This window comes from Rutidosis leptorrhynchoides, chromosome 1 (assembly GCF_046630445.1).
Source record: "Rutidosis leptorrhynchoides isolate AG116_Rl617_1_P2 chromosome 1, CSIRO_AGI_Rlap_v1, whole genome shotgun sequence".
NCBI lineage: Eukaryota > Viridiplantae > Streptophyta > Magnoliopsida > Asterales > Asteraceae > Rutidosis > Rutidosis leptorrhynchoides.
The window spans coordinates 96,073,296-96,217,474 of record NC_092333.1 but is presented as its reverse complement, the minus strand read 5'-3'; the positions used below and the strand labels follow the sequence as shown (position 1 = coordinate 96,217,474).

Genomic DNA, 144,179 nt, shown 5'->3' with positions numbered 1-144,179 from the left:
GAAAAGCTTAAATTTACTCCTTTAGAATCAACTGGAAACAACTACATGCCATGGGTTATAAAAGTAAAAATGCATCTTAAATCAATGGGCATTCTTGAAACCATAAATGAAAACAACACTTGTTCTGAAAAAGAACAAGCTACGGCATGTTGCTTTATTCATCAACATATTGATGAATGCTTACAAAATAATTATGTGACTGTAGAAGATCCCCATGTTTTATGGGAAGGTCTCAAAAGCAGATTCAATAATCAAAGAGAAATTTTACTTCCAGCTGCAATGGAACAATGGAGAACATTAAGGTTCCAAGACTTTAAGAAAGTAAATGAATACAGCTCAGCTCTGTATAATACATGTTCACAACTTAAATTCTGTGGACATGAAATTAGTGATGCAGACATGATGGAGAAAACTTTCTCCACAATGAATGCTGCAAACATCACAGTGCAAAGAAATTTGAGAATGCTAAAGTTCAAAACATATCCTGAACTTAATTCATATCTCTTAGTTGCAGAGCAAAATGATGAGCTATTAATGAAAAATCAGCAATCCCGTCCTACTGGTACACTTGCAATCCCTGAAGCAAATACTGCAAATAATTATAAACAGGGACAAGGACGCGGGCAAGGTCGTGGTTATAATAACCATCACCATCATCATGCCAAAAGCCATAACTATGGTAGAAACCATCCTTATGGTAATGGTAATGGGCGTGGACGTGGTCGTGGTCGTGGCCGTGGTGGTCAAAGAAATAGTAATCCACGAAAATATAAATATCAACCACAAAACAAGCCCATTAAACAAGATGTTGAAGAAAATTCTTCTAAAAATTCTGAAGAATCTTGCTACAGATGTGGTAGAATGGGCCACTGGGCTAATACTTGCCGAACATCTAAACATCTTGTTAAGATGTATCAGGATTCGCTGAAAGGTAAAGAAAAGGAAGTAAATTTTGTGGATAATATTGATCCAACAGTCACTGAGAAACCATCTGATTTATATGAAGATTTCTTGAATGTTTAAGTTGTGTGTCTTTTGAAAAATAAACGATTTAATATCGTCTGTCTTTGTCATTATGTTTGCTAAATGTTTCAGTACTATCTATTTGCGTTTAAAATATTGTGTAATATTAATGTACTCACTATTTATTTCTTATATATGAAGTTCAATATGAATTTTGCTGGAATACAACATCAATCAAGTGGTGGAGATCTCTGTATAGCAGACAGTGGAACTACACACACTATACTTAAATCCGAGAAATATTTTATTGATCTAAAACCAACGGAAGGAACTATACATACAATATCAGGACCTGCTAACTTGATAAAAGGGATAGGAAAGGCAAATTTCATACTACCAAATGGTACAAAATTTTTAATAAATGATGCCTTATTTTCTCCCAAGTCAAGCAGAAATTTATTGAGTTTCTCCGACATATACCTTAACGGGTATGATTATCAGTCAGTGACAACAGAAAATGAGAAATATTTAAGTATCACTGACAAGAGTCATGTGGTTGAAAAACTGCCAAGACTTAGTTCTGGATTACATTATACACATATAAATGTACCAGAAATACATATGGTAGTTAACGAAAAATATATTGATCCTGGTGTATTCAGTTTATGGCATAACAGATTAGGCCATCCAGGATCAACAATGATGAAAAGGATTATTGAATGTACTCATGGACATCCACTAAAGGATAGAAAAATCCATCATGATACAATGGTTCCATGTACATCTTGCTCTCTTGGAAAATTGATAACTAGACCCTCACCACTTAAGGTTGAGAAAGAATCACCAATGTTTCTTGAAAGAATTCAAGGTGATATATGTGGACCAATTCATCCACCATGTGGACCATTTAGATATTTCATGGTTCTAATAGACGCATCTAGCAGATGGTCTCATGTTTGTCTGTTATCAAGCCGTAATGTGGCATTTGCAAAATTTCTTGCCCAAATTATTAAATTGAGAGCTCATTTTCCTGATTACACCATTAAAAGGGTGAGACTTGATAATGCTGGTGAATTTACATCTCAAGCATTTAATGACTATTGCATGTCTATAGGAATTGTTGTTGAACATTCTGTTGCTCATGTGCATACACAAAATGGTTTAGCCGAGTCATTGATTAAACGTTTACAGTTAATCGCTAGACCATTGATAATGAGAACAAAACTCCCTGTATCTATATGGGGTCATGCAATTTTACATGCTGCTGCATTGATTCGCATCAGACCAAGTGCAAGTCATAAATATTCCCCCCTACAACTTGCTTTTGGTCAAGAGCCAAATATTTCCCATCTTAGAACATTTGGTTGTGCAGTGTATGTTCCAATTGCGACACCACAACGTACAAAAATGGGTCCTCAAAGGAGGTTGGGAATATATGTTGGATATGAAACATCTTCAATATTAAGGTATATTGAACCTATGACAGGTGACGTTTTTACAGCACGTTTTGCTGATTGTCATTTTAATGAAACATTGTTCCCTAGATTAGGGGGAGAAATGAAAAATAAAGAAAATGATGTTTCATGGTGTGAACCTCAATTAAAGTATCTTGATCCTCGCACAAAAGAATGCGAGACAGAAGTTCAAAAGATAATGCATATACAAGAACTTGCAAATCAATTGCCTGATGCATTTACAGATACAAAAACGGTGACAAAATCATATATACCAGCAGTTAATACTCCAGCTCGAATTGAAATTCCAAAAGCTGGCAATAACGTCACTCATGAATCTTTGCCACGTCAGAAACGTGGAAGACCAATCGGTTCAAAGGATAAAAATCCTCGAAAAAGAAAATCAGCTGATAATGAAGTAAAAGAAAGTGTTCAAGAAGAACCACAAATCAGTACTCCTACTGCAGAGGAGATTGATGATGTCAATACAGAAATTGCAATCAATTATGCATATTCAAAAATATTATGGAACCGAAATGAAATGAAAAATCTTGATGAGAAATTTTCATTTAATGTTGCATATGACATCATGAATAATGATGATGATCCAGAACCAACATCTATGGTTGAATGTCAAAATAGACATGATTGGGCTCAATGGAAAGAAGCAATACGAGCTGAATTAGAATCACTCAATAAAAGAAAAGTTTTCGGATCCATCATTCTCACTCCTAAAGATGTGAAACCTGTAGGATACAGATGGATTTTTGTCCGAAAAAGAAATGAGAAAAATGAAGTTACAAGGTATAAAGCTAGACTTGTAGCTCAAGGTTTTTCTCAAAGACCGGGAATTGATTATGAAGAAACTTATTCTCCTGTTATGGATGCAATTACTTTTAGGTACTTAATCAGTCTGGCAGTTTCTAAAAATTTAGAAATGCATCTCATGGATGTTGTGACTGCTTATCTATATGGATCACTTGATAGTGATATATATATATATGAAGATACCTGAAGGATTTAAGGTACCAGAAGCATCAAATGCAAAACCCAAAGAAATGTATTCGATTAAATTACAAAGATCTTTATATGGGTTAAAACAATCGGGACGTATGTGGTATAACCGATTAAGTGATTACTTGATAAGCAAAGGGTATACAAATAATCTTACTTGCCCTTGTGTTTTCATTAAGAAAACAACATCCGGATATGTGATCATAGCTGTTTATGTTGATGATCTTAACATCATAGGTACAAATAAAGAGATCCATGAAGCCATTCAACTTCTAAAGAAAGAATTTGAAATGAAAGATCTCGGAAAAACCAAGTATTGCCTTGGTTTACAAATTGAGCATATGCCTAATGGTTTACTTGTACATCAAACAACATATACTGAAAAGATTTTGAAACGTTTCAATATGGACAAGGCAAAACCATTAAGTACTCCTATGGTTGTTAGATCACTCAATGTTGAAGCTGATCCATTTCGTCCATGTGAAGATCAAGAAGACATTCTTGGACCAGAAGTACCATATCTTAGTGCAATTGGAGCTCTTATGTATCTTACAAATTGTACAAGACCTGACATTTCTTTTGCAGTTAATTTGTTGGCAAGGTTCAGCTCTGCTCCTACCAAAAGACACTGGAATGGGATCAAACACATATTTCGATACCTTCGAGGAACTACTGATTTAGGATTATTTTATTCTAACGAATCAAAACAAGATTTGGTTGGTTATGCAGATGCAGGTTATTTATCTGATCCACATAAAGCTAAATCTCAAACTGGATATGTATTCCTAAATGGAGGTACTGCAATATCATGGCGTTCTCAAAAACAAACACTTGTTGCTACATCGTCAAATCATGCCGAAGTGATTGCATTACATGAAGCTACTCGAGAATGTTTTTGGTTGAGATCAATGACACAACTCATTACTGATTCTTGTGGACTAGAACGCGATAAAAGTCCAACAACTATCTATGAAGATAATGCAGCTTGCATAGCACAGATGAAAGAAGGGTATATCAAAAGTGACCGAACAAAACACATACCACCTAGATTCTTCTCATACACTCAAAATCTCATTAAGGACAACCAGATTGAAATGAGATATGTGCAATCTAGCAAAAACTCTGCTGATCTTTTCACGAAAGCACTTCCAACTGCTATTTTCAGAACACACGTTCATAACATTGGCATGAGACATGTTCAAAAGATGTAACAGCTGAAGCGATGTCTACTTGAGGGGGAGTCAACTCCATGCTGCACTCTTTTTCCCTTAGCTAAAGTTTTTTCCCACTGGGTTTTCTTTAGCAAGGTTTTTAACGAGGCAGTAATTTATAGTTGATCTTCAACAAAATAAATTTGCTATCCAAGGGGGAGTGTTATAATAATAATAATAATATAGATATGGATAGTCAATTTTGGTGTATACATATAGTCAATTTTGGTACACAAAGTATGTATTTTTATATTGAGATTTTAGGCTATAAATACTCATGAATGCAAGCATTAAACTTGCACCATTTCTCACACTTACAAAGTGTTTCTTTCTTTCTCTCCATTATCATCTTTGTTCTTACACTTCATTATTAGTATTCTAAATCAAGAATCAAATCACTAAAGGTAGTTATAAGCCTACTGAATTATAACATCAAGAATCAAACCACTAAAGGTAGTTATAAGCCTACTGAATTATAACATCAAGAATCAAACCACTAAAGGTAGTTATAAGCCTACTGAATTATAACACACTAGTCTTTTTTTTTTAAAGGCAACTAGTATATTATTTATGTAAGTATGTATATGTACATAGAATGAGATGGCAGCAGTTTTGGGCCACCAGCTCCACGAAGCATAGCAGCAGGCTGCTAAACATATATACAGTGAGACTCGACTTCCATTTACAGTTTACATCACGACTAATACAAATAAAGTACACCAAACGAATTGTAAACGTCGATCATAAATGTGTTGTTTCCTCAACCCGGATCCAAGTTGATCGCACTAGGAAAACTCATGTTGAAATGACATGTTAACCACTGTTGCCATTCAAAATGACCTTTCCTCGAGGGATTAGAAATCCATTCGAACGTCTTGACTTGCACCTCGTTGACTAACTTTGGAGTTGCCCAAGGATTGTTTTGAAACACTTTTTGGTTGCGGTTCTTCCATATAATGTAACTTGTCGCCCATACATTGCATACTTTTTTGAGATTCGATGGAATTCCCCCTTGATTCACGCTTTTAAGCTGATCTGAGATGTTGGTATATGACATTGGGTTTAAGTTCCACCATTTATGAATACCGACCCACACTTCCTTCGCAAACTTACAAGAGAGGATAACATGGTCCACCGATTCGATCACCTCATTACACATCGGGCATAACAATGAATCAAGGTCGATACCCTGCTTATCAAGTTCTAACTTAACCAGAATTCTGCCTCTTAAGGTCCTCCACATGAAAATACCTATTTTCTGCGGGATAAGATTATTGCGTATAGTTTCATCATGAACGTAAGATCTTGGAATAATGCATTCATCAATTTTAGCACCTACTGATTTTGAAACATAGCAGCCTCCCGGGTTAAGCTTGAAGATGTATCTGCCGTTACCCTCTTGCATTGTTGCCTTAGTAATGATTAATGAGGTAAGCTAATCTAGCTCACCGTGTAGTCTTCCTGTCAGTGTTCTCGACCAATTCCAAGCGAAGTTCCATGTTCCATTAACGAATGATACTCTTGAATTTGCTGAAACGGATTTTTCATTATCTAGTCTGTAGCCTAGGGTATGCATCCTTAAGTCGACTGTTGCCCACCCAAAGATGTTCCCAGAAGTGAATGTCTCGGCCGTCCCCAATATTTCTCTTAAAACAGTCTTCAAACTCAAACCTTGCTTACTTCATCTCGTCCCCTATCTTGACGATGTTACTCCATGCTGAACGATGCTTCACAAATGATTTAATACAATAAAGACCCAACCCCCCATCCCTCCCATATACGCTTTTAATGATTTTGACCCAGAGTGCCCCATTTTCAGTCCGAAAACGCCACCACCATTTCCCCAAAAGAGCCAATTTTTTTTTGCTGTAAGTGTCCTGATGTTTAACCCACCATCTTTATGTGGTAGTAAAATAGTTTCCCATTTAACCCATGCAAGTTTTGATTCATTCCCCGACCCGCCCGGAAAAAAAACTTATGCCGCATATTCTTGAGAAGATTGATGACGGATGCGGGTGCACGAAATGAGGAGAAGTAGTAGAGAGGTAAACTACTAAGGACCGATTTAATGAGTGTTAGACGAACCCCAAATGACAATGTTCTCGCTTTCCAATCTGATAACCTCTTATTAAATTTTTCAAACACTGAATTCCATGCATCCTTTTTGTTCATGTTTTGACCGATAGGCATTTTAAGGTAAGTACATGGGAACGAACCCACCTTAAAACCGAGCCTCCGAGCTGACTCACTGATAATATCAGAAGGTACCCCAACACCAAACAAGTGGCTCTTACTCAGGTTAATTTTCAAGCCCGAAAGTTTTTCAAAGCAAGTAAGAGTTTTATGAACATTTGCCACATTTCTTTTACTCCAGTCGCCAAAAAAGATAGTGTCATCCGCGAATTGTAAATGAGATACACAAATTTTATCCTTACCAATTTCAACACCCCTTACAAGCTTATCTCTAACCGCAATGTTCGTTAAGACATTTAGGCCTTCACTAGCGATGATGAATAAGTAAGGTGATAGAGGATCACCTTGACGAACGCCCTTTGAAGTTGAAACTCTCTTGTGGGTGACCCGTTGACAAGAACCGAGATTGATGCCGAACGAAAGCATGAGTCTATCCACTTTCTCCATTTGGTCACGAAGCCCATGCAACTCATTATACCAATTAAGAACCTCCATCGAACGCTATCGAATGCCTTCTCAAAGTCGGCTTTAAATATGAAGCATTTAGAGCCTTTCATTTTCACATCATCCACGAGTTCATTCACAATCAGAATACTATCTAAAATAGATCTTCCTTTCATGAATGCACTTTGCTCTAACCCTACAAGTTTGTTTATAATACCCCGGAGTTGATTTGAAAGGATTTTAGAGATAATCTTGTAGTAGCTTCCAATGAGACTTATAGGCCTATAATCACGAAGCTTGGTCGGATCCTTTTTCTTCAGAAGGAGGGTGATAAAGGAAGCGTTGCAACCCTTTGATATTTCCCCATGTCTCCAAAACCAATTAATGGCATTCAACAAGTCAGTTTTAATGAGCCACCTAAATTTTCTATAAAATTTGAAGTTAAATCCATCGGGCCCGGGAGCTTTGGAGATCCCGCAATCTTTAATTGCGTCCCATACTTCTTCTTCTCTGAATGGTACTTCTAAAGCATCCGCAAATATATATATATATATATATATATATATATATATATATATATGTATATATATATATATGTATATATATATATATATATATATATATATATATATATATATATATATATATATATATATATCTTTGATGTTTCAAACCCGTTAATGCAAAACGGTTCATAAAAGGCCTTAAAGTGTCTATGGACTTCTACTTTGATAAGATTTGGATCTTCCTGCCATGTTCCATTGATGTGTAAACTCCGAATGTTATTCTTGTTATTCCTATATTTTATGATTGAGTGAAAGAATCTAGAGTTTTCATCACCATCGGTCGCCCATTTTACCCGTGCTTTTTGTTTTAGCATGCTACGCTTGACGCGATCTTTTTGGACCCATTTACCTCTACTCTCAATCCATTTTAATCTTTCTTCTAACGACAGTGAACCTTCTTCAGCTTTAAGTTCCAAGCTATTGCAGTCTTCTATTAGTTGTTGTATTTCATTTTTACTCCATTCCTTCAAACTTTCTTTCACGTTTTTGAGTTTTAGTCTGAAAACCGCATCCATTTGGTGACCTGATATAGGTTTGTTCCTGTGACGACCCGAAAATTTCTGACCAAATTTAAACTTGATCTTTATATGATTTTGACACAATAAGCAAAGTCTGTTAGGTTGAGTCTCAAAATTTTGAACTGTTTCATATATTCATTTGACTTTCGACCATTCCCGATGATTCACGAACAACTATTTGTAAATAAATATGTGTGTTTATATATAAATAATAACTGGAAGTATAATTTGAAATATTATATTATTTAATTATTAGAATTAATTTTGTAAAGTAAAATAATATAAGATATAATAAAATTTATTATTTAAAATAAATATATGTATATACATGTAAAGTATATCGAATATACATATATTGTTTCAAATTTATTTAGTAAACGATAATAACAAACACAAAGAATAGTATGTTAGCAAAGCTCAGAAAAGTTGGAACTGGAAAACGGATTGAGCAAATTATGAATAAGACTGTGGACAAATCACAAAGACTAAACATGCCTTCAAAGAATCCAAATGATTCAGTATCTGCTGAAGTCATTAACGAATATCTTGCTCCTGACTCTAAACTTTTACAGACAAATCTTCCTCATCACCCTTGATATGAGAAATTCTAAGATATCATCGTATCTTTCATTATAAATATCCTTCATATTTCTGAGGATATTTTCATAACTAATCTTATCTGAAATCTTTTATCTCTTCGCGCTATCTGTGTTATATTATAAAAGAAACTGTTTTAGTTTCTAGATTCCGAAAAATTTGAATTTAAATTATGAATGTTTTTGAAGTAGTGTTGGGAACTGAAGCATGAGTTAGTATAATATAATGACACTTGATCAATGTGATTATATTACAGTAAGTCATGCTGAGTTCCTAATGGGACGTGATAATTCACAGATCATAACGTCATCACGTGCCATGTTACATAACTCTTTCATTCTGCTTAACTTCTGAACATATCAAGAAAATATATTCTTGATAGTTCTATTCTCAGTGATTCTGGTAATTTGACAAATCAAATCGTGCTAATACGTTCTTTCTTGTTTAGAACATGATGTTCATTCGAAACTCCATACTTATGAATTATGGACCATTACTCGCTTTAATAGAGGTCGAGAAGAGAATAAAAAAGGCAAAGAGTTCCAAAATATAAGAGAAAATATAAAGCCCAATAACAACACGGAGGTTACAAACCGTGGATATTAATACGAATAGCAATATAAAGACACGGTAGAATTAAGAATAGTAGCACCTCAAGGTAATAGTAGAAGTAAACAGATTTCTCGGGTGGAAGATTAAAAAGAAGGATGACAGAAATGATAATTAGGAAAATATCGAGGATTAGAACTGGATTAAGCATTTTCATAATCTTTTGGAAGTATGAACTAAGAAATAAAGTATAGGAATGGTGAGAATAATGGAGCGGAAGAGTTTAAATTTATAAAGGAAAAATCGAACGTAACAATCGAGACAGATGACCGCATTTAATTAAAGAGATCCTAATTCCCTTAAATCTCGAAGAATCAGATCTTATAGATTACGAAGATTTTCTCTAAATTCCTTGAATCCCGGGAAATCCACCGTGACTACGTCAAAAGTTAAATCTCTATCTCAATCTTTTGTGATAGCTTCACTCGTACTCTTCGAGAAATTGAATTATCTTATCCATATTACTCAACAGTAATAAAACTCTATTTATAAACTCATATTCGTCATGAAAACATTTTTATCGTTAGCCATGACGACCTCGATCAAATTTCGGGACGAAATTTCTTTAACGGGTAGGTACTGTGACGACCCAGAAATTTCTGACCAAATTTAAACTTGATCTTTATATGATTTCTACACAATAAGCAAAGTCTGTTAGGTTTAGTCTCAAAATTTTGAACTGTTTCATATATTCATTTGACTTTCGACCATTCCCGATGATTCATGAACAACTATTTATAAATAAATATGTGTGTTTATATATATATAATAACTGGAAGTATAATTTGAAATATTATATTATTTAATTATTAGAATTAATTTTGTAAAGTAAAATAATATAAGATATAATAAAATTTATTATTTAAAATAAATATATGTATATACATGTAAAGTATATCGAATATACATATATTATTTCGAATTTATTTAGTAAACGATAATAACACACACCCATTATTTCGATTGATATTAAATAAGTTGCGAGCTGGTGTGTGTAATAAAATAAATAATAGGCGAGCCCACTCGATCATGTTTCGCACATTTTATGACTAAAATAAATACATGAACATAATTTTAAAATTTGGATTTCATCTGTGTACTTTCTATTCGCAACTAATTAACATTGGAGCACGAAATCCAATCCGTGAAAGGAATAATAGACGACGGCTAAGAATTCACACGTTTATATTTTAAATTATATTATAAGTATTATTATATTATATATTTCTAATCTCAATCCGTTATTTATGTCCGTGAAGATTGAAATTATGAAATGGGAATATTGTGCAAATAATTCTTTATGTTTACTGTTTTTTTTTTTTTTTTTTTTTTTGACTTGAGCTATTATCCCACTAGTCATATATATTATATATATGTATTTCCCTACCATACAACAAATGAACCCACCTGCATACCATCTTTCTATTATTTTTTTAGTAACATTAAACAAATTCCTTGGTCATTTTAATGGTAATCGACTACCAAATCTACTTGTTTGTTGTGGTGTTCGTTCCTGCCCAAGGTCACCATCCTACAACCTTCAAAATCCTGAACCATTGAACCACCATCATCTTATAACAATCACTAGATCATCTTCATTATTTAAGATAACCCACTTCTAATTCTTGATCAACAAAACAACCACCATCTCTAATCTTCAAACTCACATGTTAATGAATCATTGATGTATTGTTGTTGGCGTTTTTCTGTCATCATGAACAAGACTATCACAACAACTTCACCTTCTTCACCATGAAAGCCATCAACATGCTACTGTTTCGATCATAGACTCATCACCTTTCTCCCCTGCGATACTTTTGTTCCATCATTACTCCACAAACCTCCACCACATCAACCACCATAGTAAAGCCAGACCACCATATTAACTGCTATTTGTTGCTGTATTGCAGCTGTTGAAATAGGACCCAGACGCCTTCGAAATCACCATAATCAAAACCCAAACAACTTTCCATCACCACCCTACATCACCTCAAACCCATTTAAACAACACCACTTATTCCTGCTTCCTAAATTCCGTTTTCTATCACAGCTTTTCAATAGAGTTGCTATTACATTTCTTTGTTACAACTTGACCCAAACAACCCCACGATCCCTTCTATTTTTGTTGTTGTTATGATATTATTCTAACCGCCTGTTCACATCGAAAACCAACTTGTCACCACATCCTGTAACTCCAACCGAGCACCATAGTTGCTTTTACTCGATAAGAGTACCATCAAAACCCATTTGTTCTAAGCCGTTATCCAAACGAAAACCACCTGCTGCTATTCTTTTCTGTTACTGTTTTCTTTATGAACACCACAACAAAACCTCACTTGTTATCATCTGATCAAACGTTGATTATTGTGTGATGTTTTAATCGAACACAGGACAGAAACCATAGTATTACCGTTGGGTTTTGTTGCAGTGAAACATCACAAAATCAACTGTTGCTGCTGTTATATAAATGTTTCTGCGCGCCACTATAATTAACGAGGAACAATAAAGATGATGAAGAAAAGATGGTGTACACTTTTTGCTTTTGTGGAGATGGTGATGTATTACTGTACGAATGAATTTGATAATGTTTGATGATAATGATACAGATGACCCCACCCCCAACTAAATCTCTTGTTCAATTCTTTTCTGTTTAAGATAATACGAAACCAAACTTCTTCTTACTAATTTGGGCCGAGTTATATTTTCCTTTGGAATTTCTAGTTGGGCTTAAGTAATTAAATTCTTGGGCCATTTGATTTCAGTTTATGTGTTGGGCCAGTACCAAATTTATATATGGGAAACGAATTGATGATGATGGCTGTTAGTTAAGAAGAAGAAGTTAGACCAATTTATGGGTTAAATAAATTTAATCTGGGAATTAATCCAGAAAGCAACAGATGGCGAATGGTATATGGGTGTTTGTGTGTTCGAGAGGTCACAGGTTTAAGCCCGTGCAGGGACGTTTATATTTTTAAAACTTGTTACACTGAGGTAGCATTCCTACAATCTTATTGTTATTATTGATATTATTATTATTATTAATATTATTAGTGTTACAACTATTATTATTATTATTATTATTATTATTATTATTATTATTATTATTATTATTATTATTATTTCTAATACAAATATTATGTGTCATTTTATAATTATTAGTGTCATTATTATTATTATTATTATTATTAGTATTAACAATATTTTTATTATTATCATTATCATTATCATTATTAACATATATCATTATTTTTATTATTACAAGTATTATCATTTTTACTAACATTATTATATAATATCAAAATATTTTAATAAATATTTATAGAAGTAAACTCACTATAGTAATAGTAAATACTAATTAGTTGTTTAAAATGAATAATATAAATATATCTAACTTACTATTTAATATAACAAATTATGGATTTTTAATATTAATAAAGCTATATAAATATTAATACAAAGTATGTATATAGGACATATAATTTAAGATATAATATATGAATTCGTTCGATTACCATTATATGTGTTAATTTATATATATATATATATATATATATATATATATATATATATATATATATATATAAATGATATAGGTTCGTGAATCCGAGGCCAACCTTTCACTTGTTCAATGCAGTCATATGTATTTTTACTACAAAATACAGTATAGTGAGTTTCATTTGCTCCCTTTTTAAATGCTTTTGCAATATATATCTTTGAGACTGAGAATACATGCGCTTTTATAAATGTTTGACGAAATAGACACAAGTATTTGAAACTACATTATATGGTTGGATTATCGAAATCGAATATCGCCCTTCAAGTCTAGTAACCTAAGAATTAGGGAAATGGCCCCTAATTGACGTGAATCCTAAAGATAGATCTATTGGGCCTAACAACCCCCATTCATGTCTATGGATGGCTTTAGTACTTCGAGATTATTATTATACAGACGTCGATGTCTGTGGGGATATTCTATGCATTATGGTTAATGTCGGTGACCAGGTGTTCAATCCATATGAATGATTTTTATGCAGATGGCTATATGCATGCATGATGTTTATGAGAAATGAAATTATGAAATCTTGTGGTCTATTAAAAATGATGGAAATGAATATTGTTGATAAACTAATGAACTCACCAACCTTTTGGTTGACACTTTAAAGCATGTTTATTCTCAGGTATGAAAGAAATCTTTTGCTGTGCATTTGCTCATTTAAGATATTACTTGGAGTCATCCATGACATATTTCAAAAGACGTTGCATTTGAGTCGTTGAGTTCATCAAGATTATTATTAAGTCAATTATAGTTGGATATATTATGAAATGGTATGCATGCCGTCAACTTTCGATGTAAAGAAAGATTGTCTTTTAAAAACGAATGCAATGTTTGTAAAATGTATCATATAGAGGTCAAGTACCTCACAATGAAATCCACTATTGTGAATCATTTATAATCGGTATGAAAGGGTCCTTTCAGTTCCAGGAAACTTTAATGATCTCATCAACCCCATCAACCTCGAGCCATTCATCGAAAATCCTTATAGGTTTGGGACCAAAATCGACCTGTCCATTCCTAAGTAGTAACGGTGTGTGGTCAGAAAGTTTTCTAGTCGAGAGCGATAACAGAAAGATCATTCCACATCTGCATAAATTTGTCGGACACTAGAAAGCAGTCTAATTTACTGAATTGAATGCCATCGTCACTTATGCGTGTAAATTTTCGACCAAGAAGCGGGATTTCAATGAGGCCATTACTGTTTATGAGTTCGTTGAACATTGAAGCTCTTTTCGCAATGTAATTAGTATTTTCTCTTTCGGATTCATCCCGTACCTCATTAAAGTCACCACAAATCACCCAAGCTATATTATCAACATTCATCAGATTATCCAGACACGACCAAAACCTTTTCTTTTTTTCATAATTATGCGGTCCGTACACATTAATAATTGCAATTTCAGAATCAAAGTTGGAAAGCTTACCTTTAATCGCATTAAAAAATTCACCTTCGACCGCTTGATTTACGTTGAAGACGTTGCAATCCCACATCAGAATTAGACCACCAGATCTGCCCACAGCTTGTTTGGCTACATATTCCACATTCTATTCCCCCCATATATATTCGACCCAAGAATCTTTGATCTTATTGTGTTTAGTTTCCTGTACAGTAGCTACAATAGGATTAGAGGTGGAAATCATACGTTTGAACCAATCCGCTTTTCCGTCCTGTTTGAACCCTCGAATGTTTACTGAAAGGATCTTCATTAAATTGCTTACTAGTGTACTACTAATATGTTTTTATGCATATACATACATATACATAATACAAAATGATATGAAATTAAAAAACAATTATATTAATTCATCTTTATAACAATAAAGTTATGACCAATATATATTTCAAGTATTACGAAGTTCGATACTAACAAATATAATTAAAGGTTTAATTATGACTTAAACTTGTCTATTATGTAGCATGACTTAGTAGTAATGACAGATGGATCAGATATGACGATAAAAAGACCATCAGCAACAGCAGATGATTGAACAACGAATGCGTTGAGGAGATCAACCCTAATTAAAGACTCAATTGGTTGATGTCATATTCATATTCATGTAGTTTCGTTCATCCACATCCATATCCATTTAATTTTAGTTCATCTATCAATATCTAGTTAATTTCGTGCAAACATTTTAAACTACTAAAAGTATTGGGCTTGATTGGTTAAATTACAGAAAATTAAATTTTGCGTATTTCATTGGTTTAACTGTTTTTTATTTTATTTTATCTTGTTAAATACCATACGGGTTATTAGCTAAGTTATTTGGGTTTGATTGGATAAATTATATAAAATTAGATAATGCATATCTTGTAGGTTTTCGGAGTTTTTTAAATTTTGTTAAGCACAATACAGATAAAATATTTTTACAGAAAACATATATTCCGTAGTTTTGTATAAGATAATCATTTTGACGAGCCAATGTGCAGGTAACATTATACTCGTTAAACAATTAATAATGATACTGATAATAAAATAATATGTTAATACTAAAGAGGCTTTGACGTAGCGATATCAAATATTCCTCTGATTTTGGAGGGAATATTATGTAAATATTTGTTTAAAAAATCATATCGAGTGTTTCTGTTGTCTTTAAACTAGTTCCAAATCGGCCAGCGCGATGCGGCGGGGCCTTTCAGGTTGCATACTCATATTTAACGTAGCAATATGTATTTATAGAATTAAAAACGCATTTGTTGCGGGTGTGTTGGGATACACGTGGGTAGTACCTACTATACCCAGTGTTGCAAAACTCGGATTAACTCGGCGATTTATCAGCGATTTCTCGTTTTCAGGAGCTCACCGAGTACTCGATGGTCAACTCGGCCAAAAACTCGGAATGCCGGTCAACTCCGATCAGTTACTGAGATATCGCCGGTATAACGACCCGTCCTAATCCATCTGGACGAATACATTACAATTGGTTACATCGCGAGGTACTTGACCTCTATATGATACATTTTACAAACATTGCATTCGTTTTTTTTTAAAGACAAACTTTCATTACATTGAAAGTTGACGGCATGCATACCATTTCTTAATATATCCAACTATAATTGACTTAATAATAATCTTGATGAACTCAACGACTCGAATGCAACGTCTTTTGAAATATGTCATGAACGACTCCAAGTAATATCTCTAAAATGAGCAAATGCACAGCGGAAGATTTCTTTCATACCTGAGAATAAACATGCTATAAAGTGTCAACCAAAAGGTTGGTGAGTTCATTAGTTTATCATAAACAATCATTTCCATCATTTTAATAGACCACAAGAATTTCATTTTCATTTCTCATAAATATACGTCCCATGCATAGAGACAAAAATCATTCATATGGTGAACACCTGGTAACCGACCTTAACAAAATGCATATAGAATATCCCCATCATTCCAGGACTCCCTTCGGACATGATAAATTCGAAGTACTAAAGCATCCGGTACTTTGGATGGGGCTTGTTGGGCCCAATAGATCTATCTTTAGGATTCACGTCAATTAGGGTGTCTTTTCCCTAATTCTTAGATTACCAGACTAAAAAGGGGCATATTCGGTTTAATAATCCAGCCATAGAATGTAGTTTTCAATTACTTGTGTCTATTTCGTAAAACATTTATAAAAGCAGCGCATGTATTCTCAGTCCCAAATATATATATTGCAAAAGCATTTAAAAAGGGAGCAAATAAAACTTACACTACAATATTTTGTAGTAAAAATATTCATACGACGATACTGAACAATGCAGGGTTGGCCTCGGATTCACGAACCTATATCATTTATATATATATATATATATATATATATATATATATATATATATATATATATATATATATATATATATATATATATATTAACACATATAATTGTAATCGAACAAATTTATTAGTTATATCATTATCATATTAATACCTTATATGTTCCATGTACTCATTTTATATATTTTAAATAGATAAAGATATTAATTTTGTTATGTTATATGTATTATATATATATATATATATATATATATATATATATATATATATATATATATATATATATATATATATATATCATTTGTTTGTTAATATATTAATAATGATAAATAAAAGTTGTATTTAATTATAATGGTAATATTAATAATAACAATACTGATAATAATAATAATAATAATAGTATTAATAATGATAATATTACTATTAATAAAAGTGTTAATAATAATAATAATAATATAGTTTTAATGATAGCAAAAATGATAATTTTTGTAAACAAAATAATAACGATAATAATTGTTAATAATAACTATAATAACTAAAAAAATAATTTTTCTAATAATGATAATAATAATGATATTAATACTAATAATATTTATTTTAATAATACTTATAATACCTAATGCTAATACTTATTAATGATATGCTTATTTATGATAATAACATTAATCATATAACAACAATAGTTAGTAATACTAACAACAACAACAACAACAACAACAACAATAATAATAATAATAATAATAATAATAATAATAATAATAATAATAATAATAATAATAATAATAATAACAATAACAATAATAATAATAATAATAATAATAATAATAATAATAATGATAGAATTAAAATAAAAGTGTATACCCTCTCCAAACTTTTTCTAAAAAAAAATGCCCCAGACGAGACTCGAACCCGCGTCCTCTAGTTAACCCATAACCCAGCTATATATCTCATTTCTAGCGGCCCAATTCTAAAAGCCTATTAAATTCACAAAGCCCAAACTGTATTAAGTTTGAAAGGAGTCCAACAGCATCTTTTAATGGATTTGTGATCACGGCCCAAGGAAATTAAAATAGGGAATGGCTCACGGCCCAACAGGAAGTTAACTCTCGGTCCAATACAACATTAACGGTCCAAGTAGCTGAGTTTAAAGAAGAAAAAAATCGTACTAGGTTGGGATTGAACCTCTGACCACTCTTTCACCACACAAACACCCAACCATTTGCACCACTCTATTTTTCTGATTATGATTCAGCTTTTAATTTATTTTAACATGTTTTCTGTTTTCTTCATCTTCACAAATTCATTAACATCATCATTCCCGTTATTATTTCTCCTAAACATCATCATTAAAAATATATCATCATTATTCGTCGCCTTTATCTTCTTCATCATCACTTTCATTTTTAATCGTCATCTTCATTATCAATATCAACGAGCATCATCTTTCTTTAACCGAAAAAAAATAATAGTTTTGTGGGGGTGTTGGTATGCGTTGACAGCAGCAACAAGAAATGACACTATTACAGTAGTAGCGAGCTTGGAACCATCGAGTCATTCAAACCGTAACAAGTGACTGGTTGCAGCAGTTGTAATTATCATGGTGTCGGTGATCATGTGGTGTTACAAGGTGGTGCAATGTGGTGATGGAGTGACCGAGGTGGTTGCCGATTATATGGGTTCGGACAGAGAGAGAGAGAGAGATGAGGGAGTGAAGAGAGGGTTCGTTGTTTTTGGTTGTTTGGGGTTGTTCCCGGCGAGAGTGGAGATTTAGGGTGGCGGTGGTGGCGACCCTATTAGGCGATGGAGGTTTCAAGATATAAACGGAATTAATAGGGTGTCGATTCTTGATGGTTTACTATCATGTTTGGAGGTTGTTCCGGTGGTGATCGACTGTTAGAATGCATAGAAGATCATGGTGATGGTGAGAAGTGGTAGTGGCGGGTTTATGTTGGAGAAAGGTGGTGATTGATTCAGAGTTGTATTTTATAGATGATGGTGATGAGGGTTCGGTTTGTGTTTCGTTGTGGTTTTTATCGAGAAATTGCGTAATTTAATGGATGTTGGGTCTAACCAAAACAAATGAAACGAGTTCTAAAAGATTGTTAGAGTGGTCGATGGTTGTGAAAGATAGAGGAGAGAGTTGTCTGGGTGTGGTGTAAGTATATGTACATCCTAGGCATGTATGTATATAAAGTTGCAGATTAAGTGGATTCAAAAGGAAGCAGTTTTAATAAAGTAATTAATATTAATATTATAATAATTATTATATAATTAAGTGAATGCAATTGATAATAGAAGGACACATTACATGCATCACGTGAAATAAGTTTGTTCATTTCCTACCGACAGTTTTCACGGATTGTTATATCGTGCCCCGTTGATAAATTTAGTGGCGGATAAAAGTCTTCAGAAAAATCTCAAAATTTTAATTTAAGTATCTTTATTTATTTTGGTCATTATGGTATAAAATTCGATCCTTAATTTGTCAAATAAAAATTATATCAACTGTCTCTCTCATTTATCAGTGAAATATAAAAAGTGTTAAAATTTAATAACTAGATCCTAAATACATTTTTAGTAAGCCTAAAATTTATAGAACTCATTTTCGAATCACCGTTTATTTTAAAATCATATAGGTTTGAATTTAACCTGCTTAATATCAATCGAAACATCAAACAAGTATTTCAATCATTTAATATTTATTTTTAATATACATTATTTATATATAGAGATACATTTTAAATAATAATTATTATAATATTCTATTTTTATTTTATTAACTTTTAATAACAACAACATATAATACTTCAAATTATATTTCAAATTATTATTTAAATATACATACACAAATATCTATTTACAATTAATTGTTCGTGAATCGTCGGGAATGGTCGAAGGTCAATTGAATATATAAACATCGTTCCAATATTTTCTGAACTCAGCATTACATACTTTGTTTATCGTATCAAAATCATATAAAGATTAAGTTTAAATTTGGTCGGAAATTTCCGGATCGTCACAGCCGGAACCGACATGAAATAGAAAAAGAAGACGGGAGGGGAAGAAAACAAGGTAAAACATGTCACAAAGTATGCATGGTTACCGCAAAAGCAGGTGGCCGGAGTAGATACATGTGGCGGCAGTGAGTTTTTGTAAAGGGTTTTAAGTTGAGATGATAAGATAGTGTGACGCCCCGTACAAAATCATCGTGTACGGATCATCAACAACAGAATCATTACAAGGTCAAACACTATATGTTGTTTGAAAACCAGTTTTGCATTCATAAAAAGATAGCGTTTACAAAAGATAACGTGACACAAAGGTCGTTACAAAGTCATTATTTGAAAATAACATAAATTGCGAATGCAAAAGAAAAGTTCCATGATTGAGACATCTCTAAGTAATGCATCGGAATTCTAGCACAACAGGTCCTTAACAGCAAGTTTAAACACCAAGACAGCAAGTCTAAACAGCAGAAGCAACAAACCTCTAAGCACCTGAGAAAACATGCTTAAAAACGTCAACAATAATTTTGGTGAGCTATAGTTTAAGTTGTAACAGTAATGTAAGGTAGGCCACGAGATTTCAGTGTTTCAAAACAGTATGAAAAGTATATGCTTAACCGTGGGCACTTGGTAACTAACTTAACATTTATAACCCCCTAAAAGTACACTTGGCGAGTGCGTATGTTTACGAAGTATTAAACACCCATTAAATGCTAGTGCGACTAGCCCGAGTGGGGATGTCAAACCCTATGGATCCATATCTAAGATTCGCGTTAACCGGTTCAAAAACCAATGACTAAACGTTACCGAGCTAAGGGGAAAGTTTATACCGTTGTATAACCCACACATATATAAAGTTTAAGTACTCGTGCCTAGTAAGTAAAACGTAAAAAGCGCATGTATTCTCAGTCCCAAAATAGTTAAAGTAAAAAGGGATGCTATAACTCACAGTGATAAGAGCGGTAAAGTCGATAATGAAAGTATGCAAGTAGTAAGTCGGTCTGAAAGGTCGTCAACCTAAGTCAAAGGTTACTAGGTCAGTATGTTATCCTCATAAGTTCTAATAGTGCATAAAATAAGTTTAAGTGTCATCATCATCATCATTCATCATCGTAAAAGTTAAGTAAGTTTAACAAGTATAGAGGTCAAAATAATAGGCTGACTTTGATCAGCTGCTACGGCCTCTATGTAAATCAAAAAGACGCGTAATCAGTGGCCATGGCTCCGTATGAGAGTCTTCTAGTTTCTGACCAATTTCCAGAACCAAACTCGTCTTTGTTTGACCGTGATGATGGTTTAAGTGCGAGTAGGTTAGAAATTTCAGCACAACGTTAATAGGGTGTAGTGACTTTCGGAAGGCCATAAATCCTAAACCGTAACTCGGATTAAGACGAGGTATAAATGGAAAATCATCTAATCGAACCGAAATAACTGAAAATCAACATTCTAGTAGCCCAGGTGGTTTGATAAGATCCCGAAAACAGTAATCAAGGTGCTCCGGTGGGGTTCTTAGTGCTTGATGCTCATCACGGTTCTCATCCTTGATGCTTGTAGCTTCAAGTGTACAACTCGTTGATGGGTTAGCATCACCTTGACCAAGATTCTACCATCAACACACAATATGTTAAGATCAAGTAAGAACACAACTCATTTAAGAGTCTTAGATGGATGATGAACCAAGGTTACATCATATCCTTAGTCTTAACAAAATTACAAGTTACATTTTCAACTAAAGCTACAAACTTTACCTCAATCAAACAAGTATGAACATAATCTAAGTCAAATGAAGTGATGGAACCCTAAGCTAAAGAGCTTGGATCCTTTTCACACAAGTTATAAGATTACAAAGCTAGAAAGCTTGAACCTTTGGTGTTCTTGAAGATCTTGAAGCATAAAGCTTGGATCTTTAAGTTGCATGAAGATCATAAACACAAGTTTTGATCTTTATAACAAAGTAATGAGATCATAAGTTAGAAAACTTAGATCCATCAAAAGATATGAAGATTCAAGCTAGAAAGCTTGCATCTTGGTTGTTCTTGAAGATCTTGAAGCATAAAGCTTGGATCTTTAAGTTACATGAAGATTACAAACACAAGTTTGAATCTTTATAACAAAATAACAAGATTAAAGTTAAAAGATATAGATCTACAAAGTAGGTGAATATTCAAAGATAGAAAGCTTGAATCTTCCATGTTCTTGAAGGATTCAAATCCAAGTTTGAATCTACAAGATGTAATCAAGATCAAAGCTAAAAAGCTAGACCCTTTAATGATGATGATGAATTCGAAAATGATAAGAGAAGAAGAAGAAGAAATTCAAAAACTTACAAGTTTTAGAGTGAGAAAGACTAGAGAGGAAATAAGAGAGTAAGTGTGTGTGAAATGTAAATGAGAGCAAGCGCAAAATGGATGGAATAAGGCTTGTATTTATAGGTGAATGAGGGTGGGGGTGGTGGTGATGGCCGTTTGAATGGGAGGGGGACAAGGGGGACACACTTTTGCTTTTTGGTTAATGGTTGTCTAAAATTGGTGCTTATGTTAGGATCTCATGCAACATTAAGGATAATACTTGACAAAAATGCTAGCATGTTCCCTCTAATAAATGGGCATTTGTCTTACATATTAATGGGTCACTAGCTATTAATAATTGAGCTAATTAAATAGTCCACTAACTAGTGTAGGGTGGGCTAAGTCCCAACAAGGTAGAAAGTCCAACAAGACTAACTAGTAAGCATAAGTAAATTACTACGCGTAATTAAGCATCCAAAACCCCAAGTAATTATTATTATGAAATAATAATTAAGATTTCGTAGTCATAATATTCCGATTACGACAAAAGTTAAACGTGCACGCAGTTTGTTCGTAACGTCAAGTGACACTAACGGTCATAAAGGCTTCCGGTGATCAAGTTAAGCATCCTACGTACTTAAAGGCACGTTTTAACACATAAATGAAAGTAGGCCATGTGTATAAAGATTCCATAGTATAAAGTAGCACAGTACGCACAAATACGCAGTTTTGCAAAAATCACAAGGCACAAAAACAAGTCGAAAAATTCGGGTCGTTACAGATAGAGAGAGAAAAGGTATAACTTATTATAGCATTGCTCCATATTATTTGACAGAATTTATTAAACAGCTGTATACATATATATATTCACTTTCACTTTATATATTTATTCTTTTACTTTTATGAAATGGCAATAATAGTCCCCAAAGTTTAACAAAACTAAAATAACTTAAACAAACTTGATATTTATACACACACACACACACACACACACACACACACACATATATATATATATATATATATATATATATATATATATATATATATTAGAAAATATATATTTATATTAAAAGTCAACGTTAGTCAACACCCGAGTTCTCCTCCGAGTTCTCCCCGAGTACTCCTCAAAAACCTCCTGCCGAGTTCTCCTCGAGTCGCGAGTTTTACAACCTTGACTATACCTAATGACCTGCACGTTTTTAACGCCGGGAAAAATCGCGTAAAAAAGGGGGACGTAACCATCGATATGATGTGGTTAGTTTTAGTCGTTTATTATACGTGTCTGTATATGTATGAAAGATAGTTCGAAATATTTAATGTTTTTTTTTAAAAAAAAGTTCGTTTTGCGTGTAGTTAGTTGCGTTGTGATCGTGAAATTATTTTGAGTTGAACGGCAGCGTCGAAGAAATTTAACTCGCGGCGAGCAGGAAGATACTACCCGTTAAAAATTTGGGTGGAGTTTGTTTAAGTTTATATATAAAATAATATTTTTACATTTTTTACCTATGAAAAATTGACACACGTAACGTTGTTTGGGGGTGAGTTTTGTAACTTTGTTGGAGTGTCGTTTGAGAAGAATGAGATGGTCAATACCACTAATATTCTCATTTGTTCCTGAAAAGTTGACATATGTAACATTGTTTGGGAGCGAGTTTTGTAATGTTGGTGGAGTGTCGTTTGAGAAGAGTGGGATGGTCAAAACAACTAAAATGCTCATGTGTTTTAGTATATAGGTGACAATAACAGTATATTCTAATTTTATTTAATTTAATTATCACGTCACGATCACGATTAATATGAAACTAGGACGAAGTCCACTAACTAGTGTAGGGTGGGCTAAGTCCCAACAAGGTAGAAAGTCCAACAAGACTAATTAGTAAGCATAAGTAAATTACTACGCGTAATTAAGCATCCAAAACCCCAAGTAATTATTATTATGAAATAATAATTAAGATTTCGTAGTCATAATATTCCGATTACGACAAAAGTTAAACGTGTACGCAGTACACAGTTTGTTCGTAACGTCAAGTGACACTAACGGTCATAAAGGCTTCCGGTGATCAAGTTAAGCATCCTACGTACTTAAAGGCACGTTTTAACACATAAATGAAAGTAGGCCATGTGTATAAAGATTCCAGAGTATAAAGTAGCACAGTACGCACAAATACGCAGTTTCGCAAAAATCATAAGGCACAAAAACAAGTCGAAAAAGTCGGGTCGTTACAGATAGAGAGAGAAAAGGTATAACTTATTATAGCATTGCTCTATATTATTTGACAGAATTTATTAAACAGCTGTATACATACATATATTCACTTTCACTTTATATATTTATTCTTTTACTTTTATGAAATGGCAATAATATTCCCCAAAGTTTAACAAAACTAAAATAACTTAAACAAACTTGATATTTATACACACACACACACACACACACACACACATATATATATATATATTAGAAAATATATATTTATATTAGAAGTCAACGTTAGTCAACACCCGAGTTCTCCTCCGAGTTCTCCCCGAGTACTCCTCAAAAACCTCCTGCCGAGTTCTCCTCGAGTCGCGAGTTTTACAACCTTGACTATACCTAATGACCTGCACGTTTTTAACGCCGGGAAAAATCGCCTAAAAAAGGTGGACATAATCATCGATATGATGTGGTTAGTTTTAGTCGTTTATTATACGTGTATGTATATGTATGAAAGATAGCTCGAAATATTTAATGTTTTTTAAAAAAAAGTTCGTTTTGCGTGTAGTTAGTTGCGTTGTGATCGTGAAATTATTTTGAGTTGAACGGTAGCGTCGAAGAAATTTAACTCGCGGCGAACAGGAAGATACGACCTGTTAAAAATTTGGGTGGAGTTTGTTTAAGTTTATATATAAAATAATATATTTACATTTTTTACCTATGAAAAATTGACACATGTAATGTTGTTTGGGGGTGAGTTTTGTAACTTTGTTGGAGTGTCGTTTGAGAATAATGAGATGGTCAATCCCACTAATATTCTCATTTGTTCCTGAAAAGTTGACATATGTAACATTGTTTGGGAGCGAGTTTTGTAATTTTGGTGGAGTGTCGTTTGAGAAGAGTGGGATGGTCAAAACGACTAAAATGCTCATGTGTTTTAGTATATAGGTGACAATAACAGTATATTCTAATTTTATTTAATTTAATTATCATGTCACGATCACGATTAATATGAAACTAGGACGAGGTTATAGGCCCATTTGGGCCCAAAATTTTGGATGGAAAAGCAAAAAAAAAAAATAAAAAAAATTGATGACTTCATCATGTTAGTATTGCTTTTATTCATTCATGTCCGCTGATATATTTATTGTAAATATAAATGTAAATGGAAATGGAAAATTTGGCAACTCATTGCCTCATTGGAAAGTTGGAAAAAGATAAAATAATAAAAGAGTCATAAACTGCAGTACGGTTGACCTTTTTATTGTTGTGTGGGTGGATCAAAATTAAAGCTTCATCTAAAAATCAAAAAACTTTGCTCCAAATTCCAGAAAATATGGCGCTGAAAGTATATGCTGATCGAATGTCCCAACCATCCCGTGCTGTTCTCCTCTTTTGCAAGTAAATCTGTTTTTCTTCTCTCTTGTTATTTTTATTTTGGTTAAATTATTTAGTAAATCAAATTTGTTCAACTATTATGTTATAGGGTTTCTGTCATTAGGACTTCATCGCCAATTAATTTTGTGCAATTGAGTTATGTTTTTATTCAGCACTGCTTTCGAATCATTTATGTTTTGTGATTCATTCATCAGTTTCAATCATTTTTGTAATTTTGTACTGTAATTTATTTGCATATATGTTGGTTTGTGGGGAATTTTGAATTGAGTTTATTGTTTAATTGATTATTGATTTTTGGCTATTTATTAGTTCAATTAGTGTTATACTTTGATTAATTTGTTTATTTATCTTACTTTTTTGATTTATTTATTTATTTAATTCTCTTTATTATTTTGATTTTTAGCTGATGTCTAGTTTAAGTTTATAAGATGTGTTTTTATAACATTCTTGAATTTTGTTTGAAGGATCAATGGGATAGATTTCGAGGAAATTCGGATAGATATTTTGAAAAACAAACAATACACTCCTGAATATAAAGGTTTGTTTACTACTCTTTTATATCGAATCGTGCAGGTTGAAATATTTTAAGCTAAGAGTGAAAAAAAAGTATGATATTTAACTATCAACTACTGATAACTTTCTTAATGTTTTATGTAATCTTGTTTTATGCAGCTATAAATCCGATGTATAAAGTTCCTGCAATAGTTGATGGACGATTTAAGCTCTTTGAGAGGTTCTCATTATCTTATTTTTCCTTATCGCATGGTGTCATTTAGTTGTATATAATGAACTAAGCATGTTTAACGAGGTTTGCGTTTACTGTTTACGTTAATGCTATTTAATTTTCATGATGTGAACATACGTGATTTGCAGTCATGCGATTCTTATATACATATCTTGTGCATTTCCAGGAGTCGCTAGTCACTGGTAAGTCGGTTTTCATGTTCTTCTACAATAACAAACACAAAACCTAAAAAAACCGTTTTTGTTGTAACATAATTTAACTTATTATGGAACTAATAGGTATCCCAGTGATCTATTTAAAAGATCTAAGATCCACTCGGTTTTAGACTGGCATCATTCAAATTTACGTCGCGGTACAGGTAATGTTATAATATCTTATGTTTCTTATTGTTGTTAATAGCGTTTGTGAATGGTTTTATCATATGTTAGGTTTTTGATATACTTTTTGCTTGCAGTTGGACTTGTTTTCAACTCTGTTTTGGGACCATTAAACGGTTTACCTTCAAAACCCGAAGCAGCGATCGAAGGTGAGAAGATACTTATGAAATCTTTGTCGAAGTTAGAAACTGTTTGGTTAAAAGACGGGCGGTTTTTGGTTGGAAGCTCTCAACCATCAATAGCGGATATCAGTTTAGTATGCGAAGTTATGCAACTTGAGGTAAAAATCTAATTTAGATCAACGTGTTATAGTTTATATGTATGTTTTTCATCATATCTGCATATCAAAACACAAACTTTAATGTGATCACCAGTTCTTGAGTGAGAAAGATCGTGATCGGATATTAAGCCCTTACAAGAAAGTTGTTCAGTGGATTGAAGATACAAAGAAAGCGACTGCACCTTATTTTGATGAAGTTCATGGGGTTCTTTTTAAAGCCCAGAAAAGAATTCGAGAACGAATGGCAACTGAGTCTGGGAAAACTGAATTGAAGTCAAAGTTGTGAGATGATGATTCGTTCATAAGCTCCATATTGGATTATTGGTATCGTGATTAATCGATCATATAACATTGTTATGTAATGCATTAAAGACTGCGTATGCTTTCTTTCTTTTAGTATAATATCAGTGTATAATGCTGCTGTATCATCCGTTTTAACTTGCTGTAATCCATTTCAAGATTATGTAATGCTGCTGTATCACCCGTCTTAAGTTGGAATTATCATTAGAGACCTCGATGCAACTCTTGTTTCTACAAAAAATTTGTGATACACGACTAATATTTTTGATACAAACCTTAAACTTATATCATTTTAAATTTAACTTGTTTCTTTTAAAGAAATCATCTCACAATAAAGAGAATAAATTCTACTACAAACTACCAACAATCATTATTTATTTTTATTATTATATTAAAATAAAATATACTCTTTATGAGACCATCGGGTCCAAGTGACCCCGTTACTTTCCGATTTGGCATCAAGAAACGCCATTTTGCAGCCGTATCCATCGTTGTTAGAATTAGTGTGCACGTCATAACATAAATCTATACTACCGCTTGTATACAGGCCTATGAGGTCACACACTTTAGCATTTAGACACCAGTTATTATATATTGTTGATATATAATTATAACCTATAGTTTGAGAAAACATAATTTAATTAAATATGATTTAATTAAATTAAATTTTAATTAAATATGATTTAATTAAATTAAATAATAAGAGTTCTATTTATTAAATATATTTTAATTTAGTTAATATATATTTAACGAGTGTACTTGTTGGCTAAGTAAAAAAAAATATTTTCCTTGTTTCTTTATTATCTTAAAAGATTGTAAAAGATCACATGGTGTAATATATTTTTTGGACAATTGTGATTTAAAATATTAAATTATAAGATTTGATATCTTAAAAGATTGTAAAAGATCTCATGGATGTAAATTGGAGTTTTTGGCTGCAAGATTTAAAAACGCAACACAATCAAAAAGATTATTAAAATAATTTTATGCCCGTGAGTTTTTGTTGAAATTGACACAACACAAATTTACAAAAGGGTAGTTGGTCTATATATATCATCATTGATGAATCTATGGAAGTTGCACACATCCATTTAGCCTTAAAATAACTCAAAAGGGTTTTATTATTATTTGTGGTCTATGATGTGACGACCCGGAAATTTCTGACCAAATTTAAACTTAATTCTTATTTGATTTCGACACGATAAGCAAAGTTTGTAATGTTAAGTCTCGAAAACTTTGGAACAGTTACATGAATACATTTGCCCTTTTGACCATTCCCGAGGATTCACGAGCAAATGTGTGTAAATAAAAATGTATATATATATATATATATATATATATATATATATATATATATATATATATATATATATATATATATATATAAATACAAGTGCATATATACTATTTCGAATTAATATAGTATGCTTTAATCATTAGTGATTAAATGTGTAAAACAATAAATAGAATAAATAAATTACTATGATACATATATATTATTACAGGTCTATATATGATTTCTATTAATAATTATTAATATATGGTGATATATAATATTTAATAAATGATATTATATAATATAGTGTAAAGTTAATATATTATTTTTAATTACAAGTTAAAATATAAATGATATATAAATATTATTATTATTACTTTCATTATTATTGCTAAATGTTAATATTGATATTAATACTTGTATTATTGATATTATTAATTCTGATATGAGATATAAATGTATATATAAGAACTAGATATGTATAAGTCATTATACTATATTTATTGATATTATTACTATCATTAATAATATCAATATTATTATAACTAATTTTACTAGTATCATTAATAATAGAATTATCATCATTATTATTATTAAACTTATTATTGATATCAATATTATTACTCTTATAAATTATTGTTATTAATAGTATTATTATTAATATTAGATGTTAAAATTTATATAAATAATGTTATAATTATGATTCATTACATATTTAAAATACAAATATATATATATATATATATATATATATATATATATATATATATATATATATATATATATATATATATATATTTTCTATATAATTACAAGATACAGATTCATATATAAATACATATACAAATATATACAAGTATAAAAATATGGTATATACAAATAAATATGAGATAAATATGTAATTCAGTTTCATGTCGTTGTTATATCTGTGTAATTTGTCTGCTTGATTGATAAATATGTCTATATCTAAGATCACAAAGTACTGCAAATTATTCGATTCAGTTTATGTCTTTATCTGATTCTTATTTTTCTGCATTTTCTTCCTCCTGTCTTCTACTTCTACCGAATATCCTTGTCGACAGAATCTTGCTACAGAACAATTTCGATCAAGTCTCGTTGATGTAGTAATCGTTCTATTTCACTTATACTCTATGAAATTATTGTTGCACTTCAATCAGATAACAAGAACAGAAAGGATATAACACACTCGATATCCCTGTACGCCACTTCTCCACTTTTTCTCTCCCTCTCTTAATTACTTATAACCGAAGAACCATTAGATCACCACAAAAACCGCCACCATTCTTTACTGCTACAAATTGCTGTTGCAGCTATCTTTTTACTGTTTCTGTTCGAAAGACACAAACAATCACCACCTTGATCAATCTTCAATCACTATCTTACATACCACAAAATTGCCACAAGCTACAACCATGAAAACAGCCACCTATATCGTTACATGCAGCTGCTATACCGGTTAGTCTACTACCACTATTCTTTCTCTTCCTTCTTCTTCGTGGACACCATAAACACTTTCACTTCCTTTAACATTACAGCAAAGGACTGCCATCAGACTACCTTAACCGAGGCATCACCCTCACTTTCAAATAGCCATCACCATGATCGTAACACCACCTTCATCTCTCTCTCTCTTAATTTCTCTCCTTTCTGTTACAACCGAAAAACCACCACAAGGCATCACTATTTTAATTGCATGTTGCTGCGTTTTTTTTTCTTTCTATCTTGTCTGTATAAACGATCAATGAACCAAGTAGAAGATGAAATGTCCCGTTCTTATTGATTAAAAACGTTCCATATTAATTGATTTCGTTGCGAGGTTTTGACATCTATATGAGACGTTTTTCAAAGACTGCATTCATTTTTAAAACAAACCATAACCTTTATTTCATAAATAAAGGTTTAAAAAGCTTTATGTAGATTATCAAATAATGATAATCTAAAATATCCTGTTTACACACGACCAATACATAATGGTTTACAATACAAATATGTTACATCGAAATCAGTTTCTTGAATGCAGTTTTTACACAATATCATACCAACATGGACTCCAAATCTTGTCCTTATTTTAGTATGCAACAGCGGAAGCTCTTAGTATTCACCTGAGAATAAACATGCTTTAAACGTCAACAAAAATGTTGGTGAGTTATAGGTTTAACCTATATATATCAAATCGTAACAATAGACCACAAGATTTCATATTTCAATACACATCCCATACATAGAGATAAAAAGCATTCATATGGTGAACACCTGGTAACCGACATTAACAAGATGCATATATATAAGAATATCCCCATCATTCCGGGACACCCTTCGGATATGATATAAATTTCGAAGTACTAAAGCATCCGGTACTTTGGATGGGGTTTGTTATGTAGTGACCCGAACTTTTCCATGTTTATATATATTAATTGAGATTGATATTTACATGATTAAATGTTTCCAACATGTTAAGCAATCAAACTTGTTAAGACTTGATTAATTGAAATATGTTTCATATAGACAATTGACCACCCAAGTTGACCGGCGATTCACGAACGTTAAAACTTGTAAAAACGACATGACGATATATATATGGATATACATATGGTTAACATGAGATTATGATAAGTAAGTATCTCCATAAGTATATTAACAATGAGTTATATACATATAAACAAGACTACTAACTTAAGGATTTCGAAACGAGACATATATGTAACGATTATAGTTGTAATGACATTTAAATGTATATATATCATATTAAGATATATTAATATATCATAATATCATGATAATATAATAATTTAACATCTCATTAGATATAATAAACAATGGGTTAACAACATTAATTGAGATCGTTAACTTAAAGGTTTCAAAACAACACTTACATGTAACGACTAACGATGACTTAACGACTCAGTTAAAATGTATATACATGTAGTGTATTTAGATGTATTAAAATACTTTTGGAAGACTTCAAGACATATATCAAAACACTCATACTTAACGAAAATGGTTACAGTTACTTTCCCATTCTTTTCTTTCATCAAGAATTCTAGTCGTATTCTTACCCGTATTATACACAGCTTCAAAACGTACTTACTATGGGTATATACCAATAGGAACTAGCATGGGATTCCACTCTTGATTATGTCATGTATGACTAATCAATTTTAACTTCTACCATGAGCTAGTCAACTAACTAGAACTCCTTTTAACCCCACTCACCACTCACCAATTACCACTCATCATTCACTCCATTTCACTTCCAATTCTCTTTCTAATTCTCTCTCAACACACACACACTATTATGAACGTATTTTTCCAGTAGTTAATCATCATCTTCATCAAAAATCACTTCAAGAATCAAGCTATAATCATCATAGGAAGAACACTTCAAGAACACTTCAAAAATCCCTTCAAGTTTACTAATTTACTTCCAAGCTTTCTAATCCATTCCAAGTAATCATCTAAGATCAAGAAACCTTTGTTATATACAGTAGGTTATCTTTCTTATTCAAGGTAATATTCATATTCAAACTTTGATTCAATTTCTATAACTATAAACTATCTTAATTCGAGTAAAAATCTTACTTGAACTTGCTTTTGTGTCATGATCCTACTTCAAGAACTTTCAAGCCATCCAAGATCCTTTGAAGCTAGATCATTTCTTGTCACTTCCAGTAGATTTACCTACTAAACTTGAGGTAGTAATGATGTTCATAACATCATTCGATTCATATATATAAAACTATCTTATTCGAAGGTTTAAACTCGTAATCACTAGAACATAGTTTAGTTAATTCTAAACTTGTTCGCAAATAAAAGTTAATCCTTCTAACTTGACTTTTAAAATTAACTAAACACATGTTATATATCTATATGATATGCTAACTTAATGATTTAAAACCTGGAAACACGAAAAACACCGTAAAACCGGATTTACGCCGTCGTAGTAACACCGCGGGCTGTTTTGGGTTAGTTAATTAAAAACTATGATAAACTTTGATTTAAAATTTGTTATTCTGAGAAAATGATTTTTATTATGAACATGAAACTATATCCAAAAATTATGGTTAAACTCAAAGTGGAAGTATGTTTTCTAAAATGGTCATCTAGACGTCGTTCTTTCGACTGAAATGACTACCTTTACAAAAACGACTTGTAACTTATTTTTACGACTATAAACCTATACTTTTTCTGTTTAGATTCATAAAATAGAGTTCAATATGAAACCATAGCAATTTGATTCATTCAAAACGTATTTAAAATGAAGAAGTTATGGGTAAAACAAGATTGGATAATTTTTCTCATTTTAGCTACGTGAAAATTGGTAACAAATCTATTCCAACCATAACTTAATCAACTTGTATTGTATATTATGTAATTTTGAGATACCATAGACACGTATACAATGTTTCGACCTATCATGTCGACACATCTATATATATTTCGGAACAACCATAGACACTCTATATGTGAATGTTGGAGTTAGCTATACAGGGTTGAGGTTGATTCCAAAATATATATAGTTTGAGTTGTGATCAATACTGAGATACGTATACACTGGGTCGTGGATTGATTCAAGATAATATTTATCAATTTATTTCTGTACATCTAACTGTGGACAACTAGTTGTAGGTTACTAACGAGGACAGCTGATTTAATAAACTTAAAACATCAAAATATATTAAAAGTATTGTAAATATATTTTGAACATACTTTAATATATGTATATATTGTTATAGGTTCGTGAATCAGCAGTGGCCAAGTCTTACTTCTCGACGAAGTAAAAATCTGTGAAAGTGAGTTATAGTCCCACTTTCAAAATCTAATATTTTGGGATGAGAATACATGCAGGTTTTATAAATGATTTACAAAATAGACACAAGTACGTGAAACTACATTCTATGGTTGAATTATCGAAATCGAATATGCCCCTTTTTATTAAGTCTGGTAATCTAAGAATTAGGGAACAGACACCCTAATTGACGCGAATCCTAAAGATAGATCTATTGGGCCTAACAAACCCCATCCAAAAGTACCGGATGCTTTAGTACTTCGAAATTTATATCATATCTGAAGGGTGTCCCGGAATGATGGGGATATTCTTATATATGCATCTTGTTAATGTCAGTTACCAGGTGTTCACCATATGAATGATTTTTATCTCTATGTATGGGATGTGTATTGAAATATGAAATCTTGTGGTCTATTGTTACGATTTGATATATATAGGTTAAACCTATAACTCACCAACATTTTTGTTGACGTTTTAAGCATGTTTATTCTCAGGTGATTATTAAGAGCTTCCGCTGTCGCATACTTAAATAAGGACGAGATTTGGAGTCCATGCTTGTATGATATTGTGTAAAAACTGCATTCAAGAAACTTATTTTGTTGTAACATATTTTTGTTGTAACATATTTGTATTGTAAACCATTATGTAATGGTCATGTGTAAACAGGATATTTTAGATTATCATTATTTGATAATCTACGTAAAGCTTTTTAAAACCTTTATCTATGAAATAAAGGTTATGGTTTGTTTTAAAAATGAATGCAGTCTTTGAAAAACGTCTCATATAGAGGTCAAAACCTCGCAACAAAAATCAACTAATATGGAACATTTTTAATCAATAAGAACGGGACATTTCATGTTAGGCCCAATAGATCTATCTTTAGGATTCTCGTCAATTAGGGTGTCTGTTCCCTAATTCTTAGATTACCAGACTTAATAAAAAGGGGCATATTCGATTTCGATAATTCAACCATAGAATGTAGTTTCACGTACTTGTGTCTATTTTGTAAATCATTTATAAAACCTGCATGTATTCTCATCCCAAAAATATTAGATTTTAAAAGTGGGACTATAACTCACTTTAACAGATTTTTACTTCGTCGGGAAGTAAGACTTGGCCACTGGTTGATTCACGAACCTATAACAATATATACATATATATCAAAGTATGTTTAAAATATATTTACAACACTTTTAATATATTTTGATGTTTTAAGTTTATTAAGTCAGCTGTCCTCGTTAGTAACCTACAACTAGTTGTCCACAGTTAGATGTACAGAAATAAATTGATAAATATTATCTTGAATCAATCCACGACCCAGTGTATACGTATCTCAGTATTGATCACAACTCAAACTATATATATTTTGGAATCAACCTCAACCCTGTATAGCTAACTCCAACATTCACATATAGAGTGTCTATGGTTGTTCCGAAATATATATAGATGTGTCGACATGATAGGTCGAAACATTGTATACGTGTCTATGGTATCTCAAGATTACATAATATACAATACAAGTTGATTAAGTTATGGTTGGAATAGATTTGTTACCAATTTTCACGTAGCTAAAATGAGAAAAATTATCCAATCTTGTTTTACCCATAACTTCTTCATTTTAAATCCGTTTTGAGTGAATCAAATTGCTATGGTTTCATATTGAACTCTATTTTATGAATCTAAACATAAAAGTATAGGTTTATAGTCATAAAAATAAGTTACAAGTCGTTTTTGTAAAGGTAGTCATTTCAGTCGAAAGAACGACGTCTAGATGACCATTTTAGAAAACATACTTCCACTTTGAGTTTAACCATAATTTTTGGATATAGTTTCATTTTCATAATAAAAATCATTTTCTCAGAATAACAACTTTTAAATCAAAGTTTATCATAGTTTTTAATTAACTAACCCAAAACAGCCCGCGGTGTTACTACGACGGCGTAAATCCGGTTTTACGGTGTTTTTCGTGTTTCCAGGTTTTAAATCATTAAGTTAGCATATCATATAGATATAGAACATGTGTGTAGTTAATTTTAAAAGTCAAGTTAGAAGGATTAACTTTTGTTTGCGAACAAGTTTAGAATTAACTAAACTATGTTCTAGTGATTACGAGTTTAAATCTTCGAATAAGATAGTTTTATATATATGAATCGAATGATGTTATGAACATCATTACTACCTCAAGTTTAGTAGGTAAACCTACTGGAAGTGACAAGAAATGATCTAGCTTCAAAGGATCTTGGATGGCTTGAAAGTTCTTGAAGTAGGATCATGACACAAAAACAAGTTCAAGTAAGATTTTTACTCGAATTAAGATAGTTTATAGTTATAGAAATTGAATCAAAGTTTGAACATGAATATTACCTTGAATAAGAAAGATAACCTACTATATATAACAAAGGTTTCTTGATCTTAGATGATTACTTGGAATGGATTAGAAAGCTTGGAAGTAAATTAGTAAACTTGAAGGGATTTTTGAAGTGTTCTTGAAGTGTTCTTCCTATGATGATTATAGCTTGATTCTTGAAGTGATTTTTGATGAAGATGATGATTAACTACTGGAAAAATAAGTTCATAATAGTGTGTGTGTTGAGAGAGAATTAGAAAAAGAATTGGAAGTGAAATGGAGTGAATGATGAGTGGTAATTGGTGAGTGGTGAGTGGGGTTAAAAGGAGTTCTAGTTAGTTGACTAGCTCATGGTAGAAGTTAAAATTGATTAGTCATACATGACATAATCAAGAGTGGAATCCCATGCTAGTTCCTATTGGTATATACTCATAGTAAGTACGTTTTGAAGCTGTGTATAATACGGGTAAGAATACGACTAGAATTCTTGATGAAAGAAAAGAATGGGAAAGTAACTGTAACCATTTTCGTTAAGTATGATTGTTTTGATATATGTCTTGAAGTCTTCCAAAAGTATTTTAATACATCTAAATACACTACATGTATATACATTTTAACTGAGTCGTTAAGTCATCGTTAGTCGTTACATGTAAGTGTTGTTTTGAAACCTTTAAGTTAACGATCTCAATTAATGTTGTTAACCCATTGTTTATTATATCTAATGAGATGTTAAATTATTATATTATCATGATATTATGATATATTAATATATCTTAATATGATATATATACATTTAAATGTCGTTACAACGATAATCGTTACATATATGTCTCGTTTCGAAATCCTTAAGTTAGTAGTCTTGTTTATATGTATATAACTCATTGTTAGTATACTTATGGAGATACTTACTTATCATAATCTCATGTTAACCATATGTATATCCATATATATATCGTCATGTCGTTTTTACAAGTTTTAACGTTCGTGAATCGCCGGTCAACTTGGGTGGTCAATTGTCTATATGAAACATATTTCAATTAATCAAGTCTTAACAAGTTTGATTGCTTAACATGTTGGAAACATTTAATCATGTAAATATCAATCTCAATTAATATATATAAACATGGAAAAGTTCGGGTCACTACAGTACCTACCCGTTAAATAAATTCGTCCCGAAATTTTAAGTTGTTGAAGGTGTTGAAGAATCTTCTGGAAATAGATGCGGGTATTTCTTCTTCATCTGATCTTCACGCTCCCAGGTGAACTCGGGTCCTCTACGAGCATTCCATCGAACCTTAACAATTGGTATCTTGTTTTGCTTAAGTCTTTTAACCTCACGATCCATTATTTCGACGGGTTCTTCGATGAATTGGAGTTTTTCGTTGATTTGGATTTCATCTAACGGAATAGTGAGATCTTCTTTAGCAAAACATTTCTTCAAATTCGAGACGTGGAAAGTATTATGTACAGCCGCGAGTTGTTGAGGTAACTCAAGTCGGTAAGCTACTGGTCCGACACGATCAATAATCTTGAATGGTCCAATATACCTTGGACTTAATTTCCCTCGTTTACCAAATCGAACAACGCCTTTCCAAGGTGCAACTTTAAGCATGACCATCTCTCCAATTTCAAATTCTATATCTTTTCTTTTAATGTCAGCGTAGCTCTTTTGTCGACTTTGGGCGGTTTTCAACCGTTGTTCAATTTGGATGATCTTCTCGGTAGTTTCTTGTATAATCTCCGGACCCGTAATCTGTCTATCCCCCACTTCACTCCAACAAATCGGAGACCTGCACTTTCTACCATAAAGTGCTTCAAACGGCGCCATCTCAATGCTTGAATGGTAGCTGTTGTTGTAGGAAAATTCTACTAATGGTAGATGTCGATCCCAACTGTTTCCGAAATCAATAACACATGCTCGTAGCATGTCTTCAAGCGTTTGTATCGTCCTTTCGCTCTGCCCATCAGTTTGTGGATGATAGGCAGTACTCATGTCTAGACGAGTTCCTAATGCTTGCTGTAATGTCTGCCAGAATCTTGAAATAAATCTGCCATCCCTATCAGAGATAATAGAGATTGGTATTCCATGTCTGGAGATGACTTCCTTCAAATACAGTCGTGCTAACTTCTCCATCTTGTTATCTTCTCTTATTGGCAGGAAATGTGCTGATTTGGTGAGACGATCAACTATTACCCAAATAGTATCAAAACCACTTGCAGTCCTTGGCAATTTAGTGATGAAATCCATGGTAATGTTTTCCCATTTCCATTCCGGGATTTCGGGTTGTTGAAGTAGACCTGATGGTTTCTGATGCTCAGCTTTGACCTTAGAACACGTCAAACATTCTCCTACGTATTTAGCAACATCGGCTTTCATACCCGGCCACCAAAAATATTTCCTGAGATCCTTGTACATCTTCCCCGTTCCAGGATGTATTGAGTATCTGGTTTTATGAGCTTCTCTAAGTACCATTTCTCTCATATCTCCAAATTTTGGTACCCAAATCCTTTCAGCCCTATACCGGGTTCCGTCTTCCCGAATATTAAGATGTTTCTCCGATCCTTTGGGTATTTCATCCTTTAAATTTCCCTCTTTTAAAACTCCTTGTTGCGCCTCCTTTATTTGAGTAGTAAGGTTATTATGAATCATTATATTCATAGATTTTACTCGAATGGGTTCTCTGTCCTTCCTGCTCAAGGCATCGGCTACCACATTTACCTTCCCCGGGTGGTAACGAATCTCAAAGTCGTAATCATTCAATAATTCAATCCACCTACGCTGCCTCATATTCAGTTGTTTCTGATTAAATATGTGTTGAAGACTTTTGTGGTCGATATATATAATACTTTTGACCCCATATAAGTAGTGCCTCCAAGTCTTTAATGCAAAAACAACCGCGCCTAATTCCAAATCATGCGTCGTATAATTTTGTTCGTGAATCTTCAATTGTCTAGACGCATAAGCAATCACCTTCGTTCGTTGCATTAATACACAACCGAGACCTTGCTTTGATGCGTCACAATAAATCACAAAATCATCATTCCCTTCAGGCAATGACAATATAGGTGCCGTAGTTAGCTTTTTCTTCAATAACTGAAACGCTTTCTCTTGTTCATCATTCCATTCAAATTTCTTCCCTTTATGCGTTAATGCAGTCAAGGGTTTTGCTATTTTGGAAAAGTCTTGGATGAACCTTCTATAGTAACCAGCTAGTCCTAAAAACTGGCGTATGTGTTTCGGAATTTTCGGGGTTTCCCACTTTTCAACAGTTTCTATCTTTGCCGGATCCACCTTAATACCATCTTTGTTCACTATGTGACCGAGGAATTGAACTTCTTCCAACCAAAATGCACACTTTGAAAACTTAGCGTACAATTCTTCCTTCCTCAATACTTCTAACACCTTTCTCAAATGTTCACCGTGTTCTTGGTCATTCTTTGAGTAAATAAGTATGTCATCAATGAAAACAATGACAAACTTGTCAAGGTATGGTCCACACACTCGGTTCATAAGGTCCATGAACACAGCTGGTGCATTAGTTAAACCAAACGGCATGACCATAAACTCGTAATGACCGTAACGTGTTCTGAAAGCAGTCTTTGGAATATCATCTTCTTTCACCCGTATTTGATGATACCCGGAACGTAAGTCAATCTTTGAATAAACAGACGAGCCTTGTAGTTGATCAAATAAGTCATCGATTCTCGGTAGTGGGTAGCGGTTCTTGATGGTAAGTTTGTTCAACTCTCGGTAGTCGATACACAACCTGAATGTACCATCTTTCTTCTAGACAAAAAAAACAGGAGCTCCCCACGGTGATGTGCTTGGTCGAATGAAACCACGCTCTAAAAGTTCTTGTAATTGGCTTTGCAGTTCTTTCATCTCGCTGGGTGCGAGTCTGTAAGGAGCACGGGCTATTGGTGCAGCTCCTGGTACAAGATCTATTTGAAATTCAACGGATCGCTGTGGGGGTAATCCCGGTAATTCTTTCGGAAATACATCGGGAAATTCTTTTGCAATGGGAACATCATTGATGCTCTTTTCTTCAATTTGTACTTTCTCGACGTGTGTTAGAACAGCATAGCAACCTTTTCTTATTAGTTTTTGTGCCTTCAAATTACTAATAATATGTAACTTCGTGTTGCCCTTTTCTCCGTACACCATTAAGGGTTTTCCTTTTTCTCGTATAATGCGAATTGCATTTTTGTAACAAACGATCTCTGCTTTCACTTCTTTCAACCAGTCCATACCGATTATCACATCAAAACTCCCTAACTCTACTGGTATCAAATCAATCTTAAATGTTTCGCTAACCAGTTTAATTTCTCGATTCCGACATATATTATCTGCTGAAATTAATTTACCATTTGCTAATTCGAGTAAAAATTTACTATCCAAAGGCGTCAATGGACAACTTAATTTAGCACAAAAATCTCTACTCATATAGCTTCTATCCGCACCCGAATCAAATAAAACGTAAGCAGATTTATTGTCAATAAGAAACGTACCCGTAACAAGCTCCGGGTCTTCCTGTGCCTCTGCCGCATTAATATTGAAAACTCTTCCGCGGCCTTGTCCATTCGTGTTCTCCTGGTTCGGGCAATTTCTAATAATGTGGCCCGGTTTTCCACATTTATAACAAACTACATTGGCATAACTTGCTCCGACACTACTTGCTCTGCCATTACTCGTTCCGACACCATTTGTTCCTTTCGTTCTATTAACCCCTGGTCCGTAGACCTCACACTTCACCGCGCTATGACCATTTCTTTTACACTTGTTGCAAAATTTGGTGCAGAACCCCGAGTGATACTTTCACACCTTTGGCATAGCTGCTTCTGATTGTTGTTGTTGTTGCGGTTATTATTGTTGTTGGGATGATTGTTGTAGTTGCTGTTGTTGTTGTTGTTGTTGTTGTTGTTGGGCCGTTTGTTGTAGTTGCGATTGATGTTACGATTGTTGGGATAATTGTTGCGATTATTGTTGTAATTGCTGTTGTTGTTGTTGTATTGGTGATTCTTATCACCGTTTTCCTCCCACTTTCTTTTGACTTGCTTCACATTGGCCTCTTCAGCAGTCTGTTCTTTAATTCTTTCTTCAATCTGGTTCACTAGTTTGTGAGCCATTCTGCATGCCTGTTGTATGGAGGCGGGCTCGTGTGAACTTATATCTTCTTGGATTCTTTCCGGTAATCCTTTCACAAACGCGTCGATCTTCTCTTCCTCATCTTCGAATGCTCCCGGACACAATAGGCACAATTCTGTGAATCGTCTTTCGTACGTGGTAATATCAAATCCTTGGGTTCGTAACCCTCTAAGTTCTGTCTTGAGCTTATTGACCTCGGTTCTGGGACGGTACTTCTCGTTCATCAAGTGCTTGAATGCTGACCACGGTAGTGCGTACGCATCATCTTGTCCTACTTGCTCTAGATAGGTATTCCACCATGTTAACGCAGAACCTGTGAAGGTATGCGTAGCGTACTTCACTTTGTCCTCTTCAGTACACTTACTTATGGCAAACACCGATTCGACCTTCTCGGTCCACCGTTTCAATCCGATCGGTCCTTCGGTTCCATCAAATTCCAAAGGTTTGCAGGCAGTGAATTCTTTGTAGGTGCATCCTACACGATTTCCTGTACTGCCAGATCCAAGGTTATTGTTGGTATGTAGCGCAGCCTGTACTGTGGCTATGTTTGAAGCTAGAAAAGTACGGAATTCCTCTTCATTCATATTCACAGTGTGTCGAGTAGTCGGTGCCATTTCCTTCAAAATAGTCAAATGGAACAAGTTAATCATACAGAATATTAAGAGTAGTTAATAGTATTTCGTAGCATAATATGAACTCATTTATAAAAGCTTTTTCTTCATATTAGCGTTTTATAAGTTTAAATTCGGGTAGTACCTACCCGTTAAGTTCATACTTAGTAGCTAATATACAATTCAACTACTACAATTCTATATGAAAAACTGATTGTAATAATATTTCGCGTTCAAACTTTTATACAATATTTTACAAACTTACAATATCGCTTATTTTACATAAAGCATGAAATACAGCACACAATAACTTTGATACAAGATAGTTGTGAAGATAATTCTAGCTAGTACACAAGTCGTTCAGTAAAGGCAATAAAGACACGTAATTCATACATCCAGAAACAAGTCATGCATTCTGGATTTACTAGGACTACTTCCCATCCTTGGTCTTGTGGAACATAACCGTTATGGCCGTTGATAAGACAACGTGTTGTAACATCGTCAAAGGGACGAGGGTTACGTAATGACCAACAGTCTCGTAATAACCTAAAAACCTCATTTCTTACCCCAATTACCGACTCCGTCACTTGTGGGAACGTTTTGTTTAATAGTTGTAGCCCGATGTTCTTGTTCTCACTTTGGTGAGAAGCGAACATTACTAACCCGTAAGCATAACATGCTTCTTTATGTTGCATGTTAGCTGCTTTTTCTAAATCACGAAGTCCTATATTCGGATATACTGAGTCAAAATAATTTCTTAACCCGTTGCGTAAAATAGCATTTGGGTTCCCCGCAATATATGCGTCAAAGTAAACACATCGTAACTTATGGACTTCCCAATGTGATATCCCCCATATTTTGAACGAAAGCCTTTTATAAACCAAGGCATTCTTGGAACTTTCTTCGAATGTCTTACAAACTGATCTCGCCTTAAATAGTTGTGCCGAGGAATTCTGACCGACTCTAGACAAGATTTCATCAATCATGTCTCCGGATAGGTCTCTTAAAATATTGGGTTGTCTATCCATTTTGTGTTTTTATACTGTAAAATAGAAAAGAGTTAGATTCATAAAAAAAATACTTATTAATACAAGCAATTTTTACATATATCATAAAGCATAAGCACACTATATTACATATATTACACCACACGAATACAACTATCTTATTCCGACTCGCTCGTTTCTTCTTGTTCGGTTTTGGTTCGTTTTGCCAAGTTTCTAGGGATATATGATGTTACCCTAATACGAGCCGTCGTTGTCCACATTGGTTTAGAAAAACCTGGTGGTTTCGAGGTTCCCGGGTCATTGTTACAACTTAAGGACTTCGGGGGTTGACGATACATATAAAGTTCATCGGGGTTGGAATTAGATTTATCTATTTTTATGCCCTTTCCCTTATTATTTTCTTTTGCCTTTTTAAATTCAGTTGGGGTAATTTCTATAACATCATCGGAATTCTCGTCGGAATCCGATTCATCGGAGAATTGGTAATCCTCCCAATATTTTGCTTCCTTGGCGGAAACACCATTGACCATAATTAACCTTGGTCGGTTGGTTGAGGATTCTCTTTTACTTAACCGTTTTATTATTTCCCCCACCGGTTCTATTTCTTCTTCCGGTTCCGATTCTTCTTCCGGTTCCGATTCTTCTTCTGGTTCCGACTCTTCTTCCGGTTCCTCTTCGGGAACTTGTGAATCAGTCCACGAATCATTCCAATTTACAGTTGACTCTTCATTATTATTAGGTGAGTCAATGGGACTTGTTCTAGAGGTAGACATCTATCACATAATATCAAACACGTTAAGAGATTAATATATCACATAATATTCATATGTTAAAAATATATAGTTTCCAACAAAAATGTAAAGCAATCATTTTTAAAGAAAACACGGTCGAAGTCCAGACTCACTAATGCATCCTAACAAACTCGATAAGACACACTAATGCGAATTTTCTGGTTCTCTAAGACCAACGCTCGGATACCAACTGAAATGTCCCGTTCTTATTGATTAAAAACGTTCCATATTAATTGATTTCGTTGCGAGGTTTTGACCTCTATATGAGACGTTTTTCAAAGACTGCATTCATTTTTAAAACAAACCATAACCTTTATTTCATAAATAAAGGTTTAAAAAGCTTTACGTGGATTATCAAATAATGATAATCTAAAATATCCTGTTTACACACGACCATTACATAATGGTTTACAATAAAAATATGTTACATCGAAATCAGTTTCTTGAATGCAGTTTTTACACTATCATACAAACATGGACTCCAAATCTTGTCCTTATTTTAGTATGCAACAGCGGAAGCTCTTAGTATTCACCTGAGAATAAACATGCTTTAAACGTCAACAAAAATGTTGGTGAGTTATAGGTTTAACCTATATATATCAAATCGTAACAATAGACCACAAGATTTCATATTTCAATACACATCCCATACATAGAGATAAAAATCATTCATATGGTGAACACCTGGTAACCGACATTAACAAGATGCATATATATAAGAATATCCCCATCATTCCGGGACACCCTTCGGATATGATATAAATTTCGAAGTACTAAAGCATCTGGTACTTTGGATGGGGTTTGTTAGGCCCAATAGATCTATCTTTAGGATTCGCGTCAATTAGGGTGTCTGTTCCCTAATTCTTAGATTACCAGACTTAATAAAAAGGGGCATATTCGATTTCAATAATTCAACCATAGAATGTAGTTTCACGTACTTGTGTCTATTTTGTAAATCATTTATAAAACCTGCATGTATTCTCATCCCAAAAATATTAGATTTTAAAAGTGGGACTATAACTCACTTTCACAGATTTTTACTTCGTCGGGAAGTAAGACTTGGCCACTGGTTGATTCACGAACCTATAACAATATATACATATATATCAAAGTATGTTTAAAATATATTTACAACACTTTTAATATATTTTGATGTTTTAAGTTTATTAAGTCAGCTGTCCTCGTTAGTAACCTACAACTAGTTGTCCACAGTTAGATGTACAGAAATAAATCGATAAATATTATCTTGAATCAATCCACGACCCAGTGTATACGTATCTCAGTATTGATCACAACTCAAACTATATATATTTTGGAATCAACCTCAACCCTGTATATCTAACTCCAACATTCACATATAGAGTGTCTATGGTTGTTCCGAAATATATATAGATGTGTCGACATGATAGGTCGAAACATTGTATACGTTTCTATGGTATCTCAAGATTACATAATATACAATACAAGTTGATTAAGTTATGGTTGTAATAGATTTGTTACCAATTTTCACGTAGCTAAAATGAGAAAAATTATCCAATCTTGTTTTACCCATAACTTCTTTATTTTAAATCCGTTTTGAATGAATCAAATTGCTATGGTTTCATATTGAACTCTATTTTATGAATCTAAACAGAAAAGTATAGGTTTATAGTCGGAAAAATAAGTTACAAGTCGTTTTTGTAAAGGTAGTCATTTCAGTCGAAAGAACGACGTCTAGATGACCATTTTAGAAAACATACTTCCACTTTGAGTTTAACCATAATTTTTGGATATAGTTTCATGTTCATAATAAAGATCATTTTCTCAGAATAACAACTTTTAAATCAAAGTTTATCATAGTTTTTAATTAACTAACCCAAAACAGCCCGCGGTGTTACTACGACGGCGTAAATCCGGTTTTACGGTGTTTTTCGTGTTTCCAGGTTTTAAATCATTAAGTTAGCATATCATATAGATATAGAACATGTGTGTAGTTAATTTTAAAAGTCAAGTTAGAAGGATTAACTTTTGTTTGCGAACAAGTTTAGAATTAACTAAACTATGTTCTAGTTATTACGAGTATAAACCTTCGAATAAGATAGTTTTATATATATGAATCGAATGATGTTATGAACATCATTACTACCTCAATTTTAGTAGGTAAACCTAATGGAAGTGACAAGAAATGATCTAGCTTCAAAGGATCTTGGATGGCTTGAAAGTTCTTGAAGTAGGATCATGACACAAAAACAAGTTCAAGTAAGATTTTTACTCGAATTAAGATAGTTTATAGTTATAGAAATTGAATCAAAGTTTGAATATGAATATTACCTTGAATAAGAAAGATAACCTACTGTATATAACAAAGGTTTCTTGGTCTTAGATGATTACTTGGAATGGATTAGAAAGCTTGGAAGTAAATTAGTAAACTTGAAGGGATTTTTGAAGTGTTCTTGAAGTGTTCTTCCTATGATGATTATAGCTTGATTCTTGAAGTGATTTTTGATGAAGATGATGATTAACTACTGGAAAAATACATTCATAATAGTGTGTGTGTGTTGAGAGAGAATTAGAAAGAGAATTGGAAGTGAAATGGAGTGAATGATGAGTGGTAATTGGTGAGTGGTGAGTGGGGTTAAAAGGAGTTCTAGTTAGTTGACTAGCTCATGGTAGAAGTTAAAATTGATTAGTCATACATGACATAATCAAGAGTGGAATCCCATGCTAGTTCCTATTGGTATATACTCATAGTAAGTATGTTTTGAAGCTGTGTATAATACGGGTAAGAATACGACTAGAATTCTTGATGAAAGAAAAGAATGGAAAAGTAACTGTAACCATTTTCGTTAAGTATGAGTGTTTTGATATATGTCTTGAAGTCTTCCAAAAGTATTTTAATACATCTAAATACACTACATGTATATACATTTTAACTGAGTCGTTAAGTCATCGTTAGTCGTTACATGTAAGTGTTGTTTTGAAACCTTTAAGTTAACGATCTCAATTAATGTTGTTAACACATTGTTTATTATATCTAATGAGATGTTAAATTATTATATTATCATGATATTATGATATATTAATATATCTTAATATGATATATATACATTTAAATGTCGTTACAACGATAATCGTTACATATATGTCTCGTTTCGAAATCCTTAAGTTAGTAGTCTTGTTTATATGTATATAACTCATTGTTAATATACTTATGGAGATACTTACTTATCATAATCTCATGTTAACCATATGTATATCCATATATATATCGTCATGTCATTTTTACAAGTTTTAACGTTCGTGAATCACCGGTCAACTTGGGTGGTCAATTGTCTATATGAAACATATTTCAATTAATCAAGTCTTAACAAGTTTGATTGCTTAACATGTTGGAAACATTTAATCATGTAAATATCAATCTCAATTAATATATATAAACATGGAAAATTTCGGGTCACTACAGAAGAATGGTATATGGCGATGGAAATGATAAATATTGATGAGTAATGATAATGAAAATCCAAGTATATGCTTTCTCCTATTCTTGATTCAATATATAAACAACCACTTGATTGAATAGCTTTTCTGTGGTGGACCAACTTCAACAAAACACAATCATTATTTGTGGACAATACACGTGATTTTAGGAGGTTGTTTGTAAACTTTTCGATGTTATCCAGCTGGAAATCCATCGAGCATATATGTTCTCCTTTTTCTATTGTGGTCAAAAACTTCCAAACATAAACCAACAATCCTGATCGGGTTTTTTTAATTTATGTTGTTGGACCTTAAACTTTTGTTTTGTTGGGCTTCTAATTGTTGAAATAGGGCTGAAATAATAATCTCTTGGGCTGTGAACTAGCTGTTATTGGGCCCTTATCGAAAAATCCACCTCAAAACCTTGTAGAACTCTCGCTGTTGTTGGACTGCAGCTATAGCTGCATTTTTTTTCCTCTTTATTCTGTTTCTCTTAAACAATGATACGTATGATGATGATGTAGAGGTTAATCGAATGGCGATCGTGATTAATGATGATGGTTTCGGTGAATGATGTTAACAATAATGAGAAGAAGAAGAAGATTTATGATAATAAAATACAAATGGGTTTTGATTTTGAATTTTGTAGAAGAGAAAGATATGTAAATATAAACGGGTTATAAGCTTTCAATTGAGGTTGAATCAGAAAATAACAGATGGTCGAATGGTTAGGGTGCGTGTTTGGGTTATCGAGAGGTCACAGGATCAATCCTAGTCTGTGGCATAACTTTTTATTATTAATTTGGGATGTGGGGTTAATCAGATAAAATAAAACAGATGAATGGTTAGTGTGTTATGTTTAACGAGAGGTCTTGAGTTCGAGCCCGGTCTGAGTCAATTCTTTTTAAACAAAGCTTTAAGGGTATACACAATTACTTTTATTTCTATTATTATCATTATTATTGTTAATTATTATTATATTTATTAGTTAATAATGATATTATTATGATTAGAATTATTATTGTTATGATTATTATCATTTCATTATTATTATTATTATTATTATTATTATTATTATTATTATTATTATTATTATTATTATTATTATTATTATTATTATTATTATTATTATTATTATTATTATTAGTATTATTATGTGTATTATTAATTATTGTTATGATTAAGATTATTATTATTATGATTGTTAGAATTATAATTATTACTACTAATGTCATATTTATATTTATAAGTATTAAAGACATTATTATCATTAGTATATTTTTTTATATTAAAAATATTTAAAACATTATTAATAATCTTATCATTTAGGTATTATTATTATTATTATTATTATTATTATTATTATTATTATTATTATTATTATTATTAGTATTATTATTATTATTATTATTATTATTATTATTATTATTATTATTCTTATTATTATTATTATTATTATTATTATTATTATTACGCTTATTAACGTTATCATTATTTTTAATTAATATTAGTATTAGTATCATTTTTAAACACTAGTATTATTAATCTATTTATAATTAATATTATTAAACTCTTCATTTAAAAACTGTTATTTTCATTACTATAAGATTTATTAATAAAACTATCATTTATATTATTATAATGAGAATCATTAATATTATTATCAATATTATGTATACTAGTATTATCATTATTATTATTTTAATTACTACTAATATTATTGTAGTATTTTATAATTACTATTCTTAACAAACAAATGAAATATATATATAAAAAATATTTAATACATATAACATAACAAAATTTATATATATATATATATATATATATATATATATATATATATATATATATATATATATAATGAAATATAAAAGTTACTAATATAAAAATTATATCACTAATAATAATATATATACTTGTTCGGTTATGATTATATATTTTAATATATATACATAACTGAATATAGGTTCGTGAATTCGAGGCCAACCCTGCATTGTTCAGTTTCGTTATATGTATTTTTACTACAAAATACAGTACGGTGAGTTTTATTTGCTCCCTTTTTAAATGTTTTTCCAATATATATTTTTGGGACTGAGAATACATGCGCTGCTTTTATAAATGTTTTACGAAATAGACACAAGTACTTGAAACTACATTGTATGGTTGGATTACTATACCGAATATCGCCCCTTCAAGTCTGGTAACCTAAGAATTAGGGAAATGGCCCCTAATTGACGCGACTCCTAAAGATAGATCTATGGGCCTAACAAACCCCATTCTGGAATTTGGAATGCTTTAGTATTTCGATTTAAATGGTGATTGCGATTGCCAATATTATGGCATACTTGCGAGTATGCGGGGGATAATCTATATGCATTATGTTAATATCGATTACCAGGTGTTCATCATACGAATGGATTTTATACACTTGCGAGTGTAATGATATTTATGAAAAATGAGAATGTTGTGGTCTATTAAAATGATGGAAATGAATGTTTATGATAACTAATGAACTCACCAACCTTTTGGTTGACACTTGAAAGCATGTTTATTCTCAGGTTTGAAAGAAATCTTCCGTTGTGCATTTGCTCATTTTTGAGATATTACTTGGAGTTATTTATGGCATATTTCAAAAGACGTTTCATTCGAGCCATTGAGTTCATTAAGATTATCATTAAGTCAATTATAGTTGGATATATTATGAAATGGTATGCATGCCGTCAACTTTCGATGTAATGAAAGTATGTCTTTTAAAAACGAATGCAATGTTTGTAAAATGTATCATATAGAGGTCAAGTTCCTCGCGATGTAACCAAATGTAATGTATTCGTCCAGGTGGATTTGGACGGGTCATTGTATATGACCAAGAAAGGAAAATAGAGGTACATATATTTTGTGTTTCTGCCGTAGAGAAAAAAAAAGAGAGAAATTTTTGCTTTTCAATATTGAAACAATATATGATATTGTTTTCGGGTTATACGGACTAGCATCCGACTGGTGTTGTTCAACGTACTGTGTGGATCAATCATAGAGATATTCATATACTTTGAATATATGTTTCAACCTAGACATGGAGAGTTCTTTATACCGTTCTTTCATTGCTCGCTAAAGACTAGCATCTGACTGGTGTTGTTCGACGTGCTGTGTGGATCAACCATAGAGATATTCATACACTTTGAATATGTGTTTCAACGTAGACATGGATAGTTTTTTATACCGTTCTTTCATTGCTCGCTAAAGGTACATCTAAATTCCTCTTTGTGAATTTATTATTTGACAATTATTAGTGGTGTAATTGGATCTTAGTGGAACCGTTAATCGTGTGAAATTTTAAAATTAAATAAATGATGCTTATTTTAACGATAATAAAAATAAAAGATGTTTATTTACATGTTCCGCTGCGTTTATAAAATTTAAAAGTACACACGGTTTTCCATCAGTGGTATCAGAGCCGCTTTTACACCGTTATAATTGTCGTGTGACTATTCTTTAGATTTAGCTTTGTGGTGTATTGGTGAAATTTGAAACCTTTTTGATTTTTAAAGTCAACACAGTTGATTTAGACTTAACCTAATGACGCACAAATATGATTGAAAGAATATCACTAATTTAAATTGTAGATTTAATTATTATGGCTTGAATATTTATTATAATTGTTGATTGTTGTATTCCATGGTTGTACAATGCATTGTAACCATGGACAAGCCATATGTAGGTTTTAATAATGTAGTTATTAAAATTATGATTGCACACATAGCCCATAATGCCCCGACCTATGTATTGTAGTGACCCGAACTTTTCTATGTTTATATATATTAATTGAAATTGATATTTACATGATTAAATGTTTCCAACATGTTAAGCAATCAAACTTGTTAAGACTTGATTAATTGAAATATGTTTCATATAGACAATTGACCACCCAAGTTGACCGGTGACTCACGAACGTTAAAACTTGTAAAAACTATATGATGACATATATATGGATATATATATATATATATATATATATATATATATATATATATATATATATATATATATATATATATATATATATATATATATATATATATATATATATATATATAGTTAACATGATACTATGATAAGTAAACATATTATTAAGTATATTAACAATGAACTACATATGTAAAAACAAGACTACTAACTTAATGATTTTTAAACGAGACATATATGTAACGATTATCGTTGTAAAGACATTTAATGTATATATATCATATTAAGAGATATTCATACATGATAATATCATGATACTATAATAATTTAAAATCTCATTTGATATTATAAACATTGGGTTAACAATATTTAACAAGATCGTTAACCTAAAGGTTTCAAAACAACACTTACATGTAACGACTAACGATGACTTAACGACTCAGTTAAAATGTATATACATGTAGTGTTTTAATATGTATTTATACACTTTTGAAAGACTTCAATACACTTATCAAAATACTTCTACTTAACAAAAATGCTTACAATTACATCCTCGTTCAGTTTCATCAACAATTCTACTCGTATGCACCCGTATTCGTACTCGTACAATACACAGCTTTTAGATGTATGTACTATTGGTATATACACTCCAATGATTAGCTCTTAGCATCCCATGTGAGTCACCTAACACATGTGGGAACCATCATTTGGCAACTAGCATGAAATATCTCATAAAATTACAAAAATATGAGTAATCATTCATGACTTATTTACATGAAAACAAAATTACATATCCTTTATATCTAATCCATACACCAACGACCAAAAACACCTACAAACACTTTCATTCTTCAATTTTCTTCATCTAATTGATCTCTCTCAAGTTCTATCTTCAAGTTCTAAGTGTTCTTCATATATTCTACAAGTTCTAGTTACATAAAATCAAGAATACTTTCAAGTTTGCTAGCTCACTTCCAATCTTGTAAGGTGATCATCCAACCTCAAGAAATCTTTGTTTCTTACAGTAGGTTATCATTCTGATACAAGGTAATAATCATATTCAAACTTTGGTTCAATTTCTATAACTATAACAATCTTATTTCAAGTGATGATCTTACTTGAACTTGTTTTCGTGTCATGATTCTGCTTCAAGAACTTCGAGCCATCCAAGGATCCGTCGAAGCTAGATCCATTTTTCTCTTTTCTAGTAGGTTTATCCAAGGAACTTAAGGTAGTAATGATGTTCATAACATCATTCGATTCATACATATAAAGCTATCTTATTCGAAGGTTTAAACTTGTAATCACTAGAACATAGTTTAGTTAATTCTAAACTTGTTCGCAAATAAAAGTTAATCCTTCTAAATTGACTTTTAAAATCAACTAAACACATGCTCTATATCTATATGATATGCTAACTTAATTATTTAAAACCTGGAAACACGAAAAACACCGTAAAATCGGATTTACGCTGTCGTAGTAACACCGCGGGCTGTTTTGGGTTAGTTAATTAAAAACTATGATAAACTTTGATTTAAAAGTTGTTATTCTGGGAAAATGATTGTTATTATGAACATGAAACTATATCCAAAAATTATGGTTAAACTCAAAGTGGAAGTATGTTTTCTAAAATGGTCATCTAGACGTCGTTCTTTCGACTGAAATGACTACCTTTACAAAAACGACTTGTAACTTATTTTTCCAACTATAAACCTGTACTTTTTCTGTTTAGATTCATAAAATAAAGTTCAATATGAAACCATAGCAATTTGATTCACTCAAAACGGATTTAAAATGAAGAAGTTATGGGTAAAACAAGATTGGATAATTTTTCTCATTTTAGCTACGTGAAAATTGGTAACAAATCTATTCCAACCATAACTTAATCAACTTGTATTGTATATTATGTAATCTTGAGATACCATAGACATGTATACAATGTTTCGACCTATCATGTCGACACATCTATATATATTTCGGAACAACCATAGACACTCTATATGTGAATGTTGGAGTTAGCTATACAGGGTTGAGGTTGATTCCAAAATATATATAGTTTGAGTTGTGATCAATACTGAGATACGTATACACTGGATCGTGGATTGATTTAAGATAATATTTATCGATTTATTTCTGTACATCTAACTGTGGACAACTAGTTGTAGGTTACTAACGAGGACAGCTGACTTAATAAACTTAAAACATCAAAATATATTAAAAGTGTTGTAAATATATTTTGAACATACTTTTATATATATGTATATATTGTTATAGGTTCGTGAATCAACCAGTGGCCAAGTCTTACTTCTCGACGAAGTAAAAATCTGTGAAAGTGAGTTATAGTCCCACTTTTAAAATCTAATATTTTTGGGATGAGAATACATGCAGGTTTTATAAATGATTTACAAAATAGACACAAGTACGTGAAACTACATTCTATGGTTGAATTATCGAAATCGAATATGCCCCTTTTTATTAAGTCTGGTAATCTAAGAATTAGGGAACAGACACCCTAATTGACGCGAATCCTAAAGATAGATCTATTGGGCCTAACAAACCCCATCCAAAGTACCGGATGCTTTAGTACTTCAAAATTTATATCATATCCGAAGGGTGTCCCGGAATGATGGGGATATTCTTATATATGCATCTTGTTAATGTCGATTACCAGGTGTTCACCATATGAATGATTTTTATCTCTATGTATGGGATGTGTATTGAAAAAAGAAATCTTGTGGTCTATTATTATGATTTGATATATATATAGGTTAAACCTATAACTCACCAACATTTTTGTTGACATTTTAAGCATGTTTATTCTCAGGTGATTATTAAGAGCTTCCGCTGTCGCATACTTAAATAAGGACGAGATTTGGAGTCCATGCTTGTATGATATTGTGTAAAAACTGCATTCAAGAAACTTATTTTGTTGTAACATATTTGTATTGTAAACCATTATGTAATGGTCGTGTGTAAACAGGATATTTTAGATTATCATTATTTGATAATCTACGTAAAGCTTTTTAAACCTTTATTGATGAAATAAAGGTTATGGTTTGTTTTAAAATGAATGCAGTCTTTGAAAAACGTCTCATATAGAGGTCAAAACCTCGCAGCGAAATCAATTAATATGGAACGTTTTTAATCAATAAGAACGGGACATTTCATGTATGATTGTCGTGATTGTTGATTACGGCAATATTATGTCATGTTGATTATTTATTTTATTAGAAAGACCATTTTGAAGCCAAAGTTGTATTTTATTTTTCAATTTCATAGTATTTATTTATGCTTATTCTAAATTGTAAAAGTATTAGACTAGTTGTATTTTTTAATTTTAAATAAATGTAATAAGATGAAGATTAAAGATATAGATGCAACGTGAAGTTTGACTTAGAAGATGGCGAACAGGTTAAGTTAACAACGATGGCGTTTGTCAAGTTTTTCACTTGGTTATTGAATCAAGTGGGAGCTACGATATTACCCTTAGTTTGACCTCTTGATCCCATGTCGGCTCATGGGATCAAGCATAGGATTTTTGAGCTAGGCTATGTGTGTGTGATGCATGGTTGTGTTTTCTTTTATGTATTTATATTTAATTGTTGATTATAATATATGCTAAATGTTTTTGATGAAAACATCAAATAAAATCGGTAACGAGTTTCAAGATTAAAATTGATGATTTTAAAAAGTTAAACTCTAACGAGTTTAAAGTTAAATGTTTTTTGAAACTCAAATAATATATATGGACAACATCTTTTAAAACTGTTTTAAAACGATACACAATATGTATTTGTTATTTTTATATATAAAATAAAATAACAAACTAGACGCATAAACACGATTGACATATATATAATTGGTTAAAAAAAATGTTTTAACTAATAGTGTAGCGAATCTTGTGTGCATGCATTATTCGTTGACACGAACGTTTTCTAAAATACCCGTCAAATTTAAGTCATGTCATCCAATGAGCTTGCAAACATTCCTCGTTATTTTTCTGATCTAGTGAGACTAGGCTGAATTATAGCCACGAGGTGAATTTTCTGATATAGTGAGACTAACGTGAATTTCCACTGTTTTCAAATTGGACGACTTAATCGTATTCACGGTGAGACCTGAGTTCGAGGCAAGGATGGGATAAACATGTCGATAGATAATAGTGGTTTGTTGGACTACATATATCTCTAGGTCCCATAAAGATCTAAGAGTTGCACTTGTAATGCAATTGGTACCCGCTACTTACTAATAGACTCCATAACTGCTAGCTGATCAACAGATGTGGATATGAAACTTCTATGTGGATCTTAGGCTTTCGTAAATTAATTGTTTTTAAACATTTTTAAAAACTTAGGTAGTTAATTTATTAAAGCTCAAGATCCACATAGAAGTTTCACCTTAGGTACTAATATTACTTTGTGGAAGGGATATGGTAAATAATTTGCCAGGAAAATATTTCACCTTCCAAGAAGGAAAGCCCAACAAAAGACGTTGAATGTTTCCATTGTGGAAAGGATGGCAATTGGAGAAGGAAGTTGTCCTATCTACCAAACTGAGCTGAGAAAAGGCAATCCTATTAAGACGAGCAAACTCAGGTATATTTCATATACTGTTATATATTTCTTCTAGTGATTCCTAGATCTTTGTTAACCAGTTGTGGCCTTCACACCTATAACAATGAAGAGTCAAATGTAAATTGGAATGATTCGTGGACTGATTCATAAGTTCTCGAAGAGGAACCGGAAGAAGAGTCAGAACCGGAAGAAGAATCGGAACCGGAAGAAGAATCGGAACCGGATGAAGAAATAGAACCGGTGGGGAAAATAATAAAACGGTTAAGTAAAAGAAAATCCTCAAACAACCGACCAAGGTTAATTATGGTCAATGGTGTTTCCGCCAAGGAAGCAAAATATTGGGAGGATTACCAATTCTCTGATGAATCGGATTCCGACGAGAATTCCGATGATGTTATAGAAATTACCCCAACTGAATTTAAAAAGGCAAAAGAAAATAATAAGGGAAAGGGCATAAAAATAGAAAAATCTAATTCCAACCCCGATGAACTTTATATGTATCGTCAACCCCCGAAGTCCTTAAGTTGTAACAATGACCCGGGAACCTCTAAACCACCAGGTTTTTCTAAACCAATGTGGAAAACGACGGCTCGTATTAGGGGAACATCATATATCCCTAGAAACTTGGCAAAACGAACCAAAACCGAAGAAGAAGAAGAAACAAGCGAGTCGGAATAAGATAGTTGTATTCGTGTGGTGTAATATATGTAATATAGTGTGCTTATGCTTTATGATATATGTAAAAAATTGCTTGTATTAATAAGTATTTTTTTTTATGAATCTAACTCTTGTCTATTTTACAGTATAAAAAGACAAAATGGATAGACAACCCAATATTTTAAGAGACCTACCCGGAGACATGATTGATGAAATCTTGTCTAAAGTCGGTCAGAATTCTTCGGCACAATTATTTAAGGTGAGATCAGTTTGTAAGACATTCGAAGAACGTTCCAAGAATGCCTTGGTTTATAAAAGGCTTTCGTTCGAAAGATGGGGGATATCACATTGGGAAATCCATAAGTTACGATGTGTTTACTTTGACGCATATATTGCGGGGAACTCAAATGCTATTTTACGCAATGGGTTAAGAAATTATTTTGACTCAATATATCCGAATATTGGACTTCGTGATTTAGAAAAAGTGGCTAACATGCAACATAAAGAAGCATGTTATGCTTACAGATTAGTAATGTTCGCTTCTCACCAAAGTGAGAACAAGAACATCGGGCTACAACTATTAAACAAAACGTTCCCACAAGTGACGGAGTCGGTAATTGGGGTAAGAAATGAGGTTTTTAGATTGTTACGGGACTGTTGGACATTACGTAACCCTCGTCCCTTTGACAACGTTACAACACGCTGTCTTATCAACGGCCATAACGGTTATGTTCCACAAGACCAAGGATGGGAAGTAATCCTAGTAAAACCAGAATGCATGACTTGTTTCTGGACGTATGAATTACGTGTCTTTATTGCCTTTGCTGAACGACTTGTGTACTAGCTAGAATTATCTTCACAACCATCTTGTATCAAATTTATTGTGTGCTATATTTCATGCTATATGTAAAATAAGCGGTATTGTAAGTTTGTAAAATATTGTGTAAAAGTTTGAACGCGAAATATTATTATAATTAGTTTTTCATATAGAATTGTAGTAGTTGAATTGTATATTAGCTACTAAGTATGAACTTAACGGGTAGGTACTACCCGAATTTAAACTTATAAAACGCTAATATGAAGAAAAAGCTTTTATAAATGAGTTCATATTATGCTACGAAATACTATTAACTACTCTTAATATTCTGTATGATTAACTTGTTCCATTTGACTATTTTGAAGGAAATGGCACCGACTACTCGACACACCGTGAATATGAATGAAGAGGAATTCCGTACTTTTCTAGCTTCAAACATAGCCGCAGTACAGGCTGCGCTACATACCAACAATAACCTTGGATCTAGTAGTACAGGAAATCGTGTAGGATGCACCTACAAAGAATTCACTGCCTGCAAACCTTTGGAATTTGATGGAACCGAAGGACCGATCGGATTGAAACGGTGGACCGAGAAGGTCGAATCGGTGTTTGCCATAAGTAAGTGTACTGAAGAGGACAAAGTGAAGTACGCTACGCATACCTTCACAGGTTCTGCATTAACATGGTGGAATACCTATCTAGAGAAAGTGGGACAAGACGATTCGTACGCACTACCGTGGTCAGCATTCAAGCACTTGATGAACGAGAAGTACCGTCCCAGAACTGAGGTCAATAAGCTCAAGACAGAACTTAGAGGGTTACGAACCCAAGGATTTGATATTACCACGTATGAAAGACGATTCACAGAATTGTGCCTATTGTGTCCGGGAGCATTCGAAGATGAGGAATAGAAGATCGACGCGTTTGTGAAAGGATTACCGGAAAGAATCCAAGAAGATATAAGTTCACACGAGCCCGCCTCCATACAACAGGCATGTAGAATGGCTCACAAACTAGTGAACCAGATTGAAGAAAGAATTAAAGAACAGACTGCTGAAGAGGCCAATGTGAAGCAAGTCAAAAGAAAGTGGGAGGAAAACGGTGATAAGAATCACCAATACAACAACAACATCAATTACAACAATAATCGCAACAATTATCCCAACAATCGCAACATCAATCGCAACTACAACAAACGGCCCAACAACAACAACAACAACAACAACAACAACAACAACAACTACAACAATCATCCCAACAACAATAATAACCGCAACAACAACAACAATCAGAAGCAGCTATGCCAAAGGTGTGAAAAGTATCACTCGGGGTTCTGCACCAAATTTTGCAACAAGTGTAAAAGAAATGGTCATAGCGCGGCGAAGTGTGAGGTCTACAGACCAGGGGTTAATAGAACGAAAGGAACAAATGGTGTCAGAACGAGTAATGGCGGAGCAAGTAGTGTCGGAGCAAGTTATGCCAATGTAGTTTGTTATAAATGTGGAAAACCGGGCCACATTATTAGAAATTGCCCGAACCAGGAGAACACGAATGGACAAGGCCGCGGAAGAATTTTCAATATTAATGCGGCAGAGGCACAGGAAGACCCGGAGCTTGTTACGGGTACGTTTCTTATTGACAATAAATCTGCTTACGTTTTATTTGATTCGGGTGCGGATAGAAGCTATATGAGTAGAGATTTTTGTGCTAAATTAAGTTGTCCATTGACGCCTTTGGATAGTAAATTTTTACTAGAATTAGCAAATGGTAAATTAATTTCAGCAGATAATATATGTCGGAATCGAGAAATTAAACTGGTTAGCGAAACATTTAAGATTGATTTGATACCAGTAGAGTTAGGGAGTTTTGATGTGATAATCGGTATGGACTGGTTGAAAGAAGTGAAAGCAGAGATCGTTTATTACAAAAATGCAATTTGCATTATACGAGAAAAAGGAAAACCCTTAATGGTGTACGGAGAAAAGGGCAACACGAAGCTACATCTTATTAGTAATTTGAAGGCACAAAAACTAATAAGAAAAGGTTGCTATGTTGTTCTAGCACACGTCGAGAAAGTACAAACTGAAGAAAAGAGCATCAATGATGTTCCCATTGCAAAAGAATTTCCCGATGTATTTCCGAAAGAATTACCGGGATTACCCCCACATCGATCCGTTGAATTTCAAATAGATCTTGTACCAGGAGCTGCACCAATAGCTCGTGCTCCTTACAGACTTGCACCCAGCGAGATGAAAGAACTGCAAAGCCAATTACAAGAACTTTTAGAGCGTGGTTTCATTCGACCAAGCACATCACCGTGGGGAGCTCCTGTTTTGTTTGTCAAGAAGAAAGATGGTACATTCAGGTTGTGTATCGAATACCGAGAGTTGAACAAACTTACCATAAAGAACCGCTACCCACTACCGAGAATCGATGACTTATTTGATCAACTACAAGGCTCGTCTGTTTATTCAAAGATTGACTTACGTTCCGGGTATCATCAAATGCGGGTGAAAGAAGATGATATTCCAAAGACTGCTTTCAGAACACGTTACGGTCATTATGAGTTTATGGTCATGCCGTTTGGTTTAACTAATGCACCAGCTGTGTTCATGGACCTTATGAACCGAGTGTGTGGACCATACCTTGACAAGTTTGTCATTGTTTTCATTGATGACATACTTATTTACTCAAAGAATGACCAAGAACACGGTGAACATTTGAGAAAGGTGTTAGAAGTATTGAGGAAGGAAGAATTGTACGCTAAGTTTTCAAAGTGTGCATTTTGGTTGGAAGAAGTTCAATTCCTCGGTCACATAGTGAACAAAGAAGGTATTAAGGTGGATCCGGCAAAGATAGAAACTGTTAAAAAGTGGGAAACCCCGAAAACTCCGAAACACATACGCCAGTTTTTAGGACTAGCTGGTTACTACAGGAGGTTCATCCAAGACTTTTCCAGAATAGCAAAACCCTTGACTGCATTAACGCATAAAGGGAAGAAATTTGAATGGAATGATGAACAAGAGAAAGCGTTTCAGTTATTGAAGAAAAAGCTAACTACAGCACCTATATTGTCATTGCCTGAAGGGAATGATGATTTTGTGATTTATTGTGATGCATCAAAGCAAGGTCTCGGTTGTGTATTAATGCAACGAACGAAGGTGATTGCTTATGCGTCTAGACAATTGAAGATTCACGAACAAAATTATACGACGCATGATTTGGAATTAGGCGCGGTTGTTTTTGCATTAAAGACTTGGAGGCACTACTTATATGGGGTCAAAAGTATTATATATACCGACCACAAAAGTCTTCAACACATATTTAATCAGAAACAACTGAATATGAGGCAGCGTAGGTGGATTGAATTATTGAATGATTACGACTTTGAGATTCGTTACCACCCGGGGAAGGCAAATGTGGTAGCCGATGCCTTGAGCAGGAAGGACAGAGAACCCATTCGAGTAAAATCTATGAATATAATGATTCATAATAACCTTACTACTCAAATAAAGGAGGCGCAACAAGGAGTTTTAAAAGAGGGAAATTTAAAGGATGAAATACCCAAAGGATCGGAGAAGCATCTTAATATTCGGGAAGACGGAACCCGGTATAGGGCTGAAAGGATTTGGGTACCAAAATTTGGAGATATGAGAGAAATGGTACTTAGAGAAGCTCATAAAACCAGATACTCAATACATCCTGGAACGGGGAAGATGTACAAGGATCTCAAGAAACATTTTTGGTGGCCGGGTATGAAAGCCGATGTTGCTAAATACGTAGGAGAATGTTTGACGTGTTCTAAGGTCAAAGCTGAGCATCAGAAACCATCAGGTCTACTTCAACAACCCGAAATCCTGGAATGGAAATGGGAAAACATTACCATGGATTTCATCACTAAATTGCCAAGGACTGCAAGTGGTTTTGATACTATTTCGGTAATAGTTGATCGTCTCACCAAATCAGCACATTTCCTGCCAATAAGAGAAGATGACAAGATGGAGAAGTTAGCACGACTGTATTTGAATGAAGTCGTCTCCAGACATGGAATACCAATCTCTATTATCTCTGATAGGGATGGCAGATTTATTTCAAGATTCTGGCAGACATTACAGCAAGCATTAGGAACTCGTCTAGACATGAGTACTGCCTATCATCCACAAACTGATGGGCAGAGCGAAAGGATGATACAAACGCATGAAGACATGCTACGAGCATGTGTTATGGATTTCGGAAACAGTTGGGATCGACATCTACCGTTAGCAGAATTTTCCTACAACAACAGCTACCATTCAAGCATTGAGATGGCGCCGTTTGAAGCACTTTATGGTAGAAAGTGCAGGTCTCTGATTTGTTGGAGTGAAGTGGGGGATAGACAGATTACGGGTCCGGAGATTATACAAGAAACTACCGAGAAGATCATCCAAATTCAACAACGGTTGAAAACCGCCCAAAGTCGACAAAAGAGCTACGCTGACATTAAAAGAAAAGATATATAATTTGAAATTGGAGAGATGGTCATGCTTAAAGTTGCACCTTGGAAAGGCGTTGTTCGATTTGGTAAACGAGGGAAATTAAATCCAAGGTATATTGGACCATTCAAGATTATTAATCGTGTCGGACCAGTAGCTTACCGACTTGAGTTACCTCAACAACTCGCGGCTGTACATAACACTTTCCACGTCTCGAATTTGAAGAAATATTTTGCTAAAGAAGATCTCACTATTCCGTTAGATGAAATCCAAATCAACGAAAAACTTAAATTCATCGAAGAACCCGTCGAAATAATGGATCGTGAGGTTAAAAGACTTAAGCAAAACAAGATACCAATTGTTAAGGTTCGATGGAATGCTCGTAGAGGACCCGAGTTCACCTGGGAGCGTGAAGATCAGATGAAGAAGAAATACCCGCATCTATTTCCAGAAGATTCGTCAACACCTTCAACAGCTTGAAATTTCGGGACGAAATTTATTTAACGGGTAGGTACTGTAGTGACCCGAACTTTTCCATGTTTATATATATTAATTGAGATAAATATTTACATGATTAAATGTTTCCAACATGTTAAGCAATCAAACTTGTTAAGACTTGATTAATTGAAATATGTTTCATATAGACAATTGACCACCCAAGTTGACCGGTGATTCACGAACGTTAAAACTTGTAAAAACTATATGATGACATATATATGGATATATATATATATATATATAGTTAACATGATACTATGATAAGTAAACATATTATTAAGTATATTAACAATGAACTACATATGTAAAAACAAGACTACTAACTTAATGATTTTTAAACGAGACATATATGTAACGATTATCGTTGTAAAGACATTTAATGTATATATATCATATTAAGAGATATTCATACATGATAATATCATGATAATATAATAATTTAAAATCTCATTTGATATTATAAACATTGGGTTAACAACATTTAACAAGATCGTTAACCTAAAGGTTTCAAAACAACACTTACATGTAACGACTAACGATGACTTAACGACTCAGTTAAAATGTATATACATGTAGTGTTTTAATATGTATTTATACACTTTTGAAAGACTTCAATACACTTATCAAAATACTTCTACTTAACAAAAATTCTTACAATTACATCCTCGTTCAGTTTCATCAACAATTCTACTCGTATGCACCCGTATTCGTACTCGTACAATACACAGCTTTTAGATGTATGTACTATTGGTATATACACTCCAATGATCAGCTCTTAGCAGCCCATGTGAGTCACCTAACACATGTGGGAACCATCATTTGGCAACTAGCATGAAATATCTCATAAAATTACAAAAATATGAGTAATCATTCATGACTTATTTACATGAAAACAAAAATTACATATCCTTTATATCTAATCCATACACCAACGACCAAAAACACCTACAAACACTTTCATTCTTCAATTTTCTTCATCTAATTGATCTCTCTCAAGTTCTATCTTCAAGTTCTAAGTGTTCTTCATATATTCTACAAGTCCTAGTTACATAAAATCAAGAATACTTTCAAGTTTGCTAGCTCACTTCCAATCTTGTAAGGTGATCATCCAACCTCAAGAAATCTTTTTTTCTTACAGTAGGTTATCATTCTAATACAAGGTAATAATCATATTCAAACTTTGGTTCAATTTCTATAACTATAACAATCTTATTTCAAGTGATGATCTTACTTGAACTTGTTTTCGTGTCATGATTCTGCTTCAAGAACTTCGAGCCATCCAAGGATCCGTTGAAGCTAGATCCATTTTTCCCTTTTCCAGTAGGTTTATCCAAGGAACTTAAGGTAGTAATGATGTTCATAACATCATTCGATTCATACATATAAAGCTATCTTATTCGAAGGTTTAAACTTGTAATCACTAGAACATAGTTTAGTTAATTCTAAACTTGTTCGCAAACAAAAGTTAATCCTTCTAACTTGACTTTTAAAATCAACTAAACACATGTTCTATATCTATATGATATGCTAACTTAATGATTTAAAACCTGGAAACACGAAAAACACCGTAAAACCGGATTTACGCCGTCGTAGTAACACCGCGGGCTGTTTTGGGTTAGTTAATTAAAAACTATGATAAACTTTGATTTAAAAGTTGTTATTATGAGAAAATGATTGTTATTATGAACATAAAACTATATCCATAAATTATGGTTAAACTCAAAGTGGAAGTATGTTTTCTAAAATGGTCATCTAGACGTCGTTCTTTCGACTGAAATGACTACCTTTACAAAAACGACTTGTAACTTATTTTTCTGACTATAAACCTATATTTTTTCTATTTAGATTCATAAAATAGAGTTCAATATGAAACCATAGCAATTTGATTCACTCAAAACGGATTTAAAATGAAGAAGTTATGGGTAAAACAAGATTGGATAATTTTTCTCATTTTAGCTACGTGAAAATTGGTAACAAATCTATTCCAACCATAACTTAATCAACTTGTATTGTATATTATGTAATCTTCAGATACCATAGACACGTATACAATGTTTCGACCTATCATGTCGACACATCTATATATATTTCGGAACAACCATAGACACTCTATATGTGAATGTTGGAGTTAGCTATACAGGGTTGAGGTTGATTCCAAAATATATATAGTTTGAGTTGTGATCAATACTGAGATACGTATACACTGGATCGTGGATTGATTCAAGATAATATTTATCGATTTATTTCTGTACATCTAACTGTGGACAACTAGTTGTAGGTTACTAACGAGGACAGCTGACTTAATAAACTTAAAACATCAAAATATATTAAAAGTGTTGTAAATATATTTTGAACATACTTTGATATATATGTATATATTGTTATAGGTTCGTGAATCAACCAGTGGCCAAGTCTTACTTCCCGATGAAGTAAAAATCTGTGAAAGTGAGTTATAGTCCCACTTTTAAAATCTAATATTTTTGGGATGAGAATACATGCAGGTTTTATAAATGATTTACAAAATAGACACAAGTACGTTAAACTACATTCTATGGTTGAATTATCGAAATCGAATATGCCCCTTTTTATTAAGTCTGGTAATCTAAGAATTAGGGAACAGATACCCTAATTGACGCGAATCCTAAAGATAGATCTATTGGGCCTAACAAACCCCATCCAAAGTACCGGATGCTTTTGTACTTCGAAATTTATATCATATCCGAAGGGTGTCCCTGAATGATGGGGATATTCTTATATATGCATCTTGTTAATGTCGATTACCAGGTGTTCACCATATGAATGATTTTTATCTCTATGTATTGGATGTGTATTGAAATATGAAATCTTGTGGTCTATTATTATGATTTGATATATATATATAGGTTAAACCTATAACTCACCAACATTTTTGTTGACATTTTAAGCATGTTTATTCTCAGGTGATTATTAAGAGCTTCCGCTATCGCATACTTAAATAAGGACGAGATTTGGAGTCCATGCTTGTATGATATTGTGTAAAAACTGCATTCAAGAAACTTATTTTGTTGTAACATATTTGTATTGTAAACCATTATGTAATGGTCGTGTGTAAACATGATATTTTAGATTATCATTATTTGATAATCTACGTAAAGTTTTTTTAACCTTTATTGATGAAATAAAGGTTATGGTTTGTTTTAAAATGAATGCAGTCTTTGAAAAACGTCTCATATAGAGGCCAAAACCTCGCAACGAAATCAATTAATATGGAACGTTTTTAATCAATAAGAACGGGACATTTCATGTATGATTGTCGTGATTGTTGATTACGGCAATATTATGTCATGTTGATTATTTATTTTATTAGAAAGGCCATTTTGAAGCCAAAGTTGTATTTTATTTTTCAATTTCATAGTATTTATTTATGCTTATTCTAAATTGTAAAAGTATTAGACTAGTTGTATTTTTTAATTTTAAATAAATGTAATAAGATGAAGATTAAAGATATAGATGCAACGTGAAGTTTGACTTAGAAGATGGCGAACAGGTCAAGTTAACAACGATGGCGTTTGTCAAGTTTTTCACTTGGTTATTGAATCAAGTGGGAGCTACGATATTACCCTTAGTTTGACCTCTTGATCCCATGTCGGCTCATGGGATCAAGCATAGGATTTTTGAGCTAGGCTATGTGTGTGTGATGCATGGTTGTGTTTTCTTTTATGTATTTATATTTAATTGTTGATGATAATATATGCTAAATGTTTTTGATGAAAACATCAAATAAAATCGGTAACGAGTTTCAAGATTAAAATTGATGATTTTAAAAAGTTAAACTCTAACGAGTTTAAAGTTAAATGTTTTTTGAAACTCAAATAATATATATGGACAACATCTTTTAAAACTGTTTTAAAACGATACACAATATGTATTTGTTATTTTTATATATAAAATAAAATAACAAACTAGACGCATAAACACGATTGACATATATATAATTGGTTAAAAAAAATGTTTTAACTAATAGTGTAGCGAATCTTGTGTGCATGCATTATTCGTTGACACGAACGTTTTCTAAAATACCCGTCAAATTTAAGTCATGTCATCCAATGAGCTTGCAAACATTCCTCGTTATTTTTCTGATCTAGTGAGACTAGGCTGAATTATAGCCACGAGGTGAATTTTCTGATATAGTGAGACTAACGTGAATTTCCACTGTTTTCAAATTGGATGACTTAATCGTATTCACGGTGAGACCTGAGTTCGAGGCAAGGATGGGATAAACATGTTGATAGATAATAGTGGTTTGTTGGACTACATATATCTCTAGGTCCCATAAAGATCTAAGAGTTGCACTTGTAATGCAATTGGTACCCGCTACTTACTAATAGACTCCATAACTGCTAGCTGATCAACAGATGTGGATATGAAACTTCTATGTGGATCTTAGGCTTTCGTAAATTAATTGTTTTTAAACATTTTTAAAAACTTGGGTAGTTAATTTATTAAAGCTCAATATTGAAAATTCTAAATTGAATCTTATTTATGTTATAGATGCTAAACAATCAAAACGTAAACCAAAACACACTTCCTTCTTTGTTGGAGAAGGATAAACTCAATGTTCAAACTTCCTAGACTGGCACTGCAATCTGAGAACTGTTCTCAAACATAAATGGAAGTTGAACAAAATTTAGAACCCTTTATCCGTTCTTCCTGATGTGGCAGTTGCTGATGCTCAGCAAAATGCTTATCGGATGTTGTTCGATGATCAGGAAGAAATAGGATGGAAGGGTAAAAAAGAATAAGTCGAATACTTTGTGGAAGGGATATGGTAAATAATTTGCCAGGAAAATATTTCACCTTCCAAGAAGGAAAGCCCAACAAAAGACGTTGAATGTTTCCATTGTGGAAAGGATGGCAATTGGAGAAGGAAGTTGTCCTATCTACCAAACTGAGCTGAGAAAAGGCAATCCTATTAAGACTAGCAAACTCAGGTATATTTCATATACAGTTATATACTTCTTCTAGTGATTCCTAGATCTTTGTTAACCGGTTGTGGCCTTCACACCTATAACAATATAAAGGGAATGAGAAGAAATAATAGACTGAAGAAAGGCACACTGGATTTGCGAGTGGGCAATGGGAATCAAGCTTCAATTGAAGCCATTGGTCACTATGAGCTTACTCTTCCAAATGGTCTTATTGTTTTAGTGAAACAATGTTATTATGCTCCTAGTATTAGGAGCATTATGATTTGAAAGTTGCTGGTTTTGAACTTGCATTTACGCACTTTGATATTTCAATTTCTAAGGATAATATTTTTTTTTATCTTAATGCATATCTAAGTGATGGTATTTTTGAAATTGATATGCATGGTGTTATTTCAAATGAGAATTCTATGTATACCTGTACCGCCAAGCAATTAAAGCAACGCTTGAACAAGACCTACCTATGACATTGTCATCTTGGTCATATAAACAACGCATTTCAAAACTCCATTCTTATGAACTTTTGGAATCAAATGGCTTTAATTCATTTGATGTATGTGAGTAATGTTTATGTGAAAGGATGACAAAGGCTCATTTCTCCGATTTAGATGAAAGAGCTAAAGATCTTTTAAGACTAATACATACTGATCTATGTGGCCCGTTTAGAACAATGTATAGAAATGGTGAATCTTACTTCATTACAATAACTGATGGTTATAGTAGACATGGTTATGTTTACTTGCTGAAACATAAACATGGAGTTTTTGAAAGGTTTGAAGTATTTCAAAATGAAGTAAGATTCACCAAGTAAAGAATCAGCTTAGAGAGACCATTAAATCACTTCACTCTGATGAAAGAAGTGAGTATATGAGTCAAGAGTTTTTGGACTGTGATGACCCGGAAATTTCTGATCAAATTTAAACTTAATCTTTATATGTTTCCAACACGATAAGCAAAGTCTGTAATATTAAGTCTTAAAAAGTTTGTTCTCATGAATTCATTTGACCTGTGACTATTCCCGACGATGCACGAACAATTGTGTGTAAATAAATATGTAAATATATTTATATAAATATAAATATAAGAATATATATATATATATATATATATATATATATATATATATATATATATATATATATATATATATATATATATATATATATATAATATTTTGAATAAATGAGATACACTTTAATTAATTATAATTAAAAATATAAAATAATAAACAGTATAATTAAGTACAATTAAAAAGAATATATATATATATAGACATATACATGATATTATTATGAATTTATATGTATATATACGATTCAATTAATAATTATTATTATATTGTAATATATATAAAATATATGAATATTCGATATCTAATAAATGTATATTCGGATATATATAATATAATTATTAAATATTACATAGCTATTAAGATATAATGTCAACATCTTAAACTTACTTACAAATAAAAATATAATTGTTATATTATTATTACTCTCAATAATAATAGTAATATCAGTATTAATAATATTAATATATATATCATATAGATATGAAATTTAGTATGTAAAAATTGTTATATCATTTTATTATAATATTATCATTAATAATATTAACATTATTATAATTAGTATTATTATTATTAGTATCATTAATAATATTACTAATATCATTTTTATTATTATTATCATTACTTATTAATTTTTTTTAAACTTATTAAAATCATCATATTGTTAATATTAATATCACCATATTATTATTATTACTTTTATTATTATTATTGTTAATATTATTATCAAAAATTATTATAGTTGCATTAATAATAATATTAGTATATTTATGATTAATAAATATCTGTATTTTTTTATTAGTAATCAGATGAAAACAAACTTATTAAATTCACAAAGTCTTTGAATCGTACAAGGCAGTTACTTATCTCTATCTATTTTTGTTTTTTTTTTCTTCTACTCCTGCTACCAATTGATACCTATGTCGACTAAATCTCTACTACAAAACAACCTGTGATTGAAATCATGTTTCTACTTAAATTATTTATCACAAAATATATAGCAATTACTGCATAAGAGAATTTAAAAACAGAAAATTTAACAAACTAGAAAAAAAAGCCTCTGTTCTTCATATTTTCAACCATTTTTCGATTTCGAACGAATTCTTAAAATGTGTTCATGCAATCTTGATAGAAATCGTCTATCTAAACTATCTGTAAGTTTTCAATCCTCAATTCTTTCTATTGATTTCTAATTTGAGAGTCAAAGTTTTGGTTTTAAAAGTCAACTGGGTATTCTTGAATCAAATTCGAGTTTGTTTTGATGTTTTCAGTTAATTTGATGATCCATAAAGATTATAGGAATGATTTGCAACACATTTCATGTTGTAATCATAATCTATAACATTCTTAATTTCAAAACCAACTTTTGAGCTCATGTGTTCTTGACAGTGATATACACTAACTTGAATTCGAAACAAATTTCAAAAACTAAAAATGCAGAGTTGTTAGGAATCATTTACTTAAACTTTCTGTAAAATCTCAAGTTCCAATTCTTAATAACGAATTCGAATTTGCGAGTCAAAGTTATTTTGTCAAAAGTCAATCAATTTGTTCATCGAGAAATTAGAGCTCGTTTTGATGTTTCAAGTTCAATTGACGATTCCAATAGTTTTTAGGAATGATTTGAAACTAATTTCGTGTTGTAAGAATTGTCCAAAACGTATTCGAAATGGAAGAACATTTTTTTTTAACCTACCAGCTTCAGCAGTAGGATCAAATTCAGTTTTTTTTTTAATTTTTTTTCCTTTTTCAAGAACACTTTTATTTTTGTTTCATGTTTGTTTAAAAGTCCTAAAACTATTTTGATGATTGACTATTAAGAATGAAGTTGTTTGGTCGTTTGATTTCAATGAAGAAGATGATGAGTATTGATAAATTTGGGTTAAATATATATGGTTATAGATATAATCAAGAAAGACAGAAATGGTAGAATGGTTTGAGGGTGTTGTGTGTGAGCGAGAGGTCTCGGGTTCAAACCTTGTTCAGGACATATTTTTTAGAAAAGCTTTGGAAGGTAGATTTCTTTACCAAAGTTATTATTATCATTATTATTGCTATTGTTACGAAAATTATAATTTTTATCATTATTATTGTTACTAATATATGTATTATTACTATTATTATGATTAGGATTATTATTATTACCAAAATAACACAAACTATTATTATTATTACTCATATTAGTATTAGTATCATTATGTACTTATTAGTATTATTGGAATCATTATTAACATATGTATTATCATTATTATTATTATCATTATCATTTTTATTATTAGTATTATTGTTATTAATAAAGCTATTATTAGTAGGACTATTATTAGTAAATCATTAATATCAAAACTATCATTTTTAACAAATAAATATTTTGTACATAAAACATACTTATTACATATATTATAATTACATTAATATTTCACATAACTATATATATCAAATCTATTAACATTATACTTACATATAACAAAACAATAGATTTTTAGATATAACACTAAACATATATGTACATATATAGATATTCTAAAATGAATAAGATAATAATTATCTTAAAGTAATATATATAATATATAAGTTAAGATATAAAAAAAATATAAATGAAGTATATGTTTTTAATAAAATTTGGTATAAAATTTATATAAACTATAAACACATAAATAATATATACTTAATAAAGGAAATTATGTGATTTCCATTATACGTTTTAATAGATATACAATTGATATAGGTTCGTGAATCCGAGGCCAACCCTGCATTGTTCAGTTTCGTCATATGTATTTTTACTACAAAATACAGTATTGTGAGTTTTATTTGCTCCCTTTTTAAATGTTTTTGCAATATATATTTTTGGGACTGAGAATACATGCGCAGCTTTTATAAATGTTTTACGAAATAGACACAAGTAATCGAAACTACATTATATGGTTGAATGATCGAAGCCGAATATGCCCCTTTTTGCTTGGTAGCCTAAGAATTAGGAAACATCACTAATTTTCAGAATTAGTGCACGCCTAATTGATGCGAATCCTAAAGATAGATCTATTGGGCCTAACGAACCCCATCCAAAGTACCAGATGCTTTAGTACTTCGAATTCGTTTTTATCATGTCCGAAGGATTTCCCGAAATGATAGGGGATATTCTTATATGCATCTTGTTAATGTCGGTTACCAGGTGTTCAATCCATATGAATGATTTTTGTCTCTATGCATGTGACGTATATTTATGAGAACTGAAAATGAAAATCTTGTGGTCTATTAAAATGATGGAAATGATTATTTATGTTAAACTAATGAACTCACCAACCTTTTGGTTGACACTTTAAAGCATGTTTATTCTCAGGTACGAAAGAAATCTTTCGCTGTGCATTTGCTCATTCTAGAAATATTACTTGGAGTCATTCATGGCATATTTCAAAAGACGTTGCATTCGAGTCATTGAGTTCATCAAGATTATTATTAAGTCAATTATAGTTGGATATATTATGAAATGATATGCATGCTGTCAACTTTCGTTGTAAAGAAAGATTGTCTTTTAAAATCGAATGCAATGCTTGTAAAATGTATCATATAGAGGTCATGTACCTCGCAATGTAACCAAATGTAATGTATTCGTCCAGATGGATTAGGACGGGTCGTCTCATGTGGTATCAGAGCGGTGATCTTAGCGAACCAGGTCTGCATTAGTGTGTCTAATATGATAGTTGCTTAGATGCATCAGTAAGTCTGTACTTCGACCGTGTCTGCATGTCAAAAGTTTTGCTTATCATTTCGTGTCGAAAATTACCTGCTTATCATCCTTAGGAAATTACCTGCTTATCATTCTTAGTCTAGACGCTTCTTATTGCATTGATTGCATGAATAGTGTAGAGACAAAATTCATATCTTAGCGTGTCTGCTAATCCATATCTTAGCGTATCTATTACTGTAGACTTTGTCTGACACGTTTCCTTAATTTCCTCCGTAATCTACGGGATCTTCTGTACTATACATAGATATTCTATGTAATTAGAATATCATCCGATATCCGAAAATCATTTCATAAAATCCTTTATCTAACCATGCAAGATGAATTCCACAACCAGTTCAAGTTCGTCGAATTCCGATAACTATTCTGATATGGATTTTCACTCGAGCTCTGAAAGCAGTGTAACCGGAATGGATCAACCGATTAGCCATCATCTATTCTGGATGAATTGGGGCTGGGTTCGTAGCCTCCTCAATCATTGGAAACAAGAAGAAGGTGATCATTTTCATCCACCACAATCCACATTGCCCTCTTGGCGAAGAACCTGAAGCACTTACTGGCGAACCTATCCGAAACACCATTTTCTCTCTCATTTCCAGAGTATCTCGTCATGATTATATACTATACCAAATTCTAGATCATATTTATCCGCTCGTCCGAACCGACAATCACCCCGGTGTAATAGAAGAAGTCAACGAGCTTCGCGCTCGGGTAGTGGCTTTGGAGAATATGGTGCAAGGGTTACAAACACCAGCAGCAGCACCAGCAGCATAACCAGTACCATTACCACCACCAACAACAACCGCATCGCATAACTCAATTTCACAATCTTTCCCACGAACATCAACATCATACGCACCATAGATACCAAGGAGTACCAGCAACAATGAACGATGAAGTATTGATCCATAATTTCATTGAAGAAATATTCTGCGAAGAATATGTGGTTTCTAAAAGTTTTAGAGATTATTTATTCTAACTCAAACCGAAAATCAAATGAGTTTAATATCATATTGACTCATTAAATCCATAATTACATCTGAAGAAAATATATATGTATATATATTTTCATAAAGATTGTAATTGAAAATTCTTTCGTACAAATTGTTAATGATGAAAATATTTTAACGGGTAGGTAATACCCGAGGAATATTTAGATTTCACATTAATAAGTTACACTGTACATTCTTCGAATCTGATTCAACAGTCATTTACGATCCTACTTACATCCATCGATATACGTATCCGTTCACCACAGAATAACCATTTTCATTCAATTTCATATTTGGATTTTGACCTATCAGAATCCAACAAGTGGCATAATGAAGAAAACATTTGACAAAATAAAATTTGTTAGAAACAAACAAATTAACTATGAGAAATTTTGTTAAGAATCCACGCTAACAAAATCCTAGCTAACTGTTCCTAGCTAACTGTTAATTCTTTATTATACATTTAATTATCGCAATTTATTTTATCGCAATTTAATTCTCGCAATTTTATTTATTGTCATTTACATTCTGTTATTTATTTTACGCACTTTATTTATCGTCATTTAAATACTATTATTTACGCATTTTAAATATCGGGACATGTATACAAGGTTTTGACATATCATATCGCCGCATCTATATATATTATTTGGAATAACCATAGACATTCTATATGCAGTAATGATAGAGTTAGCTATACAGGGTTGAGGTTGATTCTCAAATAATATATATACTTTGAGTTGTGATCGAGTCTGAAACATGTACACGGGTCACGATACGTATTAATCAATTCGAATATTATATATTAAACTATATATGAATCATTGGACTGTTAATTGTGGACTATCGACCGTGGACTACCAACATTGGACAATTAAAATGAATTAAAATATTGATTACAACATATGAAACTAAACAATTCTTCAAGTTGCCACTTGATTTCATCTTGAACTTCATTTGTATCCTGACGATTACAATCTGCGTTCAAACCTTTCATGACCCTTGAAAACACCTCAATCGAGAGGATGATCCAACCACACGATACCTACGAAAGGAAGAACTTATGCATATGGGCATGCACCTGAAAAACTCTTGGAAGCTAAGTAGAAGTTTAAAATGAACTTATAATTCCTTGGCATTGTTATTACCAAAAATAACTTTGCAACCTCTTTACAAATTAGTCAAATTTGTCACAGCTCCAACAAGTCAACTTTGACTTTTCAGTCGGACTAGCCTTACTATAACCTTGATATATATGCGTGCTCTTTTATTGTTACCGGGGAACCTTTTATATTTCACCATATTACCAGCAGATGTACCAGCAACCTCGTCGCTCCTTGGTTTAAATCTCTCCGAAAAATCACTAAATTTATTTATTGAAGTCTCATCATGTACTCATCCGCATCTTGTAACAAGAATTGCCATACCAATTACCGGGAATCAGCAAATCTGTATTGTGAGTCTCGCAACGTTTCCACATCAACAGTTATATGTATCCATATAACATTTATCTCTTAGAACTATGATCTTCCATTCTGAAATTCTGAAAAGCACCCAGTCTGTGAATTAATACTCTGAATTTTGAAAAGTTGAATGAAACAACAAAAACGTAAACGACCTTAACAGTCAAAAGTTTGACGATAAAGAATAGTATGTTGGTAAAGCTCAGAAAAAGTTTGAAACTGAAAAACTGATTGAGCAAACTACGAAGGAGTCTCTGAACAAATCACAAGGACTAAACTTGTACACTAAGAATCCTGATGATTCTATTTTTGATGAAATCTTTAGCGAATACCTTGATTCCGACTCCAAACTCTTGCGAACAAATTTTCTTCACCATCCTTCGATATTAGAAATTCCAAGATATCATCGTATCTTTCATTATAAATATCCTCCATGTTTTTGAAGATATTTTCATAACTATTCTTATCTGAAATCATTAATCTCTTTGTGCTATCAGTGTTACATCATATAGAAACTGTTAGTTTCTATATTCTGTAAACTTTCGAGCTTAAAATATGAATGTTACTGAAGTAATGTTGGGAACTGATGCATGAGTTAGTATAATATAATGACACTTGATCAATGTGATTATATTACAGTAAGTCATGCTGAGTTTCTAATGGAACGTGATGATTCACAGAATCATAACATCATTATGTACCATGTTACATGACTCTTATATTCTATCTAATCTTCAAACATATCAAGAACCTATTTTCTTGATAGTATAATCTTTTCTCTTGAATTCGGGTAATTTGACCAATCAAGATCGTGCTATTGCAATCCCTCTCTCAGAACATTAGTTATGTTCATTCTAAACTCCATACTTACGAATTCTGGATCATTACTCGCTTTACTAGAGGTCGAGAAGACAATAAAAAGGCAAAGAGCTCCAAAATATAAGAGAAAATATAAAGCCCAATAACAACACGGAGATTACAAAACCGTGTATGTCAATGTTTATCGCAACATAAAGGCATGGGAGAATTAAAAACACTATAACCCCAAGGGAGAAGTAGAAGAAAACAGATTCCTCTGGTGGAAGTGGGAAAAAGAGAATGATTGTTGCGATAGTAAGGATAAGGACAAGGATCAGTATTGGATTAAGCATTTTCACAATCTTTTGGATGTATGAATTAAGAAAGAAAGTATAGAAATGGTGAGAATAATGGGACAGAAGAGTTTAATTTATAATGGAAATATCAGACAGAGTAAGCGAGGCAGATCACCGTATTTAATTATAGAGATCTTAATTTCCTTATTCACCGAAGAATCAAATCTTTTAGATTTCGAAGATTTTCTTTAAATCCCTTGAATTTCGAAATTCAACCCTGAATCTGTCAAAAGTTAAAATGAAACTTTATTCATTCATTTCACTCTTTTGTGATAGCTTCACTCGTACACTTCGAATAATCGAGTTGTTTTATCTATATTACTCAATGATAATAAAACTCTATTCATCAGCTCATATGAGTCATGAAAACATACTTATTGTCAGCCATGACCATCCCAATCAAATTTCGGGACAAAATTTCTTTAACGGGTAGGTACTGTGATGACCCGAAAATTTCCGATCAAATTTAAACTTAATCTTTATATGTTTCCAACACGATAAGCAAAGTCTGTAATATTAAGTCTCAAAAAGTTTGTTCTCATGATTCATTTGACCTTTGACTATTCCCGACGATGCACGAACAATTGTGTGTAAATAAATATGTAAATATATTTATATAAATATAAATATAATAATATATATATAATATTTTGAATAAATGAGATACACTTTAATTAATTAGAACTAAAAATATAAAATAATAAATAGTATAATTAAGTACAATTAAAAAGAATATATATATAGACATATACATGATATTATTTTGAATTTATATGTATATATACGATTCAATTAATAATTATTATTATATTGTAATATATATAAAATATGTGAATATTCGATATCTAATAAATGTATATTCGGATATATATAATATAATTATTAAATATTACATAGCTATTAAGATATAATGTCAACATATTAAACTTACTTGCAAATAAAAATATAATTGTTATATTATTATTACTCTCAATAATAATAGTAATATCAGTATTAATAATATTAATATATATATCATATAGATATGAAATTTAGTATGTAAAAATTGTTATATCATTTTATTATAATATTATCATTCATAATATTAACATTATTATAATTAGTATTATTATTATTAGTATCATTAATAATATTACTAATATCATTTTTATTATTATTATCATTACTATTAATTTTTTTTTAAACTTATTAAAATCATCATATTGTTAATATTAATATCACCATATTATTATTATTACTTTTATTATTATTATTGTTAATATTATTATCAAAAATTATTATAGTTGCATTAATAATAATATTAGTATATTTATGATTAATAAATATCTGTATTTTTTTTATTAGTAATCAGATGAAAACAAACTTATTAAATTTACAAAGTCTTTGAATCGTACAAGGCAGTTACCTATCTCTATCTATTTTTGTTTTTTTTTTCTTCTTCTCCTGCTACCAATTGATACCTATGTCGACTAAATCTCTACTACAAAACAACCTGTGATTGAAATCATGTTTCTACTTAAATTATTTATCACAAAATATATAGCAATTACTGCATAAGAGAATTTAAAAACAGAAAATTTAACAAACTAGGAAAAAAAAAAAGCCAATGTTCTTCATATTTTCAACCATTTTTCGATTTCGAACGAATTTTCAAAATGTGTTAATGCAATCTTGATAGAAATCGTCTATCTAAACTATCTGTAAGTTTTCAATCCTCAATTCTTTCTATTGATTTCTAATTTGAGAGTCAAAGTTTTGGTTTTATAAGTCAACAGAGTATTCTTGAATCAAATTCGAGTTTGTTTTGATGTTTCCAGTTAATTTGATGATCCATAAAGATTATAGGAATGATTTGCAACACATTTCATGTTGTAATCATAATTTATAATATTCTTAATTTCAAAACCAACTTTTGAGCTCATGTGTTCTTGACAGTGATATACACTAACTTGAATTCGAAACAAATTTCAAAAACTAAAAATACAGAGTTGTTAGGAATCATTTACTTAAACTTTCTGTAAAATCTCAAGTTCCAATTCTTAATAACGAATTCGAATTTGCGAGTCAAAATTATTTTGTCAAAAGTCAATCAATTTGTTCATCGAGAAATTATAGCTCGTTTTGATGTTTCAAGTTCAATTGACGATTCCAATAGTTTTTAGGAATGATTTGAAACTAATTTCATGTTGTAAGAATTGTCCAAAACGTATTCGAAATGGAAGAACATTTTTTTTAACCTACCAGCTTCAGCAGTAGGATCAAATTCAGTTTTTTTTTTTTAATTTTTTTTCTTTTTCAAGAACACTTTTATTTTTGTTTCATGTTTGTTTAAAAGTCCTAAAACTATTTTGATGATTGACTATTAAGAATGAAGTTGTTTAGTCGTTTGATTTCAATGAAGAAGATGATGAGTATTGATAAATTTGGGTTAAATATATATGGTTATAGATATAATCAAGAAAGACAGAAATGGCAGAATGGTTTGAGGGTGTTGTGTGTGAGCGAGAGGTCTCGGGTTCAAACCTTGTTCGGGACATATTTTTTAGAAAAGCTTTGGAAGGTAGATTTCTTTACCAAAATTATTATTATCATTATTATTGTTATTGTTACGAAAATTATAATTTTTATCATTATTATTGTTACTAATATATGTATTATTACTATTATTATGATTAGGATTATTATTATTACCAAAATAACACAAACTATTATTATTATTACTCATATTAATATTAGTATCATTATGTACTTATTAGTATTATTGGAATCATTATTAACATATGTATTATCATTATTATTATTATTATTATCATTATCATTTTTATTATTAGTATTATTGTTATTAATAAAGATATTATTAGTAGGACTATTATTAGTAAATCATTAATATCAAAACTATCATTTTTAACAAATAAATATTTTGTACATAAAACATACTTATTACATATATTATAATTACATTAATATTTCACATAACTATATATATCAAATCTATTAACATTATACTTACATATAACAAAACAATAGATTTTTAGATATAACACTAAACATATATGTACATATATAGATATTCTAAAATGAATAAGAAAATAATTATCTTAAAGTAATATATATAATATATAAGTTAAGATATAAAAAAAATATAAATGAAGTATATGTTTTTAATAAAATTTGGTATAAAATTTATATAAACTATAAACACATAAATAATATATACTTAATAAAGGAAATTATGTGATTTCCATTATACGTTTTAATAGATATACAATTGATATAGGTTCGTGAATCCGAGGCCAACCCTGCATTGTTCAGTTTCGTCATATGTATTTTTACTACAAAATACAGTATTGTGAGTTTCATTTGCTCCCTTTTTAAATGCTTTTGCAATATATATTTTTGGGACTGAGAATACATGCGCTGCTTTTATAAATGTTTTACGAAATAGACACAAGTAATCGAAACTACATTATATGGTTGAATGATCGAAGCCGAATATGCCCCTTTTTGCTTGGTAGCCTAAGAATTAGGGGACATCACTAATTTTGAGAATTAGTGCACGCCTAATTGACGTGAATCCTAAAGATAGATCTATTGGGCCTAACGAACCCCATCCAAAGTACCGGATGCTTTAGTACTTCGAATTCGTTTTTATCATGTCTGAAGGATTTCCCGGAATAATAGGGGATATTCTTATATGCATCTTGTTAATGTCGGTTACCAGGTGTTCAATCCATATGAATGATTTTTGTCTCTATGCATGGGACGTATATTTATGAGAACTGAAAATGAAAATCTTGTGGTCTATTAAAATGATAGAAATGATTATTTATGTTAAACTAATGAACTCACCAACCTTTTGGTTGACACTTTAAAGCATGTTTATTCTCAGGTACGAAAGAAATCTTTCGTTGTGCATTTGCTCATTCTAGAAATATTACTTGGAGTCATTAATGGCATATTTCAAAAGACGTTGTATTCGAGTCATTGAGTTCATCAAGATTATTATTAAGTCAATTATAGTTGGATATATTATGAAATGATATGCATGCTGTCAACTTTCGTTGTAAAGAAAGATTGTCTTTTAAAATCGAATGCAATGTTTGTAAAATGTATCATATAGAGGTCATGTACCTCGCGATGTAACCAAATGTAATGTATTCGTCCAGATGGATTAGGACGGGTCGTCTCATGGACCACCTGTAGAATTGTGGGATTGTCTTACAATTCACTCCACCTCACACACTACTACTGGTGAGTCTGAATGGAGGAATCGAACTTTACTTGATATGGTTTGATCTATGATGAGTCGAACTACTCTATCATCGTCTTTTTTTTTTGGGTTATGCATTAGAGTCTGCTGCAGGCATACTCAATATGGTTCCAACCAAGAAGGTAGAAAAGACACCATATGAAGTATGGCATGGAAAGATTCCCAAGTTGTCTTATTTGAATTTCTGGGTTGTGAAGTATATGTGAAGCATGACACTTCAAACAAATTAAAACCCCGAAGTATTAAATTTCACTTTATGGGATACCCAAAGGAAACAATGGGTTAGTATTTCTACTACAAAGCTGAAAACAAAGTGTTTTCTGCTCGGTCTACTGAATTCTTAAAAAGGAGATCTTCTCTTATAATAATTTAGTGGGAGTAAAGTAGATCTTGAAGAAATTCAAGAACTACAAAGTAACATACCTTCTATAAGAACTAGTAATCTACACGTTAAATCTGAGTGCATTGTTGGTGAGTCAGAACGTATTGCACCTGAACTTCATAGGCCTGGTAAAACTCCTCATCGGAATAAGAGGTTTGATTATATGATTAATTCAGATGAAACTCACCTAGAGGATTATGAACCCTTTAGCTACCGTGAGGCCATATAAGATCACGAATCTTAAAAATGGCGACATACTATGAATGTAAATATGCAGTCCATGAAAGATAAGCAAGTATGTAACTTGATTGATCTTCCACCCAATTGTAAGACAATGGGGTGTAAATGAGTCTTCAAAAAGAAGACTAGCATGGATGGTAATGTAAACACTTCTAAAGCTCGATTTGTAGCAAAAGTTTATGATAAAACTTTTTCACTGATCGCGAGCTTTATACATTAGGATACTTATTACCATAGCTACTTTTCATGATTATGAAGTATGGTAAATGGATATCATAATCGCTTATCTTAATGGCGACCTAAGTAAGGGCGTATATATGGTTCAGCCGAAAGGATCTATATATCCTAAGCATCCTATTAAAGTATGCAAGCTTCTAAAATCCATTTATGGATTAAAGCAAGCATTCAGGAGCTAGAATCTTAAGTTTGATGAGAATATCAAAAAGTTTGGTTTTTCTCAAAACCAAGATGAGCTCTGTGTTTACATTAAATCTAGTGGGAGCAAAGTAGTCTTCTTGATCTTGTATATTGATGACATACTATTTATTGGAAATAACATTTTAACTTGCAAGATGTCAAGTCTTGGCTTGAAAACGTTTTTCCATAAATGATCTTGGAGAAGCTACTTATATACTTGGAATCATGATCTATAGAAATAGATTCAAATGGCTTATTAGTTTGAATTAATGTACATATCTTATCTTGCAGAGATTTAGCATGCATTACTCCAACCTTGGAGCATTGCTGTGCAAAAGAGCATATCCTTGAGTAAGTCTCAAAGTCTTATCACACATGATGAGATAAGACGAATGAAATGTATCCCATATGCTTCGGCTATAGGATCCATTATGTATTTCATGTTATGTACTAAAATGATGTCTCGTTATTTTTGAGTTTGACGAGTCGTTATCAACAAAATCTAGGTTAAGAACATTGGATTGTTGTTAAGAACATTCTTAAGTATTTATAGAGTACTAAAGATATGTTCTTAGTTTACGATGGTTTGAAAAAGGAGTTAAGTATTAACCATAATACATATGATAGTTTCCAAACTGATCGAGATGATTCTCGATTCCAGTCAGGTTGTGTCTTTGTCATGATAGACGAGACATTTAATTGGAAGAGCTCAAAGTAGAGCATTGTTGCACATTCTACAACAAAAGCAGAATACATTATTACCTGAGATGCTGCTCAGAAAGTTTTCTGGATAAGGAAGTTTGTTGTTGAACTCAGAGTAGTACACAACAATAAATCTTCTATAAAGATGTATTGTGATAGTTTGGTTGTTATAACACTTACAAAAGAATCAAATGTACATAAAATTATCCGACACATTCTTCGAAGTTTGACTACATTCATGAAGTAATTGTGGAGAATGAAATTAGTATTCTTAAGGTTCATACAGATGATATCGTGACTGACCCATTCATAAAGCCCATGATGCACAACAAGCATGATGATCATGCTAGTAATATTGGACTTCGGTATGCTACTGATCTTTTTCATCTGTGATTTAGTATTTGAATATTTCTGGAACATCAAGCAGTTTTATCTAAATGAATTGAGATACTCGGTATGGTCGTTTTCATTTATATCACTGTGTTCTATATTAGCATGTTTAATCCATGAATAATTATTGATTGTTCAAAATCTCGATAATCGATCATGTTATGGGAGTAACATGAATTAAGATTATTATGAAATTTAGTTTTATTTACTGATGGTGAATAGTTAACAAGTTGAGGCTAAAATTCATATGTATTCATTGATGATGAATATTGGAATGACCCAATCATGAAATGTCACTACATGGATCGTCGTCAATAGTGAATCTCATAATGGTTATGTCTTTGTGTCCTTAGACCTGAGATGTATATGTTGGTTTTTGATTGTATGACATATTATACTTTGATATGGTTAAATGCTATCCTGAACAAGGTAGTTATAAAGGCCATCATTGAGTATGATGTGAAGTACATGACGAACGCATATAATCAAAATGGGATTTATTCCTCTATGTGAGAGTATGATACCACTGGGCCCCTCGATGAAAATGAATGGATATTTACACGGCCGTGTCCAAGCTATATTGATTGTAAATCAATTTTAACTTGGTGATCACATTCAATCTTTCAAAATCGAGAAACAAAATTAGTTGACAAATGAGAATGACTAGATCCATGTCTCATGTCAACTCGGTATTGGTAATAAAGGGACAATAGACACTTAATCATTAAATCATTTTTAATAATAATGATAGTTCGTTTAGCTAAAACAAACACTTGTATATTTCGGGGGCATTGACGTGTTGCTAGACGCCAATATATGTCTGTATAGTTTTCTAGATGTCATGGCATGCACAAGTGGGAGTTTGTTAGAATTAGTGTGCACGTAATAACACAAATCTATACTACCGCTTGTATACAGGCCTATGGAGTCACACACTTTAGCATTTAGACACCGGTTATTATATATTGTTGATATATAATTATAACCAATAGTTTGAGAAAACATAATTTAATTAAATATGATTTAATTAAATTAAATAATAAGAGTTCTATTTATTAAATATATTTTAATTTAGTTAATATATATTTAACGAGTGTACTTGTTGGCTAAGTAAAAAAATATATTTTCCTTGTTTCTTTATTATCTTAAAAGATTGTAAAAGATCACATGGTGTAATATATTTTTTGATCAATTGTGATTTAAAATATTAAATTATAAAATTTGATATCTTAAAAGATTGTAAAAGATCTCATGGATGTAAATTGGAGTTGTTAGCGTCAATATTTAAAAACGCAACACAATCAAAAAGATTATTAAAATAATTTTATGCTCGCGAGTTTTTGTTGAAATTGACACAACACAAATTTACAAAAGGGTGGTTGGTCTATATATATCATCTCATATCAATTGATGAATCTATGGAAGTTGCACACATCCATTTAGCCTTAAAATAACTCAAAAGGGTTTTATTATTATTTGTGGTCTATGACCAAGAAAGGAAAATAGAGGTGCATATATTTTGTGTTTCTGCCGTAGAGAAAAAAAAAGAGAAAGTTTTGCTTTTCAATATTGAAACAATATATGATATTGTTTTCGGGTTATACGGACTAGCATCCGACTGGTGTTGTTCGACGTGCTGTGTGGATCAACCATAGAGATATTCATACACTTTGAATATATGTTTCAACCTAGACATGGAGAGTTCTTTATACCGTTCTTTCATTGCTCGCTAAAGACTAGCATCCGATTGGTGTTGTTCGACGTGCTGTGTGGATCAACCATAGAGATATTCATACACTTTGAATATATGTTTCAACCTAGACATGGAGAGTTCTTTATACCATTCTTTCATTGCTCGCTAAAGGTACATCTAAACTCCTCTTTATGAATTTATTATTTGATAATTATTAGTGGTGTAATTGGATCTTAGTGGAACCGTTAATCGTGCGAAAGTTTATAATTAAATAAATGATGTTTATTTTAATGATAATAAAAATAAAAGATGTTTATTTACATGTTCCGCTGCGTTTATAAAATTTAAAAATACACACGGTTTTCTATCAATCGTTACTTCCCTCCGTTTCTTTGGCGTTTGAAGCAAAGTGACGCAGCAAGCAACGGTCGTTGCTGCCACGTGGCGGGCTATGATTGAGCACTGTATAATAGCCGTTGGCAATTAAAAAAAATTCAGTATTTTTTTCTCTATATATATATTTACATTACATTTCTTTTTAATACACACACATCCAACTTTCCTACTTCTATTCTTTTAACTCAAATACTACGTAACATACAAACTACAGTTTTAATTTTTTCACAATGGACGAAACTTACAAGATGCTCGAGTTTCTTGATGATGAATCTGATGATGAAAAAATTGTTAGTTTTATTAATAGTATAACGGAAGAAGAAGTCGAGGGAGAAGCAAGTAGTTCGCGATTCCCTCGAACCTGGGTTTATATTCCTAGGGATCGTGAAGATGCTGCTTTAAGGTTATACGATGATTATTTTTCGGAGGCACCAATTTATCCCCAAAAAAAATTTAAGAGACGTTTTCGAATGAGTTGTCAGTTATTTCTCTGAATTGTGGAAGGTATATCTAATTTTAATAGTACCGATATTCCTGAATATTTTTTATTTTTTAGGGAACGTCCCGATGCAACAGGTCGTCAAAGTTTGACGATTCTTTGAAAGTGTACAACGGCCATACGTTAAATGGCGTATGGAACTACACCCGATTTGTTTGACGAATATATAAAAATAGGTGAGAAAACGACTTTCGGGCCGAACACGTTTAACCAAGCACGTTTGGAACTTATCACCCTACTTTCGAGCCGCTAATAATAATGAGTAATTTGTTATGTATTTTCTAGTTTCGTTAAGGAATTTTAAAATTATGTAATTTTTTTTAGTAATTTCAATTAATGTAATTCATGTTTACTTGTATTAATTTATTAGTATTTCATAAAATATAACCGTTTATTATAATAATTCCTAAAACAATTACATTAATTCCTAAACATAGAAAAACAACTTAGTTCCTAAAACGATTAATTTAATTTCTAAACGGCTATCTTCAACAAACACATTCATCAATCATCGTAATTGCGAATATCGTATTGCTGCCACGGCTGAGATTCAGGTACAGCTTCATCTTCACTTGCCTCAATGGCGTAGCTTTCATCAATCCATTCGGTGTAAAGCGTAATTGGTTGATTACGTAACAAGACTCGCCCAATCACACCAAACTAATCGTGATCTTCTTCAAGTAGCGAGGCATGACCGTTGAATTTTTTGAAAAGCCATACTTGTTTGAAGGGGTAAGGTATGTCTCGATGGAGCAACTCAAGCAGCGTCAAATAATTTGGACACTTACGAACATCCATGTAATAATCTCGTGTTTCATACGGGGTATAATTCATCAATTCTGGATCAAATTCACCTCCGTAATGAACTTTAACGCAAACATTCAACGAGCTCATTTCGAAGTGTGTTATGATTTGAGAATTTTAGAAGAGATGAAGTGTGTGTTATAATTTGAAAAGAGTGGTTGTATATATAAGGGTAAAAAGTAGCCCTTTTTTTGAAGAAAAAAAAAGGGTTCAATAATATAGTCGTTATAGTTTAAAAATATTTTTAAAATATAAATATAATCATATAATAATAAAAATAATATAAATACAAATAAATAAAACAGGAAAAAGAAAATTAAAATGCAACCTCAGCATTCCACTAAAAGTAACACCAAAAAAGAAACATCACCTCTACTCCACTTAAAAAAGTAACACGTACTACTCATCAAAAAGTGCAAAAAGGCAAGTGACACCAAAAGTAATACCACTCACCGTTACAAATAGTCTGATATATAATATACAGTAAAATTTATAAATATAATATATAGTCCGTACTACTAAACAAAAAGGGAGTTGATTCTCACACACCACTTTTAATCTATGTACATCTAATTACATATTTTATCTTTAATTATATATATTTTTATAATAATAATAATAATATAAGATCAACTCTCTATATTAATTAAACTCTCTAGGTTAATTAAGGGACGTAATTATAAATTTATTAAATAAAAGTGTACATGAATTAAAAAGTTAGTGTGAAACAAAAAACATGCGGCTCCTACTCATTTCTGGCAAATAAAAAATACAAAGTAACAGTAGTTTATAGTCAGAACAAAGCGTAGTATATTTGAAACTTTTATTATATTGTGTATATATCAGATTAGAAGCAAAGCTTCATATTATTAATCTAAAAACATTGTTCCAAATTACAATAAACAAATATGGCGCTCAAAGTATACGGTGATCGAATTTCCCAACCACCTCGTGCTGTTCTCATCTTTTGCAAGTAAATCTGTTTTTCTTCCCTTTTTTGTTTTTTATTTCATTGATTGAGTATTTGGTAAATGGAATTTGTTCTTCCACTAAATGATGTTTTGTTATAAGGTCTCGGCAGCATTAACTTTTGTGCAACTGAGTTGGGTTTTGTTCATTACTACTTTCGAATCATTTATGTTTTGTGATTCATTCATTAGTTTCGATCATTTCTATAATTTATTACAGCAATGTGTATGCATATGTTGGTTTGTGGGTAATTTTGATTTGGGTTTATTGTTAAATCCGTTATTGATTGATTTAATTAGTGTCTAGTTCGATTTTTTTTTTTCCTTAGTTAGTTTAGTTTATGGATATATTTTATTTTTATTATCACTACTGTACTATATATTATTTTTAGCTGATGTTCGATTTAAAACTTAGGTTTGTGTTTCTTATGACATTTATGATTTTTTTTTTAAGGGTCAATGGGATAGATTTCGAGGAAATTCAGATTGATATTTTTAAAAGCAAACAATTTACTCCTGAATATAAAGGTTTGTTTACTACTGTTTTATTTATATCGAATCATCCCTGTCTGGTTGAGAAATTTAATGTACGAGTGAAAAAATAATTGTATGACATTGAACTATAGACAATGTTGTAAACGTTTGTTGCGACGTTTTGGTGACTAGCCCGTCTTGACCCCGTTCCGTTATCTAATAAGTTGGTCAACGGTCAAAAGTCGAGTCAAATGCGGAAAAGATCGGGTCAACGCCGGTCAAAAGTCAAAAATTCGGTTAAGAGCAGTCAAAAAATCGATCAAATCGATCAAAATTTTCGTAGTTTAGTGTTATTTTTTGTATTATTTAAATGATAATAGCGATTATAGGTAAACTGGTCAACGGAGATTTTTTGGCTTTAGAATATGTATATATATATATATATATATATATATATATATATATATATATATATATATATATATATATATATATATATATATATTATTTATTATAGTATAAAAGTCAATGTCAGTCAACGTTCGTCTCGACCCCCGTCTCGACCCTATCTCTGAGTTTTAAAGGTCCCGACGACCCGTTTCGCGTCTTTTTCAACCTTGACTATAGATAACTTACTATCTTAAGGAGGTTTATGTTATCTTCTTTTATGCAGCTATAAATCCGATGTCTAAAGATCCAATAATAGTTCACGGACAATTTAAGCTCTTTGAGAGGTTATTATTGTTGGGTTTTGTTATTGGGTTTCCAAATATGAGTAAGTATTAACAAGCCCAAGCCCAACAAAATTAGGCCCATTGCTTGGTTGACTTGGTCAAGCATAGGAGGGCATCTTAAAACATCAAGTTGCAGCCGTTTTCATTATCAAGAGTGAAGAGAGTTCAAGAAAAAGAGAGAAAAAAATCTCAATTTCGTCACTTCTTACAGCAGTCCAGAAAACCTTCGATCCCCGGAGATCCGACCGTTGAATCTTCTTCATTTTTGGGCTGTGTCTTCCTGACATCAGTGCCAAGGTTTTCAACCGTTGAATTCGTCTAAAAAGGCCTGTAGGTCGAGTTATTGCTGCTGGAGCAGAGAGCAGTTTTTTGAGTGATTTATTCCTCTTTTGTCTTTATTTATTTCATATACTTGTTGATTGTTCTTGTTCAAGAGTATGATGATGTTGTATACCTCTAGTTGATCTAGAGAAGGATTATTGTATTGCTCTCTTTGTTGATGATAGTGGAATTTAAGTGGCTTACGAGTCCCGTGGTTTTTACTCTCGATTTTGAGGGGTTTTCCACGTAAAAAGTCTCGTGTTTTAGTGTGTGCTTGATTATTGTTTAGCTACTGATTTGGAACAGATTTGGGGACTGATTTGGGTTGGTTTTGATATAGCTTGTTTGTTAGTTTCCTCACGGGTTCATACGGGTCGGGAAATGCTTGTCAAACGGGTTTGTTTCCGCTTTGTAGATTGCCCGTTGTGATTATTTTCCCATCAAATTGGTATCAAGAGCTAGGTTATTTGATTTGACTTGTGTGAAAGATGGAAGCTAATACAAGTAAAATGATTAGTTTAAATGGTTCAAATTATCATGTTTGGAAAGGTAAAATGGAGGATCTTCTTTATGTGAAAGATTATTATTTGCCTGTTTTTACTGAGGATAAACCTGAGGAAAAATCTGATGCTCAATGGAAAATTTTGCATAGACAAGTATGTGGGTATATTCGGCAGTGGGTTGATGATAATGTTGTGAATCATATTACTGGGGAGACTGATGCTAAAGCCTTATGGAAAAAGCTTGAGCAGTTATATGAACGAAAGACTGGAAATAACAAGTTGTTCTTAATTAAGCAGATGATGGCTTTGAAGTATCATGATGGGACTCCTATTACAGATCACCTAAATGCATATCAGGGTATTATAAATCAGCTTGCAGGTATGGGTATCAAGTTTGAGGATGAGATTCAAGGTCTCTGGTTACTTGGTACATTACCAGACTCTTGGGAGACTTTTAGGACATCTTTGTCCAACTCTGCACCAAATGGTACTATCACCATGGAATTGGCTAAGGGTAGTATATTGAATGAAGAGATGAGAAGAAAGTCACAAGGTTCCTCTTCACAGTCAGATATCTTGGTCACAGAAACGCGGGGGAGAAGTCATAGTAGAGGTCAGGGTAAAAGAGGCAATCATCGTAGCAGCTCACGCAAAGGCAAATTTGCTAACGTTGAGTGTTATAATTGTCATGAAAAGGGGCACACAAAGTGGTATTGTCCAAAGTTAAAGAACGAGAAGAAAAAAGCATATGACAAGAATAAACAAAAGAAAAGTGATGGTGGTGATGATGATAAGGTTGAAGTTAACGCTATCACAGATGAGTTCTTTGTTTGTATTGATTATGATATGATCAATCTTACTCATGATGACACGAGTTGGATTGTTGATAGTGGTGCTACATGTCATGTTGCAATTTGTAGAGATCACTTCTCATCTTACACTCCAGGTGACTATGGATTTGCTAGGATGGGTAATGCCGGGTTATCAAAGATCGTTGGTATTGGAGATGTTTGTTTGAAATTTGACACGGGAATGGAGTTAGTTTTGCATAATGTAAAACATGTTCCGGATATGAGACTTAATGTTATTTCAACAGGCATTCTTGATGATGATGGTTATTATAACGGTTTTGGTAATGGTATTTGGAAACTAACTCTTGGTTCTATGATAGTGGGAAGAGGCAAGAAAGACTCAAGATTATACATCACGCGTCCGAAGATCATCCAGAACATTGTTAACGTAGTGGACAATGTTGATTCTACTGAGTTGTGGCATAAAAGACTTGGCCACATGAGTGAAAAGGGGATGTCTATCTTGTTCAAGAAGAATGTGTTGTCGGGTGTTAGTGGTATTGATTTGAGTAAGTGTTCTCACTGTTTGGCAGGGAAACAGACCAGAGTTGCGTTTAAGAGTCATTCTCCTTTTCGAATGGAGAACATACTTGATCTAGTTCATTCGGATGTTTGTGGGCCTATGAAGACTATGACACTTGGTGGATGTTCCTACTTTGTTACATTCATCGATGATCATTCCAGGAAGGTGTGGGTTTATACCTTAAAGTCAAAGGATCAAGTATTTGAAAAGTTTAAGGAATTTCATACACTAGTTGAAAGGCAAACGGGGAAGAAACTCAAGTGTATTCGGACTGATAATGGCGGTGAATACATTGGCAGATTTGATGCTTATTGTAAGGAGAATGGTATTCGGCATCAAAAGACTCCACCAAAGACACCTCAGTTGAATGGCTTAGCAGAGAGGATGAACATAACTTTGGTTGAGAGAGTTAGATGTTTGCTTTCACATGCAGGGTTGTCCGATTCCTTTTGGGGTGAGGCTTTAAATACGGCAGTTCATATTATTAATCTAACCCCTTGTGTTCCTTTGCGTTTTGATGTTCCTAACAGGGTTTGGAGCGGCAAAGATGTTTCTTACCGTCATTTACGAGTTTTTGGATGTAAAGCTTTTGTTCATGTTCCCAAAGATGAGAGGTCAAAGCTTGATATGAAGACTAAGCCATGTGTATTCCTCGGTTATGGTGAAGATGATTTTGGGTACAGGTTATATGATCCAGTTCAGAAGAAACTTGTACGAAGCCGAGATGTTGTTTTTACAGAAGATCAGATGTTAAAAGATGTTGAGAAGACAGATTCAGTTCCTCAAACTAGTGCTGATCTTGTTAATTTGGATCCAGTTACTCCACAACATGTTGGAGATGATGTTCATAATGATGAACATGGTACTGATGATGATTATGCTCCGGAGCAGGTAGAGATTCCAGTACCAGATGTGCCCCCATTTGTCCCACTTAGGCGGTCTACTCGAGACCGTCATCCTTCTGTTAGATATTCTGCTGATGAGTATGTATTAGTTACTGATGGGGGAGAGCCAGAATGTTATTCAGAAGCAATGAAAGATGCGCATAAGAAAGAGTGGGGTGAAGCTATGCAAGATGAGATGAATTCTTTGCATGAGAACAATACTTATGAGCTGGTGAAGTTACCTAAAGGCAAGAGAGCTTTGAGAAACAAATGGGTATTCAAAGTGAAGACAGATGAGCTGACTTCACAACCAAGGTACAAAGCTAGGTTAGTCGTTAAAGGATTCAGCCAGAAAAAGGGTATTGATTTTGATGAGATTTTCTCACCGGTTGTGAAGATGGGATCTATTCGAGTGATTCTTGGATTAGCTGCTAGTCTTGATCTTGATGTTGAACAGATGGATGTCAAGACTGCTTTTCTTCACGGTGATTTGGATAAGGAAATCTATATGATGCAACCTGAAGGTTTTCGGGTTAAGGGTAAAGAAAATTATGTTTGTAGACTTCAGAAAAGTTTATATGGGTTGAAGCAAGCACCGAGACAGTGGTATAAGAAGTTTGAGTCGGTTATAGGAAAGCAAGGCTACCGAAAGACAACTTCAGATCATTGTGTTTTCTTTCAGAGGTTTGGTGATGATGATTTCATCATATTGTTGTTATACGTTGATGATATGTTAATTGTTGGTAAAAATATTAAAAGAATTGCGCAGTTGAAGCGAGAATTGAGTAAGTCTTTTGCTATGAAAGACTTGGGGCCAGCAAAACAGATTCTTGGCATTCGGATTTCTAGAGATAGAGGTGCTAAGACGTTACATATATCACAAGAGCAATACATTGAAAAGGTGCTAAGTAGATTCAACATGAAGAATGCTAAAGTGGTTAGTTCCCCTCTTACAAACAACTTTAAGCTAACAGAAAGAGATTGTCCTACTTCAAAGGAGGATGTTGAGGAGATGGATATAGTTCCATATGCGTCAGCAGTTGGTAGCTTGATGTATGCTATGGTGTGTACTAGGCCAGATATAGCTCATGCGGTAAGTGTTGTTAGTCGGTTTATGTCAAATCCGGGTAAGAAGCATTGGAAAGCGGTTAAATGGATTATGAGATACTTACGAGGTACTTCAAAGTTAGGTATCACATTCGGAAATGGAGAGCCGGTGCTTGTTGGTTATACAGACTCAGATATGGCAGGAAACAAAGATAACATGAAATCCACTTCTGGATATTTGATGACTTTCGCAGGGGGAGCAGTTTCATGGCAATCAAGGTTACAAAAGTGTGTTGCATTGTCTACAACCGAGGCTGAGTATATGGCAGCAACAGAAGCGTGCAAAGAACTATTGTGGATGAAAAGGTTTCTACAAGACCTTGGGTTTAAGCAATCACGATATGTGGTTCTTTGTGATAATGAGAGTGCGATTCATTTGTCTAGAAATTCTATGTATCATAAGCGGACAAAACATATAGATGTGCGGTATCATTGGATTAGAGAACGTCTTGAAGATGGTTCGTTTGAACTTGATAAAGTTCACACCGATGATATTGGTTCCGACATGTTCACAAAGGCTTTAGCAAGTGAGAAGCTCAAGGTATGTTGCTCGATCGCTGGGATGGCGATTCCTTCCTCATAATTGGAAAGGGGGAGATTTGTTGGGTTTTGTTATTGGGTTTCCAAATATGAGTAAGTATTAACAAGCCCAAGCCCAACAAAATTAGGCTCATTGCTTGGTTGACTTGGTCAAGCATAGGAGGGCATCTTAAAACATCAAGTTGCAGCCGTTTTCATTATCAAGAGTGAAGAGAGTTCAAGAAAAAGAGAGAAAAAAATCCCAATTTCGTCACTTCTTACAGCAGTCCAGAAAACCTTCGATCCCCGGAGATCCGACCGTTGAATCTTCTTCATTTTTGGGCTGTGTCTTCCTGACATCAGTGCCAAGGTTTTCAACCGTTGAATTCGTCTAAAAAGGCCTGTAGGTCGAGTTATTGCTGCTGGAGCAGAGAGCAGTTTTTTGGGTGATTTATTCCTCTTTTGTCTTTATTTATTTCATATACTTGTTGATTGTTCTTGTTCAAGAGTATGATGATGTTGTATACCTCTAGTTGATCTAGAGAAGGATTATTGTATTGCTCTCTTTGTTGATGATAGTGGAATTTAAGTGGCTTACGAGTCCCGTGGTTTTTACTCTCGATTTTGAGGGGTTTTTCACGTAAAAAGTCTCGTGTTTTAGTGTGTGCTTGATTATTGTTTAGCTACTGATTTGGAACAGATTTGGGGACTGATTTGGGTTGGTTTTGATATAGCTTGTTTGTTAGTTTCCTCACGGGTTCATACGGGTCGGGAAATGCTTGTCAAACGGGTTTGTTTCCGCTTTGTAGATTGCCCGTTGTGATTATTTTCCCATCAATTATCTTATTCTTCATTTAGTTGTAATATGAACTAATTAAGCATGTTTAAATGAGGTTTGTGTTTATGTTAAAGTTAATTCAATTTTCATGATGCGAAAATATCTGATTGGCAGTCATGCGATACTTATATACTTATCTTGTGCGTTTCCAGGGGTGGCTAGTCACTGGTGAGTCAATATTCCTGTTCTTCAATTCGATCTGTATTTACATACACAGTGGCGGAACTTGAACTCAAAGACAGAAGGAGCAGATGTGAAAATTTAATAAATTTTTTATTTCGGCGGTAAACACTAATAAAAACCTTATTTTTTAGTAAAATAATTTTCCCCGTTGAATCCAGGTGGGGCGGATACCCCCTTTGGATAACACTAAGATCCGCCACTGTTAACATACATAGCCTTCAAAAATGTTTTTGTAATCTAATATAGCTTATTATTATATTATTAGTTATTAATTACAGAGTTGATTATATAATTAATTAACTTTATATATAGGTATCCAAGTGATCTATTTAAAAGAAGTATGATCCACTCAGTGTTTTAGTCAAGTATCTTCCGAATGGTTTTATCTATTTAAAAGAAGTATGACGGGCCGTTTTTGGTTGGAAGCTCACAATCATCAATAGCAGATATCAGCTTAGTATGTGAAGTTATGCAACTTGAGGTAACAATTTAACTCTGATCGGTGTGTTAATTATTTGCATGCTTTTCATCATATTTGTATAATTTTGGCTAATTCTGCATCAAAACACAAACATTAATATGATCATCAGTTATTGAGTGAGAAGGATCGTGACCGGATATTAAGTCCTTTCAAGAAAGTTGTTCGGTGGATTGAAGATACAAAGAACGCGACTGCACCTCATTTTGAAGAAGTTCATGGGGTTCTTTTCGAAACCCAGAAATAAATTCGAGAACGAATGGCAATAGAGTCTGGGAAAATTGAATTGAAGTCTAAATTGTGAGATTGTTCATTCAGAAGCTTCATGCTGGTATCATGATTAATTGATCTATAACATTATGTACTGCATTAAAGGTTGTGTCTGCTTAATATATCACCTTTATCCTATATTCCTGTGTATTATTATTTCTGTAACATTCAGCATGTAATGTTATTACATGATCCCTCTTGCATTATACCTTTTCGCCATTATGTAATCAACATTACGCTTTTATAAACTTTATATCAGCGATCAATGATCCGTTATAAATCTGATAGCACGATGACTGGACGAGATTCACAAGGATTTGAATATGATTGTTTCCTAATCGATTATGCACAAATATATCAAAAAGAACATAAACTATTTTGGGAAAAGATTTTGCTTTTATTTTGCTTTATCTCTCTCTGTTTACACATACAAGTATACAAGTAACAGAGGCATAATCCCCTTCTTTCATCTACCATGTATTTAAATAACTAAAGGTAAATGAAGCTCTCTCTCCATGAACTCCTTAACTGCAGGTCATGGGCAACGTGGATTGTGGGTTCTGCTGGAGCAAGAAGTGGACTTCGTCCAACTAATTTCCATTTAATCTCGGTGTGGGTTGATTTGTTGATTTGGGCCTTTGACCAGATCATTACAGTGGGCTGATTTGGGCCTTTGACGGATCAATCAACCTACTTAGTCTTGACCACGACCATACACCTGTGTCACTTGTCACTTGCTCGTTCTCACGTCTTAATGGTGTCTCGAGTAAATCGGTTAAGGTTAAGTTGCTAGGGTTGAAGGCAAGTTAATTAATCCTAACGTTGTATTCTCGAGTTTATTTTTTAGCTGAAAGGAGTGGAAAAGAAAGGGGATGCCAGTGTTTTACAATCCTTCATAATGCGTTCAAATATGTGCGGAGAGTGTTGTTAACAAAATGTCACTGTACTATCCTTCTAATCCTCTACTCTCTTCTCTTTTCCTTTTAAAATAAATACTCTCTTCTCTTTTCCTTTTAAAATAAAAACTCGAGAATCACTATTATTTTTTAATCTGTCTCTTTCCTTTCCTTTCTCTTGAAAAAAAAATTCAGCGTAAATGTAAGTGAAAGAAAAAGATTGTTTCGAGTTCCGAACTGAAGAGAGGTTTACTAAGTTCATGACGAGCATGGAAGACGTCGGTGATGTCCATCTACCAAACACTTGGGTGTTTTGTTGATGGTCTTGCTTCCTACCAGTTGAGTTAACCTTGATGAGAGTAATTTGTACTTCTTGGATATGATTTTTCATTCTTCTAGTATTTCGTTTTTTGGGCTTGTTTGTGTATCCAGAGTCATCATTGGTGAACCTTCGTGATTTGTTTAGAGGTTTGTGTTTGTTTCACTTCCTTCTTAATTAGGGTTGTTTGTTTTTGTCTTATATTCGTTTAGTCACTTTCACCTTTGATCATCAAAACTCAGGATTATTATCTGGTTGTTTTCAATTCATCCTTAACCACCACTAAATATTCGTCTTATATGATATTCGAATTTGAGACTTCTTGCAAGGAACTCAGAGCCTCAACCACTGGACTATATAATGATGGTTACATTTTTATGCTATTGAATTGAATGATATTAAAAGATGAAAATAAATATTAATTTTATTAACGAATTTTAAGGCTGTAGTTAATACATTTAATTTAAATTATTTGTATAAAGCGATTACTTAATAGTTTTGCGATAACAATTATCTGTAAAATTGTTTTATGATTTTGCTAACGGTTGTGTATATGTGTTAAAGTGTTAGTGTTGTACAATTTGATAACCGTCATTTACCTCATAAGCAACCGTTGTTGTTAACAAATAATCAATAAATATTTATATTTATTTTGATTTTATTTTATTTTTTTTTTCAAAAAACAAAAAATAGTAGCGAAAGGAGAAATAAGACTATTTAATTTTCAGATATTTTTTTATTGGCTAGAAACCAAATTTAAAATTATAATGATTCTAAATATCTAGTTGAGACACAAATATATTGTGAATTTGTGATCTAGTTGATATTTAATCTGTGACCGGTGAGTATTATTCGTTGGTGTAGATATATAGAATTTGGGATTGTAATCCATTTATGAGAAGCAAAATGACGACGCTGAAAATATATTGTGATCGAATGTCCCAACCATCACGTGCCATTCTCATCTTCTGCAAGTTTGTTTATATATTTTCTCCCACTTTTTCTTTTTATATAATAATAATAATAATAACTGGTTTCTGTAATTTCATAATTATACTCTGTGTTGCTTAATTGTTAGACTGATTCTTGATTGATGTGGGGTAGGTGTTATATAGTAATTTATATATATATTTTTTAAATCTTGGCTTCTAATTGTATTTGATGTTATTTGAAGGATGAATGGAATAGAATTTGAGGAATTCACCATAAATATCTTGGAAAATGAACAACATGCCCCTGAATATAAAGGTTCATTACTTACAATCTCTTAGTTGTTTTGTGTTAAAATTTGTGCATTTGTTTTTAATTGAACATGGATGGATCATAAAAGTATCAATTTCACAAAAGGTTTTTTTTTTTTTTTACTTGTACTGTTTTATTGCAGAAATAAATCCCATGTCTCAAGTTCCAGCAATAGTTCATGGAGACTGTTGGGAATTATAATCTGATGAGTCAAAGTATTTTGCAGTTTTAGAGTCTGGAGTTTTAGAGTCTGAGATTGCAGACTCTGGTGTTTCTTAAGTCAACGATTTGAAGATTTCTTGATGGCTAAGCTAAGGAAGATTCTGGAGATATGTTTAAATATTAAGAAGATATGTTTTGATTCGGTGTTATCTCCAGAAGATTAAATTTAGAAGTGATTTGCATATTTGTTAAATATTAAGTTTATCTTTTTCTTATTTTTAGCCAAGTTGTTTTGGAAACCAAATCTGAAGATTTGGTGTTAATCTGTATAAATAGGGATGTACGGTTTGCTTTCTGATTGTATCTTTGCACGATTAATATTATCTTCCATATATCTTCATATCGTGTTCTCTCAATTATTGTTCTTATAATTCATATTTATTATTCAATTGAGAGTCTGGTGTTCATAGATCAAATACTGTGAACTAATAACTGGTATCAGAGCGGGAAAGGTGTAAATTCAACTTGGTAATCTTTTAAAACGATCCATATATTGATCAAGATGTCTACCAGTACCATTCCAACCCCAGTTATGGCTGGAAAAGGTGTGCCAATATTCGATGGCACAGACTTTGCAACATGGAAACTGAAAGTTCTTTGGTTTCTGGGTTCCATTCATGAAGATGCTGAGCAAGTCCTCACAACAGGACCTATTATACCTGGTGCAATGGTTGAAGCTGTTCCTGCCACAGATACTGTTGCTGCACAACCTGCTTATTTTCGTGAAACTCCAAGAGATAGATGGACTGAAGCACAAGCCATAAAATTCAAGCTTGATAGCAAGATAAGGAGTATTATAGGCAATGCTGTTACTGTTCCGATTCTTAGAAAGATAAGTCATGCCAAAACTACAAAAGCTATGTGGGATCTTTTGCTTAATGACTATGAAGGAGTCACAGTTGTTAAGACTCAGAAGAAGAAGAATCTGATAAGATGTTATGAAAACTTTGCTGCTCAGCCTAAAGAATCCTTGAGTGATCTCCATTCAAGATTTCAGGTTCTAATTAATGATCTTGGAAGTGTTGGCGTAGAGAAAACACAACAGGTATTGTGTCAAAAGTTCATTGAATTGTTACCTTCAAATTTTGAGTCTGTGATTACATCCATGGTAATCAGTGAGAAGATAGACAACTATGAATTAAGTGAGCTGTTTGGCATACTATCAAATTTTGAAGAAACACAATTAAAGAACAAGATTAATGCTAAGAAGGTTGTTAAAGATCCAGAAGCTGCATTGGTGGCTACCACAAAGAAGAATAAGCAACTATTCTCCAGTTATTCTAGCAAGGTTGAATCTGAAAGTGATGAAACTTCTGATGATGATAGTGATTCTGATGAAGATGAGGAGATTCAAGATCTGGAAGGGCAGGTGGCTCTTTTGACTCAAAGGATTGAGCAGAAAAGGTTTGGTTATAAGAAGGGTAAAGGTAAGAGTACTTTTGATCCAAAGAAAGCTAAATGTTTTAAGTGTGGCAAGATAGGTCACATAGCTGCAGATTGCTGGTCTAAGAGTGAAGGAGGTTCAAATACCAACAAGTCTGTTGACAAGGCAAGAAAGTATAAGCTCAAGTACATGAAGTTGAAGAGTGAAGCAGAAAAGTCAAAGAACAAAGATCAGGAGAAGGCTTTGTACACAGAAGTATGGGAGGATGAAGATTCATCATCTGATGAGGAAGAGGATAAGTGTCTTATGGCTGTAATTGAAAGGGATGGTGGTTCTAGCAAGTTTGAGGAAGATCTGAAAGCTGTTGAGATGATGGATAAGGACTCTACTTGCAATAAAGCTTCTGCCTATAAGGTACAAAACTTTGTGAATTATCTTGATAATGAAAAAGTGAGAATGTTTCAGTACTTGTTGCTTGACTTTAAGTGGTGTTTAGAAGATATTGATAGGTTAAGAACACAAATTTTTGATCTTAAAAATGTCATCAAAGACAAAGATGCTGAAATTAAAGAATTGCAAAAATGTGAGGCAGAACTTGACACTTATAAAATGGCATACACAGAAGAAACTAAAAGGTTAAATACAGAATTAGGAAGATCAATGAAAAGGTCAAATCTGTGACGCCCCGTACTAAATCATCATGTACGGACCATCAACAACAGGATCATTACAAGGTTAAGTACTATATGCGTTTTCAAAACAGAGTTTACATTCATAATAAAAGTGACGTCATAACATACGTCAATTGTTTTACAAATCAAAAGTATGCTTCGCTAAGTAGAAGCATTAAATAAGTGTACGTGACCATAATGGTCGTTACATAACATAAATTCATAAGTAAAAAGTTTGAATGCAACATAAGTAGTCATGCGATAACAACTCTAGGCAGCGGGTTCTACAGCACGACTAGTAAGATAGCGGAAGCGACTTCAAGCACCTGAGAAAATACATGCTTAAAAAGGTCAACACAAAGGTTGGTGAGCTATAGTTTAAGTATAACAGTAATGTAAGTAGGCCACGAGATTTCAGTGCTACAACGAGCGTTTCAAAAGTATGTAAAAGTATATGCTTAACCGTGGGCACCCGGTAACTAACTTAACGTTTAATGTACCCCCTTAAAGTGCACTTGGCAAGTGCGTATAACCTCGAAGTATTAAACACTCGTTAAATGCTAGCGCTACTAGCCCGAGTGGGGATGTCAAACCCTATGGATCCATATCTAAGATTCGCGTTCACGGTTCAAAAACCAATGATTAAACGTTACCGAGCTAAAGGGAATGTTTCTGCCGTTATATAACCCACACATATATAAAGTTTAAGTACTCGTGCCTAGTATGTAAAACATAAAATCCGCATGTATTCTCAGTTCCCAAAATAAGTTAAAGTAAAAAGGGAATGCTATAACTCACAATGATTAGTAGTAATGGTAAGGTAGTAGTCGGAAAGTGGTGTGCAAGTATCGGCCCAAACGTCCTCAACCTAAGTCAAATAGCACTAAGTCAATAAGTCGTCTCAAAAGGTTTACAAGTACGTAATTAAGGTCATAAGGGTCATCATCAATCATCATTAAACAAAAGGTAACAAGTAAGACTCGTTTATGAAAGTCGTTTAAAACAAAGGCTGACTTCGGTCAGTCACCACGGCCTCTACCCTTACTGAATTAAGGTGAGACCAGTGGTCATGGCTCCGTCTATGAGTCCCTTAAGTGTGGTAAAATTTACAGAAGCAAACTCGTCTTGGTTTGACCGTGGCGACGGTCTAAGTGCGAGTAGGTCAGAAATTTCTGCACAACGTTAAAGGACATGGTAACGATCGGAGGGCCATAAATCCTAAACCGTAACTCGGATTAAGACGAGTCCTATATGAAAAGTTATCTACTCGAAAAGTTCTATCTAGAAATCAAGGTTAGAACAGCCCAGGTCTACTGGTCTGTTCCAGAAGCATCAGGTCAGTAGGTTTTGGACAGAACAGTGGGTTTTGGAGAGTTCCGGTTGTCTCGGTGCTTGATGTTCATCACGGTTCTCATCCTTGATGCGTATAGCTTCAAGTATACAACTCGTTGATGTGTTAACATCATTTTGACCAAGGTTTGTCCATCATAACTCAAGTGCAAGTGTTGTAAGTGTTTGATGAACCAAGGTTACATGTAAGTTTATGAACAAGTTCATGAACACTAAGAAAGATCACAACCAAGTGTTGGATCCATGATACTTGCACCAAAGTGTAAGCTCTTGTTGGTTTCATGTCCTTGTTCAAATGTGTAGTAAGCAACTAACAATAAGAAATAAAGAAAATGAATGATAAGCCTAAACCAACCATGAAGGTGGTATTCTAGTAACATACAACAAACAAGAACACAAGTAACAATTATAAAGATTATAAACTTTAAATCTTTTGAAACAAAATAAAGTAGAAAACTAACTAAATAAGAAAATGGTTCATAGTTGCTCATACTTTTAAAGATTCAACCCAAGTTGATCTTTAAGTGAAGTAACTTTAAAGTTACTTCAAGAACTACAAGTAATGAGTTTATACAACTATGAACTTTAATCTTTTGAAACAAAATATGTAGAACATAACTAGATAGATTATGTTCTTGATGTTCTTGTTATAACAAGATAAAGATGAAGAATCAAAACTAGAAAGTTTGATCTTGTAACTAGTAAAGAACAACTAACAATTACATGTAACAAACTAACAACAACAAGTAATCAAACTACAAGTAACAAAAGATGATGATGATTATGGGGTGTTTGTAATTCGGTTTTGGGACAAAGAAAAGAGAAGAAAAGTTGTTCATAATACTTACAATCTTTAGAGAAAAATGAGAGAGAAAAGAGAGAAAAGTATGCAAGTAATGTGTGTGTAAAATGAAAGAGTAAATGTGAATGAAGTAAGTAGTGAAATTTGAAAACCAAAACTCCCATCAAAAGGCTCTAAGGCCACGTTTTTCTGCAGCAAAATGGAGGGAGGGAGAAGTCTTATGGTTACTAGCATGTTAAAGTTCAAAAGGGTGGTTAATAGATGGGGTTTCATGGGGATTACATGCAAACTAGATTCCAAGTCAAGTTAACTAACTAGTTTCCATTTAACTTGATACTTACAAGTAGTGTTGGGCTAATAAGTCCATTAATAATGTAGGGTGGGCTAATCAAGTCCATGTACAAAAATAAAGCCCAAGTTTGTAAGTAATTAACAAGTAATCCAATAAAAGTCCAATTAAAGCCCAAGTAACTAACTAATCACCATAGTTAATTAAAATGATTAATAAAATCAATCATGAATGTAAATAATACTTGAAAATATTATTCGTGTAAGTTTCGCGTGTCATAAAGACGTTTCGGGCAATTAAAGTCAAGTACGTTTAGTCATGGCAACATGTAAATGTAATAACATACATTTGTTTAATCACATGTATTAATAATAATAATTATTAATAAATAAACATTGGAAATTCCAGGGTCGTTACATTACCCACCTGTTAAAGAAAATTTCGTCCCGAAATTTAAGCTGAAGTAGATGGAGGAGTCGGGAAAAGATGAGGATATTTCCGCATCATTTGATCCTCTCGTTCCCAAGTAAACTCAGGTCCTCGTTTGGCATTCCATCGTACTCGTACAATCGGAATCTTGTTGCGTTTCAAAGTTTTGATCTCACGATCCATAATCTCAACAGGTTCCTCCACAAAGTGGAGTTTGTCATCGATAGTAAGTTCTTCCAATGGTATGATGAGTTCGGGTGCAGCAAGACACTTCTTCAAGTTTGACACATGGAAGGTAGGATGAACTGAGCTCAATTGTGCTGGTAGATCCAAACGGTAAGCAACTGGTCCAACACGTTCCAAGATTTCGAAAGGACCAATGTATCGTGGGTTCAACTTTCCACGTTTTCCAAAACGGATCACACCTTTCCAAGGTGCAACCTTCAACATTACACGATCACCAACATTAAATTCAAAGTCTTTCCGTTTAAGATCGGCATAGCTCTTTTGGCGATCACGGGCAGTCTTAAGTCTAGCTTGGATCTGAGCAATCTTCTCCGTGGTTTCGTGAACTACCTCGGGTCCGGTGATTTGCTTTTCGCCTACTTCGGCCCAACAAATAGGAGATCGGCACTTACGACCATACAATGCTTCAAAAGGTGCAGCATTAATGCTTGAGTGATAACTGTTGTTGTACGAGAATTCGGCGAGTGGCAAATGCCTTTCCCAGGCCTTTCCAAAATCAATGACACATGCACGCAGCATGTCCTCCAAGGTCTGAATCGTTCGTTCACTTTGCCCGTCAGTCTGAGGATGATAAGCAGTACTCATGTCAAGACGAGTTCCCATGGCTTCTTGCAAAGAACGCCAAAATCTGGAAGCAAAACGGGGATCGCGATCGGAGATGATTGATAAAGGTACACCATGACGAGATACAACCTCTTTGATGTACAGCTGAGCAAGTCTTTCCATTGTATCAGTTTCCTTCATCGCTAGGAAGTGTGCAGATTTGGTGAGGCGGTCAACAATAACCCAAATAGTATCGCATCCGCCCACCGTCTTCGGCAGCTTAGTAATGAAATCCATCGTGATCCTTTCCCACTTCCATTGTGGGATTTCCGGCTGTTGAAGTAACCCAGAAGGTCTCTGATGTTCGGCTTTAACCTTCGAGCAAGTCAAACACTTACCAACATAAGTCGCAACGTCCTTCTTAAGATTCGGCCACCAATACTGTTCTTTAAGGTCGTGGTACATCTTACCTGCACCGGGGTGAATCGAATATCTCGATTTGTGTGCTTCATCAAGTATCAGGCTTCGTAGATCTCCATAGTAAGGTACCCAAATTCTTCCGGCATAGCATCGGAGTCCAGACTCTCTAACCTCGAATCGAGAGACAAGTATGTTCAAATGCTCGTGAGATATGTTCTCCTCCTTGAGAGCCTCAACTTGGGCTACTCTGATCTGGTTGTTGAGGTTCGAATGGATGGTGATGTTCAGAGCCCTAACACGGAGAGGTGCCGTCCTCTCCTTTCGGCTTAAAGCGTCAGCTACAACATTGGCCTTGCCAGGGTGATAACGGAGTTCACAATCGTAGTCGTTGAGCGTCTCGATCCATCGACGCTGTCTCATATTCAATTGCTTCTGATCGAAGATGTGCTGGAGACTCTTGTGATCGGTGAAGATAGTGCTCTTAGTTCCATACAAATAATGTCTCCACAATTTGAGTGCAAAGACAACGGCTCCAAGTTCAAGATCATGTGTAGTGTAGTTCCGCTCGTGAATCTTCAATTGGCGGGAGGCATAGGCAATAACCTTTGATCGTTGCATTAGTACACAACCAAAACCACTCTTCGATGCATCGCAATAAACAACAAAGTCGTCACTGCCTTCAGGAAGTGATAGGATAGGTGCGGAGGTTAACTTCTTCTTCAAAATTTGGAATGCTGATTCGTGTGTGGGTTCCCAAATGAACTTCTTGCCCTTGTGAGTCAGTGCGGTCAAAGGACGCGCAATCAGAGAAAATCCTTCGATAAACCTTCGATAATAACCGGCGAGACCTAGAAATTGGCGAATATGCGTTGGAGTAGTGGGGGTCTCCCACTTGCTGATGGCTTCAATCTTGGCGGGATCAACTTTGATACCCTGGTCGCTCACAACATGACCCAAAAACTGTACTTCCTTCAACCAAAATTCGCACTTGGAGAATTTGGCGTAAAGTTGCTCTTGTCTTAAGAGTTCAAGCACTAGCCGAAGGTGTTGCTCATGTTCTTCTTCGCTCTTAGAGTAGATGAGGATATCATCTATGAAGACGATAACAAACTTATCCAAGTAAGGCTTGCAGACACGATTCATGAGATCCATGAATACGGCAGGTGCATTTGTCAAACCGAATGGCATCACGAGGAACTCATAATGACCATAACGGGTCCTGAATGCAGTTTTCATCACGTCACTTTCCTTCACCCTCAGCTGGTGATATCCGGATCGCAAATCGATCTTTGAATAAACGCTCGATCCTTGTAGTTGATCAAAAAGATCATCAATTCGTGGAAGAGGATATCAATTCTTGATAGTCAATTTGTTGAGTTCACGGTAGTCGATACACATACGGAAGGATCCATCCTTCTTCTTTACAAACAACACAGGTGCGCCCCAAGGCGAGAAGCTTGGTTGGATAAACCCTCGATCTAATAGCTCTTGTAGTTGACTCTGTAATTCTTGCATCTCGGAAGGTGCGAGTCTATAAGGTGCACGAGCTACAGGTGCAGCTCCTGGCACTAAATCAATCTGAAATTCTACGGCTCTCGGCGGTGGTAATCCAGGCAATTCCTCTGGGAAGACATCGGAAAATTCGTTCACAATTCGAACGTCGTTCACGCTCTTCACCTCAGTTTCTACCGCTTTCACATGTGCTAGGACAGCAAAGCGTCCCTTCTTCATAATCTTTTGCGCTTTCACGCAACTAATGAGGTTCAACTTCGAGGTACATCTCTCTCCATAGATAACCAGTGGTTCGCCATCTCCTTGTGGTATGCGAAGTGCTTTATCTCCACAGATAACATCGGCCTTTATCTTGCTCAACCAATCCATACCGACGATCACGTCAAAACTTCCCAGTTTGATAGGTATCAAATCAATTTCAAAATCTGCACCAGCTATGTTGATAATAGCTCCACGACTAATATGGTCAACCTTTTCAAGTTTTCCATTGGCGACCTCGACAAGCATACTTTCCTTCAAAGGAACTAACGACCAATCTAACTTATCACAAAAATGTCTACACACATAGCTCCTATCGGCACCAGTATCAAATAGGACAGAAGCTAAAAGATTGTTGATCTTGAATATACCTGTCACCAAGTCGGGGTTGTCGCGAGCGTCCCTTGCATTAACATTGAAGGCTCTAGCACGTGGTGGTCCGCCATCCTTACGCTTGTTAGGACACTCATTTCTGAAATGGCCCGTCTTTCCACATTCATAACACTTCTTAGGCCCATTGTTGTTGTGGTTTGGCTTCACATTCAAAGTGGTAACCTTGCAATCCTTGCCAATATGTCCAGATCGTTGGCACTTCTCACAGATAACATTGCAATACCCAGTGTGGTGCTTGTAGCACCTATTGCATTGTGGTAAGGTTCCTTTGTAGTTCGGATTGGTGCGGTTGTTGTTGTTGGGGTTGGTGTTGTTGTTGTGTATGTTGTTGTTTTGCCTGAACCCTTCATGTCGTTTTACCGGGTTTTGATCATAGTTCCTACCCCTGTTGTGTTGTGGTTGTTGTCCCATTTCCTCTTTTCACCACTAACAGTTTCAAACTTAGCCTTCTCCGGCTCGTCAAGGATGATTTGATTCAAGAGAGTATGCGCCATGCGCATTGCTTCGGGAACACTTGGTGGCTTGGATGAGGTAACATTACCCTTGATGGACTTAGGAAGTCCCGAGAAGTATTTCTCCAAACGCTTAAATTCGGGGGTGACCATGGTTGGACACATAAGAGCCAATTCCAAAAACCTACGGTTGTAGCTGTTAAGATCGTTCCCTACGGTTTTCAATTGCATAAATTCGATTTCCATCTTTTGAATCTCGGTTCTCGGACAGTATTCCTCGATCATAGCACATTTAAATTCTTCCCAAGGCGTAGCATACGCCTCATCAATTCCTTTCGCTTGGGCCATGGTATTCCACCATGTGAGCACGCCATCAGACAGCGTGCAAGATGCAAATTTCGTTTTGTTAGCCTCAGAACAATTGCTAACCCTGAATACCGATTCCAACTTTTCGAACCATCTGGTGAGACCGACGGGTCCCTCAGTGCCACTGAAGTAGTGTGGCTTGCAGTTTTGAAATTCCTTGTAAGTACACCCATCTCGGACGACAGGTGGATTGACAGGCGGTGGTGGTGGAACTTGGGGTTGTCTTTCAGCTAGTGCAGCAGCGACTCGCTCGTTAATCATTTCCTCAATTTGTGCCGCGGTGGGGATAGATCTCCCGTTGGCCATGATGTTCTATACAAGCATTTTGACTCAAGTCAAAATCCATTATGCAAATAATAATAATATAGTATATAACAACCAACATGAAAACAGCACAACACATGTTGATTAAGTAATGCAAGCATATATAAGTACCACAAAACCATGATATGATAACATAAATAGAACACTTGCGCAAGGAGTAAGCAACACAAATTTCATTCATTAATGATAATAAGTTCATACATTACAATAAGTTCGTACATTACATAAGTGAAATATGAAATTACAAAAAGAGATTACAATACAGAATCTAGTACAAAGTCCTACGGCGATGGTGGGTACAAGATGTCCAAAACATGAGCCAACTGCTCCTCGAGCTCAGTAACTCGAGTCTGGAGAATCTCAATCTCCCGCCTCATTTCCTCATTAGAGGAAGATGGTGGGGCAGGTGGTGCTGGCGGTGCAGGTGGAGCCGGTGGTGCTGAAGTGGATGGCCCGGCTCTGGGTGGAGACGGTAATATCAGTGGGTCGGCGGGGTACGGCACCAGCCGTTTACGAGCAGTGATCCTACGACGCCGACCATAAGCGTCAGTGACAGTACGACCAGGAATTATGCCAGCGAAGCGATACCGCTTCTTCGGCGGGGTAGAAGGTGCCTGAATCGGTCGGTCAGCGGGATCCTCCTCATCACTGGAGTCGTCAGATGAGGTGTCGTCTGAAGAAGCATCGGTGGAAGAACCGTCATCTGAATCATGCGGTGGTGGCGCGGGTGGCTCAACATATCCGAAAGCGGCCAACATCTGTCGGTGTCGGCCTGGCGTGATCACGGCTAAGCGGCCGTCGGCAGTGCGTCGGCAAGGTGTGCGCCAGTGATTACGGAAGGGTCCTTCCCCGAACTCCGCGGGGATCTCCATGCCACCAATGCGAGCCAGTTGCCTCAGGGGTCTGGAAGAAGACGCCGGGATAGGCACACTAGAGCTAGCTCCAGAACTAGAGGCGCCGGGGTCGCCAGTGGGTGTCGGGGCCGGAATGTCGGCAGCAGCAGCAGCAGCAACAGGTGCAGCAGTGGGTGGAACAACGGGGCCTGAGCCGCTCGGGATGTCAGTAGGTGGAACGTCCGACATCTGAACAAGGAAAAATAAATTTTCCATGTCAGTATGTCATAAAGCAAGCAAATAATAGGCCAACAGTTTAATTCATGTATAACAATAAGTAGCATGGCAATATCAGTAATCGTACGAAACTAGCATGCAATCGAAAGCAAGTAATAGCATGAAGTAGTGAAATCACGTAGTAGCATACGGCATATAGCGGTAACAGTAAGCAGCAGCATGCAGTAAGTTCGGCGGAAACAAGTAAACTAACAAGTTGTAGATTAGCCCTATTAGTGAATCCTACTCGGGTCGGTCTTAGACTCACTAATGCATCCTAATTCCCTACAACCAATGCTCTGATACCAAATGTGACGCCCCGTACTAAATCATCATGTACGGACCATCAACAACAGGATCATTACAAGGTTAAGTACTATATGCGTTTTCAAAACAGAGTTTACATTCATAATAAAAGTGACGTCATAACATACGTCAATTGTTTTACAAATCAAAAGTATGCTTCGCTAAGTAGAAGCATTAAATAAGTGTACGTGACCATAATGGTCGTTACATAACATAAATTCATAAGTAAAAAGTTTGAATGCAACATAAGTAGTCATGCGATAACAACTCTAGGCAGCGGGTTCTACAGCACGACTAGTAAGATAGCGGAAGCGACTTCAAGCACCTGAGAAAATACATGCTTAAAAAGGTCAACACAAAGGTTGGTGAGCTATAGTTTAAGTATAACAGTAATGTAAGTAGGCCACGAGATTTCAGTGCTACAACGAGCGTTTCAAAAGTATGTAAAAGTATATGCTTAACCGTGGGCACCCGGTAACTAACTTAACGTTTAATGTACCCCCTTAAAGTGCACTTGGCAAGTGCGTATAACCTCGAAGTATTAAACACTCGTTAAATGCTAGCGCTACTAGCCCGAGTGGGGATGTCAAACCCTATGGATCCATATCTAAGATTCGCGTTCACGGTTCAAAAACCAATGATTAAACGTTACCGAGCTAAAGGGAATGTTTCTGCCGTTATATAACCCACACATATATAAAGTTTAAGTACTCGTGCCTAGTATGTAAAACATAAAATCCGCATGTATTCTCAGTTCCCAAAATAAGTTAAAGTAAAAAGGGAATGCTATAACTCACAATGATTAGTAGTAATGGTAAGGTAGTAGTCGGAAAGTGGTGTGCAAGTATCGGCCCAAACGTCCTCAACCTAAGTCAAATAGCACTAAGTCAATAAGTCGTCTCAAAAGGTTTACAAGTACGTAATTAAGGTCATAAGGGTCATCATCAATCATCATTAAACAAAAGGTAACAAGTAAGACTCGTTTATGAAAGTCGTTTAAAACAAAGGCTGACTTCGGTCAGTCACCACGGCCTCTACCCTTACTGAATTAAGGTGAGACCAGTGGTCATGGCTCCGTCTATGAGTCCCTTAAGTGTGGTAAAATTTACAGAAGCAAACTCGTCTTGGTTTGACCGTGGCGACGGTCTAAGTGCGAGTAGGTCAGAAATTTCTGCACAACGTTAAAGGACATGGTAACGATCGGAGGGCCATAAATCCTAAACCGTAACTCGGATTAAGACGAGTCCTATATGAAAAGTTATCTACTCGAAAAGTTCTATCTAGAAATCAAGGTTAGAACAGCCCAGGTCTACTGGTCTGTTCCAGAAGCATCAGGTCAGTAGGTTTTGGACAGAACAGTGGGTTTTGGAGAGTTCCGGTTGTCTCGGTGCTTGATGTTCATCACGGTTCTCATCCTTGATGCGTATAGCTTCAAGTATACAACTCGTTGATGTGTTAACATCATTTTGACCAAGGTTTGTCCATCATAACTCAAGTGCAAGTGTTGTAAGTGTTTGATGAACCAAGGTTACATGTAAGTTTATGAACAAGTTCATGAACACTAAGAAAGATCACAACCAAGTGTTGGATCCATGATACTTGCACCAAAGTGTAAGCTCTTGTTGGTTTCATGTCCTTGTTCAAATGTGTAGTAAGCAACTAACAATAAGAAATAAAGAAAATGAATGATAAGCCTAAACCAACCATGAAGGTGGTATTCTAGTAACATACAACAAACAAGAACACAAGTAACAATTATAAAGATTATAAACTTTAAATCTTTTGAAACAAAATAAAGTAGAAAACTAACTAAATAAGAAAATGGTTCATAGTTGCTCATACTTTTAAAGATTCAACCCAAGTTGATCTTTAAGTGAAGTAACTTTAAAGTTACTTCAAGAACTACAAGTAATGAGTTTATACAACTATGAACTTTAATCTTTTGAAACAAAATATGTAGAACATAACTAGATAGATTATGTTCTTGATGTTCTTGTTATAACAAGATAAAGATGAAGAATCAAAACTAGAAAGTTTGATCTTGTAACTAGTAAAGAACAACTAACAATTACATGTAACAAACTAACAACAACAAGTAATCAAACTACAAGTAACAAAAGATGATGATGATTATGGGGTGTTTGTAATTCGGTTTTGGGACAAAGAAAAGAGAAGAAAAGTTGTTCATAATACTTACAATCTTTAGAGAAAAATGAGAGAGAAAAGAGAGAAAAGTATGCAAGTAATGTGTGTGTAAAATGAAAGAGTAAATGTGAATGAAGTAAGTAGTGAAATTTGAAAACCAAAACTCCCATCAAAAGGCTCTAAGGCCACGTTTTTCTGCAGCAAAATGGAGGGAGGGAGAAGTCTTATGGTTACTAGCATGTTAAAGTTCAAAAGGGTGGTTAATAGATGGGGTTTCATGGGGATTACATGCAAACTAGATTCCAAGTCAAGTTAACTAACTAGTTTCCATTTAACTTGATACTTACAAGTAGTGTTGGGCTAATAAGTCCATTAATAATGTAGGGTGGGCTAATCAAGTCCATGTACAAAAATAAAGCCCAAGTTTGTAAGTAATTAACAAGTAATCCAATAAAAGTCCAATTAAAGCCCAAGTAACTAACTAATCACCATAGTTAATTAAAATGATTAATAAAATCAATCATGAATGTAAATAATACTTGAAAATATTATTCGTGTAAGTTTCGCGTGTCATAAAGACGTTTCGGGCAATTAAAGTCAAGTACGTTTAGTCATGGCAACATGTAAATGTAATAACATACATTTGTTTAATCACATGTATTAATAATAATAATTATTAATAAATAAACATTGGAAATTCCAGGGTCGTTACATTACCCACCTGTTAAAGAAAATTTCGTCCCGAAATTTAAGCTGAAGTAGATGGAGGAGTCGGGAAAAGATGAGGATATTTCCGCATCATTTGATCCTCTCGTTCCCAAGTAAACTCAGGTCCTCGTTTGGCATTCCATCGTACTCGTACAATCGGAATCTTGTTGCGTTTCAAAGTTTTGATCTCACGATCCATAATCTCAACAGGTTCCTCCACAAAGTGGAGTTTGTCATCGATAGTAAGTTCTTCCAATGGTATGATGAGTTCGGGTGCAGCAAGACACTTCTTCAAGTTTGACACATGGAAGGTAGGATGAACTGAGCTCAATTGTGCTGGTAGATCCAAACGGTAAGCAACTGGTCCAACACGTTCCAAGATTTCGAAAGGACCAATGTATCGTGGGTTCAACTTTCCACGTTTTCCAAAACGGATCACACCTTTCCAAGGTGCAACCTTCAACATTACACGATCACCAACATTAAATTCAAAGTCTTTCCGTTTAAGATCGGCATAGCTCTTTTGGCGATCACGGGCAGTCTTAAGTCTAGCTTGGATCTGAGCAATCTTCTCCGTGGTTTCGTGAACTACCTCGGGTCCGGTGATTTGCTTTTCGCCTACTTCGGCCCAACAAATAGGAGATCGGCACTTACGACCATACAATGCTTCAAAAGGTGCAGCATTAATGCTTGAGTGATAACTGTTGTTGTACGAGAATTCGGCGAGTGGCAAATGCCTTTCCCAGGCCTTTCCAAAATCAATGACACATGCACGCAGCATGTCCTCCAAGGTCTAAATCGTTCGTTCACTTTGCCCGTCAGTCTGAGGATGATAAGCAGTACTCATGTCAAGACGAGTTCCCATGGCTTCTTGCAAAGAACGCCAAAATCTGGAAGCAAAACGGGGATCGCGATCGGAGATGATTGATAAAGGTACACCATGACGAGATACAACCTCTTTGATGTACAGCTGAGCAAGTCTTTCCATTGTATCAGTTTCCTTCATCGCTAGGAAGTGTGCAGATTTGGTGAGGCGGTCAACAATAACCCAAATAGTGGGTTCCCCTTAAAAACTAACCATTTTCTTTTGTCTTGTGTCTTGTGTAACAGGGTAACATGTGGTATTTGGATAGTGGTTGCTCAAGACACATGACTAGATGCAAAGAGCATCTTGTAGGGTTTGTTCAAGAGAAAGGTCCTTCTGTAAGATATGGTGATAATTCAGTTGCAAAGACTATTGGTTATGGTACTGTTATAGCTGGAAGTGTTTCATTTAAGAAAGTTGCTTTAGTTGAAGGGTTGAAGCATAATCTGCTAAGTGTGAGTCAAATTGCTGATGAAGATTGTGAGATCAGATTAAGAAAGAAAGCTGGTATTATTTATGATCCTAAAGGAAGACCAACACTTGTAGCCTGGAGATTTCAAAATGTGTATATGCTGGATCTAGATTCTGTTGATGCTGGAATAGAAACATGTCTGTACTCTCAGACTGTCCCTGAACTTAATTGGCTTTGGCACAAAAGGCTTTCTCATCTTAATTTTAAAAACATCAAAGAAGCTTGTAAGAGGTCTTCCACAACAACCTTTTAAGAAAAATAAACCTTGTTCTGCATGTATTATGGGTAAACAGACCAAAGCAAAGTTTCCCTCAAAAACCCTAGCTACTATAAGTGATCCACTTCACATGCTTCACATGGATGTATTTGGTCCAATGAACACTAGTAGTTTGGGTGGGAAAAGATATACTCTGGTGATTGTTGATGAGTATTCTAGATTTACATGGGTTATTTTCTTAGCTGCAAAAAGTGATGCTCCTGAAGAAATCATCAATTTAATCAAGAGAGAGCAGGTTCAAAAAGGTGTTCTTGTTAAGCAATTGAGAAGTGATCATGGCACTGAGTTCAAAAATGTTACTTTAATTGACTTTTGTGAAGAGTCTGGAATTGGTCAAAATTTCTCTGCTGTTAAAACTCCACAATAAAATGGAGTTGCTGAAAGAAGAAATAGAACACTTATCGAAGCAGCCAGAATTATGCTATGCCAATCAAATGTTGCACTCAGATTCTGGGCAGAAGCTGTTAATACAGCTTGTTATACTCAAAACAGGTCCTTGATTGTGAAGAAACATGGCAAAACTCTCTATGAGTTATACCATAAAAAGGTGCCTGCTATTCATTACTTTCATGTATTTGGGTGTAAGTGCTATATCTTGAATCATAGGGATCAGCTTGATAAAATGAGGCCAAAATCTGATGAAGGTATTTTTATGGGATACTCTTCTGTATCTAAAGCTTACAGAGTATTCAATCAGAGGAGAATGAAGATTGAAGAATCCATTAATGTTTCTTTTAATGAAAGTTCTTTAGAAATGGATCAGTCATTCAGGATTGAACTATCTGCACTTGGTGAATTGTCAAATTTAATTTCTGGAAACAGTGTTCAGACTCTGGATTCAGAGTCTGAGTCAGATGAACCTAATTTTTCTGGGTTGAAAAATGATTCTGCAGATAATTCTCATACAGAAGAAGTTCCACAAGAAGATGAGTCTGTTGTTATTCAAGAGGGTGATCAGTCATCAAATACCACCTTGGATCCTGCTGTTCCTACTAGAAAATCATCTAGAAATATAGTTCTTCCAAAGCATCTTGAGGATTATGTTGTGGATCCTACTGGTTTGCCTAAACCTAGCTCTTCTTCTCAGACACCTGTGTCTGACTTTGCTATTGCAAACTACTGCTTCTTTTCTTGTTTTCTTTCACTGATTGAGCCCAAAGATGTATATGAAGCATTGGCTGACAATGATTGGGTTGAGGCTATGACTGAAGAGTTGACAGAATTTGAAAGGAATGATGTATGGGAGTTGGTTCCAAAACCTGATGGTAAAACTGCAATTGGCACTAAATGGGTTTACAGAAACAAGGTTGATAAAGATGGTATTGTGATTAGAAATAAAGCAAGGTTAGTGGCTCAAGGGTATAGACAAGAAGAAGGAATAGATTATGATGAGACTTTTGCTCCTGTTGCTAGAATTGAAGCTATTAGACTGTTTCTGGCATATGCTGCACACAAAGATTTCAAGGTGTTTCAAATGGATGTGAAGAGTGCTTTCCTGAATGGTAAATTGCAAGAAGAGGTGTATGTGAAACAACCTCCTGGTTTTGTAAGTAAGAAATTTCCTAAGCATGTTTACAGATTGAAGAAAGCATTATATGGTCTGAAACAAGCTCCCAGAGCCTGGTATGATACCTTGTAAACATTTCTTCTAGAAAAGAATTTTTCCAGAGGAGCCATTGACAAGACTTTATTTATCAAAAAGGAGAAAGGTGATGTGTTACTTGTTCAAATCTATGTTGATGACATTATTTTTGGGTCTACTAATCCACTTTTGAGAAAATGGTTTTCTGACATAATGTCTAAAGAATATAGGATGAGTAATTTATGTACTTTAAATTATTTTCTTGGACTACAAATAAAGCAGAGTCATGAGGGTATTTTTATTAACCACGGTAATTACATTTATGATATGTTAACTAAGTTTGGTTTTAAAAATTGTTCCACTTTAAGAACTCCAATGAGTGTTTCTGAAAAACTTGATAAAAATGAGTCTGGAAAACCTACCTGTCAATCAACCTATAGAGGTATGATTGGATCTTTGTTATACTTAACTGCTAGTAGACCTGATATAATGTTTGCTACATGCCTTTGTGCACGTTACCAGTCAGATCCTAGGGAGTCTCATTATAAAGCTGTGAAAAGAATTTTTAGGTACTTAAAAGGTACCCCTAACCTGAGTCTTTGGTATGCTAAAGACTCAGGGTTTGATCTAATTGGTTACACAGATGCAGACTATGCAGGTTGCAAATTAGACAGAAAAAGCACTTCTGGTGGATGTCAATTGCTAGGTGGAAAATTGGTCAGCTGGACTAGCAAAAAGCAGAATTCTGTGGCCACTTCCACAGCAGAAGCTGAATATGTTGCTGCAGGAAGTTGTTGTGCTCAATTACTGTGGATGCAACATCAACTTTTGGATTTTGGGTTAACATTGACCAAAACTCCAATAATGTGTGATAATGAGAGTGCTATTGCTATTACTGAGAATTCAGTGTTTCACTCCAGAACCAAGCATATAGAGATCAGACATCATTTTATAAGGGATTGTGTTGAGAAGGGCAAAGTGTTTTTAAAGCATATTGGTACTAAAGATCAATTGGCAGATATTTTCACTAAAGCACTTCCTGAAGAAATGCATTTTTATCTTCTTGGACAACTTGGAATGTTAAATTCATCTATTGAAATGTTGTCTGGATGATATTTCTTGAGTCTGAATTATTTTCTTAGAGTCTGGGTGATGTAATATTGTTCAGAGTCTGGGAAAGTTTACTCAAGTGTATTTTTGTGTATAAATTTGTTTCCTTCTTTAGTCAAATAAAGTTTTTTTTTTAAATTTTGTTTTTAGGTTAATTTTTTTTTCTTTATTCTATTTCCTAAAATAAAAGGGTCAAATTTGGTATTAATGAAGGGAGTTAATGGTAACTTTTTAAATTTTTTTGTCAGGAGTATTAATTTGATAATGATTGTGTCAATCTTTTTGATAACTTTCTGTTATGATGCATTAGGTCAATCTTGGCTGTGCAGACCAACCTGCAGATTCTGAGCAATCAGAGTCAAAGTTGTTACCCAATAATTGAATTATACAAATTGCCTTTCTCGAGTATCTTTTTCGCCCTACACCGACACCGGGTTTAGTTGGCTCGGTAATTTTACTCGACGTGTGGTTGTTTCGAAACAGGGAACAACTTTGAATACACAAGCTTGTAACCCGCGGATGAACTGCACACTAGAGCCTTATTGGGGCTAAAACCAATAACGAGAGCCTTTTTGGTATCATTGGAATTAACGGTATACTCCACCCCATGATGTTACACATACAGAGCAGGCTGAGGACATGAATGAGGAAATCCCACCTCATTCTAACCCATCTTCTCCCGCTGCTACTGAACAAAATCTCCATTTAACCAACCTTATGAACTCACCAGTTCATATTGAGAATACCACCATACTTAAAACCCTAGATGTTACAGCACTTGTGAATTCACCTCAAGAATTCACTAGGCAAGGTGCTTCTAGTACTACTTCATCACCTCTGCTAGAGGTTGGTGAAGGCAGTGCTTTGACCCAACCTAAACCTGATAGGATAGTAAACTTGGATATCCTCATTACAGTCACTGAAGAAACCCACTCAGTTGACTTATTTGAAGAAGTCCCAATCCTGGACTCAAATAACCAAATTCAAAAACCAGCTGCAATGACCAAGTCAACTGTTACCCCAGACTTAAGTCTGTCACTACCCATCCAAAATGTTCCATTCTTACACATTCTTGCACAGGCTGCCAATGTTACACTCATGTCACAGGGTGTGATACAGGCCTCAAATCCTTCTATGTTCAAAGATCGCCCTACTTTTCAACAAGAAGGCTGTGAGGACATACCAACCCTACCCTTATCTTCTGGCACTACTTCTCAGACTGAGGCACCAGTCACCATGGTTGGCCTACATCAGGCTTTGACCAAGTTGACTAAGGAGTTTTGATGACAAGCTCTCTGGTGTGCAGTCTAAGATTAATAATCTTAACTTTAATAATAATTTTGTTTCAAAAGATGAGCTGTTGGAGGTAAGGAGGTTGGTTGGGAATATGCAGGGGTTGACTAGTGCAGGTGGTTCAGAGTCTGTTACAGAAATTAATCACAGGTTGGCTGAGCTGGAAAAACGAATGGTTGGTGTTGATGAATTGAGACAATGCTTTACTGGGTTTGCTTCTGATATTTGTTCCCTCAAAAATCAACAGACTAAAATTTGGAAGGTCATATCATCTCTGCCTTTAGATGATGTCAAAAATGGGGAGAAAAGAAAGAGGTCAGACGATGCAGGTATTGCAAGTGTTGAGGGGGAGCAATCAAAGAGAGCTCAAATTGAGGGGGAGCATCAGATTGAGGGGGGGAATATAACTGATAGGGGTATTGGTGATACTCAAATGGTTGCTGTTGGTGGTGTTGGTGATATTCAAGGAAGCACTAGTGCTGTTGTGGTTGCTGCTATGCAAGGAGATTAAGAGTTAAATTGAATCAAATTGTTCGATTGGTTTTTTTGTGAGTGGAAAGGCATAGCTGTGTGTATCCAGGAGTATACAGATGATCAAGTTATTGTGCAAGAAGTGTTGAAGAGAGTTTATATGTTGGTACATTTGGTATTTGAAGAAGGGTTTATAAGTTTTAAGGATTATGAGGTATTTTGTGGAATGTTTATGAAGGAGAGAAGAGCTAAGGGACATGTTGAAAGGTATGCTGTCCCTGAACATTTAGAATTTGTTGATGATAAGTATGTTGAGTATTTGGATGCTTTGATGATCAAGACAAATGGAAATCAAAGGATGTTGATTAGGGTTGAACAGTTTGAAGGAGCTAGTATTGAGTTGTTGATCAGTTTGTTAACCAGATGTGTGACAGAGCAGACTTATCCTTTTAGAGTCAAATTGCTGGATCATTTGTACAACAAACTGTCCATGTTGAAGAAAATTCATTTTATGAAGAGCAAGTGTAAACTGATTGAAAAAGAGTATGCAAAGTTGAAGAAGTAGGTGATCAGGTTGTTTTGACATCATCAGATAGGGGGAGATTGTTGGGAATTATAATATGATGAGTCAAAGTATTTTGCAGTTTTAGAGTCTGAGGTTGCAGACTCTGGTGTTTCTTAAGTCAACGATTTGAAGATTTCTTGATGGCTAAGCTAAGGAAGATTCTGGAGATATGTTTAAATATTAAGAAGATATGTTTTGATTCGGTGTTATCTCCAGAAGATTAAATTTAGAAGTGATTTGCATATTTGTTAAATATTAAGTTTATCTTTTTCTTATTTTTAGCCAAGTTGTTTTGGAAACCAAATCTGAAGATTTGGTGTTAATCTGTACAAATAGGGATGTACGGTTTGCTTTCTGATTGTATCTTTGCACGATTAATATTATCTTTCATATATCTTCATATCGTGTTCTCTCAATTATTGTTCTTATAATTCATATTTATTATTCAATTGAGAGTCTGGTGTTCATAGATCAAATACTGTGAACTAATAGAGACTTTAAGCTGTTTGAGAGGTTTTTATTTCGTTATAATATCCAATGAAATGAATGAACTATGCACATCTTTATATTCCACGAATTAAAAATATGAATACATTCGTAAAAAAATTCGAGTTGAGCGTGTCATATGGTGTTATTTGCAGTCACGCAATTCTTATCTACTTATCTACTGCATTTCCGGGAGTGGCTAATCACTGGTGAGTCGAAATTCATCTTTTAGTCTTATTTATCAGCAGAGAAATTTTAGACATGAATCAAATTTTCGAAACTGTTGTTGTAACATGGATAATATTATCTTAATATATTCGTAGGTATCCGAGTGATATATATGAAAGAGCCAAGGTCCATTCTGTTTTAGACTGGCATCATTCAAATCTACGCCGTGGGTCAGGTGATACTCTTATAGTTAATAATCTAAATTTTATATATCTATTTGGTAGTTTATTTTCCAGGATGGTTTAATCATATGGCTAATTCTTTACTTACTTCTTTCAGTTGGTGTTCTTATAAATAAACACCGTCTTTTTACCACTGAGAGGCCTCCCGTTAAACCCACAAACAGCTGAAGAAGCTGAGAAGATGCATGTGAAATCATTATCTATAATTGAAACTTTTTGGCTAAAAGACGGTAAGTTTTTGGTAGGAAGATCCGAACCGTCACTAGCAGATCTCTGCTTAGTAAGCGAAATTATGGAACTTCAGGTAACGATAAAACTTACTAGCATATTATACGTTTAAGTTCTCATTAAAAGACATATTTGATCAAGTTAACATGATATTGTATTTGTTTTCAGCTTCTGAGTGAGAAGGATCATGAGCGGATATTTAGCCCTTTCAAGAAAATTTCTCAGTGGATCGAAGATATAAAGAGTGCAACTGCACCTCATTGGGATGAAGTTCATACGGTTCTGTTTGAAGCCAAGAAACAATTCGGAGATCAGGTCGAAAATCTGGAAATAACAAACTGAAGTGAAAGTTGGCTTGATTTCTGTATGATCCAGCATGTCGTACTGCTACTTGATGTATCTTAATTTGCAATAAGTTATTTGATGATTATGTTATCAATATCACATTTCAATAAACTGGATTCACAACTTATGTAGTTGCCCGAACAGTACTTTTTACAGATTATGTAGTTTTACAATTGTACCCAGAAATGAAAGTTTTAATCTTTGAAAGTTTTCAAACAACCATATCAACATGATTCTTTGTACACCAACTTAAACTACATCAAACCATCAGGTCGAATATATTATTTTACTATACACATTAAAAGACAGGCTTCGCAAATGACTCGTGTTCAAGCGGTTGTTATTCCTTGTATTTCCAACTTTTCCAAAATTTTCGGCCTTCTGTAATACTTCAGCAACAAAGAGCAACAAACGACGCTCACAGATGAAGCAGCCATGGCGGCTCCGGCGATCCACGGTGGCAGGCGAAATCCGGTGAATGGGAAAAGAACACCAGCAGCAATTGGAATCCCGAGAAGGTTGTAACCCAAAGCCCAAATGTAGTTCAGACGGATTCGTGTGAATGTTTTTCTTGAAAGATCAATGGCTGTGATTACATCTTCTAGATTACTTTTCATAAGGACTATATCAGCTGCTTCAATCGCTATGTCTGTACCAGCACCGATTGCCATTCCAACATCTGCAGCCACTAGTGCCGGTGAATCGTTGATCCCGTCTCCTACCATCGCCACCACATATCCCGAAACCTGCATCAGTCAAACTCAGTCAAACTCGGTCAACCAGGCCAAAGCCCAGTTAAACTGGGTCAAACTCAGTCAAAACTCGGGATTACTCGGAAAATCTGTTAGAACTCGGCCAAGGGATGACTGAAAATCGCACAAAACTCGGTCAACATCGGTCAAAGTCAAAAGTTGGTCAACATCCGAGTACTTCCTGAGTTGCCGAGTAATCCCTAAATAGTCTCGACCGAGTACTGCCCGAGTAGCGAGTTTTGCAACCTTGTTTAAAACGTAATATTTTTAAAAAATTAAAATAAAAAATGGTACCTGTAATTCCTTGACTTTCTCTGCTTTATCTTCGGGCTTGGCTTCAGCGATGACATCATTGATTCCAACTTCCTTTGCAATGGAATTTGCAGTTCCCCAGTTGTCACCAGTCACTACTATACCTTTAACTTTCATTGACTTGAGTATGGAGATGACTTCACGCGCACCGGGCTTTAACGGGTCAGAAATCGCGATAACTCCAGTGAGTTGACCATCTATACAAACAAGAATTCCAGTCTGGGCCATTTCCTCAATTTCTGTTAAAATTTCTTCAGCATCAACGGAGATACCAATGTTTTTCTTTAACATTAAACTCTTATTTCCAACTATAACTTCTTTGTTTTGAACAATGGCCTGTACACCGTGGCCCGTTATGGATTCAAATTCTTTTGCTTCTGCCCAGATAGGATTCTCTTCATCTTGTCTAAATTTCTTGGCGTATTCTACAATGGCCTTCGCTAAAGGATGTTCACTGTTCACCTATAATTAATACTCGTAATTTTTATCATTATTATTCTGCAGATGATAATCGAATACTTTTACTGAAATTAAAGCTGTGCAGGTGTACCTCAGCTGCAGCAACCAATTCATACAACTCCCCGAGCACCATGTTCTTCAAGAGTCTGGTGTTAACAACCAGTGGCTTGCCGATTGTAAGAGTCCCCGTCTTATCAAACACGATGCAGTTGACCTGTATTATTTAGAGTTAAAGCTAAAAATCAATCATATACTTTCATTTATGTTCTCATATAGGCTATATACGTTATAAACTTGCTGTTTATGTGTCATAATCGATATAAATAAAGTTTTGACCTGATAAAATTTTGCAAACTGCAAACTAATAGTCTAATACTAATATTAAAACATGTAAAACTGGATGAGACAAAAATGTTAGCGAAACTAATAACCGACCTTATGTGCACTTTCAAGCGCTTGGCCACCTTTTATCAGAACACCTTGAGACGCCCCGACTCCAGTACCAACCATCACAGCAGTCGGTGTAGCCAAACCTAAAGCACAGGGACACGCAATGACCATAACCGAGATTCCAAACTGTAGCGCAAGCTGAAAGCTATCCATTGAAGAAGGTATCCAAGATTTCGGGTACCCGTTATACTTTCCCGCAATAAACCAAGCAAACCAAGTCGAAAACGAGAGAACAATAACCAAAGGCACGAAGAATTTGGAAATACGGTCTGCAAGTTTCTGAACCGGAGCTTTAGCCATTTGGGCTGATTCAACAAGTTGAACTATTTGAGAAAGTGCACTTTCTGATCCAACCCGTGTTGCTTTAATGTACAAAACTCCATTCTCGTTAACCGTTCCTCCGATCACCGGGTCACCCTTCCTTTTACCCACGGGCCGAGCTTCGCCCGTAATCATGCTCTCGTTTACGTGACTTTGTCCCCAAGTAACAAACCCGTCCGAAGCCACCTTTGCACCAGGAAGAATCTTAATCACATCATTCCTCTGAATCAACCTGCTATCGATTTCTTCCTCGTTTACAACGTTCCCGTCACGGTCAATGGTCAATAGCGTTGCGGTATCAGGAGTCAAATCCATAAGCTTCGCAATCGCCTCGGACGTCTTCCCTTTCGCCATTACTTCCAAATACTTCCCAAGAATAATAAACGAAATGAGCATCGCGCTCGTTTCAAAAAAGTCTGTGCCTTCGAAATGCGCTGACGTGGCAGCTCTTAAAACAGAGTAAACTGAATAAAAGTAAGCTGCATTTGTTCCCAAAGCAATCAAAACATCCATATTTGCAGAGCCATGGCGTAATGATTTATAAGAACCAGTATAAAATCGTCTACCGATAAAAAACTGAACCGGAGTCGATAATATCCAACGTACAAGATGACCTACAGTCATCATATTCACAACTTGGGTGTCCAGTAAATGTTTGATTCCAGGTATATACATAAACACCATCGATGTTAAGAACACAGGAATCGTGAAAACTAAACTCCACATGAACGATTTCTTGTACTGAGTGATTTCTTCTTGTCGATGCGAATCGCGTACTGCTCCTTTAGGAAATATCTTCGCTTTAAACGAACCTGATCCAGTTGATTCAATCACTTGAATAAAATTTCTAGGTCCGGTTAGATCTGCTTTGTAAGAAACAGAGCATTTTCTGATATTGGTATCAAATTCAACTTTTACGATACCGGGAAGCGCTTCAAGCGATTTCTCGATCAACTCGATTGAATTATCATTCCATGGTCCATCGATGTGCAAGTGTATCTTACTTACGTCCTCTCCTGTACTGATCAAAATGGGTTCGAATCCAGTATCATCAATGGCTTTTAAGAATTGTTCATGGGTTACTATCATGGGGTCATAATGGACTTCAGCTTCTTCGGTTGCTAACGCGACTTGGGCCCTTTGTACTCCATGAACAGACCTCAAAGCCGACTCGACTGTACTTGAACAAGATGTGCAAGTCATTCCTTTGATGAGTATTCGACATATTTGAATAGCTTTTTCATCTGTTTCATCCTCGATTAGTGTAGCTTCGAACCCAACGTCTTCTATGGTTTCACGAATAGTCTCCTCCTACAATTAGCATGATGAAAATCGACCGTAAAGCTTTTGTTACTTGGCTGGTTAACTCGAAATTAAAAGTATTACAATGATCATTACAATTTACAATTGTTCCAGATTCATATAAGATGTACTCCTTATCTACTTGTTGCTGATAATATAATTCTGTGTTTTTTTTTTATGGAATAAGAAATTACAAATAGGCCAAGTTACATAAAAAAAAAAAAAAAAAAAAAAAAAAAGTTACTAATTTTTCCAAAATTATGACTTTAGATTTGAAGAAAAAATAAGCAAGTTCCTAATTTATTGTTCTAAATTGAAGAAAATAAAATCAATTGTTCAAAATTTGAATACATTAAGCCGCCAAATCAAAGTTACAAGAGGTACCTAAGGTACACAATAATCCAAAAATGAATAGATTTGTGCTGATTTAGCCCTTAGAAATACACAATAATTAACAAAACAATTAAAATCAAAACTTACATTAACATAGCTAGGATAATACATAACTTGAGCTTTATTATTCAACACATCAACAACAGCTTCCTTAATTCCCGGTAACCGTTTAACCGCCTTTTCAACAGATCCGGCACACGCCGAACAAGTCATTCCGGTGACCGAAAACAAAACCCTAGCTTCCGATCGCTCCATATTACTCTCCAAATCAACCGAAACTCCTTTCGGATACTTCGGCATCGACGGATAATGCGGCCGCGGTGACAATCCACGGGAATAGCCGTCGCGGGCACCGGTGCCACGTATGCACGCTAATGATAAAAACTTCGTCGCCATTTTTAGCTTAATTTGTACTCAATTTTGTGATAAATACATCTACTGTACGTTTTTGGTTCACCAAACCGACAATGATTTCAGGTGTGTGAAATAAGACTACTTTTTAAGTGCGAATTGAATTGATTTAAACTTTGTAACGGTGATTGCGTATTCAATGATCTATGTGGCGCAATAAAGAAATATTTGTGGGCCCTATTTCTCACGAAGTATTGGCGCGGGTTTCATATGCGTTTGACTTTTATAGTTGTGTTACGTATTTTCATTTATCTATTTTTATATATTTTTACGAATTCCAATTCCAATTTCAATTCTAAAAAGGGTTTTTCTAAATTGTGCCATATGTCATATCATCATAGGTTAACAAGTAATTATAATAGTAAAATATTCGTTAAATAATCCCAAAAGCATTTAATGAAGATGAAAATTTCTATAATAAACTATGTATTATTTATCATTAATACTTGTTAAGGCACATGTTAGTATAACCCTTCTAAATAAAGTATAGGCGTATTAGATATCATATCCGCTAAACGTAACATATATACATAAAACCATTATAAATTGATAAATCAGAGATGTATGAAAGGATACCGTTCTCGGACTTACTTTACCAACAAGCTCGGAACCAGCAAGGACTAGTAACCGGAATACGTAAGACAAGTGGCGGATCTAGGAATGGTAATCACTGGTGTCACCGGTTAAAAATCTAAAAAAATTCTACTAGATGGTTTATTTCAATGGTGTCATTTTAAAAAAAAAAATTACACTATCCACTGGTGTCGCTAGTTAAAAACTTCACAAATTTTCCACAACGTCGCGTATTTCAGTGGTGTCACGTGCTACCACTAGATTACTAATAGGTCTGCCCATGCGTAAGACGATAAAAGGATTGAGCCAAGTTCTTAATGTTGGACAACCCATCATAAAATGACATGTTGGCGTTGTCATGCTCATGAAAGTACTCATTACCTATCAGTGGTTCCTTTCTTTTCATACCAAACATAATTACTTATTAATCGCTTTAGTAGTTCCTGTTTAGTTTTGTTATTGGTTTTGTCTGTCGTAGTGTTTTTTATTGTTGTTAGAATTTGTTTGTGTTTGCCTAATGTACGGGTAGTTAGGTTATTGGGTTTTCATAGTTTCTTTTTAGATTTGTTGGCTCGGGACTTTAGGGTAGCAGCTTGATTCGTTGATTTTTGCCTCATGGTAGTTTGTTTATGGTTCGGTGACGCTCGGTAGTAGATAACGGGTATGTTTTTTGTTTTATAGTTTCGAGTATGTCCATTATCTCGTTGTACCTTTGTTCAGTTTTTCAATTTTTTGATGAATTAGTATTTGTTATAGTATTCGTTAATTTAGCCAAAAAAAAAAAACGTCCCATTAACGCATACCAAACACACCCTTTGTCTTGAAAGTTAACGAGATGACGAGGTGACTGCGCGTTGCAGCAATGAAATTTTAGCAATACTGATTTGGAGCGGTTTATAGTGATGTATTGTTTAACTACATATGTTATATTAGATATTTTTACGCAATAGTGTGATGTAAGTTTTACATATATGATAGATCATTTTTGTAAAAAACATAATCAATTATGGCGGAACAAAATGTTTGTTAATGTTTATGTATGAGTACAATAAACCCCTTCATTATATGTTTATTACAAGATTAGTTAGTTTTTTTAGAATTCCTATATTATTTATTCAAAAAAAGTTTCAATTTTTCTAAGCTTATATTTTAACGACCATGACAATTCTATGAAAGTAACCTATATACCTTATATTAAGTCAATATCAATAAGACACAAATATAAAAACAAAGATCTTTTTTTTTGGAACGACATATATTATTAAACAACTAGCGAAGAGCTAGGATAAGATCGTTTAGCACCTTTATTTTTCTATGTTTAAGCTTTATTCAACTCTCTTCATAAAGAATAGCAAACGAATTCTGAGAAAATTGAAAAAAAGTAAAGATGGTTCAAGTAAGGATAATTTAAGATATATATATATATATATATATATATATATGGTGAAGAAAATAAATTTGGTTTACATAAAAGAAAAAAAACAAAAAAGATATAAAAAAACAGTTGAAACTTATTTTACAAAAAAAAAAAAAAAAAAAAGGTTAAAACAAATATGTTAAAAGTAACGGCCGCTAAAAAATTCTATAATAATAATAAGAGTTTATCTAAAGATATCCCTAAGGGCTATCTTTAAGAAGTGTAATAAATATGTACACAACTCATTTTTATTATGTACACAACCATCATACTTTACAGTTTTGTACAGTACAATAATGTAAAACACGATGATTGTGCACATAACAAAATTAGGTTGTACTAACATTTGTTAAGGAAGTTGAGAAAATGAGGAGAGAAGTGAAAATAAAGAAAGAAAAGATGATTATTAGAGAGAGAAAAATTGTCTGCTGTTATAATAATAATAATAATATAGATATGGATAGTCAATTTTGGTGTATACATATAGTCAATTTTGGTACACAAAGTATGTATTTTTATATTGAGATTTTAGGCTATAAATACTCATGAATGCAAGCATTAAACTTGCACCATTTCTCACACTTACAAAGTGTTTCTTTCTTTCTCTCCATTATCATCTTTGTTCTTACACTTCATTATTAGTATTCTAAATCAAGAATCAAATCACTAAAGGTAGTTATAAGCCTACTGAATTATAACATCAAGAATCAAACCACTAAAGGTAGTTATAAGCCTACTGAATTATAACATCAAGAATCAAACCACTAAAGGTAGTTATAAGCCTACTGAATTATAACACGTTATCAGCACGATAATCTTAATACTAAATATGGTTGGCTCTGCCACCAAAATGATATATGGTCGGTTATACCACCAAAATGATATATGGTCGGTTATACCACCAAAATGATATATGGTCGGTTATACCACCAGAATGATATAGGTCGGTTATACCACCTGAAAAAATATATGGTCGACACTGTCGCCAAATTTTCATTTATGTTTACTAATATTTATATTTTTGTTATATAACATTTATTTATGATTACTTACACATGGTCGACACTGTCACCTACTTATCATTTATGTTATATTAAATTTATGTTTAATGTTTATATACTTATGAATATAAATTGACTCTAATTTATCATGATGTTTGTTTTAATTTTTGATAATAGAAAATGTCGAATCTGGAAAAGCTTAAATTTACTCCTTTATAATCAACTGGAAACAACTACATGCCATGAGTTATAAAAGTAAAAATGCATCTTAAATCAATGGGCATTCTTGAAACCATAAATGAAAACAACACTTGTTCTGAAAAAGAACAAGCTACGGCATGTTGCTTTATTCATCAACATATTGATGAATGCTTACAAAATAATTATGTGACTGTAGAAGATCCCCATGTTTTATGGGAAGGTCTCAAAAGCAGATTCAATAATCAAAGAGAAATTTTACTTCCAGCTGCAATGGAACAATGGAGAACATTAAGGTTCCAAGACTTTAAGAAAGTAAATGAATACAGCTCAGCTCTGTATAATACATGTTCACAACTTAAATTCTGTGGACATGAAATTAGTGATGCAGACATGATGGAGAAAACTTTCTCCACAATGAATGCTGCAAACATCACAGTGCAAAGAAATTTGAGAATGCTAAAGTTCAAAACATATCCTGAACTTAATTCATATCTCTTAGTTGCAGAGCAAAATGATGAGCTATTAATGAAAAATCAGCAATCCCGTCCTACTGGTACACTTGCAATCCCTGAAGCAAATACTGCAAATAATTATAAACAGGGACAAGGACGCGTGCAAGGTCGTGGTTATAATAACCATCACCATCATCATGCCAAAAGCCATAACTATGGTAGAAACCATCCTTATGGTAATGGTAATGGGCGTGGACGTGGTCGTGGTCGTGGCCGTGGTGGTCAAAGAAATAGTAATCCACGAAAATATAAATATCAACCACAAAACAAGCCCATTAAACAAGATGTTGAAGAAAATTCTTCTAAAAATTCTGAAGAATCTTGCTACAGATGTGGTAGAATGGGCCACTGGGCTAATACTTGCCGAACATCTAAACATCTTGTTAAGATGTATCAGGATTCGCTGAAAGGTAAAGAAAAGGAAGTAAATTTTGTGGATAATATTGATCCAACAGTCACTGAGAAACCATCTGATTTATATGAAGATTTCTTGAATGTTTAAGTTGTGTGTTTTTTTGAAAAATAAACGATTTAATATCGTCTGTCTTTGTCATTATGTTTGCTAAATGTTTCAGTACTATCTATTTGCGTTTAAAATATTGTGTAATATTAATGTACTCACTATTTATTTCTTATATATGAAGTTCAATATGAATTTTGCTGGAATACAACATCAATCAAGTGGTGGAGATCTCTGTATAGCAGACAGTGGAACTACACACACTATACTTAAATCCGAGAAATATTTTATTGATCTAAAACCAACGGAAGGAACTATACATACAATATCAGGACCTGCTAACTTGATAAAAGGGATAGGAAAGGCAAATTTCATACTACCAAATGGTACAAAATTTTTAATAAATGATGCCTTATTTTCTCCCAAGTCAAGCAGAAATTTATTGAGTTTCTCCGACATATACCTTAACGGGTATGATTATCAGTCAGTGACAACAGAAAATGAGAAATATTTAAGTATCACTGACAAGAGTCATGTGGTTGAAAAACTGCCAAGACTTAGTTCTGGATTACATTATACACATATAAATGTACCAGAAATACATATGGTAGTTAACGAAAAATATATTGATCCTGGTGTATTCAGTTTATGGCATAACAGATTAGGCCATCCAGGATCAACAATGATGAAAAGGATTATTGAATGTACTCATGGACATCCACTAAAGGATAGAAAAATCCATCATGATACAATGGTTCCATGTACATCTTGCTCTCTTGGAAAATTGATAACTAGACCCTCACCACTTAAGGTTGAGAAAGAATCACCAATGTTTCTTGAAAGAATTCAAGGTGATATATGTGGACCAATTCATCCACCATGTGGACCATTTAGATATTTCATGGTTCTAATAGACGCATCTAGCAGATGGTCTCATGTTTGTCTGTTATCAAGCCGTAATGTGGCATTTGCAAAATTTCTTGCCCAAATTATTAAATTGAGAGCTCATTTTCCTGATTACACCATTAAAAGGGTGAGACTTGATAATGCTGGTGAATTTACATCTCAAGCATTTAATGACTATTGCATGTCTATAGGAATTGTTGTTGAACATTCTGTTGCTCATGTGCATACACAAAATGGTTTAGCCGAGTCATTGATTAAACGTTTACAGTTAATCGCTAGACCATTGATAATGAGAACAAAACTCCCTGTATCTATATGGGGTCATGCAATTTTACATGCTGCTGCATTGATTCGCATCAGACCAAGTGCAAGTCATAAATATTCCCCCCTACAACTTGTTTTTGGTCAAGAGCCAAATATTTCCCATCTTAGAACATTTGGTTGTGCAGTGTATGTTCCAATTGCGACACCACAACGTACAAAAATGGGTCCTCAAAGGAGGTTGGGAATATATGTTGGATATGAAACATCTTCAATATTAAGGTATATTGAACCTATGACAGGTGACGTTTTTACAGCACGTTTTGCTGATTGTCATTTTAATGAAACATTGTTCCCTAGATTAGGGGGAGAAATGAAAAATAAAGAAAATGATGTTTCATGGTGTGAACCTCAATTAAAGTATCTTGATCCTCGCACAAAAGAATGCGAGACAGAAGTTCAAAAGATAATGCATATACAAGAACTTGCAAATCAATTGCCTGATGCATTTACAGATACAAAAACGGTGACAAAATCATATATACCAGCAGTAAATACTCCAGCTCGAATTGAAATTCCAAAAGCTGGCAATAACGTCACTCATGAATCTTTGCCACGTCAGAAACGTGGAAGACCAATCGGTTCAAAGGATAAAAATCCTCGAAAAAGAAAATCAGCTGATAATGAAGTAAAAGAAAGTGTTCAAGAAGAACCACAAATCAGTACTCCTACTGCAGAGGAGATTGATGATGTCAATACAGAAATTGCAATCAATTATGCATATTCAAAAATATTATGGAACCGAAATGAAATGAAAAATCTTGATGAGAAATTTTCATTTAATGTTGCATATGACATCATGAATAATGATGATGATCCAGAACCAACATCTATGGTTGAATGTCAAAATAGACATGATTGGGCTCAATGGAAAGAAGCAATACGAGCTGAATTAGAATCACTCAATAAAAGAAAAGTTTTCGGATCCATCATTCTCACTCCTAAAGATGTGAAACCTGTAGGATACAGATGGATTTTTGTCAGAAAAAGAAATGAGAAAAATGAAGTTACAAGGTATAAAGCTAGACTTGTAGCTCAAGGTTTTTCTCAAAGACCGGGAATTGATTATGAAGAAACTTATTCTCCTGTTATGGATGCAATTACTTTTAGGTACTTAATCAGTCTGGCAGTTTCTAAAAATTTAGAAATGCATCTCATGGATGTTGTGACTGCTTATCTATATGGATCACTTGATAGTGATATATATATGAAGATACCTGAAGGATTTAAGGTACCAGAAGCATCAAATGCAAAACCCAAAGAAATGTATTCGATTAAATTACAAAGATCTTTATATGGGTTAAAACAATCGGGACGTATGTGGTATAACCGATTAAGTGATTACTTGATAAGCAAAGGGTATACAAATAATCTTACTTGCCCTTGTGTTTTCATTAAGAAAACAACATCCGGATATGTGATCATAGCTGTTTATGTTGATGATCTTAACATCATAGGTACAAATAAAGAGATCCATGAAGCCATTCAACTTCTAAAGAAAGAATTTGAAATGAAAGATCTCGGAAAAACCAAGTATTGCCTTGGTTTACAAATTGAGCATATGCCTAATGGTTTACTTGTACATCAAACAACATATACTGAAAAGATTTTGAAACGTTTCAATATGGACAAGGCAAAACCATTAAGTACTCCTATGGTTGTTAGATCACTCAATGTTGAAGCTGATCCATTTCGTCCATGTGAAGATCAAGAAGACATTCTTGGACCAGAAGTACCATATCTTAGTGCAATTGGAGCTCTTATGTATCTTACAAATTGTACAAGACCTGACATTTCTTTTGCAGTTAATTTGTTGGCAAGGTTCAGCTCTGCTCCTACCAAAAGACACTGGAATGGGATCAAACACATATTTCGATACCTTCGAGGAACTACTGATTTAGGATTATTTTATTCTAACGAATCAAAACAAGATTTGGTTGGTTATGCAGATGCAGGTTATTTATCTGATCCACATAAAGCTAAATCTCAAACTGGATATGTATTCCTAAATGGAGGTACTGCAATATCATGGCGTTCTAAAAAACAAACACTTGTTGCTACATCGTCAAATCATGCCGAAGTGATTGCATTACATGAAGCTACTCGAGAATGTTTTTGGTTGAGATCAATGACACAACTCATTACTGATTCTTGTGGACTAGAAAGCGATAAAAGTCCAACAACTATCTATGAAGATAATGCAGCTTGCATAGCACAGATGAAAGAAGGGTATATCAAAAGTGACCGAACAAAACACATACCACCTAGATTCTTCTCATACACTCAAAATCTCATTAAGGACAACCAGATTGAAATGAGATATGTGCAATCTAGCAAAAACTCTGCTGATCTTTTCACGAAAGCACTTCCAACTGCTATTTTCAGAACACACGTTCATAACATTGGCATGAGACATGTTCAAAAGATGTAACAGCTGAAGCGATGTCTACTTGAGGGGGAGTCAACTCCATGCTGCACTCTTTTTCCCTTAGCTAAAGTTTTTTCCCACTGGGTTTTCTTTAGCAAGGTTTTTAACGAGGCAGTAATTTATAGTTGATCTTCAACAAAATAAAATTGCTATCCAAGGGGGAGTGTTATAATAATAATAATAATATAGATATGGATAGTCAATTTTGGTGTATACATATAGTCAATTTTGGTACACAAAGTATGTATTTTTATATTGAGATTTTAGGCTATAAATACTCATGAATGCAAGCATTAAACTTGCACCATTTCTCACACTTACAAAGTGTTTCTTTCTTTCTCTCCATTATCATCTTTGTTCTTACACTTCATTATTAGTATTCTAAATCAAGAATCAAATCACTAAAGGTAGTTATAAGCCTACTGAATTATAACATCAAGAATCAAACCACTAAAGGTAGTTATAAGCCTACTGAATTATAACATCAAGAATCAAACCACTAAAGGTAGTTATAAGCCTACTGAATTATAACATCTGCTTTTTTTTAGTTTTTTGATGAGAGAGATAATAGTTATTGTCTAATGATAACCTATAAAAATAAAATTGTAGCTTTGGTCTAAAGAAAATTGAGTTAGGTCCAAATACATAAAGCCATTTGTTTTAGCAGGAAATAATATAGACGTGATGATGGGCTCGTTCATTAGATTAGAATATTTAAAATTAAAGTCTAAAGTCCAATTAACTTATGAATTTTTTATTATTTTGGTATATTCGAAAGATGTATCTTTGTAAAACTTGAAACGGAATCTGAGATATTAATCTTTCATTAGAGAAGTTGACATCAACTACAAGGGATGTTAAAAGATATATTTTGTTGTTTGTTACTCAATTTTTTTATTTGGTTAAATGAACACTAAATGTTGTTATTATCATGCATTAAATCACTATACATAGCAGTTATTAATTCCTTTTTGGTCGGGGGTTATTGAATAATAATATAAATCATGTTAACGATAGCCTTAGAAACTGTCGTTAGTAAAATTCTATTTTTTATAATTATTGCATTTCGTCTATTTATTGTTTAAAAATATGTCTTCGCTTTTTACTAACGATATTCTACGAGAACACTATTAGTAACTCCTTCGTCACTTCTTCTTTTGCTCTAGTAAAGTTTGATCATGATATTCTTAAGTTCCAATTAGGACATATCCATAGCAATATCAAAAGCTATCAAATAAGCATAATGATATTGATTGTTATAATAATAATAATAATATAGATATGGATAGTCAATTTTGGTGTATACATATAGTCAATTTTGGTACACAAAGTATGTATTTTTATATTGAGATTTTAGGCTATAAATACTCATGAATGCAAGCATTAAACTTGCACCATTTCTCACACTTACAAAGTGTTTCTTTCTTTCTCTCCATTATCATCTTTGTTCTTACACTTCATTATTAGTATTCTAAATCAAGAATCAAATCACTAAAGGTAGTTATAAGCCTACTGAATTATAACATCAAGAATCAAACCACTAAAGGTAGTTATAAGCCTACTGAATTATAACACGTTATCAGCACGATAATCTTAATACTAAATATGGTTGGCTCTGCCACCAAAATGATATATGGTCGGTTATACCACCAAAATGATATATGGTCGGTTATACCACCAAAATGATATATGGTCGGTTATACCACCAGAATGATATAGGTCGGTTATACCACTTGAAAAAATATATGGTCGACACTGTCGCCAAATTTTCATTTATGTTTACTAATATTTATATTTTTGTTATATAACATTTATTTATGATTGCTTACACATGGTCGACACTGTCACCTACTTATCATTTATGTTATATTAAATTTATGTTTAATGTTTATATACTTATGAATATAAATTGACTCTAATTTATCATGATGTTTGTTTTAATTTTTGATAATAGAAAATGTCGAATCTGGAAAAGCTTAAATTTACTCCTTTAGAATCAACTGGAAACAACTACATGCCATGGGTTATAAAAGTAAAAATGCATCTTAAATCAATGGGCATTCTTGAAACCATAAATGAAAACAACACTTGTTCTGAAAAAGAACAAGCTACGGCATGTTGCTTTATTCATCAACATATTGATGAATGCTTACAAAATAATTATGTGACTGTAGAAGATCCCCATGTTTTATGGGAAGGTCTCAAAAGCAGATTCAATAATCAAAGAGAAATTTTACTTCCAGCTGCAATGGAACAATGGAGAACATTAAGGTTCCAAGACTTTAAGAAAGTAAATGAATACAGCTCAGCTCTGTATAATACATGTTCACAACTTAAATTCTGTGGACATGAAATTAGTGATGCAGACATGATGGAGAAAACTTTCTCCACAATGAATGCTGCAAACATCACAGTGCAAAGAAATTTGAGAATGCTAAAGTTCAAAACATATCCTGAACTTAATTCATATCTCTTAGTTGCAGAGCAAAATGATGAGCTATTAATGAAAAATCAGCAATCCCGTCCTACTGGTACACTTGCAATCCCTGAAGCAAATACTGCAAATAATTATAAACAGGGACAAGGACGCGGGCAATGTCGTGGTTATAATAACCATCACCATCATCATGCCAAAAGCCATAACTATGGTAGAAACCATCCTTATGGTAATGGTAATGGGCGTGGACGTGGTCGTGGTCGTGGCCGTGGTGGTCAAAGAAATAGTAATCCACGAAAATATAAATATCAACCACAAAACAAGCCCATTAAACAAGATGTTGAAGAAAATTCTTCTAAAAATTCTGAAGAATCTTGCTACAGATGTGGTAGAATGGGCCACTGGGCTAATACTTGCCGAACATCTAAACATCTTGTTAAGATGTATCAGGATTCGCTGAAAGGTAAAGAAAAGGAAGTAAATTTTGTGGATAATATTGATCCAACAGTCACTGAGAAACCATCTGATTTATATGAAGATTTCTTGAATGTTTAAGTTGTGTGTCTTTTGAAAAATAAACGATTTAATATCGTCTGTCTTTGTCATTATGTTTGCTAAATGTTTCAGTACTATCTATTTGCGTTTAAAATATTGTGTAATATTAATGTACTCACTATTTATTTCTTATATATGAAGTTCAATATGAATTTTGCTGGAATACAACATCAATCAAGTGGTGGAGATCTCTGTATAGCAGACAGTGGAACTACACACACTATACTTAAATCCGAGAAATATTTTATTGATCTAAAACCAACGGAAGGAACTATACATACAATATCAGGACCTGCTAACTTGATAAAAGGGATAGGAAAGGCAAATTTCATACTACCAAATGGTACAAAATTTTTAATAAATGATGCCTTATTTTCTCCCAAGTCAAGCAGAAATTTATTGAGTTTCTCCGACATATACCTTAACGGGTATGATTATCAGTCAGTGACAACAGAAAATGAGAAATATTTAAGTATCACTGACAAGAGTCATGTGGTTGAAAAACTGCCAAGACTTAGTTCTGGATTACATTATACACATATAAATGTACCAGAAATACATATGGTAGTTAACGAAAAATATATTGATCCTGGTGTATTCAGTTTATGGCATAACAGATTAGGCCATCCAGGATCAACAATGATGAAAAGGATTATTGAATGTACTCATGGACATCCACTAAAGGATAGAAAAATCCATCATGATACAATGGTTCCATGTACATCTTGCTCTCTTGGAAAATTGATAACTAGACCCTCACCACTTAAGGTTGAGAAAGAATCACCAATGTTTCTTGAAAGAATTCAAGGTGATATATGTGGACCAATTCATCCACCATGTGGACCATTTAGATATTTCATGGTTCTAATAGACGCATCTAGCAGATGGTCTCATGTTTGTCTGTTATCAAGCCGTAATGTGGCATTTGCAAAATTTCTTGCCCAAATTATTAAATTGAGAGCTCATTTTCCTGATTACACCATTAAAAGGGTGAGACTTGATAATGCTGGTGAATTTACATCTCAAGCATTTAATGACTATTGCATGTCTATAGGAATTGTTGTTGAACATTCTGTTGCTCATGTGCATACACAAAATGGTTTAGCCGAGTCATTGATTAAACGTTTACAGTTAATCGCTAGACCATTGATAATGAGAACAAAACTCCCTGTATCTATATGGGGTCATGCAATTTTACATGCTGCTGCATTGATTCGCATCAGACCAAGTGCAAGTCATAAATATTCCCCCCTACAACTTGCTTTTGGTCAAGAGCCAAATATTTCCCATCTTAGAACATTTGGTTGTGCAGTGTATGTTCCAATTGCGACACCACAACGTACAAAAATGGGTCCTCAAAGGAGGTTGGGAATATATGTTGGATATGAAACATCTTCAATATTAAGGTATATTGAACCTATGACAGGTGACGTTTTTACAGCACGTTTTGCTGATTGTCATTTTAATGAAACATTGTTCCCTAGATTAGGGGGAGAAATGAAAAATAAAGAAAATGATGTTTCATGGTGTGAACCTCAATTAAAGTATCTTGATCCTCGCACAAAAGAATGCGAGACAGAAGTTCAAAAGATAATGCATATACAAGAACTTGCAAATCAATTACCTGATGCATTTACAGATACAAAAACGGTGACAAAATCATATATACCAGCAGTAAATACTCCAGCTCGAATTGAAATTCCAAAAGCTGGCAATAACGTCACTCATGAATCTTTGCCACGTCAGAAACGTGGAAGACCAATCGGTTCAAAGGATAAAAATCCTCGAAAAAGAAAATCAGCTGATAATGAAGTAAAAGAAAGTGTTCAAGAAGAACCACAAATCAGTACTCCTACTGCAGAGGAGATTGATGATGTCAATACAGAAATTGCAATCAATTATGCATATTCAAAAATATTATGGAACCGAAATGAAATGAAAAATCTTGATGAGAAATTTTCATTTAATGTTGCATATGACATCATGAATAATGATGATGATCCAGAACCAACATCTATGGTTGAATGTCAAAATAGACATGATTGGGCTCAATGGAAAGAAGCAATACGAGCTGAATTAGAATCACTCAATAAAAGAAAAGTTTTCGGATCCATCATTCTCACTCCTAAATATGTGAAACCTGTAGGATACAGATGGATTTTTGTCCGAAAAAGAAATGAGAAAAATGAAGTTACAAGGTATAAAGCTAGACTTGTAGCTCAAGGTTTTTCTCAAAGACCGGGAATTGATTATGAAGAAACTTATTCTCCTGTTATGGATGCAATTACTTTTAGGTACTTAATCAGTCTGGCAGTTTCTAAAAATTTAGAAATGCATCTCATGGATGTTGTGACTGCTTATCTATATGGATCACTTGATAGTGATATATATATGAAGATACCTGAAGGATTTAAGGTACCAGAAGCATCAAATGCAAAACCCAAAGAAATGTATTCGATTAAATTACGAAGATCTTTATATGGGTTAAAACAATCGGGACGTATGTGGTATAACCGATTAAGTGATTACTTGATAAGCAAAGGGTATACAAATAATCTTACTTGCCCTTGTGTTTTCATTAAGAAAACAACATCCGGATATGTGATCATAGCTGTTTATGTTGATGATCTTAACATCATAGGTACAAATAAAGAGATCCATGAAGCCATTCAACTTCTAAAGAAAGAATTTGAAATGAAAGATCTCGGAAAAACCAAGTATTGCCTTGGTTTACAAATTGAGCATATGCCTAATGGTTTACTTGTACATCAAACAACATATACTGAAAAGATTTTGAAACGTTTCAATATGGACAAGGCAAAACCATTAAGTACTCCTATGGTTGTTAGATCACTCAATGTTGAAGCTGATCCATTTCGTCCATGTGAAGATCAAGAAGACATTCTTGGACCAGAAGTACCATATCTTAGTGCAATTGGAGCTCTTATGTATCTTACAAATTGTACAAGACCTGACATTTCTTTTGCAGTTAATTTGTTGGCAAGGTTCAGCTCTGCTCCTACCAAAAGACACTGGAATGGGATCAAACACATATTTCGATACCTTCGAGGAACTACTGATTTAGGATTATTTTATTCTAACGAATCAAAACAAGATTTGGTTGGTTATGCAGATGCAGGTTATTTATCTGATCCACATAAAGCTAAATCTCAAACTGGATATGTATTCCTAAATGGAGGTACTGCAATATCATGGCGTTCTAAAAAACAAACACTTGTTGCTACATCGTCAAATCATGCCGAAGTGATTGCATTACATGAAGCTACTCGAGAATGTTTTTGGTTGAGATCAATGACACAACTCATTACTGATTCTTGTGGACTAGAACGCGATAAAAGTCCAACAACTATCTATGAAGATAATGCAGCTTGCATAGCACAGATGAAAGAAGGGTATATCAAAAGTGACCGAACAAAACACATACCACCTAGATTCTTCTCATACACTCAAAATCTCATTAAGGACAACCAGATTGAAATGAGATATGTGCAATCTAGCAAAAACTCTGCTGATCTTTTCACGAAAGCACTTCCAACTGCTATTTTCAGAACACACGTTCATAACATTGGCATGAGACATGTTCAAAAGATGTAACAGCTGAAGCGATGTCTACTTGAGGGGGAGTCAACTCCATGCTGCACTCTTTTTCCCTTAGCTAAAGTTTTTTCCCACTGGGTTTTCTTTAGCAAGGTTTTTAACGAGGCAGTAATTTATAGTTGATCTTCAACAAAATAAAATTGCTATCCAAGGGGGAGTGTTATAATAATAATAATAATATAGATATGGATAGTCAATTTTGGTGTATACATATAGTCAATTTTGGTACACAAAGTATGTATTTTTATATTGAGATTTTAGGCTATAAATACTCATGAATGCAAGCATTAAACTTGCACCATTTCTCACACTTACAAAGTGTTTCTTTCTTTCTCTCCATTATCATCTTTGTTCTTACACTTCATTATTAGTATTCTAAATCAAGAATCAAATCACTAAAGGTAGTTATAAGCCTACTGAATTATAACATCAAGAATCAAACCACTAAAGGTAGTTATAAGCCTACTGAATTATAACATTGATGATTATATTCATTAGGAAAAAAATGGAAAATAATAAATGACTAGTGATGATATCAGCAAACTAAAATATTAGCAATTAAAAAAGTTCCTTATGACATTATGACGATGACATTAGTAAAAAAAAATATTTCCGACATCATGCTGGCGTCGGTAGTTGAAAAAGATGAAAATAGTCTTGTGAATAGTAAAATGTCAATGATAATTTGTATATGGATGTGTTTGGCCGAATTAACTGGAGTTAAGAGCTGGAGATGAAGTTTGTAGATGTAGTTAGAGCTGATAATTTGTAAAGGAAGCTGGAGCTTATTTTATTCTAGAAGTGTTTAGTAGACAAGTTGAAAAATGTAAAATTAAATAAAAGGACATTATTGTTATATTTCAGTAGGCTTATAACTACCTTTAGTGGCCTGGTTCAACATATTCAAATTGAAAGAACCAATAAAAGAGAGATGTGTTGTAGAAGATATAGGAGAGAAAGAGGTTGAAGAGAGGTGTGATGTATTTAATGTATATGTGTGTTTTTGTAACTTACATTATGCACATATATATAGTACAAATTTTACTATCCATATTTGACTAATTACCATCCATATTTAACTACTAAATTTACAACACTCCCCCTTGGATGGTAATTTTTTTTAAAGAGCAATTAATACTGCCTCGTTAAAAACCTTGCTAAAGAAAACTCAGTGGGATAAAACTTTAGCTAAGGGAAAAAGAGTGCAGCATAGAGTTGACTCCCCCCTTAAGTAGACAACGCTGAGTCGTCACATCTTTTGAACTTGCCTCATGCCAATATTGTGAACGTATGTTTTGAAAACAGCGATTGACAGTGCTTTGGTATAAAGATCAGCAGAGTTGTTGATTGAACGTATCTCATTTTAATCTGGTTGTCTTTTACGAGATCTTGAGTATATGAGAAGAATCTGAGGTTTTCATCTGAAACTGTATCATCTAAATCTTTTATGTACAAGTTTGACCCTAGTGATTTGTCTACAGTCTCCTTCATGGTTTGCTCAAACTGTTGTTTCAATTCCTATTCCCTTTCAGTCTTTTTCTGAGCCTTACCAATATACCATTTTTTTCCATCAAACTTATGACCGTTAAGACCGTTTATAGCTTTAGCGCCTCGTCAGCATTTATGTTTTGTTCTGTCATTTTTGATACTCTTCTTTCATTTGTACTATGTAAGCTGTATTATCTTCATAGATAGTTGTTGGGCTTTTATAGCGTTCTAGTCCACAAGAATCAATAATGATTTGTATCATTGATCTTAACTAAAATCATTCCCGAGTAGCTTCATGTAATGCAATCACTTCGGAATGATTTGATGATGTTGCAACAAGTGTTTGTTTTGAGAACGTCATGATATTGCGGTGCCTCCATTTAGGAATACATATCCAGTTTGAGATTTAGCTTTATGTAGATCAGATAAATAATCTGCATATGTATAACCAAACAAATCTTGTTTCGAGTTGTTAGAATAAAATAATTATAAATCAGTAGTTCCCCGAAGGTATCAAACTATTTGTTTGATCCCATTCCAATGTCTTTTGGTAGGGGCTGAGCTGAACCTTGTCAATAAATTAACTGCAAAAGAAATATCAGATCTTGTATAATTTGTAAGATACATAAGAGCCCCAATTGCACTAAAATATGGAACTTCTGAACCAAGAAGATCTTCATGATCTTCTAGAGGATGAAATGGATTAGTATCAATATTAAGATCTAACAACCATATGAGTACTTAATGGTTTTTGTCTTGTCCATATTAAAATATTTTAAAATCTTTTCGGTATAAGTTGTTTGATGTATAAGTAAGTCATTAGTTATATGCTCAATATGTAAATCAATGTAATACTTGATTTTTTTTTTATTTTAAAATCTTTCTTTAGAAGTTGAATGGCTTCATAGATTTCTTTATTTAAGATAATTGATATAAACAGCTATGATCACATATCCGAACATTGTTTTTATAAAACACACGTGCAAATAAGTTTATATGTATACCTTTTTCTTATCAAGTAGTAATTTAATCGATTATACCACATACGTCCCGATTGTATAAACCCATTTAGAAATCTTTGTGATTTAATGGAATATATTCCCTTGGGTTTTGCATTAGATGCTTATGATACCTTAACCCTTCAGGTATATTCATATATATATATATCACTATTAAGTGATCCATACAGATAAGTAGTAACAACATCCATGAGATGCATTTAAATAACTACCAAGTTGATTAAGTATCTAATAAGTAATTATATTCATTATAGGAGGATAAGTTTTTCTCCTAATTCATTTCTGGTCTTTGTGGGAAATCTTGAGTTACAAGTCTAGTTTTGCCTTGTAACTTCATTTGCACATTTCTTTTCGGATAAAAATTCATTTGTATCCCATTGTTTCACATCTTTAAAAGTGATAACGATTGATCCAAAAACTTTTCTTTTATTGAGCGATTCTAATTCAGCTCGTATTGCTCCTTTCCGTTGAGTTCAATCACGTCTATTTTGATATTCAATGACAGATTTTGGCTCCAGATCATCATCTTTATTCATGATGTCATTGTAACATTATATGAAAATATCAAGATTTTTCATTTCATTTCAGTTTCATAATATTGCATAATTTATTGCAATTTATGTATTTACATTTATCAATATCCTCTACAGAAGGAGTATTGATTTGTGGTTCTTGTTGAACACTTTCTTTTACCTCATTATCAGCTGATTTTCTTTTTCGAGGATTTTTATCTTTGGAACCAATTGGTCTCCCACGTTTCTGCCGTAGCTGAAATGTCCCGTTCTTAATGATTAAAAACGTTCCACATTAATTGATTTCGTTGCGAGGTTTTGACCTCTATATGAGACATTTTTCAAAGACTGCATTCATTTTTAAAACAAACCATAACCTTTATTTCATAGATAAAGGTTTTAAAAAGCTTTACGTAGATTATCAAATAATGATAATCTAAAATATCCTGTTTACACACGACCATTACATAATGGTTTACAATACAAATATGTTACAACAAAATAAGTTTCTTGAATGAAGTTTTTACACAATATCATACAAGCATGGACTCCAAATCTCGTCCTTATTTAAGTATGCGATAGCGGAAGCTCTTAATAATTACCTGAGAATAAACATGCTTAAAACGCCAACAAAAATGTTGGTGAGTTATAGGTTTAACCTATATATATCAAATCATAATAATAGACCGCAAGATTTCATATTTCAATACACATCCCATACATAGAGATAAAAATCATTCATATGGTGAACACCTGGTAACCAACATTAACAAGATGCATATATAAGAATATCCCCATCATTCCGGGACACCCTTCGGATATGATATAAATTTCGAAGTACTAAAGCATCCGGTACTTTGGATGGGGTTTGTTAGGCCCAATAGATCTATCTTTAGGATTCGCGTCAATTAGGGTGTCTGTTCCCTAATTCTTAGATTACCAGACTTAATAAAAAGGGGCATATTCGATTTCGATAATTCAACCATAGAATGTAGTTTCACGTACTTTTGTCTATTTTGTAAATCATTTATAAAACCTGCATGTATTCTCATCCCAAAAATATTAGATTTTAAAAGTGGGACTATAACTCACTTTCACAGATTTTTACTTCGTCGGGAAGTAAGACTTGGCCACTGGTTGATTCACGAACCTATAACAATATATACATATATATCAAAGTATGTTCAAAATATATTTACAACACTTTTAATATATTTTGATGTTTTAAGTTTATTAAGTCAGCTGTCCTCGTTAGTAACCTACAACTAGTTGTCCACAGTTAGATGTACAGAAATAAATCGATAAATATTATCTTGAATCAATCCACGACCCAGTGTATACGTATCTCAGTATTGATCACAACTCAAACTATATATATTTTGGAATCAACCTCAACCCTGTATAGCTAACTCCAACATTCACATATAGAGTGTCTATGGTTGTTCTGAAATATATATAGATGTGTCGACATGATAGGTCAAAACATTGTATACGTGTCTATGGTATCTCAAGATTACATAATATACAATACAAGTTGATTAAGTTATGGTTGGAATAGATTTGTTACCAATTTTCACGTAGCTAAAATGAGAAAAATTATCCAATCTTGTTTTACCCATAACTTCTTCATTTTAAATCCGTTTTGAGTGAATCAAATTGCTATGGTTTCATATTGAACTCTATTTTATGAATCTAAACATAAAAAGTATAGGTTTATAGTCGGAAAAATAAGTTACAAGTCATTTTTGTAAAGGTAGTCATTTCAGTCGAAATAACGACGTCTAGATGACCATTTTAGAAAACATACTTCCACTTTGAGTTTAACCATAATTTTTGGATATAGTTTCATGTTCATAATAAAAATCATTTTCTCAGAATAACAACTTTTAAATCAAAGTTTATCATAGTTTTTAATTAACTAACCCAAAACAGCCCGCGGTGTTACTACGACGGCGTAAATCCGGTTTTACGGTGTTTTTCGTGTTTCCAGGTTTTAAATCATTAAGTTAGCATATCATATAGATATAGAACATGTGTTTAGTTGATTTTAAAAGTCAAGTTAGAAGGATTAACTTTTGTTTGCGAACAAGTTTAGAATTAACTAAACTATGTTCTAGTGATTACAAGTTTAAACCTTCGAATAAGATAGCTTTATATGTATGAATCGAATGATGTTATGAACATCATTACTACCTTAAGTTCCTTGGATAAACCTACTGGAAAAGAGAAAAATGGATGTAGCTTCAACGGATCCTTGGATGGCTCGAAGTTCTTGAAGCAGAATCATGACACGAAAACAAGTTCAAGTAAGATCATCACTTGAAATAAGATTTTTATAGTTATAGAAATTGAACCAAAGTTTGAATATGATTATTACCTTGTATTAGAATGATAACCTACTGTAAGAAACAAAGATTTCTTGAGGTTGGATGATCACCTTACAAGATTGGAAGTGAGCTAGCAAACTTGAAAGTATTCTTGATTTTATGTAACTAGAACTTGTAGAATATATGAAGAACACTTAGAACTTGAAGATAGAACTTGAGAGAGATCAATTAGATGAAGAAAATTGAAGAATGAAAGTGTTTGTAGGTATTTTTGGTTGTTGGTGTATGGATTAGATATAAAGGATATGTAATTTTGTTTTCATGTAAATAAGTCATGAATGATTACTCATATTTTTGTAATTTTATGAGATATTTCATGCTAGTTGTCAAATGATGGTTCCCACATGTGTTAGGTGACTCACATGGGCTGCTAAGAGCTGATCATTGGAGTGTATATACCAATAGTACATACATCTAAAAGATGTGTATTGTACGAGTACGAATACGGGTGCATACGAGTAGAATTGTTGATGAAACTGAACGAGGATGTATATGTAAGCATTTTTGTTAAGTAGAAGTATTTTGATAAGTGTATTGAAGTCTTTCAAAAGTGTATAAATACATATTAAAACACTACATGTATATACATTTTAACTGAGTCGTTAAGTCATCGTTAGTCGTTACATGTAAGTGTTGTTTTGAAACCTTTAGGTTAACGATCTTGTTAAATGTTGTTAACCCAATGTTTATAATATCAAATGAGATTTTAAATTATTATATTATCATGATATTATCATGTATGAATATCTCTTAATATGATATATATACATTAAATGTCTTTACAACGATAATCGTTACATATATGTCTCGTTTAAAAATCATTAAGTTAGTAGTCTTGTTTTTACATATGTAGTTCATTGTTAATATACTTAATGATATGTTTACTTATCATAGTATCATGTTAACTATATATATATCCATATATATGTCATCATATAGTTTTTACAAGTTTTAACGTTCGTGAATCATCGGTCAACTTGGGTGGTCAATTGTCTATATGAAACATATTTCAATTAATCAAGTCTTAACAAGTTTGATTGCTTAACATGTTGGAAACATTTAATTATGTAAATATAAATCTCAATTAATATATATAAACATGGAAAAGTTCGGGTCACTACAGTACCTACCCGTTAAATAAATTTCGTCCCGAAATTTTAAGCTGTTGAAGGTGTTGACGAATCTTCTGGAAATAGATGCGGGTATTTCTTCTTCATCTGATCTTCACGCTCCCAGGTGAACTCGGGTCCTCTACAAGCATTCCATCGAACCTTAACAATTGGTATCTTGTTTTGCTTAAGTCTTTTAACCTCACGATCCATTATTTCGACGGGTTCTTCGATGAATTGAAGTTTTTCGTTGATTTGGATTTCATCTAACAGAATAGTGAGATCTTCTTTAGCAAAACATTTCTTCAAATTCGAGACGTGGAAAGTGTTATGTACAGCCGCGTGTTATTGAGGTAACTCAAGTCGGTAAGCTACTGGTCCGACACGATCAATAATCTTGAATGGTCCAATATACCTTGGATTTAATTTCCCTCGTTTACCAAATCGAACAACGCCTTTCCAAGGTGCAACTTTAAGCATGACCATCTCTCCAATTTCAAATTCTATATCTTTTCTTTTAATGTCAGCGTAGCTCTTTTGTCGACTTTGGGCGATTTTCAACCGTTGTTGAATTTGGATGATCTTCTCGGTAGTTTCTTGTATAATCTCCGGACCCGTAA

At 33.5% G+C, this 144,179-nt stretch overlaps 3 protein-coding genes and 2 pseudogenes across 3 annotated transcripts; 3 read left to right on the top strand and 2 right to left on the bottom strand.

Moving 5' to 3' along the window:
* Positions 1-5,402: 5,402 nt before the first annotated feature.
* On the bottom strand, positions 5,403-6,047 carry LOC139887411 (uncharacterized). The gene has a single exon (XM_071870645.1). The coding sequence runs from the start codon at positions 6,045-6,047 to the stop codon at positions 5,403-5,405; it is 645 nt and encodes a 214-aa protein (XP_071726746.1).
* Positions 6,048-25,563: 19,516 nt separating this feature from the next.
* Positions 25,564-93,805, top strand: LOC139886486 (glutathione S-transferase T1-like). Its single transcript, XM_071870319.1, has 8 exons — positions 25,564-25,774; positions 26,236-26,309; positions 26,444-26,504; positions 26,645-26,698; positions 26,795-26,874; positions 26,971-27,173; positions 27,268-27,486; positions 93,784-93,805. The coding sequence occupies exons 1-7, from the start codon at positions 25,710-25,712 to the stop codon at positions 27,457-27,459; spliced, it is 729 nt and encodes a 242-aa protein (XP_071726420.1). The 5' UTR covers positions 25,564-25,709; the 3' UTR covers positions 27,460-27,486; positions 93,784-93,805.
* Positions 85,981-93,771, top strand: LOC139886489 (glutathione S-transferase T1-like; annotated as a pseudogene).
* Positions 93,806-95,691: 1,886 nt separating the features above from the next.
* On the top strand, positions 95,692-118,424 carry LOC139886488 (glutathione S-transferase T1-like; annotated as a pseudogene).
* On the bottom strand, positions 118,293-122,650 carry LOC139886485 (probable copper-transporting ATPase HMA5). Its single transcript, XM_071870318.1, has 5 exons — positions 122,292-122,650; positions 120,174-121,820; positions 119,830-119,952; positions 119,262-119,741; positions 118,293-118,961 (listed from the first exon to the last, which is right to left on the bottom strand). Exons 1-5 carry the CDS (start codon positions 122,598-122,600, stop codon positions 118,545-118,547), a joined length of 2,976 nt encoding a protein of 991 aa, XP_071726419.1. The 5' UTR covers positions 122,601-122,650; the 3' UTR covers positions 118,293-118,544.
* Positions 122,651-144,179: the final 21,529 nt, after the last annotated feature.

Coding starts and splice junctions, on each gene's coding strand:
- LOC139887411 (XM_071870645.1), bottom strand. CDS start 6,047: ATGCAAGAGGGTAACGGCAGATACATCTTCAAGCTTAACCCGGGAGGC.
- LOC139886486 (XM_071870319.1), top strand. CDS start 25,710: ATGGCGCTGAAAGTATATGCTGATCGAATGTCCCAACCATCCCGTGCT. Junction 25,775..26,235: donor GCTGTTCTCCTCTTTTGCAA/GTAAATCTGTTT, acceptor TTTTGTTTGAAG/GATCAATGGGATAGATTTCG. Junction 26,699..26,794: donor CCAGGAGTCGCTAGTCACTG/GTAAGTCGGTTT, acceptor TGGAACTAATAG/GTATCCCAGTGATCTATTTA.
- LOC139886485 (XM_071870318.1), bottom strand. CDS start 122,600: ATGGCGACGAAGTTTTTATCATTAGCGTGCATACGTGGCACCGGTGCC. Junction 119,742..119,829: donor AATTGGTTGCTGCAGCTGAG/GTACACCTGCAC, acceptor TATTAATTATAG/GTGAACAGTGAACATCCTTT. Junction 118,962..119,261: donor AGAAAGTCAAGGAATTACAG/GTACCATTTTTT, acceptor TGACTGATGCAG/GTTTCGGGATATGTGGTGGC.